Raw genomic sequence first — 144,179 nt, forward strand, 5'->3', positions numbered from 1 at the left:
TATATTAATCCTTAATTTATGAAATTCAATGTAATTACAGAGCATATAACAAACAAATGACAAAAGTCTATATTCCAAATTTCATGAGGTTGACCATTTTACAATTCTTGACAGTATCTGCTTTGTAGCGCAAAATCAATCACTTAATTATTACATCAATCAATGAATCTATTTTGCCCTCGACTCATCAGAAGAAATAGCAACAATCAATTCACCAAAAGAAAATAAAATATATTTGGGCATAATTACAAAATCTGAAATTGAAAGAAAAGTTGCAATTATTTTTTATCTTATCTTTTATTAAGCCATTTTGATAATTAAATGAATGATTTTGCGCTACGAAACAGTTGATCTAGGATGTAAATGTCAACGTAATTAAAGGAATAAATTCTAAGATGGTTAAAATCATGACATTTGGAATATAAAGTTTTGTCATATATATATATATGTATGTATATATATATTAGCATTTCAGCCCGGTGTTGCCCAGGTGTTTGGAGGCGTATGTTGAGTAAAAAAAAAAAAAAGCGGTTAATTTTTTAAACTTTGACCCCTATTATGACCCCCTTAACATTTATTGTTTTGGGCACAAATTAAGTTATTAAGTTAGATCCATGTCCAAGGAACCTATATCTAAAATTTCAAGTGTTTAGACCCAAAATTGGCGGAGGAGTTTGGTAGAGTTCTCAAAGGTCAAATCGTCGAACTTTGACCCCTTAACAGCCAAATTTCTGGCCGAAACCGGATTACAAACTTACAAACTCGAAATTTGATATACAGGGTACTGAGATTTGGGAAAATCTATGTGATCGGTTTTCAGCCAGAAATTTGGCTGTTAAAGGGTCAAAGTTCAACGATTTGACCTTTGAGAACTCTACCAAACTCCTCCAAGAATTTTGGGTCTACGCACTTGAAATTTTAGATATAGGTTCCTTGGACATGGATCTAACAATAACTTGATTTGAGCATAAAACAATAAATTTTAAGGGGTCATAATAGGGGTCAAAGTTAAAAAAATTGACTTTTTTTTTTTTTGGCTCAGCATACACCTCCATACACCCGGGCAACGCCGGGCACATATGCTAGTAGTAGTAGTAGTAGTAGTAGTATATATATATATATATATATATATATATATATATATATAAATATATATATATATATTAAGGGAATTAGAAACAGTCTGAAGAGCAGAGTATATTTTAATGTATTAGTAAATTAATACAATTAAAATAAAATAAAACAGTGCACGTAATGTAGGTATATAATAAGCTGGATAGGCATATATATCCTAGAGCTCTTTTAATATTGAGTAAGATGATTGATAATTTATAATTAAAAATTAAAATTAAAAATTAAAAATCGGTTTCATAAGGAAGAACAAATAAATCAATAAATTGTACGATCGTTTCGGAAACAATGTTTTTATTGTGGTAGACAATAAGTCTTAGACAATAATTCTAAAGTCTCCTCATCAGCAAAAATATTGAGTGTTTTTTTTTAAAGACACCAAAAATAAAACTAGCATTTTTAGGTAAGGGAGATGTATCTTTTAATGGTTCACCTTCTAAAGGTTTTTTATATATATATATATCAGCATTTTCAAGCATTCATAAACTACATTCACCATCCAAATGGATGCTTTGACGATGATACTTACGACTTTTAGAAGGTGAACCATTAAAAGATACATCTCCCTTACCTAAAAATGCTAGGTTAATTTTTATACTATTAGTAAAAAAAATTAGCAATACCCCTCAAATAAAGTAATCTTTAATACTCACAAAACATGTTATAATAAAGACAGTGGTTACAGAAACACCCAACAGTTACACATTGCACCTTTCAATAATACAATAAAAAAAAGAAAAAGAATTTGGTTTACACCCCCTTTAAATTTAATGGTTAAAACCAATATTAGAAAAAGATTTCTTAACACATTTGCTACATTGCCTGTCTAACATTATCCTCCATGAAATATTCAATAAAACACCATAAAATTAAGTTATAATTGCCGTAAAAATTTAGAAAAAAATAATTAAAAAAATCATAACAAAAAAATCTAAAGTGAGAACACTGATCCCTACGAAATATATATATATATATATATATGTAGTTATAAGTCAGTTGAAATACAAAAAAAATATTAAATATGGTATATTCAATATTCAACAGTGCCTTACCAGATAAACAAATGAATAAAAATCATAAATTAAGTACAACCGCCCTCCCCACTTTTTTTAAAACTGATTAATTGCTAAAATCAATTGCTTTGTCTTTGTATCTACTGACCCAATTTCTCTTGTTCTTTCCTTATTTTCTTCATAATTTAAGGATGTGATTTTCTCATCTCCAATGTTTTGTATGATTGTTTTTTCTGTCTTCATAGAGAATATGACTTTTTGAAAGAAATATCAAAAAAATTTTTTTGTCATCTGATGAATTAGTTGGTTTGTTATTGTTCTAACCAATTGTACTGAAATATGATTGTAATTGGGTAGCAACATTAAAATAATGTTTATTTCAATATAAATAAAGGTACACTTTGCTCTTTATTATTGAGCACTATAATATAAACTGTGTTAAATTCATTGGTTTTCATCTTTTAATATTCTTGAAAAAAAAAAGTGAAAGTTTCTTTAAATGGAGACTTATCAAGATATAAGAAACTCAAGATGCAGTGTGGAGCATAAAGTTATAGATAATATATTATAAATATGCAAATGTATTTGTTAGTTCAATGAGGAAGAAAACATAATTAGTAAGGGGATGGAAATGCTCTTTATATCTTGCCATTTCGAAGCTTAATGTTTCTCATCAGAAGAGGAGAAAGGAGCTAGGTTACAAACAGGGAAATGTGACATTTAGCTTATGGTACATTAGGAAGGAAATATTAGAATGTAAAAATAAAGATTAAGATAAAACAATGGTGGAGATGAATAATAAAAGAATAAAAATAAACAAGAAATGCAGAGGCATGAAGTATAGGATATGAGGTAGAAGGAAGTAATTAGAAGGGGGAGGAAAGGAGCTGTAAATTGTGATTATATACGTAGGTGAATATAATGGGGTCAAAGGGGTTTTGAATTGATAGAAAAATTAGGATATGGCAAGTGCTCATCTGAGCTCCAATCTATAGTCCTCCCTCGCCAAACATTCACGAGAAACACTCGCTTGGCTGTAAACTTTATCAATAATTTCCTCCACTCTTTATCTGTGCCTAAACCTAAACGTAGATTCCATGAACAAAGTTTCTTTCTAAGAACTGCACACCTGTGGAACTCTCTTCCGTTTGCCTGCTTTCCAGCTGACTACAATATGGTCGTCTTCAAGTCAAATGTAAGCAAGTTCTTGATGAGCCGTTCCCCTTAAGTAATCCAATTTACCAAATTTACACTTCTAACGATTACTATGCTATTGTCCTTTTGACCACTGTATACTCTAACCCTTATCCTCGAGTGACCTCTGGGGCTTGATAAGTGGTGATTCCTTTTAAAAAAAAAATGTAAGGGAACAGAATTGTTGACAAAAAATGGGTAGGATTCTAGAATAATATTTAATAGGGCGAGGGGAAGGGAATATATATAAAAAGCATTAAGCTTTGAAATGACTACATATAAAGAGCATTTGTAGCCGCTCCTGCCAATGATGTTTTCTTCCTTGTTGAACTGACAAATGAATCCTTAATATACCAATATTTATTTTATCTTGTCTATAACTTCTTATGCATATATACTTTAGAGCGAAAAGAAGGATTAAGACAGCTTTAGCAACCTGCGTGGGAGCTAAAAGAAAAAGGTGCACTTTTGTACTATTCAATGGAAAAAAAATTGAACACAAACCCACATACTCTCCAGAATTGAAACAATGCTTACTTTGCAATGCTGAGAAATACCATATTTTACGGTTAATTCATGACCGAGGAAAAAGCTGTTTAAATGTGTGGAGTGAATGCCTGAAATGATGTATATTACGAAGGAAAGTCCGTGTGCGTACCATTGAAATCCGTGTGTGAAGATAGCCATGTTGGCTTGTTTGTATTAACACCTTAGTCGAACCCCACAGCCGGAAGGCTGGGTGAGTTCTGTTGAGTTCCAAGGGAGAAGTTGGGGTGAGAGGTCCATTCCATATGGAGTTATCAGCCCAAGATCTGCGAAGAAAGAGAGGAATCTGTTGGCGGTTTAACCTTTTATAAACTCGTCATATGACTGAGTGCTGGCTTCTTATTGGACAAGCCAGGGAGTGTATTTAAAATCTCCAGCTGCGAGAATTTGCTCCTGCTTGTGTTCATTGCAATTTCGTCAACAGCATATAAGTAGCTTTATTGTATGATCTTTGAATATTTAAATTTTGCTTAATAATGATTAAACTCTAAAAAAAGTATTTTTTAAATGTTTAATTGTTCAATGAATAATAAAAACTCTAGTTAAAAAAATCTTTGGAGTTAGAAATGGTTGTTTAATGTTTGAAACTTTGCCTTCATAAAAAATAAAACGATTTGAATCATTTTAATTTTAAAATTAATAATATCTGGAACCGTTGTTGTTAAGTTAAAAAAAAATGTAAAAATAAGTATTTAAATTATGTTATTGAGTTCCTAATCATTTAATTGAATAATTTGTATCTGTCTGTACTTGTTAATTGGGAGTTAAATTATTAAACCTTATCCATAATATAAATTTCACTTGTCTGTTTAAATGTATGTATATATGTATGTTTATATGTCTGCCTAAAACTTTGGTAGAGGTGATGGATTTTCACGGAATTGATATCATTTTGAAGCTCAACATCTCAGACGACAAATATCGAAAAATTGTCCAAAAACATTAATTCCTTCACCCTAAACTCGGCCATTTTGTACAAGGAGGGGTCGATTTTTTTTGCTGACATTTTAGCAATTCATCATCACCGTTGGATTGACTTCGGTTAATTTCAACACTTTTGACTTCCGGTCACGTCATGGAGACATCGGCTAAGATGTCATACTTTTTTTACTTTCTTTTCCACCTTTGCGGCACGGATTCAAGACTGCCTTCTTACTACCACTTTTTTTTTTTCTCAACACACACCTCCAAACACCCGGGCAATACTGGGCATCCAGGCTAGTATTTTATAAGAAATTGATATTGGCTTCTGTGTTAAGCTTATCAAAGTTGCTGGGTTAGTTCAAAATTGTACCTTCACATTTTCAATGACATACCTAAAAATCCTTTGTGGGAAAGGCTTCATTCCCGCCAACCCATGACAAATGTATTAGTTGTGCACTACCTGTATCAATAAAGAGAAGGAAGGGATCCCTCGTTCATTTGAATTGCCTTATTGATACTGGCAGCCAATATTCGTTCTAGTGCCATGTACAACAATTTGAGTTCTCAACAGGGTATACAGTCGGAACCTATTAGTATGTTCGTAAATAGATTTATAGGTACAAAAAATATTAATCTTTGTGATGACATTGCAAAAGTTGCTGCAAAGAAGGTGGGTTCCCTCTACCATGCTAGAAAGTTACTTACACCTGAGAGCATCCTGTACATCTACAAAGCCACCATTCGTTCATGCATGGAGAATTATTGCCACATCTGGGCTGATGCATCTGCCACTAGTCTCTCCCTCTTCGATAAGGTCCAAAACAGAGTTTTAAATCTAATATATCCCACTTTGTCAACTAAGCTCAAACTCCTGTCCCATCACTGCAATATTGCATCTCTGTGCCTGTTTTACAAGTATTTTTAATGGAATGTGTTCTGATAAACTCATTGCACTTGTGCCCCCTCGACATACACATCCTCAACAAACCCATTCAGCAACAAAATCACACCTCTTCACTGTTGAGGTCCCTATATGTTAGAAAGCTTTCTACTCTAATAGTCTCTTCCCTCAAACAGCTAGACTTTGGAATTCCTTTCCTGCTATTTGCTTATCTAACATGCAGAAGTTTAAATGTAACGTAAACCAACATCTTGTTAATCTTTCCGAGGCATGGTCCCAAATAGTAACCCCTTACGTTCAAGTGGTGATATGCTTTGTTAGGAGTGACTGTGAGTAATTAAAAAAAAAAAGAAAAAATCGAAGTGTATTTAAAAGTAGGGTCTCAAAAGCCCTTTTCCTTTAATGCATTGTTTATTAATGAGTTTAATTTGGAATTTAATATCTTTTGCTTTGACAAGATTGTGACAAATACAAAGGAAGCAGGATTCTGTCTAATTTGATCATTTATGGAGACAGCTCAACAAGAATTTGTTTACATTGGATTTGAAGGGTACCATATTGTATTCAACTGGGAAGCAGGTCAGCGGAATAGTGTTCCATAGGCGGGCAGTTCTGGGAAAGAAGTTTTGTTCATGGAATCTACATTTAGATTTAGGCACAGATAGAGAGTAGGAGAAATTATATATAGTGGCTGCAGCTAATCGAGTGGTTTTTAGTGAAAAATTGGCAAGGGGGAACCCTAGATTAGAGTTCAGTCGAGCACTTGCCATGAAAATAACAATAGAGCAGAGACGGGCTCGCAACGTCTCTTCTTTTCAATCATATGTCCATTCTTGATTTGTCTCAGAACAGTGAATTACTTGAAGAGGCCACTGTCAGTCTCCGAAGCATGCAAAGTCACATCACTTCTGCAAACGCCGACTGAATCGAAAGATCCGTTCAAGGTAGGTGTGCTAGATTTATGAATTTCATCTCATTTCCGATGGGAGTTTTCTTCACACTTTCTTAGACTAAAAATCTAGTGCCTAACATGTAAAACAGTACACACACTTCAAAGCTGGTAATCCGTCATTTTCTCTTTCAGGGTATTTAGCAGAGAAGCCAACAAATTAAACATAGATAAAAAAATTTCAACTATATAATAAATAAATATTACTAAAGACAAGATGTTACTCTTTTATCTACCTGGATAAGTTTTGTGTGGTTGAACATTTTAAAGCGTCTATTTAATTCGAAACATGTAAGTTAGAACGGTAAGGTGGCTGACATCAGACGTTCAGCTGGGAAGTATCGATAATAGCTTAAATCATGAAAAAACAAAATACTGACAGAAATTCACCCAATAAACGTCCCGATGGCACTTATTGTGTGGATGTCTATTAGTATTTCAAGGTGTGTATTACTGTACACATAGATTCGAAAAAGTTGTCAAAAAAACAAATATATAACAAATAAATGTTATCAAAGGCAAGGTAAGTTACTTTTCTACATAACTGGATAATTTTTAGTGTTTTTATTTAATGTAACATGTTTATTCAGCTCAAAAAAACATACAATGTTTACCGATGTATTGGAAAATTAATGAGTTAAAAATAAGAAACTATACAAAACTGTTAGAAACTCGCTCAATATGTTATGCTGACATATATTCGGTGGGTTTTTAACAGCATTTTGTATAGTTTCTTATTTTTAACTCATTTTCCCAAACTTACCATGTTCAACAGAGAGTCCGGCGCCATTTTTAATTTTCAAATATATCAGTAAATATTGTATGTTTTTCGAGCTGAATAAACATGTTACGTTAAATAAAAACACTAAAAAATTATCCAGTTATGTAGAAAAGTAACTTATCTTGCCTTTGATAACATTTTTTGGGTACTTGTAAAGTTTAATCAAGACATTAAAAAATGAAAATATTGAAGAAAGGTTATATTGTACGGATCTGTTTTGGACTGAAGATCTCCAAAACAATTTCACCTAATTTGATCGAGTAGTTTTTTTTTTTTTTGTTGTTTTTTTTTACAGCAGTAAAACACGTTTTTATGATAGCACGTTGAAGATAGAAATCTTTGAATTTTTTGAACATGCCATGGGGAAATAACCAAGACCGTCTTAAAGCGCCGACATTTCCTCCCCATCTTTAATACTAGCTTTTCTTCCTAAAAATCGAACCTTTTGTTCGATATCATTGTTTTTTCGCTGTAAAAAAAAAAAAAAAAAAATCCTTGATGAAATTAAGTGAATTTTTTTTTTCCGGAGAACTTCATTCCATATCGGATACGTACAATATAAACTTTTTCGATATTTTCGTTTTTTAATGTGATTATTAAACTGTACAAGTACCTTTATTTGTTATATATTTGTTTTTTGACAACTTTTTCGAATCTATCTGTATAATAATACAAACCCAATAAATGTCACGATGACACTTATTGTATGGATGTCGGGTTAGTATTTTGTTTGTCAAGTTTTTAGCCAATGGCCTGTTGTCGGCATTACTTGTCTTTCTTTTTAAACCGAATAAAAGTTTTAAAATACGTTTAACCACAGAAAAACTTAGTCCGTTAGATAGAAAAGTAACTTATCTTGCCTTTGATAACATTTACTTGCTATAAATTGGATGTTTTTTTTTTTTATCTGCTGGCTTAAAACCCTCTTTACTTTTTCATTTAATCCTCCCTTCAAACCATAATTTATTATTTTATGTACACATATAATTTGGTGATATAAGATTGTGTATGTATTTTCAGTATTTGCTTTAACAGTGCTCAATACGCGAGTGGAGCTAAGTAGTAACAGTATGAAAACATATTTATAAGATAGTATAAGCTTTACACGGAAATCAATCATGGCAAGGAAATAATCAGGAAAATAACCTTTCCTAAACGCCTGTAATGAAGCAGAGTTACTATATCAAAATTTATTTTCGTACTTTTTGCTTTAAAAATAAAAAAATAAAGTGGCTCTCATATTAGAATTAAATTATTATCAAAGAATTTATGATATGATTAAAATAATAATAATTAGCTAAATTTTTAAATTACAGAAAAAAGTTAATCTGAATGTGTGTGACTATAGTATTATAGATGTACGAAAAGAAACTTGAATGTAGTAATTCTATTTTATTATTACTTTTTTTACAAGAATGTGTTCCCTCTCTCTCTCTCTCTCTCTCTCTCTCTCTCTCTATATATATATATATATATTGACACTTTTATATTATAAAGCAGAGTTAGTAAAAGCAAGCTTATTTTCGTATCTTTATTTCCGTACTTTTTTATTAAAAGAAAATAATCTTCTATTAAAACTAAAATAATTATTTTTAAACAATTCATAATAAAATTGATTGATAATATAATTAAAACAGTAATTATAATTCAGGGAAACTTTATTTTGATCTAGATATATATACATATATATATGTATACATATATATATATATATATATATGTATATATGTGTGCGTGTGTATATGCATGTGTGGGTGGGTGTGTGTATATATATATATATATATATATATATGTAGATATATGTAATTTTTAAAGCTACTGCTAGATAGTCTTTAACTTATATTTTTTAGTTTCTTTTTTTTTTGTAATATATTATTTAAAAATTTTATATTAAATAATATTTATGTTTTAATGTAATAAAAAGGATGATATTTGATAATTACAAATATCATGTAATTTTATTTATATAACTTCGTCATCCAGGATATTTCGTGACAGCTGAGAGCTCTTCAACTTCCAAGATGTCTAACTTACGTCTTACTTTCTTCAGATCAAAGGGAAATTGGATCCTCTATGAAGTATTTATAAACTTTTTTTTTTAAATTTTGAAATATAATTATGAATATTTATTTATAGTATATTATTAGTACTCTAAAAATACGCAATAGGAAGCAAAAAAGTAATACTTATCAATATTTGTTTATGAAACTTAAAGTAATCTTGCATTATTTTGTTAGATAAAAAACATCGTTTTTAATATGTGTGTGTGTATATAGTTATTTATTTTTGATTATTTAAAGTTAAATTTGGATTAATCGCTTTATTTTTTTAATATGAAAAAAAAAAAAACTTTATATAATTGAAGTGTGTGTATGTAGGCAGCATTCTTTTATATATATATATATATATATATATATATATATAATGAAAGGTATTTCTGGGAACTAAGCTGCACAGAGGCGTCCTCGTATCATCCCCGCAAGAATCGTCAGACAGTGTTGAGTGGTACTACTGAGTACTGACTGCGCCGACTGCGGGTATAAAACGCGAACACCTCTATGCAGCTTAATTGCCATCAATAAATATATTTTCATATTTTACTACTAAGCTTAGCTTTACTTATGTATTGTTGAGCACTGCTGAAGTAAATCGTGAAAGTCTATACACAATATATTATATCACCTTATGTGCATAACTGAAATGTTAATGCAACGCAGCCAGCAGCACATGTACGCATCATATACTTTCGGAACACTAGTTTTGATAGCAAAATATAAAAATGTTTGTATACATATATATATATATATATATATATATATATATATATATATATATATATATATAAAATCTCTCGCTCTATTTATTACTAAACACTCGTATAAATTTCGTTAAATTCGTTGATTTTTATCTTTGAATATATTTAACCTAGAACTGTGTGCGTGTATGTAAATTCCAGGTTAATATTTTCCAGAGGTAAAGCAACCAATGAAATTTTAACGAGGTTAATGCAAGAGTGCTCAATGCCGAAGTAGAGACAGATGTACTTTTTATTTGATTTACATAACATTACGGATTAAACTTTTGTATAAGCAATATCGCCTGAAGAAGTCTCTGGTTAGTTGTAACTGACTGACCAAAGCATGCTCACGAATGTGTAGTGACATATTAATTCTTATGTAAAACACATAAAATGTGTGTGTGTGTGTGTGTGTGTGTGTATATATATATATATATATATATATATATATATATATATATATATATATATATAGTGTGTGTTTAATGAATTTTACACATTGGTTTCATTTTCCACCGAAAAACTGGAAACTCAACCCTCAAAACATCGGCTGAAGAACCGTTTACAGTTCACATCTTTAACTATACTGGTTTACTGGGTTTTCGTAAAATTGAAGATATTAATTGATAGAAGATAAAGCTAATTATTACTTTTTTTTTTTTTTTTAAATTATTACTATAGAGAATAAAACTATTCTAATAGTTTCTTCCCTTGGACTGTTAAACTTTTAAATTCCTTCCCCGTTTCTTGATTTTCCCTGACTGTACTAACCTGCAGAAGTTTAAATGTAATGTGAACAGACATCTCGCTGCTCAATTCCTACTATCCTCTGTTAGGCACGATCCCTAATTGTACCCTCTTACGTTCCAACTGACAATAATATTCCTTGTATATGATGAAAAGGAGTAAAAGAAAAAAAAAAAAAAAAAAAAAGTTGTCAAAAAAATCGAATATATGTTTTTTATATATATATATATATATATATATATATAATGTTATCAAAAGCAATATGAGTTATTCTTTTACTTAGCTGGTTAGTTTTTTTAGTGTTTTTTTTTTAATTACTTATTTTAAAGCGTAAAGTTATTGTATTATTATTTTTTTTTTATACCACTTTTCTGTTTTGTTGTCTCTAGTAACAAATGCCCAGCTAATGTATGGTGTCTATTTAATGTAATATATATATTATTACATTAATTGAGCACTTGTTACTTCTATAACATTAAATTACACACACACACACACACACACACACACACACACACACAACTTGAATGCCTACTAGACACTGTCCTCGAGTGTCTAAGGTCTCTCTGTAAAGGGGTTTGTCAGAACAATCTGGCATGAGGATACTTTTTTTCAATAGAAGTAAACCCCGACCAAATATTCAAAATCACATAGTATTCGCAGCCCAAATAAGATCTCCTCACTACGGCTACTCCACAGCTTTTCTGAGGTATGGTTCAGTGGTGCACCTTCTCCAAGTGATATTGCCTCAAGTAATAGCATCAAGCTGGATACTCCACCAGACTAGATAAATTCTTGTCCTGGAATCCAGTAAGACCAAGAGAACAAAATTAAATATATACTACAACGTATGAAAATGGTTAATTGGGGAGAGGAAAATGATGTTTTCAATTTCTTTACTAACTCAATGTTTGAGAGATAAAAAACTTTAATGGAACATTCGAATATCTATGTATCTCATATAGAGTTCAAGTGTTAGTCCCAGGTTGTGGGCCCCTTGATTTCTGAGAACTTCGACTGAAGTAAAATAAAACAAAATATATATGTATACTTTTTGTTTGCTTTGCATAAGCATTATTATGTTGCTACACATTCAGCCAGTTACAAGTAACTAGAGACCTCTTCAGGCGAAATTGCTTATACAAAAGTTCACTGACTGAACTTTTGTATAAGCAATTTTGCCAATTTGTAGCGATATATAAATGCTTATGTAAAACAAATAAAAAGTATACCTCATCCCCGAGTGGCTACCGGGCCTTGATAAGTGGTGACCACCTTGTAAAAAAAAAAAAATACCTTGCCCTTCTTCAGTATTGAGCATTCTTGTATTAACTTTGTTAAAACTTCACTAATTACCTCTGGAAAATATTAACCAGGAATTGTTGTAGTTGTTTCCTTGCAGTAAAATTTTGATTGGATTATGATTTTATTAATTTTTTTTTTTTTTTTTTTTTTTTTTTTTACATGGGGGTCACCACTTATCAAGGTCCAGAGATTACTCAGGGATAAGGGTTATTGCGTGTACAGTAATCAATGAGATAGTATTGTAGTAATTATTAGTATTGGAGATTTGATAGTGTGTTACTTAAGGGGGCGGTTTGTCAGGAATTTGTTTATGTTGGATTTGAAGACATCCAAGTTGTAGTCAGGTGGGAAACAGGCAAACGGAAGAGAGTTCCATAATCGTGCACTTCTGAGAAAGAAGCTCTGCTCATGGAATCTACATTTGGATTTAGGCACAGATAAAGAGTGGGGAAAATTATTGGCAGTAGTTTCAGCCAGACAGGTGTTTCTCGTGAAAGATTGGCGAGGGGGGAGATGAGAGATTGGAGCTCAGATGAGCACTTGCCATGGAAATAACAATAAAACAATGACAGGCTCGCAACGTCTCTTCTGTTGGAGAGAGGCTGCAGGGAAGAGAAAAGGGCATCCCCCACCAAACCATGAAGTCTATTTTGTACTCTGTCAAGGCAGGATAGCCTGTTTTTAGCAGCTCCTGGCCAGATGTGGCAGCAGTACTCCATCCTTGGTCGTACTTGGCTTTAATACAGATAGAGAATTGCATCAGTAGTGAGATATCTTCTGGAGCGGTAGAAGGATCCCACCATTTTCCCAGCGTCCTTGGCAACAGATTTGATGTAAGTGTCCCATTCCAGATCAAGAGTAAAGGTGAAACCCAGAAGCTTGTCAAAACATGGAGCCTCCCCAAGACGAGAGCCATCCATTTCAATTGATGCCAGATGGGGATCAGAGCGTTGATGATGTAAAGATAGACGCTTGGCTTTGGATGCATTAAAAGTGACCAGCCAATTATAATAAAAAAAATCCATCCGGAAACGATATATATTTTATGTTTGTCCAAACCTGTGAACTAAATCGCTTGTTTAGTATTATTGTAGCACCAATAAAAACAACAGCTTGGCGATTATCGGATTAGCAATTTACAAGGAAAAAAAGGTGAAAAAGAAAACAAATAATAAAAAAACTATCACCAAACACAATAAAATTTACTTTTCTGATGAACTGGTTTCACTTGTACCCGCTCAACAAATCTGCTTAACAATAAGATCTCACCCCTTTACTGTTGTTGTACCTAAATGCCAGAAAGCTTTCTATTTTAATAGTTTTTTTCCCTCGAACAGCTAAACTTTGGAATTCCCTTCCCGCTGCCTGCTTCCCTGGCTGTGCTGATATGCAGAAGTTTAAATGTAACATAAACAAATATCTTGTTAATCTTTCTTAGACATGGCCCCAAATAGTAGTCCCTTATGTTTAAGTGGCAATATGCTTCGTAAGGAGTGAACACGAGTAAAAAAAAAAAATTTCTATAATTTCCAAGTGTGTTTACTGATTGTAAGATTATCAATGCATTTGTTAGCATCACTTTTACTTAGCCAAGCAAATGTGCTTTTCAAGATAGTGACAATTTTGCCCAGACTTGATTGGGAATTTCAGGCTTTAGATAATAAAAAAAAACTTACCCTAATCCAACTGGCAACCACACTTGGACTTAAGCTTACAGCTCCACTAATCCACTTAAAAATTTTTTCTTACTATCTTTTAAACCTGAATGTGGAATGGTTAATCCACTCAAAGAAGACCGATGATGAGGGGAGGTTCTGTCACGATTTCTCCATTGCTTATGACCTCACTCCGATTGTTCATGAACCCACCTGTGTGCCTGACACTGACGGCCAGTACGTGAGTCTCCTAGACCTTTTTCTCACAACTTGCTCTGAACTCTGTTCAGTTTCCGTTCTTTCTACTCTTGAATCTTCCGACCACTCTGTTGTATCAGTTAAGATAAAAATGAAATGTAATAAGTCTTCAGTCGTACTTCTCCATCGTACAGTATATCGATACTCTATAGCTGACTGGGATAGCTTCCATACATTTATATCAGATCTACCTCTGCGTTCCATGTTTAAAACGGATGTCCTCTATAGTATCAGACCTGATGGAATAACACTCGTATGTAAAAAAAAAAAAAGTCTGAGCAAAATTGTCATCCATCTTAAAAGGAACACGTGGTTGACTAAGTAAAAGTGACAATATCTTAGCATCAGTGAACACATGGGCAAAGTATAAAAAGAGTAAATTTTCTTGCATTTCATAAGTTTCTACTTATTATTTTTTACCCCTTTTTTCTTGTTAACTATACTGCACAGTTGTCAGTACAAGGCAGTTAATATTGTCGAACCATAGATCAATATGTGTAAGGATTTAATTTTACTTATGAAAGCTATTCACATGTTCTGAGCACCTTTTGTAATAATACTGGTCTTTTTATTTCAATACATTTGAGGTTATTTAAGTAATCTATAATATAAATCCCACCTGTCTGTTTAAATGTATGTATGTATGTATGTGTGTGTGTGTATATATATGTATATCTGCCTAAAACTTTCGACAGGGGCAACAGATTTTCATGAGATCAGTATCACTTTGACCCTTCGGACGACAAATATCGAAAAATTGGCCAGAAATATTAATTCCTTCACTCTCAACTGGGCACTTTTCTACAGAGAGGGGTCGCTTTTTTAGCCGATATTTTTGAAAGTCATCCCCCTCTTTTCGATTGACTAGCCTTAATTTAAACCTTTGCCACTTCTGGTTTGGTGATGGACAAAGACGTCACCTCCCCCCCCCATATTTTCTCTCCTTCGCCGTACGGGTTAAAGTCTACCTGCCTGTTACCACTTTTTTTTTTTTTTTGCTCAACACACACCTCCGGCCCTGTCGGTGGGGCATTAGAATATGCCGACTGCCCCCCTGCAGAGGGTAAAAGTCCCTCAATGGGGGTCCTGGATATGACCTTAAACTATATCCAGTGGTGAGGCCCCAGCTTGTGGGCTTTGGGGAATGTGAAGCCACCCTTTAATTACCATTGCTCCCAGGTCCACTCTGACCCAGAGTGGTAGTACCTGTAAGGGTCCCAACTATGGGTTAAATAGAAACCGACTTGAAAACAACAAATATATTCTATTAAAAATATTTTCTTCAAAATCTTTGGATTCGGCATTAAATAACCCGAAAAGGGTTGATATGCCGTAAAACAAAAACAACCAAACAACCAATCCACACACACCTCCAAACACCCCGGGCAATGCCGGGCTAGTTATATATTGGCACAAAAGAAGACCAGTTTACATATAGACCAGTAAAAGTTGGCTTCCTATAAATGGCAGTAAGAAAGCCATGTCTTGAATATTCAACAAGAACATCTAAGAAGGGAAGAGTTATCTTTCCATAATGAACTGCAGAGCTCCATGAAGGGAATTCAACCTATTAAAGAATGCTGACGCTTCACTTTGCGATGAAAATATACTAAAAAGTATCGTAAACATATCTAATATCTAACATAAATAGTGGATGTAATTCCAGAACTAAAAAGAATGAATTCTTAATAACTGACAAAGATATCAGTTAAAGTTCAATGGGCTCCCCATTGAAATCTTATCGACCATGCTGTACATAATATCAGCGAAGCTAAACTCCACTGATTTGGTACACATCAATAGGAGTTCTATAAATATCTCCTTAGAAAAACACGTAGATGTTAAGCAATTGCTATGATGTGTGTTAATGTAAATATGTATAGTCTCATCTAATGGTATATTGGTAAAGAACCTGGAAACCTCAAAAGAACACATAAAGGATGTCTGAGCACCCGAATCTCACCCACATAGACATTCAAGAAACCGATATATATATATATATATATATATGTATACACTTATGTAACTCCAGCAAAGTGCTCAATTATAAAGAAAAAATCAAATTAATACCATGATATTTGTTTATATATATTTGTATTACAGAAGATCAGAAAAGGATTGGTACCGTTGATTTCAAATCCAACATAAAAGGAGACCAACCCTTTGATGTTGAATTTGAAACCGATGGTATCAATGTTTTTCTGGTATTCTATAACACAAATATGTATATATATGAGTAGGCTGATTTTCAACTTTGTAAAATGTCACAACAGAGAAAGTTGCACAATCATATGGAGAGTACAAATAATAAACTATATAATAACTGATATGCTAAACATTAAAAAAATTATACTCCCCCTGAAATTTCTGAAACACTGGATTTTAGTTTGATTTATAACTGTAAAAGACTGAAATTTTTCTGTTATCAATAAAAATTGTTTTATGTTTGAAAAAAACCCATAAAATACAACACATTGTTTACTACAACGTAGTTTTCTACATTTCTGTAAAAACACCAAACAATTACTAAGTACGTAATGTAGCTATTTTTGTTCATCATATCTCTTTTGTTCAAAAAATATCTGGTGGGGAAAGTTGTCATATACTTCTTTTTTTTGGGGGGCGATTCCGTTCTTTTATTTTTTGAAATTGTTGTGGGGGGGTATCGATGAAATTGCTCAGTATCCTTAGTAGAGCAGAAGGGTTCAAAAGAGAGTTGTCTACCTGATAGGTCCTGAGCAGTCATCTAAGTTTCAGCCTTTGTCCCATCGACGAAATGTTGCATCCCTCTGCCTGTTTTACAAGTATTTTAATGGTGGATGCTCCAATGAACTACTAGCCTTTGTACCCCCTCAATGTAAATAACCTGGGACAAATCTGACAAGCAGCAAAGTCCCACCCCTACGCAGTAGAGACCCCTAAATGTAAGAAAGCCTTCTACTCTAATAGTTTCTTCCCCATAACTGCTAGACTTTGGAATTCATTTCCAGTCTCCTGCTTCCCCAACTGTACTGAAGTATAATTTGAACAAACATCTTGCTGCTCAACTCCCTACATAGTATCTCTGAAACTCATGTCCCAGATAGTAGCCCACAACATCAAAGTGTCACTCACTGTGCCTTGTTAAAAAAAAGAAAAAAAGTATAGCAACTGTGTCCAAACTGTACTTCAGGTATCCATGCTAGTCTTCTATATATATATAAAGGTAAAATGGGTGTGTTTGTATGTCCGCCAAAAACTTTCGACACAGGCCATGGATTTTCACCAGATAGGTATCATTTTCAAGCTCAAACCTTCACCCGACAAATATTGAAAAATTGGTCCAAAACATTAATTCCTTCACCCTCAACCAGACCTGTTTTTACCAGGAGAGGTCGAAAAAAAAAAATTGTATCTTTATGACAAGATGGCTTCTATGCATGCGTCGACACACGCAAAAGATGTACTTGAATTCGTTTAAATACTATAAAAACCAACCTACTTCCACCCATGCGTCTATAGCGCGATGGCTTAAGTGACAGCGTCGTTACCTTAAGATTTCAGGTTCAATCCCAGTTATCTGATATATATTTTTTCTCAATTTTTAAACATTTAATATTGAAACAAGGTTATTTATACCCTTTTTATTCCGCTTTTTGCTGTGTTTTTTTTTTGTTTTTGTTTTTTTTCCTTTTTTTGGTTTTTGTTTATCCAATTGTTTTAAAGTTTTACGTCCGTTCGCTGTTTTTTTTTTTTTTTTTTTTTCAATTTTTTGAAAAAGTTTAAACAGGGTTATTAATTTGCTTATTTTTTACCCTCTCCCCTTCATATACACCTCCAAACACGCGGGCAACACCGTCCTTTTTTTTTTTTTTTTTTTTTTTTTTTCCTATTTTTTTAAGGAAGTTTTACATTCGTTTGCTGTTTTTTTTTTGTTTTGGTTTTTCCGATTTTTTAAGAAGTTTAAACTGTGTTATTACTTCGCTTATTCTTTACCCCTCCCCCCTTCAACATATACCTCCAAACACTCGGGCAACGCCAGGTACCCTTGGTCAGCTCACTCCTTAAAACTTTTTATATGCTGTCTAATTGATAATATCTACGAGTTACGAACGGGGGTCGAGTGTGTATTTAATTTGCCCAACTTTCATGCGCTATTTTTTTTTTCCAGATTTTTAGATTGTCCCATGTTTCTTTCGCTTTTCAGCATAAAAAAGCGAAACTGGATTCGAATTGGCGGTTTCCTAGCCCACGGGCGGGTGGTCTCTGGAAAGCGATGTAAACGTTTGGTCAATGTCGGCTTTTCACCGTCATATTAGACAATTGCTTTCATCTGGACACTTCCCTAATAAACAGGGGGAGCTGGTTTTCCCCAAAGTTGGGTAAAAACAAACAAACCGGATTTTGGCCCCATTAAAAACTGTCCCGCAGAAAATATTAACTGTGACTTCTATTTGGCCTTTCAGTCATTAAGTGTGAGCACCTGTCAATTCTCTTCCTATTCAAATGAATTCAAACGTCTTTCAGTTACCCTTTTTTGCTGACTGAGCGGTTAACATGTCATGTTTTTTTTCACATTTTATTTTCCAACTTCGCCTCAGGGCTTCAGGTTTGATCCTACGTGTGTTTCTTTTTGATTTAAGAGCACATGCACCTTGAAACACCTGGGCAACACGCCGGGTACCCCCGCTAGTCTAATATATAAATCTCCCCTGTCTGTTAGTGTGAATTTATGTATGTGTGTTTGTATGTCTCACTAAAACTGTCAATGTCTGCATCCAACCGGGTTGAAACCGATACTATGTGAAAGAGCAATGCGTTGGATGCATAATATGTGAAAATTAGAAAAAAGATTAATTCTGTGGCTGTCAACTGGACCACTTTTTGGAAGTGGGGTCCTTTTTTGCGTCGCTATTTTCACAAGTCACGTACACGTAATTAACTAAAACTATGTTTGGGTCATTCCGTATGAAATCATTCAGGAATATGGGATTTTGAAACCCATATCCCCAGATCTGGCTGTAGTTTGCAGTGCAGATAGATAATATAGGGACTAAGACATCTTTAGAATTTGAGCACATAATTCCAAGCGATTCCCGATTTAGAGCAGTTTTTGTTTTGGCGTTAGTCACATAATGTGATGGCCGGGTGACAATTTTGTGATGTCATTTCTTTGAATATTTTTTGACTGGAAGATGGTATGGCTCTAAAAATTCACACAGGTAAGTTTTCGACTGAATGAATCCAAAAATGGCATCAGATTTTCTCAAAAATGAAGCCTCATAGATATTAAGGGTTTTTGGATTTTTTCGCATGTGCCCTAAAATTGAATTTAAAAAAAAAAAAAAAAAAGGGTGTGGCTGGCATGGTAACGCATTACTTTTTTCATATTTTTTTTTTTTTTTAGACATAATAAATTGTCTTTGGATCAAAAATGGTTAAAAGTTCTTGTTTTGTTCACTCACAGTTTCTGTTGAAAGTCTGGTATATTTTTGATGATAATGAAAAATATTCTCTCCCCCTATTGGATGTGATAATCAATTTAGACATGTTAAACTTATGTCACAACTTGATTTTGGAATAAGCTAGATGCTAAAAGTAAACAGGCTCAATTTCATAAGATATTTACAATAAAAGTAGTTCTCACAAAGGCTTTCTCCATATACTTATCTCGCACATTAAATTGTGTCTCCGGCAAAAAATGGTTAAAAGTTCTTGTTTTGTTCACTCACATTATTTGTTGAAAGTAAAATCTTTTGAAAAAGTCTTGATCATTCAAAAACTTATGTACACTCATTTTCTGCCTTTTTGACTCCTACTCTTGTTCCATTTTCTTATACAAAACATGGCAATTTTGATAAGGGCTGGTTCTTATAGCTAGGGCCCTCTTGGAGCGAATGTACAATTTCATACACTAAAACAAACTTGAACTATTTCCTGAGAAGTACCTTCATGGGAAGCAACCAGTTCTGATCTGTATGGGGTTAAGTCAGGGGAGTGACCATTCATGTCAAATTCCATAAACACTTTTCTGGTTCCCTACTCCTGAAAAAGTCAATTTATTTAGTTGAACAGATGAACACAACTATTATTTTTCTTATAATGAAATTAAAATATTAATTTAAAATGAACTTACGAATCGATGGATGCAATCTGATCAGTTTTATATGAATAAATGTTTACTTACTTAATGGCTAAAATTTTATTTACAGTTTCTAGCGAAAATTTTATTTAAAGTTCATCCAATTTTAACATTAAAAACAATATTCTTTGACAAAAGGGCAAAAATATTAAGTTGAATATTTTTTAATGCAATTCCTTGAATTTCTGGAAGCTCTTTTTTATCTGCTGAATCGTTTAATAAAAAATATGTAATTGGTTATGGAACTTCTTGTTTTTAATTTCAAACCAACTAATTGCATATACTTCTACAATAAATCTAACCAGGGGCCTGTGGCGCAGTGGATAGATGTTGAACCTCTACTGTTCCAGGTGAGCATTGTCTGAAGATAACGATTTCAGTTCTACTCAAGTCCGGCCAGAGGATTAGTTGGCCAAAATGGGGTGAGACAACAACAACTATGGAAGGCAGTAATTACTGAGGATGCAATTAAGAGAGTCAGCATTCCTATCCTGTCGCGGGTGACCACCTGATGAAAGCCAGAGGGATAGTTGGCCGAAATGTTGTGAAAGAAACAACAACTATAAAGATGAAAATAATAGTTCGCAAATAAATAATAAAAAAAAATTTAATCAGATTGTGCATTTTATTGATTAGTTCTGAGGAATAAATTTTCGGGTTCATGAACACATCCATCTGATGGCCAGAGTAAGCTATCAAGCCTGATTTAAAGGTCTGATCCTCCATACTGCATATTTAGGATTCACTTAGGATCCACTTCACTCCTTGAAATCCCAACAGCATACTATAAAAGTAGTCTTTTGTTTTTTGTTAGAGTAAAGTAACTGCTATGTAGAGAACTAATTATTGGTAAAAAGTCAACTTTGTGCAAATGATGGTAATTGCTAGCACATAATTTTCCAAGTGGACCAGTGAATGATGTTTAACGTTGTTCATTTCCATCAATGAATTTAAATAATGTCCTAAAAGGAAGCCCATTCTGGTATAGAGAACAAATAATTGTATTTTTATATTTAGTCTATTTTCTAAAGATGTAATCAGTCCTGATTTACATTCAGTATTTGTGCATGTGTTGATCAAAAATGCCGTTAGCATATTTATACATCCTTATATTGTTCTAAAACGTTGATAACTTCATCTGCTAGAACGGCACCAATTGCTCCGATAGTAGAGATCACTATGTGTGAAATACTTTCCGTTACTACCACATTCCATCTCCTTCGTGAATGTCAAATGATGTTCTTGTTCCTTTAGCTTTTCGATTTTTGTTTTCATTTTCATCCACAATTTGCTTGTAAAATGAAGTGTTTTTATTGTTTCACGTCAACACTAATTTTTTTTATTATACTCTTGATAGGAATTATTTTTTGTTCTTTCTTTTTTCTTGTTAGTTTTGAATTTATCACAGAAAATATTCTTTAAATCAATATGTGGTTTTAGAAGGCCCACAACCTGCAGATTTGCAAGACTTGCACTTAAATTTGATGAAACATTATTCCTGATTAGTTCAATTGGATAGTGAGGACTTTTTATCAAGCTGTAAATATTCTTAGAATCTTGCTCTGGCTCCAAATTTTCATCAGTTTCATCGCTATTTTCTGATTGTGAAAGAATGATATTTTCGCCATGGGATGGTTGAAGCAATAGAGGATGAATCAACTTGCCTTTCTCCTAACACAACTTTTTAGATCTTATCACAGCAGCTTTATGAAGCAGGTCAAAGTTGAAAATTGCCTTTGGGTTCCACTTTATTTCTTTAGTCATTCAAATACTCTTGCTTTTCCAGAAGAACCTGAAGGGTATAATTTGACAAATGTTAATTCTAATCCACTTTTATCTCTCATAAAAATAAAAATTGTGATAGTTTCTTTCCTTATTTATTTACATAAAATACAAGCATAGAAATTTATTTAATATAAAATGTGTATGGTATCATTATGAAAAAAAAAAAAAAAAGAACAAAAGAAAATAAAAAGATAAAAAAAACTTACCTTTTTGTTTGATAGGTTAAATACAGACTATGTGCTTTTTCTGACAATTTTCTGCATTTTACAGTTAACATTTTTGTCGTTACAACTTGCATTTGGCAGTTCACGCAAACAAGATGAAATGTTAGACAATTTATTAAGTTTTTTTAATAGAATGTTTTTGGCAATGATTTTCTATTTATTTGCTTAACTTTTTTAAAGATTGTGTTCTGCAATTTATGCACAATCCACAATTCAGTTAATAGGCCAAACATGGATTAACTGCCTTCCAAATACCTATATTATTTGCTATTAATTATGAAAGAGCAAATGTATTTAAACTTTTTCATATAATAGCTATAATTTGCATAAAGTTTCTAGAAGCAACAAATGCTCTACAAACTATCATATCTAAATTTGCATTTTATTCTAATAGAATTTTAGGTAAAACTCACAGAGAATACTCTTTTACGGTTTTAAAATTGGAACAGAAATTTAAATGTTCTGTTTTTAATCTTTTTTAAAAACATTGTGCATATGCTCAAAAGTAATCGAAACATTTAACAATCATACTTTTTATATATAAAAAAAGAAAATTTTAACAAAAATAAAATTTAATTTTTAAACGGAAAAGGTCAATTTGGTATACCTTTTTGGTATATTTTTTTTATATAAGTTCAACTTCACATTGAAAATGCCCACTTTTATAGGTTTTCGGGTATGTTTATAATGAATAAACATCCCCAACCTCCCCATGTTAAGAACAGCATTCAGAATAGAAACCCGTAACCTCCTCACATTAAGAACGGCTTTTGGAATTTGAGACTTCGAACATATGACCATTTTAGACAATACTCCATGTTCAGTGAGAAATCTCCTACTTTAATCTTGTTTCCAAAATTATACTATTGCATAAAAATTCTTATATTTGCACTTGTGCACATAATGATGGTTGTGGTATTCATTTTTTAAACTTAATTTTTATCATTTTATCAATTACTTTTGATTTTTTGGGGTGCATGCAGAATTATAAGAAAAAAATGATTAAAACGGAATTAAATTTAAATTTCTTTTCCATTTTAAAAACAACCGTAAAACAGAGCGTTCTCTGCAAGTTTTACCGAATTTTCAACCAATTCCGTCAAAGAACCATAGATCTATAAAATCTGAATATTCTTAACCCAAGTCTACGGAATGTGCATACCAACAATTTACGGATTTTATCAATTTTCTTAGTGACTTCATGTATTGAATCTTGTTACTGTCTTAATACATCTTCATTCTTGGAAATCAGTTTGAATATCCTTTTGTTTGCATCGTCCCATAATCTCACAGGTGACAACCCCAATATATAACTTAATTAAAAAAAATCAACTCATCACACTGTATTTACCTTGCCGATACAGCATAAAATCTACAGAACATGCAGATTCTCCAAGCCACTAAAATCAACAATAAAATCACAGCCTCTCTAGATGTCGAAAATTTCTTTACTAATATACGAGACCAGTAAATGGAACAATTGACATTATCATTGCCAATATATATAACAATCCAATCCTTCCTCCACTTAAAATAAATTCAACAATCTTAAAGAAATTATTAATAATGTGCACAACTAAGGTTCCATTCTATGATTATCTGGGAAATATATACACACAGGTGGATGGCGTAGCTATGGGTTCCGTATTGGGACCAAAATCTAGTAACTTTCACTTGGCCAATCTAGAAAACAAAATTTTTAATTCAATAGAGAAACCTTCCATTTACATTTGGTATGTTGATGATATGAATTCTTGCTCATAGCATAAAAGAGATAGATTTAAAAAGCACATTTCAAAATAATTCAGTTCTTAACTTTACCTATGAACTAAGTGCTGATAACAAAATCTCGTTTTTGGATGTTCTTATTGATTCCAGTAGCGATGAATTCATCACCTCCGTTTAAAAAAAAAAACCATCCGCATTACATTCCTGCATTTTAAATTACAAAAGTGAATGTCCGTTTTGTTACAAAATCGCTATAATAAAAAGTCTCGTACATCGGGTGAAAGTGATTTCAAACCAAAAAATATTCTTCAGCGAACTAAAAAATATGAAACAGGTCCTAGTCAATAACCAGTTCCCAAACTCTCTCATCGCTAAACAAATAAAACTATTAGCAACTTAAAAAATCAAGGTACTAATATTCAAGAAGAAAATAATCGTCAACCTATTTACATGTTTTACCACAACCAGCTACATAAGAACTGGCCTTCGGGACAAGATCAAAGTGTAGTATCTGTTCTTCAGATGCTGCACTTCTATTTCTTGTTCTCTTTCAGTGGAGGAGAAATCCTTCACGATTGAGACAATTTTTATTTTTGTACCTTTTCTCCACGTTAAAAAACGACCTGGGTGTCTAACTCTGCCCCGTGGGGAGGCATAGTAAATAGGTACATAAGAACTCCAAAACTGATGAAAGTATTTTAAAAAAATATAATCCACAGATACATGTCTTCCAACTATAAAAAAAAATCAAATTTATTATCTATTATAAAAAACTATAAATGACTAACCGCATAATCAAAAACATTTTGCAGACAAATAACTTGCTAGAGAAAAAAAAACCCAATATACTTTACCAATTTAACTACCCATTAGGAACATGTATCTCTAAAATTGCTAACTACAAACATGTTGTCATAAAGACTAACTCTCCACCTCTCCGACACCAGTTCAATATCGCACTACTTAAAAAAACATGGCTGCCATCATTCCGATGTTTTGAAGAATCATGGTTGAAAATACTAAAGTCTTACAAAGCGATAATAATATAGATTGAAAATACTGGAAGCTTTATGTATATAATGACAAAGAAACCTCAGATAAATTAATGTAAATTACGAATGTAGTTGAAATATTTTAAAATGCTTAAAACATAATTTTTATAACACAATTTTAAGAAATAATATGCCTGAAGATGATGGAAGTATTCCAATCAAAAGCGCTTTCTAAACAAACATACAGATCCAACCTAAATAATTTTGAAAAATAAATACAAAAAGAATTATTCGGAGATTGGAGAAAGTAAAAAAAGATGGTGAAACAAAAGAATTCCGTGCTTTTTTGTCTTAATCTGTATATTTCTATATAATTTTTCAAACATTACCTTCTTTTGAATTTTGAAGCTTTTAATTTTGTGCTAACCAGCAAAATTATAGTTAGCCTGTATAAAATTTCTTTTGCTAATCATTTTCCTCTGAAGGAAAAAGCCAAAGTTTTGAAACTCCATAGAATAAGGAAATAATTAACTTTACCTTGCATATGAACAATGTTATAAATCATAATTTGCAAAATTTTAACTCTCTTCACACACACACACACACACACACATTATATATATATATATATATATATATATATATATATATATAATTATTTTTTTACTATAATAATTAAATACCTACAGACACTAGTGTTTCATCCTTTCGGGATTCTTCAGTGCAGGGTGTCACAATTACTACCAGTCGAACGATTCGAACCCCGCGACACGAGACATCTCTGGCTCGATTAGCGGAGACCGTATCCATTCGGCTACCATTAATCGTGTGAAATAGCGTTGAATTTTAAACATTTTAAATTTAAATGTTCATTACGTCAGACAGACAGTGATCAAGTCGTTATACGACGATCTACGCATAAGAGCTAAATTGACCGACTTTTATTCAACAGAAAGTGCTCAACTATAAGAAACGTATTTCTTAAAGGGGCTGTCATAATTATTTTTTTACTATAATAATTAAATACCTACAGACACTAGTGTTTCATCCTTTCGGGATTCTTCAGTGCAGGGTGTCACAATTACTACCAGTCGAACGATTCGAACCCCGCGACACGAGACATCTCTGGCTCGATTAGCGGAGACCGTATCCATTCGGCTACCATTAATCGTGTGAAATAGCGTTGAATTTTAAACATTTTAAATTTAAATGTTCATTACGTCAGACAGACAGTGATCAAGTCGTTATACGACGATCTACGCATAAGAGCTAAATTGACCGACTTTTATTCAACAGAAAGTGCTCAACTATAAGAAACGTATTTCTTAAAGGGGCTGTCATAATTATTTTTTTACTATAATAATTAAATACCTACAGACACTAGTGTTTCATCCTTTCGGGATTCTTCAGTGCAGGGTGTCACAATTACTACCAGTCGAACGATTCGAACCCCGCGACACGAGACATCTCTGGCTCGATTAGCGGAGACCGTATCCATTCGGCTACCATTAATCGTGTGAAATAGCGTTGAATTTTAAACATTTTAAATTTAAATGTTCATTACGTCAGACAGACAGTGATCAAGTCGTTATACGACGATCTACGCATAAGAGCTAAATTGACCGACTTTTATTCAACAGAAAGTGCTCAACTATAAGAAACGTATTTCTTAAAGGGGCTGTCATAATTATTTTTATACTATAATAATTAAATACCTACAGACACTAGTGTTTCATCCTTTCGGGATTCTTCAGTGCAGGGTGTCACAATTACTACCAGTCGAACGATTCGAACCCCGCGACACGAGACATCTCTGGCTCGATTAGCGGAGACCGTATCCATTCGGCTACCATTAATCGTGTGAAATAGCGTTGAATTTTAAACATTTTAAATTTAAATGTTCATTACGTCAGACAGACAGTGATCAAGTCGTTATACGACGATCTACGCATAAGAGCTAAATTGACCGACTTTTATTCAACAGAAAGTGCTCAACTATAAGAAACGTATTTCTTAAAGGGGCTGTCATAATTATTTTTTTACTATAATAATTAAATACCTACAGACACTAGTGTTTCATCCTTTCGGGATTCTTCAGTGCAGGGTGTCACAATTACTACCAGTCGAACGATTCGAACCCCGCGACACGAGACATCTCTGGCTCGATTAGCGGAGACCGTATCCATTCGGCTACCATTAATCGTGTGAAATAGCGTTGAATTTTAAACATTTTAAATTTAAATGTTCATTACGTCAGACAGACAGTGATCAAGTCGTTATACGACGATCTACGCATAAGAGCTAAATTGACCGACTTTTATTCAACAGAAAGTGCTCAACTATAAGAAACGTATTTCTTAAAGGGGCTGTCATAATTATTTTTTTACTATAATAATTAAATACCTACAGACACTAGTGTTTCATCCTTTCGGGATTCTTCAGTGCAGGGTGTCACAATTACTACCAGTCGAACGATTCGAACCCCGCGACACGAGACATCTCTGGCTCGATTAGCGGAGACCGTATCCATTCGGCTACCATTAATCGTGTGAAATAGCGTTGAATTTTAAACATTTTAAATTTAAATGTTCATTACGTCAGACAGACAGTGATCAAGTCGTTATACGACGATCTACGCATAAGAGCTAAATTGACCGACTTTTATTCAACAGAAAGTGCTCAACTATAAGAAACGTATTTCTTAAAGGGGCTGTCATAATTATTTTTTTACTATAATAATTAAATACCTACAGACACTAGTGTTTCATCCTTTCGGGATTCTTCAGTGCAGGGTGTCACAATTACTACCAGTCGAACGATTCGAACCCCGCGACACGAGACATCTCTGGCTCGATTAGCGGAGACCGTATCCATTCGGCTACCATTAATCGTGTGAAATAGCGTTGAATTTTAAACATTTTAAATTTAAATGTTCATTACGTCAGACAGACAGTGATCAAGTCGTTATACGACGATCTACGCATAAGAGCTAAATTGACCGACTTTTATTCAACAGAAAGTGCTCAACTATAAGAAACGTATTTCTTAAAGGGGCTGTCATAATTATTTTTTTTTTTACTATAATAATTAAATACCTACAGACACTAGTGTTTCATCCTTTCGGGATTCTTCAGTGCAGGGTGTCACAATTACTACCAGTCGAACGATTCGAACCCCGCGACACGAGACATCTCTGGCTCGATTAGCGGAGACCGTATCCATTCGGCTACCATTAATCGTGTGAAATAGCGTTGAATTTTAAACATTTTAAATTTAAATGTTCATTACGTCAGACAGACAGTGATCAAGTCGTTATACGACGATCTACGCATAAGAGCTAAATTGACCGACTTTTATTCAACAGAAAGTGCTCAACTATAAGAAACGTATTTCTTAAAGGGGCTGTCATAATTATTTTTTTACTATAATAATTAAATACCTACAGACACTAGTGTTTCATCCTTTCGGGATTCTTCAGTGCAGGGTGTCACAATTACTACCAGTCGAACGATTCGAACCCCGCGACACGAGACATCTCTGGCTCGATTAGCGGAGACCGTATCCATTCGGCTACCATTAATCGTGTGAAATAGCGTTGAATTTTAAACATTTTAAATTTAAATGTTCATTACGTCAGACAGACAGTGATCAAGTCGTTATACGACGATCTACGCATAAGAGCTAAATTGACCGACTTTTATTCAACAGAAAGTGCTCAACTATAAGAAACGTATTTCTTAAAGGGGCTGTCATAATTATTTTTTTACTATAATAATTAAATACCTACAGACACTAGTGTTTCATCCTTTCGGGATATAATATCTCATAGCCCACCTGCTTAGCATAAACAATTCAGGTTATCATTGATTGTTGGGACTTGGATTGAAACATGACTCTTGTTTTGAGCTGTGCAACAGATTTGAACAGTTATCTCTACACTGATGATTCCACAAGGATGAAACAATAATCATTTGTTGTAGCCCTCTTATAGTCGGATGTGCTAATGCAACATAATACAGGTCATCAAATCATAGAGATAAATGCATGATTATTTAATAATAAATAGTTATCTACATATGTATACATTTCATCCTTGTAGACTCATCAGTTTAGTCAAACCAGTGGCACAGTTCAAACCTCCGAAATAAGTCATCTTTAATTCCAAAGCAAGAGATGTCTCAACTTATTAGTCATTTATGCCTATGATTTGATGACTTGTATTACTTTTCATTAGCACCTCTGACCAAAATATGGCTACAAATAATTATTTAATAATAAAATTTTATCTAGAGACATGTTTCATCTTTGTGGGATCATCAGTGTAGATAACTGTTCAAATCTGTCGCATAATTTCAAACTCTGGACAAAAGTCACATTTAACCCCAAGTCTCAATAATCAATGATGCTAACCTGAATCGCTTATGGTAAGTAGGTGGGCAATGATAGAAAATATATGATGTTGACCATCTTACAATTTATTCCTTTAAATACGTTGACATGCTTAATTCTTGACAGCACCCGTTGTGTGGTGCAAAATGATTCATTTAATTATTATATCAATCAATTTCACAGATTATAAACAAATTATGATAAAAAACATTAAAAAGGAAAATCCTATATTAATGTGAAGAAAGATTAATTAAAAATAATTAAATAACAATTAAAAAAATCATAGTTAATGTAATTAATATGCATTTAATTATCAATAAAATAGTAATTGAAAAAATTATTATACATTTAATTAAAATGTTAATAGAATGATACTTTATATGTATATAAAATTTAGGTCTTATCAACAAATGTTATTACCAGAAACAAAATTTAATATATTAAGTAATTATTTTTTTTATAAAATTAAATAAATACATAGACATATGTTATAGATATTATGATTATTAATATTATCTAAGTAAATATATATTATAATATTATGAAGACTCTGGTTTCTCCCATTCCATTCAAAGGTCACTTCTTGGACAAACAGGACGAATATAACATGGTGATGCTCCACTATGAAACCCTAAGTTATAGATTTTCCAGATCGCATACTGGTCATGAAAGCACAAATGCATGGTGAAGACCATTGTGTTCACCGTTACATAAGTTTAGTCCTAGGTGATTCCAATTTTAGAACACACACGGAAGCTCAATAGCGTGGTCTTGATCAGTTCCACGATGATGGAATTGATGTATGATTTCTGTATTCGTTGCCTCAACAGTTGTTCACAGGAAAAAAAAGCGAACAACTCGAGTCACCAGGAATATGCGTGTTGCAGTTTGTGGGTGATGGATTGGTTGTCCCTCTCTCCTACTTGCTATCTCCTGAAAGAAATTACTCCACTTGGTATCATTCGTTTGTGAGTTAGTCACGGATTCTATACAAAACAAATAATTGACTCCAGACGTAAATCTTTGGGTTTTCGTTCATGAAGATTAATCTATAATATAAATCTCACCTGTCTGTATTAATGTATGCATGTATTTTTGTATGTCTAGCTAAAACTTTGACAGAGGCAACAGATTTTCACGAGATCAGTATCGTTTTGAGGCTCCACCCTTCGGATGACAAATATCGGAAAATTGGACAGAAACATTAATTCCTTCACCCTTAACTGGGCACTTTTCTACTTTTTTTGCCGATATTTTCGAAAGTCATCCCCTTGTTTCGATTGACTAGCCTTAATTTAAACCTTCCCCACTTCCGGTTTGGTGATGGACACAACAGCAAAGATGTCACTTTTTTTTTTTTTTTACATTCTTTTCCTCCTTTGTGATACAGTTTCAAGCCTGGCTGCCTACTACCACTTTTTTTTTCTTTTTTTTTTTTTTTTTTTTTTGCTCAACCACACACTTCCAAATACCCAGACAACGCCAGGCATCCAGCAACAAAAACGGTCCCCTCGTCACGACGACCGGTTCTATGCATGCGTCAGATGACGTCATGACTTGATTTACTTTACTTGAAGAACTGACTAAATTTCATGTACGTCGCGTTAGGTCAGTTGGTTAGCGTGTTGGTTCATTATCTAAACGTTTTGGGTTCGAATCATGGTGTGAGATGTTTTTTTTTTTTTTTGTTTTTTTTTACAATTTTTTAAATTTAAATATTGAACCAGTGTTATTTAAGCAATTTTTCACGTAACGTTCGTTTTTCTGTTTTGTTTTTTTTACTTCGCTTATTCTTAGCGACACCCAAAAACACCTGGGTACCCACCAATCTTTTAAATTTTAATATCGAAACAGGCTTATTTAAGCCATTTTTCACGTGTTCGTTTTTCTGTTTTCTTTTTTGTTTTTTCAATTTTTACATTTAACATCGTTCGTTTGCCTTACGTTAGTTTTTTTTTCGATGTTTTGATTACCCCCCTCCCCCCGCTTAATTAAAACGTTTTCTTTTTTTACTTCGCTTATAACAAACAAACCTGGTCATTGACATTGACTAGTCTATATATATAAAAGGCAAAATGTGTGTGATCATTTCGTGTATGTCTGGCAAAGGCTTTTCTCGCACACGGTCCCGGGTTTGTTACTATCACTTACAACTGTGTATATAGGTCCTATATAATGATATCTAGGAATTGGGAAACCGCGTAGCGTATAGATTTATTTACGTCGATTTTTACAAAATTATTGTTATTTTGGCTTCTCACGTGTTGATTGGGCTTTTTAGTATAAATAAAGTGAAACTAAACTCAAACGGACGTGTTCGCGGCATTGCGCCGGGAAAAACGTCCAGAAGCAATCAGCTTTGATCAATCTTGTATATCAGACAGTCAAATTTCGATAAACAAACTCAGACGCTGCGTGACTTCTATTTGACCTTCTTAATTAGGTCAAATGGAAGCAGCAGAGTTAACTTTTATTGCGCACGCCTCTTTTTATAGTTAGATAAATAAATTCCAACACGCCTACACTGTATGTCGCGGTGGCCCAATGGTAACATCGCACAGTTTTTTTTTTTTTTTTCACACATTAATTTCCAACTCAAAGGAACGGGTTCGATTCTCATACTCACCTACCCAAACATTTTTTTTTATTATTAACCCCCCCCCCGAGTTTTGATTTACCTCAAGACACCCGGGCATCGCCGGGTACCCCCCCGCTAGTAAATATACAAAAGCGAAAATGTGTGTATGTATGTGTGTTTGTATGTCTCGCAAAAACTTTCCACATGGGCCATGGGTTTTCACGAGTTCGGTATCATTTTGAAGCTCCACGTCTTGGACGACAAATATAAAAAAATTGGGCAAAAACATTGATTCCTTCATTCTTAACGGCTTTTTTACAAGGAGGGGGTGAAAAAAAAATGGTATCTTCATGACAAGATTTACGCATGCGTCATTACGTGCAAAAGATGTACATTGAATTCGTTTTAAATGTTATAAAAACCGACCTACTTTCATCCACGCGTCTGTAGCGCAATGGGTAAGTAATAGTATCGTTATCTAAAGATTTCAGGTTCGATCCCAGTTATCAGATATACTTTTTTTCTTGATTTTTAAACATTTAATATTGAAACAAGGTTATTTATACCATTTTTTTTCGCTTTTCACTGTTTTTTTTTTTTTTTTTTTTTTCCTTTTTTTCCTTTTTTTCCCTTTTTTTTGGGGGGGGGTTGTTTATACGATTGTTTTAAAGCAATTTTACGTCCGTTCATGACGAGGTCGGTTCTACGCATGCGTCATACGACGTCGTAACCTGATTTAGTTTAAAGCTCAGTTTAGAGTGCTGAGTCATTATCTAAACGTTTTGGATTTGAATCGTGGTGTGAGATGTCTTTCTTTTTTTTTTTTTATTTTTTTTTTATTTTTTAAATTTTAATATTGAAGCAGGGTTATTTAAGCCATTTTTCACCTGTTTTCAGATTTTTTAACGTTTTTTTTTTTTTTTAACTTAGGTTTTCATTAACACACCCGCCCAATCACACACCCAAAAACACCCGGGCAACGCCGGGTACCCACCGATTTTTAAAAAAAATTTTAATGTTGAAACAGGCTTATTTAAGCCATTTTTCACTTTTTTTTTGGGGGGGGGGGTATTTTTCAGATTTTTTAAAGAAGTTTTAACTTTTTCTTTTTTGTTTTTCCAATTTTTACATTTAACATCATTCGTTTGCCTTACGTTAGTTTTTTTTTCGATTTTAACTTTTTTTAATTTAATATTTAAAAATATTTACTTCGCTTATTCTTATGTTTTGATCCCCCCCCCCCTCCAACCGGCCGACCACACACACCTTGAAACACCCGGGTACCCCCCCCCCCCAGTAAAAGATAAAATAAAATGCAATTGCAAATTCTTTCCCAATTGTCTGATTTCGTAATCATGCCCATATGCATTTATTTATTTTAATAAATTGATGGCTGCTATTTCTTTTGATGAGTTAAGGGCAGAATAGATTAATTGATTAATATAATAATTAAATGAATGATTTTGCGCTACGAAACAGGTGCTGTCAAGAATTGTGCGTGTCAAAGTACTTAAAAGAATAAATTGTAAGATGGTCAGCATCATGAAATTTGGGATATACTTTTTGTCATTTATTTTTGATATGCTCTGTTATTACATTGAGCTTCATAAATTAAAGGATTGGTATAAATAAAAGGTGAAACATAATTGAAAAAACATATTTCAATAGAAGCATATATATATACTACGAAAACATGCTCCCTCCATATTTGGATTATTCTGATGACTACCGTTTCTCATCTTGAGTATTATTCTCACAATATTTCAGCATGGAACCTCAGACCTTCTTTGAGTCTATCTTGTTAAACTTAGAGAATCTTTCCGTTGAATTCTCAGAAACTGTATGAAAATTTTAATAGAGCCCTTTCTTTAATTCATAAGGATAACATATTTTTGTTCCCTCAGCCATGGCCGGATAGAAGTCTTAAGCAATTCACAATTGTATTAGTATCACCTACGCTGAGGATTGAATCTTCAATCTCCGGAAGGGTGTCACTTAGAACTGAATTTTATTTATCCGTTACATAATCATAGGTAAAATAATTTCTCAGGGAAGACAATAGAAGTGGTCCAGAATCTTTAAATGGCCTCATCACCGAAGGTGGTTATGGTGGTCTGATCTTGAAAATTTTAAGATATATCCTATTTTGATGAAATTTATACCATATGTATTAACTTTGCCAAAGAAGACAATGGGAGTGATCCTAAATCTCCTGCTTTAAGGCAGCTACTGAACCTCCTTTAAAATTTCAAATAAGTAATTCATCCTTTGTAACTCTTAGTTTTAATTATTTGAAATCTTCAAAATACCAATAAAAATAATTGCTTATAGTGACCCCCAGAATAAATGTATTCAAAGCCATATTTTAAAATGAAGAAAATCTATTTTGCAAACAAATTCTGTTTCTTTACATTCTTTTTTTTTTTTTTTTTCTTTTTAGGTATTTAATGGACCTAACCGATAATTAATCACAGTGACCCAGATGGAATCGAAGGAAAATCTTTGTGTCTTTTGATTCCGTAAATATTTTCACCAGTTTTGAAACTCATTTGATTGTTTGGATTTTTAGCATCTCAACTTCTATAATAAGACAAAGAAATATTGACTATACATATATATATATATATATATATATATATATATATATATATATATATACATATATATATATATTTATTGAGAGTATACAAAAACAATTAGGCTTATGTATGTCGTTAAGATCGGGTTGACAATACCCGTATTTGCAGCTATGGGAGATTTCTATACACATGTGAAGCGATGTGTCGATCGATGGATCTAAATGCCCTATTTAGGGGTCCATATGCGACAAGATGAAGTCGAATATGTTTCGTGAACAGGTTAATACGGTTTCGAATTGGTTTAAAAGCTGGAGTGACTGTGAGCAGACGGTTGCGCTGTACTCGTTACTGAAAAGACTTTCACCGACACAGGTGAAGTTCATAGCCCAAGTTCTCGAACAAGGAGCAGCAGAAAACTCCCAGGTTCAAAAACTTGAAGAAGAAGCTAACAGCTCAGGTAAGGGAATCACTTTTTTTTTTTTTTTTATTGTTAGGAAATACCTTTCATCATAACTAATTTTTTAATCTTTTTTTTTTTTTTTTTTTTGTTACATCGTCCCCAAATCAAATGAGGCATATTGTCACTGAGATGTAAGGAGCTACTATGATTTAGGGGCCAGATTTATAGTTGGGAGTCTAAGTGGGGAGTTGTGCAGCAAGATGCTTGTTCTCATTACATTTAAATTTCTGTATGTTGGTACAGTCAGGGAAACGGAGCAGAAAGTGAATTCCAAAGGCAAGCAGTTTGAAGAAAGATGCTATCAGAGTAGAAAGCCTTCAAGCATCTGAGGATCTCTATAGTGAATAGGTCAAGGATGTTTACATTGAGGAGACACCAATGCATCAAGTTTGTCAGAAGTGCTTGTAAAACATACAGGAATGCGACATTGTGGTAATGGGACAGGGGCTAGAGCTTTGTAAATAGTGTGGGGTGTATTATGTTAGATACTCTTTCTGTACCTTGTCTAAGAGGAAGGTGTTACTAGTTGGTGTACCAACCCAGATATGACAGCAATACAGTATGCGTGAGCAAATGGTGGCCTTTTAGAGATGTAGGATACTCGCAAGTGTAAGGAGTTTTTCTAGCCTGGTAGAGTGAACTCCACTTCATTATACCAGTCCTGGCAGTATTTTCTATGTATTTATTGGTCCCCTGACAAAGGAGGGGTTTGGACCTAGTAATTCACTTCTGTTCGTTTGTTTGCACTTTTCCAATAACCACACCTTGGATTTAAAAAAAAATTTTTGCACAAATATTAGTCATGATACAAGTAAATTTTTCACTCGTGGAGGAGGAGCCCCCCCCCCTCCCCCCATCCTCATTGCTTGGTTTGTTCCAATTCATATCACTCTCTTCCTTTCTCATAGTATAATGTTTTACATTATTTTTTTTAATTATAGTTAGTCGTATTAGAAATAGCAGCAATATTTAGTTGCAGTTTCATCAGCACCACGATGATGATTGTTTTAAATGCTGCATTTGTTGAACAGCTTTTGGAAATGATCTAAGCTGGTGCTCCATTTCTAAACTGTTCTAGCAGTTAATTAACCCCCAATTTTTTTTTTTACCCTATGTAATCTTTTTTGGGGAGTAGTATACTTTTTAGGCTATTATGGGTCGATTGAACTTGGGGTTACATATGTTTACACAATTACTTGCTAGTTGAACTTAGTGTTAGTGGTAAACAAAATTTTGTTAACTGCCCTAAAATGTTATAATAGCCTGAAAATAATTTGTGTTGTAAACTCGTATAAAAAAAAAAAAATGAAAATCACATTAGAATTCTCTATTAACATTTGAAAATTACTTACAGAATTTGAGAAAGATTTATAGCAAGAAATATGTATGCAGAGCAGGAGACTGTTGGTATGTTGAAAGAATGTGAGTTCTTGGGTTAGATGTGAAACAGTTGAGGTATCAGGGTCAGTTGGCAGGGGAAAGCCACAGAAAACATGGTTGAACATAAGGATGGGCTTCAGAGAAAGAGGGATGAATCGAGAGCTGACAATAGAGAGTTTGGAAGCCAATTTCTTAAAGTCATCCAACAAATACCAGGTTTAAATGGGCGCTAAACTGAATATGGTGCTGATGAATATAATAATTAAATTATCTGAATATTACAGATTTTTCTTTTAAATTATTTTGTTTCTTGCACAATAAAATATATATTCTCAACTCTATCATTAACGCTGAGTCTGTTTTTTTTTTAATTTTTTTTTTTTACGTAGGAATCACCACTTATCAAGGCCCGAAGGCCACTCAAGGATAAGGGATAATGAGTATATAGCAATCACTGAGACAACAGTGTATTAATAGTTAGTGGTGGAAATGAGATAGAAATGGATTATTTAGAGGTGGGGGGTGGCTCAACAAGAACTTGTTTACATTGGACTTGAAGATGATCATATTGTAGTCAGCTGGAAAGCAGGTAAACGGAAGAGAGTTCCACTGATGGGCAGTTCTAGGAAATAATCTTGTTCATGGAATTTAGATTTAGTCACAGAGAGTGGGGGAACTGTTGATGGTCATTGTGGCTCGACAAGTGTTTTTATGAAAGTTTGACAAAGCAGGGAACATAGATTAAAGCTCAGACAAGCACTTACCATGAAAATAACGATGGCCTGCCTCTGATGCCATTGTATAAAATAAGCTTTTTGGCAATCTTCTATAATATTGGGACACATTCAATTATCACATTTGTATCCTTTGTTTTATTATAATGCAATGCTTTTTTTTTTTTTTTTTTTTTTTTTTTTTTTACTTGGGAGTCACCACTTAGCAAGGCCCGAAGGTCACTCGAGAATAGGAGTTAATGAATGTAAGGTGGTAGTGTAGTAATTGTGTAAACTGGGTAGAACTTGATTATTTATGGGGACGACTCAACAAGAACTTGTTTACATGAGACTTGAATGCTGGAATAACTCAAAATGGGAAATCATTTTACATAAAATTCTAAAATAATTTTTGTTTATATTTCACTAAAGTTTTTTTTTCAAGGTTTTCATACATAATTGCCTACAAAGGTAGAATCACATATTCTGAAGAGGTGGTCAGATGGAGGGTGGTGTTTAATAAATCTACAATAATACCAAAAAAATATTGTAATATATTCATTTTTAAACACTCTTAGATTGTGACTTCAGTTTTTTGTACATAAAATTCATTACAATTCAGCCTTGAGTTTTAACTTTTCTTTTAATGAATACATGGCAATTTTTAAGGAATTGTAGCATACTTATGTACATTTACTGCAGATTATTTGAAAACCATCAATTTCTGAAAATTTTCAGTAGCATATTATGGTTTCTTGCACAAAAATACACTTAGATGGCAAATTTCATTGCTTAATCTTGTGTTTTAACAAAGATATAACATTTTTACTGAAAAAGTAGTGTAAAAAATGTGACAAAACGCATATGGTCTTAAAGAGGGAAAAATATCCATTGCGTAAGGCACAAAAATAGCCATAACTTTAATTTTAATCGGATTTAAAAAAAAAAATTAAAAAGATTCTTTCTTAACTCATCAAGCTCTTTCTATGTATACCATTATTGAAATATCTTAAGCCATTTCAATTTTTTTATGTGTATTGCTATTTTGGAATTCCCTCTTTGTTTCCTGTTTCCCTGACTGTATTAATGTCCTGAAATTTAAATATGTGTTCAACTGCATACATAGTATTCCTGTAGGTGTAGCTCTGCTTAGTATCCCTTTATGTTCAAGTGGTAATATGCTTTGTTTGGAGTGGATAAGATTAAAAAAAAAAAAGCCAAGATCTTTTGTCTCATTAGCTGAAATTAAGAGCCACGTCTGAAGGAGAACCCATTGCAATATGGCAGCATTTATTGACATTAAGATTGTCAGTTTTTATTTTTTTAATATTTTAAAAATATTCAGTACTTATTTAGAATTGCACTTAACAAAAGTACAGACAAATCTTTATGATGTAGGAGATATGTCACAGAAAAAAAAAAATATTTAAAAAATAACAAATTGATAAATTTTTTTTTTTTTTTTTTTTTTTTTCCGGTGTCGGAAGCTACCATATTTTTTTAGAATGCATGCATTAAATTCAAGGGGGCCACCATACTTTTTGGTCCTGGATATGACCTTAAACTATATCCGATGGTGAGGCCCCAGCTTGTGGGCTTTGGGGAGTGTGGAGCCACTCTTAATTGCCATTGCTCCTATGCCCACACAGGGTCCCAAGTATGGGTTAAATAGAAATTGACTTGAAAAAAAAATATTCTATTAAACTTTTTCTTCAAAATCACTGGATTCGGCATTAAATGACCTAAAAAAATGCCATAAAACAAAAACAATCAACCAACCATATTTTTTTAGGATGCATTAAATTCAAGGAAACCACCATTTTTTTTAGAATACATTAAATTCAAGGAAGCCACCATGTTTCTTTTAAATTTAAGGATTTCAACTCAACTACTGAGATTTGTTTGTATTAAAAATTTAAAAAACTTTAATTGCTAGAAGTTGTAAAATATTTTTTTTTTTTTTGATTAAAAACAAAACTACTTGATCAATTTAACTTTTTGGTTCTGTGACAAGAACATCAAAGATTTTTCTATATTTTTTTTTTTTTTAATTAGATGTAATTCTGAATAAGCGCCAAATATTTTTGTAATATTTTCAAATAGATTTTGATATGGAAAAGTTTTATTGATATTTTTAATATTTAGCATTTTTTTTATTTAATAGTTTACTTTTTTTAATATGTAATATTTTTAATATTTTGTTTATATAAACTTAAATCTAATTTATTATTTTTAAATACTTTAATATTGAAAAACATATTTTTGGATATTTACCATTTTTGTTGTTGTAATTTTAATATTTTTAAAATGTTTTTATATTTTTGAATATTCTAGTTTTTTTTTTGTTGTTTCTTTCTAGTTTATTTAAATCAAGCATTTTTTTTCTATTTTTGTAGATTTTTTAGTATTTCATATTTTCCATAAAATAATCTTGAATTTTTCTCTTTGCATCTAAAATTCCAGTAGGAAAATGCAAAAAAAATATTTGTAAATAAATCTTTCACAGTCATATACAGCATTTTTGCACCATGATACTACTAGTTGAATATAGTGTAATAGTATTTAATATTTTATGTTATATAAATTCAAATAGTATTTAATATTTTATGTTGTTATATAAATTCAAATAATATTTAATATTTTATGTTGTTATATAAATTCAAATAATATTTAATATTTTATGTTGTTATATAAATTCAAATAGTATTTAATATTTTATGTTTTTATATAAATTCAAATATAATTTATTTAATATTTAAAAAAAAGATTTATTTTTAATGTTTTTCAATATTTAAGAAATATTTTTTTATATGTATAAATATTTCTAAAAATCCATTTTAACAGATTACATCAGCAAATTATCTAGTGAACCGAAAGAAACAGCCGTAACCCAATTGCTATCACATCTGCCACTTCTCCGGACGGGCAATGCTGAAGCAAAGACAGCTTATCTTAAGCTAATTCCGCAGGTTCTCTCCTATTCCATCGACAATGGCGTTCATATTGAAGAAAGCCGTCAGCTTCTCTCATTTTCACTCATCCACCCGGCCATCACCTGTGAGGAGCGATCGCAGTTCACAATGTGGTTGGGCTATCTGGAAGAACGCTTCAACTACAGCATCTATCAAAATCGGCAAAACAACTTCCAGTCGCAATGCAATTTCCCGAACCGTGAAGAAAGCTTACGGCATCCACAGCATGTCATAACGCATCTCAATCTTGCAAATAAAAGCTGCGTCAATGGTTGGAACGAGAGATCAGCAGCATCTGATGCTATGCAAAAACTGACGTTAGACGGTAGCTCAACGGAGCGGCTTATTCCACTTAATTATTCCAAACCAGGTGCTACTCAAAATAACAACGCCAACAGCAATAATGCAGACCGAGGTTCACAATCTCATACAGTACAGGGAAAATTAACAGGCCACGCCCCACTGCATACCACATCCTCGGCCCCGCCAAATATTTCATCAGTGCAGGGTAAATATTTCTTTTGCATGTATTACTATTTGTTATTGTCTTTTTCTTTTTTTTTTTACATAGGCATCACCACTTATCGAGGCCAAGAGGCCACTCGAGGATAAGGATTAAAGAGTGTACAGTAGAAATTGGACAATATAGTAATCGTTAGTAATGGAAATTCGGTAAATTTATTAACAAGTGAGACGGCTCATCAAGAACTTGTTTACGTTAGACTTGAAGACAACAATATTGTAGTCAGTCGGAAAGCAGGAAAACGGAAGATAATTCCATAGGCGTGCAGTTCTAAGAAAAAAGCTTTGCTCATGGAATCTACGTTTAGATTTAGGCACAGATAAAGAGTGGGGGGAAACTAGTGATAGTGTTTTCTGCTAGACAGGTGTTTCTTGTGAAAGTTTGGCGAGGGGGGGGGGACCATAAAATGGAACTCAGCCGAGCACCTGCCATGAAAATAACGATAAAGCAGAGACAAACTCGCAACATCTCTTCTATGAGATAGAGGTTGCAGGGAAGAGAAAAGGACATCCCCTACAAGGCCACAAAGTCTATTTTGAACTCTATCAAGGCAGGATAAGTCCTTTCTAGCAGCTCCTGGCCAGATGTGACAACAGTACTCCATCCTTGGACGTACCTAGCTCTTATATAGATAGAGAATTGCATCAGTAGTGAGATATCTACTGGATCGATAGAAGGATCCCACCATTTTTCCAGCGACCTTGGCAACGGATTTAATGTATGTGTTCCATTTAAGATTAGGAGTAAAGGTCAAGCCAAGAAGCTTGTCAAAACATGAGGCCTCCCCAAGACGAGAGCCATTCATTTCAATTGATGCCAGATGGGGATCAGAGCGTTGATGATGTAAAGATAAAAGCTTGGTTTTAGATGCATTAAAAGTAACAAGTCACCTCTTTCCCCATTGTATCACATGCTCAAGATCAGAGGAGAGAGAATCAGAGAGAACTTGGTCATTTACAGCCTTAGATGTGCTACCATAGATAGTAGGGTCATCAGCATAAATGTCTACAAATGATGTAAGGATGTGATTTGGAAGATCATTAATATAGATCAGGAAGAGAGTTGGGCCCAGGATGGACCCCTGAGGGACATGAATATTAAGAGCTTCTGACTTCTGGCCATCAACCACTACTCTTATGAACCTATCAGAGAGAAATGATTTAATAATTGAGAAGACATTTCTAGCTATACCATAGCTGGAGATCTTGTGAAGTAAACCTTTATGCCATACTCTATCAAAACCTTTGATATGTCAAGAGCAATTGCCCTAGAAAAGTAGCCTCTGTCGAGAGATTCGCTAATCCTATGAGATATAACTGTAAACACATCTGCTGTAGATCTAGCAGAACGGAAAGCATATTGAGTGTCACTAAGAAGGTTATTTTTGCTGAGATGGTTGATTACTTATATATTTAACACAGATTCCAGCAACGTACTCATGACGCACAGGAGACTTATTGGCCTGTACTGTGAGGGAGATGAGCGATCACCTGAATTCTTAAATACGGGGCATACTGATGAGATTTTCCAGGGTGATGGGAAGCAATTCTCCTTAAGACAACGTTTAAACAGTTTTGTAAGGATGGGCGCTAGTTCTGGTTTAAGTCTTTTGAGTACTATAATTGGAATACCGTCAGTGCCAGTTGCTTTACTGAAATCAAGGTTTTTGATTGGCTTGGCAACATCACGTACAGATATTTGTATATCACATAGTATGTTTTCTGATACAGGAGGAAATATTGGAGGTTGGTAGCCTTGGTCGCAAAGGTTAGAATTAGCTGCAAAGTTCTTGGCAAAGAGTTTGGCTTTGTTTGATGCTGATGAGATTATCTCAGGTCCATTTATGAGAGTTGGGATAGAGCACACACTTCTGTTCAGATCCTATTTGCTATTTGCCAAAACTGGTGGGAACCAAGCTGCTGCTTGGCTACTTTGGACTTTACGGACTGAGCATACAACTCTCTTGCATTCTTTATTACTTTTTTACAGTGGTTGCTGGCAGTCCTGAAAGCAACTTTAAATGACGACTATACTATTACTTCTATTAATAGTGGAGATTTGGTATCTGTTTCTTTCTTTCCTCTTGCTCTCTTATTTTTTTTTTTTTTAACTTGGGAGTCATCACGTATCAAGGTCTGAAGGCCACTCGAGGATTAGGATTAATTAATGTAAGGTGGTAGTATAGTAATTATTAATGGTTTAAATTGGGCAGAATTTAATTATTTATGGGGACGGCTGAAGAACTTGTTTACATTGGATTCAAAGACTATCATGTTGTATTCAACTGGTAAGCAGACCAGCAGAACAGTGTTCTACAAGCGGGCAGTTCTGGGAAAGAAGCATTGAATCTGCGTTTAGATTTAGACACAGATAGAGTAGGTAAAATCATATAGTGGTTGTAGCTAGTCGAGTGTTTTTCGTCAAAGTTTGGCAAGTGGGGGACCATAAATTGGAGTTCAAGTGAGCATTTGCTATGAAAATAATGATAAAGCAGAGAGAGGCTTGCAATATCTCTTCTGTTGGAAAGATGTTGCAGAAGAGGGTCATCACTTATTAGGTTTTGAACATGGTTATCAAGACTGGATTAGGCATGCCCAGATGTGACAACAGTACTCTATTTTAGGGCTTACCTGGCTCATACAGAGAGAGGATTGCATCGGCAGTGAGATACCCAGTGGAGCGATGGAATGATCCAACCATTTTTTCCAGCGATCTAGACAAAAGATTTGATGTTCCCTCTTCTTTCTTTTCCTCTTTTTATATTTTACTTTCTTTCTTTCCCTCCCTTCTCTCTTCCCACCTTTCCTTTTTTCTTTATCTCTCTTTCTCTATTTCACATTTTTCTTTCTATCTCCCTCTCACGCTTTCTCCTTTCTCTTTCTCCTTTCTCTCATTTCCTCTTTTCTTCTTTCTATTTTATTCTTCCTCTATATTTCTCTAGCTCTTTTTCTTTCCACCTTTCCTTTCTTTTGTTTTTGCCCATCTTTCTCTTTCCCTCTTTTCTTTTTATCTTAGCCTCCTCCTCCTCTCTCTTTTCCTCCTCCTCTCTCTTTTCCTCCTCCTCTCTCTTTTCCTCCTCCTCTCTCTTTTCCTCCTCCTCTCTCTTTTCCTCCTCCTAATAATTAAGATTTGGTATTTGTGTCTGAAACCTCACCTATGCTATGTGCTATCAATTTTATTGCACTTCTATTATAGTGAAGATTTAGTATCCATCTGAAACTGCCACAATCCTAACAAATGAGATATCCTATCTCTGTTTGAATTTTAATTTTATGTTCAAACAAAAAAAGCTTGATCTTGATAACAACCGATAATAATAAAAAGAAAGGAATGAATACTCTCTATGCAAATTAAAAATTTTTTAGCAAAGAAGCAATAGCTTAATCTTAATAATTACTGATAATAAAATTACTTCTATTACTAATGGAGATTTTTTTTTTTATCTGTACGTCTGAAGCTAAACTAAACAATAACTTCTGTTACCACAAGACCATTCTCCCAGGTATTACCTCCTCTTTTAGTTGACTTCCTCCTTGTGGGAAGGGATATAGTATTGTATCTTTATTGACATGAGATCTTGAGATCATTATTCCAGGCGTTACCGTTTCCTTTGGGAACATGTGTTATCTTCTCCTTAGGGACGAGAGATAGTATAGTACCGTTCCATTATCAAAGTATGTTAACATGAAGTTGTTATAGTCAGCCGTTATTCGCAAACTAAACACTTAGATTATTTATACTAGCGAAAACATGTGACCAGCTTAATCTTTATAATAATAAAAATAAAAGAAAGAGTAATTGCGTACAAATTTAAATTTTATGAGCAAAGGAGAGCTTTAATTTTAATAACTAATAAAAGCAATAATCGGGTATGAAAATTTAAACTTACTAGACCCCCTCCCCCATTCCAAAAATGAAAATGTTTTTTTTTGTTTCCCGACAAAACGGGGCTGGACCTGTAAATTCATCCTTGTCCGTCCGTTTGTCTATCCGCACTTTTCTCAATTACTATGCCTTGGAATGTTTTGAAATTTTGCACAAACATTAAACATGATATGAGTAAAAAAGTAACAGAATGTATTTTCCAGGAAAACTCCGGTTGATCCCCCACCCTCCCCGGGGGTGCTTTTCAGGTCCAAATGGCTAAAATTGACACTTTTGTGCTTATTATTTCTGAAAAGTTGTAACTAACTGATTTCTATAAAATTTGGTTATCTTTACTTCGTAATAACTCTTGGGTGTGCGCCAGGGACTCTTTTAGGGCTAATAAAAACACTCCATTTTTGGGACTATTTTACCATATTTTTCCAAAATTTTCTGTGTATGTCTATTTAGCAGTTTTGCATGTTGCTGAACTCTAATTTAAATATCCGGAGGACTTTTGGTGCTAAATGGGAGTTGGGGCACCAAATGATAGTCATTTTTTTTACATGGTACAAAACTCAAATTTATATGTTAAGGCCTAAAACTGCACTTTTTGTCCATTTTCACCAGGATTTGACATACATTGGCTAAAAGTTGTGAATACAATCTAAAATGAGTACAATATGAAATGTGTTTTCTTGTTTTCCTTTTTTCTGTTTTTTTTTTTTACTTTTCCTTTTCTCTTATTTTTACCCTTTTTCGTTTTTGTTTTTATTTTTTCCTTTTGTTCGCCTTTCCTTTTGTTCGCCTTTCCTTTTGTTCGCCTTTCCTTTTGTTCGCCTTTCCTTTTGTTCGCCTTTCCTTTTGTTCGCCTTTCCTTTTCTTTGCCTTTCCTCTTCTTTGCCTTTCCTCTTCTTTGCCTTTCCTCTTCTTTGCCTTTCCTCTTCTTTGCCTTTCCTTTTCTTTGCCTTTCCTTTTCTTTGCCTTGCCTTTTCTTTGCCTTTCCTTTTCTTTGCCTTTCCTTTTCTTTGCCTTTCCTTTTCTTTGCCTTTCCTTTTCTTTGCCTTGCCTTTTCTTTGCCTTGCCTTTTCTTTGCCTTGCCTTTTCCTTGCCTTTCCTTTTCCTTGCCTTTCCTTTTCCTTGCCTTTCCTTTTCCTTGCCTTTCCTTTTCCTTGCCTTTCCTTTTCCTTGCCTTTCCTTTTCCTTGCCTTTCCTTTTCCTTGCCTTTCCTTTTCCTTGCCTTTCCTTTTCCTTGCCTTTCCTTTTCCTTGCCTTTCCTTTTCCTTGCCTTTCCTTTTCCTTGCCTTTCCTTTTCCTTGCCTTTCCTTTTCCTTGCCTTTCCTTTTCCTTGCCTTTCCTTTTCCTTGCCTTTCCTTTTCCTTGCCTTTCCTTTTCCTTGCCTTTCCTTTTCCTTGCCTTTCCTTTTCCTTGCCTTTCCTTTTCCTTGCCTTGCCTTTTCCTTGCCTTGCCTTTTCCTTGCCTTGCCTTTTCCTTGCCTTGCCTTTTCTTTGCCTTGCCTTTTCTTTGCCTTGCCTTTTCTTTGCCTTTTCTTTTCTTTGCCTTTTCTTTTCTTTGCCTTTTCTTTTCTTTGCCTTGCCTTTTCTTTGCCTTGCCTTTTCTTTGCCTTGCCTTTTCTTTGCCTTGCCTTTTCTTTGCCTTGCCTTTTCTTTGCCTTGCCTTTTCTTTGCCTTGCCTTTTCTTTGCCTTGCCTTTTCTTTGCCTTGCCTTTTCTTTGCCTTGCCTTTTCTTTGCCTTGCCTTTTCTTTGCCTTGCCTTTTCTTTGCCTTGCCTTTTCTTTGCCTTGCCTTTTCTTTGCCTTGCCTTTTCTTTGCCTTGCCTTTTCTTTGCCTTGCCTTTTCTTTGCCTTGCCTTTTCTTTGCCTTGCCTTTTCTTTGCCTTGCCTTTTCTTTGCCTTGCCTGTTCTTTGCCTTGCCTGTTCTTTGCCTTGCCTGTTCTTTGCCTTGCCTGTTCTTTTCCTTGCCTGTTCTTTGCCTTGCCTTTTCTTTGCCTTGCCTTTTCTTTGCCTTGCCTTTTCTTTGCCTTGCCTTTTCTTTGCCTTGCCTTTTCTTTGCCTTGCCTTTTCTTTGCCTTGCCTTTTCTTTGCCTTGCCTTTTCTTTGCCTTGCCTTTTCTTTGCCTTGCCTTTTCTTTGCCTTGCCTTTTCTTTGCCTTGCCTTTTCTTTGCCTTGCCTTTTCTTTGCCTTGCCTTTTCTTTGCCTTGCCTTTTCTTTGCCTTGCCTTTTCTTTGCCTTGCCTTTTCTTTGCCTTGCCTTTTCTTTGCCTTGCCTTTTCTTTGCCTTGCCTTTTCTTTGCCTCGCCTTTTCTTTGCCTCGCCTTTTCTTTGCCTCGCCTTTTCTTTGCCTCGCCTTTTCTTTGCCTCGCCTTTTCTTTGCCTCGCCTTTTCTTTGCCTCGCCTTTTCTTTGCCTCGCCTTTTCTTTGCCTCGCCTTTTCTTTGCCTCGCCTTTTCTTTGCCTCGCCTTTTCTTTGCCTCGCCTTTTCTTTGCCTCGCCTTTTCTTTGCCTCGCCTTTTCTTTGCCTCGCCTTTTCTTTGCCTCGCCTTTTCTTTGCCTCGCCTTTTCTTTGCCTCGCCTTTTCTTTCCTTTCCTTTGCCTTTCCTTTGCCTTTGCCTTGCCTTGCCTTTGCCTTGCCTTGCCTTTCCTTTGCCTTGCCTTTCCTTTTCTTGCGCCTGTTTCTTTTCATTTTTCCTTTTATTTTTGAAAATTTTCTTTAAAATTTATTGAATTCTAATTTTTTTTATTGCTTTTTATATATTTAAAAAAATTTTTTAATTCTATTGTTTACAATGAAATTTTATTTTATTTTTTATTTCTAATTTTATTTTAATTCTTTCTTGTTTCACATTTTAAAAAATTCATTACATTTTTTTTAACCTGCATAATTCCAGTTAATTCCCTTTTCCATCATGTCTGTTTCTGTATTAATTTTTTTCTTTCAAACAGGGGGTCAGTCAGACAATCTGTTAAATTGGCTTGGAATTGATACGTGTAAAAGCCTTCAAGAATTATCAATGGAGCACAAAGATGGTGGTGGTAAGAAAGTATATATTTATTTTTTGGGGGAAATTTTGACAAAAAATAGTATATATACTGTGTGTGTATTTATGCAGTATTTCTTCATTTAATCAAACATTGTTAAAAATAAATCTTCTGCTAAATTATACTTATTTTTTTATGACTTTTTTGTGTTAAAATCAAAATTAATATAAGTTTTATATATCATAAATATTTTCAATTCTTTATAAGGTTAAAAAGCAAATGAACAAAAACAACTGGAGAAAAGAACAGAATTAAAAAAAAAAAAAAGTAGCTGTGAAGCGGACGTTTGAAGACTGACTCTGGGAGAACGTTCTTACACTGTTCTAGGAAAGTTGTTAAAAATTTAGATTCTGTGATGGCAATAAATGTCACGGGATAAAATTGTATTATGTTAAGCATTTTAAAATATTATTTTAATAGGCAATCTTATATTTTGGGTCCAAACACTTGAAATTTTAGATATAGGTTACTTGGACATGGATCTAACTTTATGTGATTTGAGCCCAAAATAAATGTTAAGGGGTCAAAATTGGGGTCAAAGTTAAAAAAAAAAAAAATAATAATTTCTGCAGTCTCTAACAAGTAAGTCAGGCAATTTTTGGCCCAAAAATTTGAAATTTTACATTAAGTGTATTCAGATATAGGGCAAGCTTTTTACTTTTTTTTTTTTTTTTTTCTGAAAATTTGGCTTCCAAGGGGTCAAAGTTCAAAAGATTTGACCTTTGCGGTTTCTAGCAAACTATTAAGCCAATTTTGGGTCTAAATATTTGAAATTTGACATAAAGGGTATTCAGACTTTCAGCAAGCTTTTTAATCAGTTTTGGGTGAAAATTTGGCTGCCAAGAGATCAAAGTTGAACGAGTTGACCTTTGCAGATTCTACCAAACTCCTCTGACAGTTTTGGGTCTAAACACTTGAAATTTTAGATGTTGATTACTTGAATATGGGTCAGACATTTTAATTTGATTTGAGCTCGATCTCAAAATAGTAAATGTTAAGGCGTCAAAATTAGGATCAAAGTAAAAGAAAATTTGACCTGTGCAGTTTCTAGCAACTTTTCTCTATGGTAGTTAAGGAAGCCTATTATATAGAAAGGCATTACCATACATATGCACACTTTTTAATTATATATATATATATATATATATGCATATAAAATTATTAACAGTACATAGGGCCCGAGCAAAGCCGGGCAGAACTGCTAATAAATAAAAAGGAACAAACCGAGTTATGTGTTCATTGTTTTGTTTTTATTTCGAGACTTTCTCTGGATGAAATAAAGACAAAACGTTGATGAACACATAATTCCGTTCGTTCCTTTTTATTTCTCTATTTTGTCGGAATACTATTTCCATTATTCTCATTATATAATATATATATGTGTGTGTGTATATATCTTAAGAGTTCTACTCGCACTACTAAGCTGCAAGATTGTGTTGACCTACAGAAAGTATAATATTAAAATTTATAATTATCTATTTACCTAGTTCTACCTATGTATTGAGCACTGTCGACGTAAATACTGAAAATATATGTATAATTTTATTTAGATACATAAAAAATATTAAAATATGTATGTGACAATGTTTACATTAAGATGTGTCTAATGATAGCATAGGTGTTAGAACCACCGACTCTTGGCCTGATAGTTGAGTTTCAATCCAGTTTTGAGGTGCTTGCTTGTCTAGTTGCACTGAAGAGCTGTGATATAGCCAAACTGTCTGTGTGTGGGTTACTCTCTCTCTCTCTCTCTCTCTCTCTCTCTCTATATATATATATATATATATATATATATATATATATATATATATATATATATATATATCATCCACATACAGTACTGTTTTGTTGTATCACAACTCATTAGTGCGGCTAGACATACACCTTTCCCCAGCCGTGGATCGAACCTACAACTGTCGCGATGACAGTCGGCAGCTCTAACCATCAGACCACGAATCAGTGCCATAAATGTTAAATTAACACCCGCTTGTCGCACAGTGCTCAAACTATGTTTGTTTACAAACAAATTAATAGTGGGCTTTAGTTTAATTGCTTAAATATGCGTTGGGTGAAAATACATTTACAAAGTGCTCAACCCAAAGAGGTGGGGCCTTTTTAAATGTCATCCACATACAGTACTGTTTCGTTGTATCACAACTCCTCAGTGCAGCAAACATACACCTATTTCATATCCATTTTGTGCTTTCTACACTTGTCAGTATGGAATTACCTAATATATCATTGGTCAGGTGATTCGCAAGCTACTCCCATGGAGTAAATAAAGGGTTCTGTTAGAAATTCCATATAGACTCAGGAGTCTGACAAAAAGATTCCATAGTTTGACGAAATGATAAATCTGAAGAAGATTGATTGTTGCATTGGTTGAAACATTGTGAGAATAACATCAAAGATAATAATAGTTGTCCAAATATAATACAAATTATCAATCTTTATCTCAAAAGTTCAGAAACATGGAATTTTATCTAGGCGTTTTTTTTTTTTTTTTTTTTCTGCTTCAAGGATTCTTATAATCAGAAGTTATTTCCCTTGGAAAGTCGTGCAGTTGGTAGGTAGAGGAAGATGAAACTGAAAGGTTACAAAAAAAGTACTTTATTAGATAAAAAATAATTATTTTCTACCTTATTGTCTTTTGTTATTTCATCTGTGTGTTTAAATGAAATAAACAAAAAAAACAAGTGTGTTTTGATATAATTGGAAAAATAAAATTTCAGTTGTCTCCCTTGAAAACACCAAAATGGTGATTTATCTTTTCTTGTGCTACACATGACTTACATGGCATGGTTAATGAAATAATATTGGCACTTTTATTTAATTCACTACATTTAAAGTAGGCTGTTTGAATTTATTTAATTACTTGGATTTGGCAGGTGCCCGTTTTAATGAGTTAATGAGGTCTAGTTTGACTGCAGGATTTTTATTTTCCCAAGATGTTATAGGAAAAAGCCTAACCCACATGCGGCGAGCGACAAATGTTGAATATTTATCTTCCCGAAATCGAGCAAATTAAATAGACAGGCGAGCTTCGTTGTTAACTGTGAGATATTACGATTTATATGTGATATAAAAAGTTGTGTAGCGACCGACCGCTTCTCTGAAAAAAGCCTTTTGTAGACATACAGAAAAAGCGAACACACATACATACATACATACATTTTCGCTTTTATATTTATAGATGATTCTATTATCTCGGATCTTTTATTAAATTTTCGTTACACATTAGTTTCATTGATGCTTCTATTATATCACCTTTTGGAATTTGAGATGTTATTAGAAATTTAAGAAAGCCAAAAATTATATATTTTCTTTAAACTATTTACCTAAAAAAAAAAAAAAAAAAAAAAAAAAAAAAAAATCAATGAGTTAGCTTAAAAAAAATGTTTGAGCCTAAACATTTTTTTTTTTTTTTTTTTTTTTTTACAGACACTAGTGTTTCATGTTTACACAATCATCAGTGCAGGAAGTGATAATTACTGCTAGTCGACTTCCTAGGCTAGCAACTACCTCAAGACCATTGGCAATTAACACAAAAATTGAGGGAAATTAATTTTGTATAAATGCTAAGTATGCGGGTATACATAGTAAACAGTCAGAGTATTCAACAACCAGAAATCAGAATTTTTTTTTTTTTAATTTTTTTTTTAAGATTTCCAAAATTCATACTAGAATTATCCACAAGAAATATCCATGGAATAATGAGTAAAGTACTACGTAAAATTCAGTTTTGAGCAGCACTTTTCTGAAGGTTGAAAGTTCAGTCCTCAATATGGACGATACTAAGAATACAACTGTGAATTACTTCAGCCTTGGTTAATGGAATGATAGCATGCTACTCTCGTGTTTGAAATGAAAGGTTTTGTATGCGATTCTGTGCAGATTCTCGTGTTCGGTAAGATACACGTGAGAGGTTAAATCGACCAAAATGTGAAAATCACACTCAAGATGAGAACAGTAGTTTGATGAATCTAAATAATACAAAATTTTCATTAAAAAAAAAAAAAAAGGAAATCTAGAAAAATATCATTTAGAAATGAGTGTTAATCAATACATTTATTCATTGCGTATCAAATCCAAAACAATTTTATTATTTTTTTTTTACATTTTTTTTTTCTTAGGTTTAGGCTGGAATGGTGGGTGGTTTGATGTTGGGTGATGTGTAGGTTGGGGGTACTGTTAGATTTAAGAAGGGATTAGGAGAATCGGGTTAGGTGGGATGTATGTGTTAGACAAAGACTAAGGTTTGGGTGGGGGTGAAAGGGGTTAGTGAGTTGGGTTAGGGTAGAAGTAGGAGATAGGTTTAAGAAGGGAATAGATAGGGTTTAGGCAGGGTTTAGGGTTAGGGTTAAGACATGTAGCAGTTAGGTGAGAATTTGGGAGATTAAGGAGGGTTAGGCAGTAGTTAGATCTTTATGAAGAGGTGGGAATTTGCTGCTATTTGTATTTGTTGAATTTACATTGAAGGGATAAAAATGCAGTGAGAGCAGTTTTTATGTTATTTATTTAAAAAAGAATTTTCAATTCTGTTTTCAGGAATAAAACCACATTCACCCGTCAAGCGTACAATTTCTGTAATCCCACCTCCGAATATATCGGATATGTTGATTAAGTATGATGATCCTGGTTGTCGAGTACGTCCAATGTCACAGACCTCTGACCATGCTCCATCATCGCCTCGGGATAGTATAACCTCATCAGGCAGTGGCAGCGACTCTCACTTAGATGAAGGTGGGCAACCCATTCGAAACAGCTTCACCGAAGGAGGAAGTGGAATGAAAGGTAAAGTTTTATGTTTTGTACTGTATTAATAAAGTATTTTTTTTTTCTCCCATTTTCCAGTCCGACATTATAGGACTATAAACACAGATACCACACAGTTACATTTATCTATCTTTTATTTATCTACTATATTAATAAAGTAATCTATTAATGAAATAAAGTTGTTTTTCCCCTCTCTAGTCAGGGATGATAGAACTATAAGTACAGGCACCACACATGGTTCCGATATGGTCATGCTTTTTGCCAGTGCCTGATGATTATTTTTGGAAATTGTCAGTCATTTGCATTCATTTTTATAATTTCCTACATTAATTCCAACCAAATTGACTCTCCCAAACAAGTCATACTTGGTCCGAAAAATTTAACACTCCCCTATCAATCACCAGGAAATTTAATTAATCTGATCCACTTCCATTGTTTCATTTACTGATTCTGTGTTATCTTTCAGCATTATTGACTTCACCATTTATATAATCACTGCACTTTATATAATCACTGTACATTTCCATAAATATATGGATAAATGTTAGCTAAAATAGGTAAAAAAAATTTTAACAATGAAGGTTTCAGGAAAAATGGTGCAAATTACCAACTTTTAGCTGCCAAAATCAGCACTCAAAAAAAACTAGGAATTAAAGTCTGGATCATGAAATTTAGACAAGAATTACTCAAATTATCCAGATTGTTTGGATCTGTGGTTTTGAGTCAAAATAACAGAAAAAAATGGCTAAGCCAAAATATTTGTATTCTAATTAAAATGGTTGATGAGAGTGATTTTATTATTTTTTTTCACACCGAAACAATTTTAGACAGCTTACCATCTCCTGATTCAAAATTGTAAAACTTGAAAAAATTCATTTTGGAGAAGGTTTTTTTTACAATCATTTTATGAAATATGTCAACTGGACCTGAATGTTGGCCATATTTTATGTTAATTTAAATGGTATATTTTGCCAAAAAAAAAATCAATGAATTTGTTAGAAAGTTGTTCAAACTACCCAATTTTATACATAAATTAAAGTTTGTGCATCTATAGACCTATTTCATGGCTTGCATGGAAATTTAGGGGCTTTTGGGCCAAATCAAGAGATGCACTAAATTTTTTTCGGAGTGGTCAAATCACCAGATTTGTTTTAGTCGGAAAAATCTGGAATTCACAACTTCAGATGCTCATATTTGGGGAAGTATTAAAAGTTAGAAGACAAATATGGCCATTTTTTGATACTACAGAAATTGAACTTTCAAATATCTAAGACTCCAAATCATTTGGGAAAATTGCAGGAATATACACACTGGTATATAAAAAATATACCAATATATCTTTATTCTTGTGACAATTATGGATGATTGGTTAAGAAGAAGACTCTCATGAGAATTCAATGAGTTGATTCCTCTCGAGCCCAAATTGTAAACCAATAACATCTTTTTCGATTATTATATACCCATTTGGGATGATATTGTCATTATAATCACATCCCAAGGCTGTTTTATTTGGCTATCATTGTTCACTGTATTGACCTGACTTTGATTACACCTGTGTAACCTTTTGCTGAAAATAACATTTCAAACATCATATTTGTAACATTTCTTTCTGACAATTCCAAGTTTTTTGCATCTTCACACTGTCAAGTTTATAATTTTTATTCAACTCGCCTTTTCTTTTATTTATTTATTTTTTTTTGTACATTAGATAATCATTATTGTTCTACAGGTGTAACAAAAACGGGTTTCTCGTAACGATGCCCGATTCTATGCATGCGTCAGATGACGTCATGACCTGATTTACTTTAAAGAGTTGAAAAACCAAACACATTTCATCTCCGTCGCTTTAGCGCAGTTGGTTAGCCTGTTTGTTCATTATCTAAACGTTTTGGGTTCGAATCGTGGTGTGAGATGTTTTTTTTTTTTTTGATTTTTTAAATTTAAATATTGAACCCTGTATTATTTAAGCCATTTTTCACGTAACGTTCGTTTTCCTGGTTTTTTCTTTTTTTTTTTTTTACTTCGCTTATTCTTAGCGACACCCGGGTATCCACCGATTTTTTTAAATTTTAATATTGAAACCGGCTTATTTAAGCCATTTTTCACGTGTTCGTTTGCTTTACGTTAGATTTTTTTTTTTTTTTTTTTTTTTTGATGTTTTGATTACCCCCCCCCCCGCTTAATTAAAACGTTTTCTTTTCTTACTTCGTTTATAACAATGCTTACATCGTCGTTGTCGTCGTAACGCTCAACGACTTTCAAACATCTTTCACTAACTCATTCTGGCTGGCCGATATTATTTTCAAACTTCGCCTCAGGGCTTCGGGTTCCATCCTAAACGGTTTCTTTTTTATTTAACACCACACACCCCTACAAACACCCTGGCAACGCCGGGTACCCCTCGCTAGTCTCTAATATAAACGTTACCTGTTTGTTTAAATGTATGTATGTATGTCTGCCTAAAACTTTCGACAGAGGCGACAGATTTTCACAAGATTGGTATTGTTTTGAAGTTTGACCTTTCGGATGACAAATATCGAAAAATTGGCTAAAAACATAAATTCCTTCACTCTCAACTGGGTACTTTTCTACAGGGAGATATTTTCAATTGACTAGCCTTAATTTAAACCTACGTTACTTCCAGTTTGGTGTTGGGCGCAACAGCAAAGACGTCACAGTTTTTTTTTTTTTTTTTTTTCATGTTTTTTTTTTTTTTTTTCATGTTTTTTTTTTTTTTTTTTTTTTTGTTTTGCTCAACAACACACACCTCCAAACACCTGAGCAACGCCGGGCACCCAGGCTAGTTATTCATAAAGGGTAACGCTGAGTGAGAAAATAATTTTTTGTGAGTGTTTGTTATGAAGCGTTTAGAGTTTTAGCTGGACATACACACACTGCCTTTTATATATTTTCTTGTTCAGTTTTTTTCTCTATGAAGACTTTAGTAAAAAGAACAAAAACAACAAAAAAAACAAAAACAACTGTGTGCATAGAAGAAGGGACTGTTTTAGGTGAATCATTTTTCATTTCTTACAGCATTATTTAAAAAATATATTTATTTAAAATAAAAACATATCGTGTTGGCTTACATATATATATATATGTGTATATATAATTTCCATGTGCTAGAACATTTTCATCTTCTACACAATTATACAAAATGTAAAAACTGTTGTGTCATGGAACAACAGTGAAAATAAGAACAATCAAGTCGAGGTTCGGTTAAGGAACAAATGTATTAACAATAATGTACAAAGATAGGAAAGTGTATATATCTGCTGGACACTCGGCTAGCAGTCGAAGTGCAGTCGCATCTCTCTCACTGGTGTTGGAATTACTAGCGCTATTTATAGTGCTAATCGGTGTAAATTCCTCCGTTCAAGGAAGGCCGGTATAACACTATGTATAACAAGTTTTCAGCATGATAATAAAATGAAATCAAAAATTTAACAAGAAACCATAAAAATGAATAATTAATTAACACTAGTTTTTCAAAGAAGTATGCAAGTTAGTTAACTTTCATGTGGTCGCTCGCATATCCATGACTGAATATTTAAAAAGTTTGTTCTAATAATTTTTAAATAGAAAAAATAGGCTTTTAATGTAAATGTCAGAGCAAAGAAAAACTCAACTTTATAGGTACATTAGCAGGTCGCCCAGCATTCCCCTGTTATAAAATAGGCATAAATATATTTTATTTAATGCAGAAATTGAGATATGTGCGTGCGAGTATTGTTTTCTAAACAGTTCACTTCTTGTCAGTAAAAAGAAAAATACTTGAGCTGATGAGATCGAAACCAAAACCTAAAGACAGTGAGTCAAGTAAGATAACCATTAGATCCGCTTGGTACAATCTTTATAAAGTGTTTTCAAACCTACTTATTCTTAACATAAAGAAGCTGTTATGTTTTTGGCTGTGCATGAGCATTTGTGAAACAGTTGACAGAAAATCCGAGCACCCCATATACCAATTTTTAAATTTGAACCCCTTAGCACCTCTTTTTTCTGGATGAAAATGGATTAAAGTTTTCCACATGTCTGAATACCCTATATACCAAATTTCAAGTCTGTAGCTCCAAAATTTGTTGAGTATATTTGTTGAGTATATTGGTTGAGAAGTATCCTCTCTCACATACACACACTTCTATAGATATGTAGATTTGTAAAAAAAGCAAAACCAAAAAAAAAACATTTCTGACAAAATGTATTTGGGATTTTTTAATATATAAGTATATTTATTAAAAAAAAAAAATTGCATTGTGTTGACCTTTAACCACTTTTTAAATAAATTTGTATAAAAAAAATTACTAAAATGTTAACATGTATTTACATGAATAATGTGAAATTTTTTGTCTTCTGAATTGTTACGATTATTCAAACTACTGGTTTCATCTTGGATATTATTCTCATAACATTTTGGTCAATATAATCTTTAGTGTTGCAACTATTAATTGAAATCTGGAATAAAAAAATCAGAATTTTTAGTGTATTGGAATTGGAAAAATTTGTGCCCAAATTCTGATTAAAAAAACAAAGCTTTATTATGTTTTATTTTTTGTTTAAAACTTAATTTTTCATCGCTAGTACTAATGATAAATATTTATTCGTTTTAATCTATTAGTAAAGTTCAAATCTCTAACAAATTTAGGTAAAAATGGCGTTGTATAAAAGGTATTATGGAGAAAAAAATTTGAGTAAAAAACAGAAACATTTGCTCTTGTAATGTTTGTTCCCCCTACGCGTGTATTTTTACTTTTGCAAAATTTTATGCGTACATTACACAAGTTTTTATAATACAAAAATTAAAGGACAACTAACTCTAAAACTGAATATTTGAAAAGAATCAGATTCAGTTATTGTATCTGAATCTTGACAAATGTTGGAATCATCCCATTATTAATAATCTCCAACTTCTTGCATATCTTTTTGATTTCTGGAATCTTTTTATTGAACTCGCAAATTTGCACAGTAGTCTATATTTAATTTATGGGCATGTGGAGGTGATTGGTAATTTACTCTCCATCAACTCCGACTGGGTAGAGATCTTAAATTTTTTTTTAGTTAGAAGTCACCACTTATCAAGTCTCAAAGGCCATTCAAGGAGAAGGGTTAATAAATGTAAGATGGTAGTTTAATAATCGATAATGGTGTAGATTAGGTAGAATTTGGATTTTTAAGGGGATGGCTGAACAAGAATGTGTTTACATTGGATTTGAAGGTTACCATGTTGTAAATGGTTGGGATGCAGTCTTGTGGAACAGTGTTCTACATGCAGTTCTAGGAAAGAAGTAATTATCATCTTTCGTTTTTGCCAGTTTTTTAAATGAAGTGGCTCTATTGTTTATGGCGATTTCCATTAAAAAAAACAAAATTGCAATTGTATTTTTAGTATCGTTTGCACTGAAGCTTCAATCACCAGAAAACTGTCAATTACAACTGATTTTTACTTAGTATTTATATTACTTATGCCACAGTCATTGACATAATGAGAGCAAGCTTGTATTAAATGAAAGGACACATTCAAATTTCTGTATAAATTCCTGACTTTGACAAACTTCGACAAGATTGGAACAGATACATTAAATCTGTTGCCAAGGCCACTGGAAAAGTGGTGGGATCCTTCTATCGATTCAATAGATATCTCACTGCTGATGCAATAAGAGCCAGGTATATCCAAGGATGGAGTACTGTTGCCACATCTGGGCAGGAGTTGCGAGAAAGGACTTATTCTGCCTTGATAGGGTTCAAAATAGACTTCGTAGCCTCGTAGGGGATGTCCTTTTCTCTTCCCTGCAACTTTTTTCTCACAGAAGAGATGATGTTGCGAGTTTGTCTCTGCTTTATTGTATTTTCATGGCAAGTGCTCGACTGAGCTCCAATCTATGCTCCCCCTCTCCAAACTTTCACAAGAAACACCCGTCTAGCAGAAAACACTATCAATAATTTGCCTCACTCTTTATCTGTGCCTAAACCTAAACGTAGATTCCATGACAAAGCTTCTTTCTTAGAACTGCACGCATGTGGAATTGTCTTCCGTTTTCCTGCTTTCCAGCTGACTCCAGTATGGTTGTCTTTAAGTCTAACGTAAACACGATTTTGATGAGCCGTTCCATATAAGTTAACAAATTTACCGAATTTCCATTACTAACGATTACTTTATTGTTCAATTGTCTACTGTACACTCTTTAACTCTTGTCCTCGAGTGGCCTCTTGGCCTTGATAAGTGGTGATGCCTATGTAAAAAAAAAAAAAAAAAAAATGTCTAAACAAAGTCAAAGGTTACATCGTTCAAAAAAAAAAAAAAATGATATAAAAATAATTTAAATACAATTTCTCGTGTTTACGACAAACTTATGAATGAAATGAAACGCGTAGAAGGAATTACTGCACATACTTGACCTTATTTTTCACCTGACTAATCAGAAATTCTATTTCTCAATTGTGATATCATGAACTATCACCTCCCCCTCCCCTCTTTGAGCCAAGACTTCTGAGGAATGTTAGGGAATGACTCACAGAAAGAATAGAAAAGTTATTGAAAGTATAAAAAACTATGACCCAGAACAATGGGAAGAAATGATTCATACAAAAAAAAAAAATTAGGATGGGTAGTCAGCTGCACTCTTGGACAAAGACCAGGTGTGTAGGATTTCAAACCAAACAGAGTATAAAGACTCCGGCCCACGACAGAAACAAGAGGGACAGCTTTCAGTTGTCACCTTGACCTTCGTACACAGGATTCTTTAAACAAATATAGATTTAGTTGTTCATTTTATTTGTCAGTAAGATTTATTTTTTTAATGTATGTTGCGTTTTTTTTTTTTAATTTTTTTTTTATTAAGCAAAATGTTTACATAATGCTATGTACTAAGGTCAAGGTAAAACTGGTCTTTCCCTCATCAGCTGGGGTTTTTATTACTTTATTTAGTTTAGGATTTCCAGTTGAGGTTGATGTATTGAGTACTCAGTTTAGTTTATGACAGTTTTTGTGGCTTTGGAGTTTTTTTGGCAGTTGGTGACAGTTTGTGGATGAGGTGATAAATGCAGGGAAAAGGGCAGAACTTTAGCAAATGGGATGAGCTGAACAACTGTATCATACACACTCAGAGCACAATTGATTTATACACAATGTATCAAGTTTCAGTTGCTTTTAATTTTATATACTTGTAAACCAGTACTTGCACCCTTGGCGATCACCAAGATGATGGCCAGAACGAGAACAAGAAATGAAGCTGAACAAAAAAACATGGTGGTTGGTGGTAGTTGAAGGGTGGAATAAAATCTTACACAATGGCTTAAAACATTTTAAGATCTTTGTGTAGCCAGACATTATGGCACCATAAAAAGTATTTTGTGATATATTTATTTGAGGACTGTTATCCTATCTTCATAATTGTTGTTGTTTCACTACGTTTCGACCAACTATTCCTCTGGCCTTCTTCAGGTGGTTGTTAACCGCAACGATATAGGAATGCTGAGTCTCTTAACTCTATTCTCAGTAATTACTACCTTCCATAGTTATCGTCTCACCACGTTTCAGCCAACTAATCCTCCCGCCTGATTTGGGTAGGATTGAAAGCACTATCTTCACTATATCTTAACGATGAAGATGAAGATAACAGTCTGCAAATAAATATTTAAATATATAAATAAATAAATATATAAATTACCCATCTGAAAGAAGTCCAATAAAAAATAATATATTTCATATTTTTTTTTTTCTTTTCAGATGTGCCAACGTGGTTGAAAAGTTTACGTCTCCATAAATATTCGCATTTATTCCAGCAATTAAGTTACAAAGAAATGATGGAACTATCTGAACCCTGGTTAGAAGCCCAGGTAATTTCTAATGTAAACTTGCGTGTTGTTGTCATTAGCAGTTGTAATGATAGATTAAAATTGAAATAATGTAAAATCTTGTGATATAATAGACCCCACTCCAGAGCCAGAGCCCTGGGGAGTGTAAGGAAGTGATTTATAAAGAAAAAAAAATGTAGAACTGTACCCTGATCAATTATGTCTCTATGGCACTATCCTTAGATTCTAGTGCCAAAGTACATGTATTTGATGATTTTAATGTCCACCACAGTAATTGGCTTTGTTTCTCAAGTTATACAGTATAGTTTTTCCGTACCTTATTTCCTTACGCAGACTGTCACATTCCTAACCCGCCTCTTCGACCACAAGGATCAGCAAGCCTCACTTTTTTTTATCTATTCCTAACTTTGGTACATGAGGATTGTGTTACAAATGCCCATAGCATATATGGGAACACTGATCACCCTTAACTTTCGTCCCTAATCTGAGGAAGCATTACTAAGAAGGACAAGATTCTTTAAAAAGGCCAGGATATTTCATGGAGTAATATTTTGTCTTTTTTTGATTAACGGTGTACAAATGATGTGAAGCACATGTTCCCATGCAGAAGTTTTATAGCAAACCTCAATCTATCCAAAGATTCTCTTCAAACGGTGCAGTAGCCATTGCGCAAAAGAAACATACATTCCACCAATTCATCCGTTGTAAGAAAAGTACAAATAGGCAAACGTTTAACGATGATAGAAATCTTTGTAAGAGTGAAATAGTCGCAGCCAATAGAAGGCATAATGAAATGACCAGAAAACACATGGCGTTTCAGAAGATAGGATGTTTTTTGAAAAACTTACGATAGTGTCGTAAATAAAGGGCAATAAGCAATTTCTCTACTATCTAGCAACCAGGAGGTTGCTTGCACAGCAGCCAATGAGGCTGAACTGCTTGCCTCGCAGTTTGCCTCCAACCCCACCTTAGATCTCACAAACCAGTCCCTCCTAAATTTCCTGTTGCAGACAGAAGCCACGTTTTGATGATCTGAAAATCACCCCTTTTCATGTCTGCGATATCATAGAAAACTATGACACTGCCAAGGCATGCATGTTTGATTTCATCCCTACTATATTAATTAAGAAAAGCTCTGCTCAGGTAGCCCTTGTACTCTCCAAACTCTATAACAAATACCTTACTGAATCTTATTTCCCTAATAGTTAGAAAATTACCTTTTTGTTAACAATATTCAAGAATTTTGGTAAAATAACTGACCTGCTCAATTATCACCTCCCTCAGTTTCCTCCCTGTCTTCGTTAAAATCTTTGAGCCTTTAATCAAGCGCTAGTCCATCACCTCGTAAAAGTTAATCTTCTCTCTGACCAACAGTATGGATTGAGGCAATCCCATTCTACTGCAAATATTTTAATAGCCATGTCTGAATGCATATACCATGCACTGGATAAGGTAGGTGAAGCTATAGTGGTAGTCCTTAATATATCCAAAGCCTTTCATAAGATCTGGGCTAGGGGAGAGGGCTTCTTGTGAAAATTAAATCATATGATATTACTAGACGGATGCTAAATATCATCAGATCTTTTTTAAAGAAGAGGAAAATCCAATTGACGTACAATCAAGCAAGATGATCTTAATGCAGGAGTGCCTCAGGTGTTGATCCTTGAACTTTTATTATTCCTGATATTCATAACAACCTCCCTAATTAAAATTGTGTTCGAGATGGGTATATTTGCTGATGACACCACGCTTTATAATAGTCATGAGGGGGGAAAATGGAAGTACATATATCTAAGGCAAAAGTAGAAACTTTTGAAAATGACCTTCATGGGGGTATGACACCAATGATTTCGACGATCGTTTTTATAACCACAAGTTATAATAACCAACCAATCAGAAGCTTCCAACGTTATTATAAAAATTGTTGAATTGGATTCAATCAGTTCGCCGTCGTCTCTGTCACGAACCCGCATTTGATTCTTCGCCGCCATCTTTGTTACTAGGAATTACTCAACACTCAAGATCGGAACTGCACTGATTCTTCACTGCCATCTTTGTTCATCATAATGTCTCAACACTTAACAGGTTATGGGCCCAGCATACTTCTATTTAATGCTACTAAGACTAAGCTTCTTTCTTTTAACAATTACAAAAAAATCTTCTCAACCACTGATAGTCATGATTAATAATGCCCTACTTTAGAGCTCTTCATTCAAACTCCTCAGCTGAGCATTCATAGGTAACATGAATTGAAACAAATACATTGAGGACATTGTCAAGGCTGCTGCAAAGAAGGTGAGTTCCCTCTACTATGCTAGAAAACTAATCACAACAAAGAATATCCTGTATCTTTACAAAGCCACCATTCACTCATGCATGGAGTATTGTTGCCACATCTGAACTGGTGCATCTACCTCTAATCTTCCCCTCTTAGACAGGACCCAACAAAGAGTTTCCAATCCAATAGGTCTCATCAACGCAATGTTGTATGCTTGTAACACTTTAATGGAATTCATAGCACTTGTTCCCCCTTCAATGTAAGTACCCCCTGACTAACCCGTCAAGCAGCAAAATCCCACTCCTTCATGTGCACAAGTTTAAATGTAATGTAAACAGACATCCCATTGCACAATTTCCTACATAACCCCCTGTAGACGTCCCAAATAATAGCCCTTCATGTCCAAGTGGCAATATGCTTTGTTTGGAGTGAATTAGAATAAAACTAAGGAGGAAAAAGTTGTTGGGAGTAAAAACCCCCAAAAAACGTACACATGACCCAGGACAATTGTAGGAAATGATTCACTAAAACAGAAAGGCAGTAGGATGACTAGCTGGAAGTAGGATTAATGGTCGGCTGAGACTGGCTGATAGGGCAAATGCAGAAGTTTTTATTAATCAGAGGGGCAATGACCAAGATGAAAGACTAGACATAGGATTTTGTGAGGAACACACACATCTGTACAATCTAACCAAACCCAATGCTACAGTTATCCAACATCCTAGGGATAGATCAATTATGCATGTGGAAAGTTCATCCTCCATTGTAGAAGCATTGATGTCCTAAATGATAGGAAGCTTGCCCAGTTTTCGTATTGTCATAGTTCCTTCTAAAAACTGAAAATGGTTATTTTATCCTGAAAGATAAGACTTCGAATGACTCATGATAATGGTAGCAGAGTTAGATAACTTTTTTTTTCTTTAGTGAATGACTTTTTTCTTCTACAGGCTTCTGTGTATTTCTGGAAATTTTGCTTTTGAAGAAATTTTGTAATTTGAAAAATTTTGCATTTCCAGAAATTTTGTATTTCTGGAATTTTTTCTTGAAGAATTTTTATTTCAAAAATTTTATAAATCAATCCTTTTTTTTCTAGAATGTAACGAAGGGTGCCAGACACAAAATTGTCTTGAGTATAAAAAAACTGAAAGAGCGACAGGAACTTATACGAACTCTGGAAAAGGTAAGTCTGACTCTTTAATTTGCATGTTTGCAATTATTAAACCGTTTTTATTTATTAGTGAAAAATGTCTACATTTTATCAATCTTTCTAGCAGCAATGTTTATTTCATTTTGAAATATAGCAAATATTTATTTAATAAATAACAACAAATAATGGTTAAGGTCTTATTTATAGCATCAATATTAATTTTATATATTAAATAAAAATAATTGTATATAGTTTTCTTTCTCTCTCTTTCCCCAGAATATTATCAGCTAATATGATATATAGGTCTAACTTATGAACTCGATCTTACTTAATTTTATATATTAAATAAAAATAATTTTATATAATTTTCTTTCTTTATTTCCCTAGAGTATTATTAGTCTATATATAATTTAAGTTTAACTTATAAAATCCATCTGACTTAATTTTATATATTAAATAAAAATAATTGTATATAATTTTCCTTTTCTGTCTCTTTCCCCAGAATATTATCAGTGGACATCCAATAAAAGCAGCTCTAACAGAACTAAAGAACATCTTAAACACACCCATGAAAGCTTGCTCACCTTCATATGCAACTAAAGATGACGGGACGATACAGAAACCCGGTTTACTTCCTTCATCTCCACCCTCCGTAACTGATGTTGAAGCCACCGCCATTCCTGAAGGCGACCTTCCTGGTCAGTTCACAAGAATAATGGGGAAAGGTCAGTTGTTTATCTTTATGTAGCTTTCCGAAACTATTCTATAAAATAACAGCATGTATGCTTTTTCTGATTGCATGTTTTTACTCATCAGGGAGGGTGATATCGCGTTGAATGGACATTAACTGTACTCTCATCTAAATAAAGAGATGATGATCGTCCGTTGCTAGCAACGATGATCATCATCTTGTAATTCTGAAGTAACTTACTCATGTAGGGCACCTGTGCGATGATTCTGGAGAAGTGTTGACTGCAGTCTTTGCAAATCAGGCGTTTCCTTTCACATTCCTCAATGTGTGCAGATTCAGCAATTGTGGCCATTTTGTGGCTTGTGGCATTTCAAGAACATCTGTTTTGGATTTAGTTTCCCCACAAGTTAGTGTAAAAACTGATCTGTTTGAGAGACATTTTCAAACTGTCTTTGAACTGTACACACAGTTATACCTGTTCACATGACCAGATAATTTAAAGCCTCATCTCACCAAATAATCTTATCCAAAGAGTCAGGTTGTTCTCCAGTAAATCGATTACGCATCATTTCGCAGAACTGCAGTTGACAATCTGCGCCGTCCTCTAAAAGATCATGTACTAGTCTTGGTCGGTAAGGTTTAAATTTCAGTTTATGCATTAAGCGTTGCAATGATGTTCTTGGTATGGATAGTTCTGCAAAAGCACGTCGTGTGGATTTCCTTGGACTGTTCACAAATGTCCTGGCCACTAACGTTTCATGTTCTTCGGTCTCAGAAGTTTTTGGACGTCCCAATTTTTGTGCATTACTCACTGAACCTGTTTTGTCAAATTAATTCCTTAAATTGTTTGTCGTGAAGGCGGAGAAGTGTTAAAAGTTTCTTGCCATGCTGTACGTACCATCTCGGCATTTTCAGACTTCCAATATTGCTTTAATACAAGGGGCGTGCAATAAGTAATGCCCCTGACCCACTTCCCATAGCAGTAGAGCAACGAAACTTGGCACAGTTATTAGTCTTTCTATACATAGGAACCACCCAGAGTTATGCATATCTCTCATCGTTTGATGCAGCTCTGGAGACCGTTTTTGTAGAACACCCCAGGTTGGTCCTCTAACCACGACGTGACTTTAGAAATCAAGGCTGCATCATCTGGTAAACGCTTTCCTTTCAAAAACAACTTCATGGCTGGGAAGAGGTGAAATTCAGAGGGTGCAAGGTCAGGAGAGTAGGGAGGGAGGATTTCATAACCACATGCCCGTGCTTCTGATCTGGCGACATGCGAGTTGTGGACCGGAGCGTTGTCCTGCATGAGGAAGGTACCTTTGCTGATCTTGCCCCGCCTCTTGATTTTGATAGCTTCCCTTAATTTCCTCAAAAGTGAAGCATAATAGGCTCCTGTAATTGTGGTACCGCCAGGAAATCTGTCATCACTACTCCGTCCTGGTCCCAGAAGACTGAGCATGACCTTGCCAGCGGAGGGCTGCACCCTTGCCTTCTTTGGAGGTGGTGAGTCCAAGTGCTTCTACTGCATTGACTGGGCTTTGGTCTCTGGATCATAGTGATGGGCCCAGTCAGTCTTTTGAAAAACTTTGACTCCTCTTCATGGCACATCTCTAAATTCATCCTCGAGCACTCGACACGTTCTCGTTTCTGGAATGGTGTGAACAACCTGGGAATCCATCTGGCAGACACCTTATGCATATGCAAATGGTCATGAATGATAGTTTCCACAGACCTTGTACTAATCTTGACATCTTGGGCTATTTGGCGAATAGTAATGTGTGGATCTTCCAAAATGGCAGCCTCAACTTAACGGACAGATGCCTCATCAATGGCAGAAAGGGGAGGGGGCAGACCAGGTGTGGGAGCTATTTCCACAAACTTCCGGCCATGTTTGAATTCACGATGCCAGCGTTTTACAAGGTCATATAAGGGGCATGCAATAAGTAATGCCCCTGACCCACTTCCAGTTGTCTAATCTAGCTGAAATTTTGCATGTGCAATGATTTATATCTCTAAGGGTTATGTGACAAATTACAGCTCTGAACAAATTGTGGTTTCTGTTTTACAGGTGTTTGAACTGAGTCATGTGTGAAATGGAGCCTGTTGAATGTCGAGCAGTGATCCGGTTTTTGTGAAATAAAAAAAAAATATCAAATGCAAAAAAATAACATTGTTTTAATGCTTTAAAAAACCCTCATAACCTTGAAATCAATATATATATATATATATACACACACATATATATATGCTTTGTGAAAATGTATGCTTTTTTTGAATATTTTATATATACTAATGCTTTTAAATCAGATCAATGTTTAAGGTATAACAATAATAAAATTAAAAATTTAATTGAATAGAAAATGTTTTGAAACCAGGTTATCATGCAAATATTTTATTAAAAGAAAAAAAACAGTATTAAGTAAGTGTTAGCTGTGAGGAAGGAGTATTGGGAAATGTGTGCAAAAGAGACGACTTTGATAATATCGCTACGTTGAAAGCATAAATTCTTGGATTGGTAAGTGTAGAACAGTTGAAATGGCAAGTGCAGTTCACAAAGATATATATATATATATATATATATATATATATATGAGAAAGAAAATGAAAACTAATTTGAAATTTACAATCCAAATTTATTGTTCGAACAATGAATTTTGATTGTAAATTTCAACTTAGTTTTCATTTTCTTTCTCTTATAATAAGCTCTACTCTATATTGTATATTGAGCTTTATTATTCGGTTGGGATTAAATTATCTATATATAAATACAGGTATATATATATTTTTTTTTTTTACATGGTGGTCACCACTTATCAAGGCCTGGAAGCCACTCAGGGATAAGGGTTATTGCAAGTACAGTACGTTAGTGTGGAGATTTGATGAAGTGTTTACTTAAGGGGGCGGTTCATTAGGAATTTGTTAACGTTGGACTTGAAGACATCCAAGTTGTAGTCAGGTGGGAAGCAGGCAGACGGAACAGTTCCACAGGTGTGCAATTCTAAGAAAGAAGCTTTGTTCATGGAATCCACGTTATGATTTAGGCACAGATAAAGAGTGGGGGAAATTTTTCACGGTGGATTCAGCTAGACGGGTATTTTTCATGAAAGATTGGCGACGGGGGACCAGAGATTGGAGTTCAGACGAGCACCTGCCATGGAAATAACGATAAAACAAGGATAGGCTCGCAACGTCTCTTCTATTATATTTTGTACTCTGTCAAGGCAGGATAGGCTGTTTTTAGCAGCTCCTGCCAAGATGTGGCAGCAGTATTCCATCCTTGGACGTACTTGGCTTTTATATAGATAGAAAATTGCATCAGTAGTGAGATATCTTCTGGAGCGGTAGAAGGATCCCACCATCTTTCCAGCGACCTTGGCAACAGACTTGATGTACGTGTTCCATTTCAGATCAGGAGTAAAGGACAAACCCAGAAGCTTGTCAAAACATGGGGCTTCTTCCAGACGAGAGCCATCTATTTCAATTGATGCCAGATGGGGATCAGAACGTTGATGATGTAAAGATAGGAGTTTGGTTTTAGATGCATTAAAGGTAACCAGCCACGACTTCCCCCACTGAACCACGCACTCGAGATCAGAGGAGAGAGAATTAGAGAACTTTGTCATTTACAGCCTTTGATGTGTTGCCGTAGATGATCGTGTCATCAGCATAGATGTCAACGAATGATTTAAGTATGTGTTTAGGGAGGTCATTGATGTAGATCAGGAAGAGAGTTGGGCCCAGGATGAACCCTTGAGGGACTCCAGATTAATACTGCAGGCCTCTGATTTTTGTCCATCAACCACTACTCTTATGAGCCTATCGGAGAGAAATGATTTAATGATTGAGAAAACATTTCCAGTTATACCGTAGCTGGAAATCTTGTGAAGTAGGCCCTTATGCCATACCTTGTCGAAGGCCTTTGATATGTTAAGAGCAATTGCCCTAGAAAGGAAGCCTTTGTCAAGAGATTCACTAATCCTATGAGATATAACCGTTAGCACATCTGTGGTAGATCTTGCAGAACGGAAACCATATTGTGTGTCACTAAGAAGATTGTTTCTGCTGAGGTGGTTTACTATTTCTCTATTTAATATGGATTCCAACAACTTACTCATAACACACAGGAGGCTTATTGGTCTGTACTGAGAGGGAGATGACTTATCACCTGAATTCTTAAATACAGGGCATACTGATGAGGTTTTTCAGGGAGTCAGAAAGCACTTCTCCTTAAGGCAATGCTTAAACAGTTTCGTAAATATGGGAGCAAGTTCTGGTTGAAGCTTTTTTAACACTATAATTGGGATGCCATCAGGGCCAGTTGCTTTACTGGAATCAAGGTTCTTGATTAGCTTGGCGACCTCATGCACAGATATTTGTATGTTACCTAGCGTGTTCTGTGTTATAGGAGGAAATATGGGGAGTTGATGGCCTTCGTCGCATAGGGTAGAATTGGCTGCAAAGTTTTTGGCAAATAGTTTGGCCTTGTCTGATGCTGACGAGATGACCTCTGGTCCATTGATAATGGTTGGGATAGAACGCACACTTCTGTTCAGGATCCTATTTGTTATTTGCCAAAACTGGTGGGAACCAAGCCGCTGATCAGCTACTTTGGATTTAACAGACTGGGCATAAAGCTCTCTTGCATTTTTATTACTTTTTTACAGTGGTTGCTGGCAGTCCTGAAAGCAGCTTTAGTCTCAGTGCATCTATTACGTTGGTAGTTATGGAAAAAGTGATTTCTGTGCGCGATAGCAGCAGCACATTCTGGGGAGAACCATGGCTGGCTGTTAGGTTTTTGTTGGAATTTTTTTAGATGGTATGAATTGGTCTATGCCTACAATTAATCATTCGGTCAGATCTGATACTATAGAGGACACACCCTTTTAAAACATGGAATGCAGAGGTAGGTCAGATATGAATGTACGGAAGCTGTCCCAGTCAGCCATAGAGTATCGGTATACAGTACGGTGGAGGGGTACGTCTGGGGACTTATTATATTTCATTTTTATCTTTACTGATACGACGCAGTGGTCGGAGGATCCTAGAGGAGAATGAACGGAACATGAACATAGCTTAAGGGAAGTTGAGAGAAAAAGGTCTAGGAGGCTTGCATATTGACCAGTAGTATTGGACACACAGGTGGGTTCGCGAACAATCTGAGTGAGGTCATAAGCAATGGCAAAATCATGACAAAACCTCCCCTCGTCGTCTGTCTTATTTGAATGGGTCAGCCATTCCATGTTATGGACGTTGAAGTCACCACAGATGTGGATGTTAGCTGAGGGATGTGCAGACAGGATGTGGTCTATTTTCTCAGATATACTCTTAAAGATAGTAACTCCGCTGTTATGGGGCCGATAGAGTGCAAATATAAATGCAGTGGTGTAAGCAAGTGCAACCTGGAAGCACATATAGCGTAAATTAGGATCTTCTCTAGAGATATACCTGCCACACGGGAAGCCATCTTTAATGTAGGCACATATTCCATGCCCATGGCGATCTTGGGGGTCAGATTTAGCTGTTAAGTTAGAGTATCCGTTAATTATGAACTCATCTAGGGAAGTGGTCGGCCCTATTCCAGTTTCGAGGTATTTATATTAGATTGAAGTTTACCAGTCCGTATATCAGGTAAACACTACTTCTTTTTTTTTTTATTTCATTATTTTTATATATATATATATATATATAATATATATATATTATATATATACGTTTTATTTTTTTGTTACCGTTTTTGTTCTGTTTAGTTACATTATTGTTTCAGCTACTCTACTGTTTTTCGCGGTGTAGTAGCCTCATCATACTTTACAGAACGGTAATAAAAAATAAAACGCATATTTGCTCTACAACAGTATTGAGCACTTTCTTCAGGTTTTTATTAATTACCATTCCTACTATATATATATATATATATATATATATATGGCAGGAAGTGATAAAAATAGACATGAACGAAAGTGGAATAAAGACCTGGCCAATGATAGGTTAGTCTGAAAGTCGGTTACTTAAAGCCATGCGCATAAAACTAACATTAAACCATATGAGATGATGTCATCTATCGCAGCGTTTATAAAAAAACTAAAAATCTTGCGTATTTATTTCAGTGTGTACACAGCTGCTCGTCTGCAACCGAACTGATGAAGAATGCCATAACATGTATTTACAACTGATCGATAAATGTCTGAATCATGAGGTATGTATATTAAGTTTTTAAAAATTTTTATGAAATCACTCCAGACAAGGTATGAAGCCAATTGATGTCAGAAGCTAACAAGAACGAATGATGATTATAGTTTTGAAAAGGATACAGGTAGTAGAAAAACAGTCAGGCAGTAAAGTTCTACAAGCCTACAATTCTTGGAAAGAAGCTGCTGAAATTGAAAGGTGTATTTACAATGAGGTTACACAACAACAAATTAATGAAGACCTCTAGATCGAGTCAAATGAGCTGAAACAAACAAAGCAGAGAATAAATCAGACAATTCTAAAGAACACATGCAATAATAGTATTTACAAAAGGACTGAGACTAGCAACCTAACGAAGGAAAAGTTTTAGAGAAGAAAATGGAGCCAGTCAAATTACAGATTCGTTTCTGTAGCTTATCAAGAACCCTTGGATGCGACAGAGATTCAGTAGCTCAACATGGAACATGGTGTGAGAAAGTGTTTAGAGCGATAGAGAGAACGGAGTTTATGAGAAGTAGAAGGAGCAATGGATCTAATACATGAACTCCAATAAAGAGTTGATGAGAACTGAAGACCAAGAATCGATTTCTCATCGAGAGCACATTCACCCGTAAGAATCTCGTAAGACTGGCGACATACCTACAATTGAAAGATAGTTGAATCTTAACAGGATTAAATGAAACAAGCTGTTTCGTACCCCAATCCGAACTCGAGTTGATTTCTAGATTTGTTGCATATTTCGCCTGATCAGGGAAAGACGAGAGATAAGCAACACTAAAGAAGGTTTTATTCTCCGCATGTCGTTGTATCAGGGATGTGCGAATGTGGTTTTGTTTATTTGAAAATGAAGAATTCCTTCTAACAGTCTTGTGTACAACCGACACCAGCACACATCCTTGATACGTCAACACAAGGAGATAGACATTTTGCTGACAAAAAAATTTCCTTCTCCAATAATGGATATTTTATCATCCAAAATTTTTAAGAAACATATCAAGTATGGAAAAAAGAAAATTAAATGTTTTTTAATAAAATATTTGCACCATAACCTAGTTTCAAAACAGTTTGTCTGTTTATTTAAATTTTATTAATGGGGCTTCTGCAAGCTTTTGTCAATTCTCTCGTGTGTGTGTGTGTGTGTGTGTGTGTGTGTGTGTGTGTGTGTGTGTGTGTACTTCTCTCATTGTGTATCTCTTTCCCTTTCTTTATGTATTACTTTTTGTTTTTCTTTCTCATTACCTCTCTGTATCTCTCTCTTTGGATTTCTCTTTCTTTCTCTCTATCTGTATGTCTTTCTTTCCGTTTCTCTCCTCTTTATATATATATCTCTCTGTATCTAGGATAGGTTGAGATTATGTCTATCATATGCGGAGTCATGCAAAAACATTCATACAATACATGGATTTACCCATTTCCTGTCCTTTTAACATGGCTTGTTTCTCTTTACTTTTTGCCAATAATTTTATTTGCCTCGACCTCTTTTTCTGTCTCTGTCTCCCTCTTTCTTTATATGTGTTTTTTCTTTTCTTTTTTTAGGTGACAAACTTTAAATTAAAATAAATCACAGAAAAATTTTTTATCATACAAATGTGTGGTTTATTTCAAAGATTAATTTTTGGCATTTATAATTTAAATAAAATTTCAGGCATATAATTTTATATTGGCATAATCTAGAAGTCCAATTTTCCCAACTTTACGCATTAAATTAGGCTATATCTTGGCAATAATATGTTGAATGTTCTCTTCAAGTGATCTATTATGTTTGGTTTATTAGTGTAAACATGGAACTTTACATATCTCCAAAGAAAATAATCTAATTCGATTAAATTGCACAAACAACGAGCATAGTTGACAGATCCATTTTGTGAAAGTATTTGTTCATCAAATGTTTAAAAATGATTTTCAAAATAAAGTTCACACAATTTGCAAATGCTGCTTGAGTGTCAGTTTCCTAATGAATTGTCGAATGAAGCTGATCTCAAGATAACCGATAGTTGCCAAATCTGCAATAAAAAAAAAAAGTTGTCAATTTAAAGTTTGCCACCTTTGTAATGTGGCCGTTACACTTCTTCTGTCCATGTGCTGTCCTTTCTTCTGCCTTTTTTTCTCCTCCTTCCCGTGACGTCAGTGTGTGCACACTTGTTTAATTTGCATATGTGCTAAGACGGCTGCTGCTGCTATTTTTGCTAATCAGCTCTCATAGGCTGCTGCTGATTTTCTCACATGCGCATCATACGCACTATGTTACACCTATAAAAAAAAATCCATATGTATGTATGTATAAATATAAAAATAAATGTTTTTTTGCTCTCTCTCTCTTTCTCTCTGTATTTCCCTCTTCTCTTTTTTATTTGATTTATCAGTTGACTTTTTTTTTCCCCCCTTTTATTTAACATTTTAGGCTTTTACAGCAAAACAGAGGAAATTATTGACATTCTGGAAGCAACAAGTTCCCAAACCATATCATGCTGCTCAACATAAATATGGTCTTGACTCAAAATCAAAAAAGTTTGTATTCCTCCACCATTTTTTTCTTTCTTTTTTTTATGACTCGCTATTTATCAAGATCCAAATGCCACGTAAGAATGATAGATTCTTGGATAACTTTAAAAAAAATTTGAAGTTCTCTTCTTTATAATGGAAGGTTGCATGGTAAACTGTTGCTTTCACCAGATCGTAAATGGTGTTGAATTTTGGACTTGTTTTTTTTCTGTCCTGCCTTTGGAATTTTTGTCTGCTATTTCATTGCTGCGGATATTACAGTGACTAGGACATTAGGAGTCCAACATTCAAATTTCTCAACCTAACATTCACAGGCAAGATAAATTGCAATAAATACATAGAAGATACTGCCAAGTCTGCTGCAAATAATGTTGGCACCTTTTACACAGATAGAAAATTTCTCACACTTGCCAGTGTCCTAGATCTCTATAAAGCCACCATTTTCCCATGTGTGAAATATTACTGCTACATTTGGACTTTTTTCCATATGGGTCATGATTTATCAAGGCTTGGGAACTATTTGAGGATAAAGTTTAAAGAGATTATCGGTTGGACAATAATTGTAACCATGACAGGACTGGAAACAGTAAATGGAAACAGCAGAAGATTACTAAGAGGAATTAATTATTCAGGAAGATGGCTCAAGAAGTATTTGTTTACAATAGACTTGAAGATGACTATATTGTAGGTTGGGAAGCAATTGGTTGTTATATTAAGTGGAATTGACTGTTGATTACTTAAGAGGAATTGATTATTCAAGAGAATAGCTGAACAAGTATTCATTTATATTGTACTTGGATGCCTATGCTGTAGTTGGTTGGGAAGCAGGCTGGTGGTATGCAACATTGCCAATGATGCAAAGAAGGTAGACTCCCTCCACCACTCTAGCCATCATTTGCCCATACATGGAATATTGTTGCCACATATAAGCCCATACATGGAATATTGTTGCCACATATAAGCCCATACATGGAATATTGTTGCCACATATAAGCCCATACATCAACAACTAGTTTTTTTCTTTTGGATAGTCCAAAAAAAAAAAAAGAAAAAAAAAGATCTCCAATCTAATAAATCCCACCCTGTCAACCAAGCTCCAACTCCTGCCCCATCGCCACAATCTTGTATCCCTATGCTTGTTTTACAAATACTTTATTGGAATATGCTTCAACAAACTTGTAGCACTGGTGCCTCCTCAATGTAAATATCCCCAACTAACCCGACAAATAGCAAAATCCCATGCCTTCACTACAAAAGTCTCCCCCTCCCCTTCAACTCAACAGCTCAACAATAATATGTTGATAATGGATTTAAAAATGACCATGTACTCAGCTGGGAAGCAGTTTTCCACAGATAGGATCGAAAGAAACGTTCATCTAAAGTGTGATAGTTACATGGTTAGATGCTAGTCCGTAATACTTCCCCTACAAAAAAAAAATCTTTAAGATATACATACCTTTTGATGGAAAGAAAATAATGTACTCCAAAAATCACATAAATTGATTAAGTAGTTGTATTTTTATAAAGAAAATAATTTTAAGTGATTAATGGGAATTCGTGGACATTTCAATGCTGCACAAGATTTTAAACTTACTCTGATGAGTGCTTAAAGGGGAGGTAACCAATGATTTGAGTTTTACTGATGTCCCTCTCCCCACGTTAAGAATGGGTTTCTAAAATCTCGCAAGTTAAAATAATTGGAATTATCTCCATTGTTTTTTAAGCTATTTGCAAAATTACATTGAAGTTTTCGATTGTTGTTTAGCCATAAAATATAATTTTTAAATTTTCATCTCATTTTTTTAATATTAAAAAAACTGCAACTAAAACCAAGCTTTTATCTTTACATAATCAACGCTCTAATCCCCATCTGGCATCAATTGAAATGAATGGCTCTCGTCTTGGGGAGGCCTCATGTTTTGACAAGCTTCTGAGCTTGTCCTTTACTCCTGATCTAAAATGGAACACATGCATCAAATCTGTTGCCAAAGCCACTGAAAAAATGATGGGATCCTTCTATCGATCCAGTAGATATCTCACTGCTGATGCAATTCTCTATCTATATAAGAGCCAGGTACATCCAAGGATGGAGTACTGTTGTCACATCTGGTCAGGAGCTGCTAGAAAGGACGTATTCTGCCTTGATAGAATACAAAATAGACTTTGTAGCCTCGTAGGGGATGTCCTTTTCTCTTCCCTGCAATCTCTATCTCACAGAAGAGATGTTGCGAGTTTGCCTCTGCTTTATTGCTATTTTCATGGCAAGTGCTCGTCTGAGCTTCAATCTATGGTCTCCCCCCCCCCTTCGCCAAACTTTCACAAGAAACACTTGTCTAATTGAAAACACTATCAATAATTTCCTCCACTCTTTATCTGTGCCTAAACCTAAACGTAGATTCCATGAACAAAGCTTCTTTCTAAGAAGTATACGCCTGTGGAATTGTCTTCCATTTTCCTGCTTTCCAGCTGACTACAATCTGATTGTCTTCAAGTCCAATGTAAACAAGTTCTTGATGAGCTGTTCCACTTAAGTTAGCAAATTTACTGAATTTCCATTTACTAACGATTACTATATTCTCCAATTGACTACTGTACACTCTTAACCCTTATCCTCGGGTAGTCTCTTGGCCTTGATAAGTGGTGATGCCTATGTAAAAAAAAAAAAAAAAAAAAAAAAAAAAAAAAAAAAATTGTGATTTTTAGTGTACAATGTTTTTCTTTCCATACACCATAAAGATTCTCCTTTTTATTTTTTTCATTGGAGGAGGGGGAGAGCTATGAACTTGCACCCATGATTGAAATCTATTTTATACAAATATGTAATTGCTTGTGCATGTGTTATGCTCAGATTTTCTTTGTTTCTTTTTTTTTGGGGGGGGGGAGTCACCACTTATCAAGGCCTGAAGGCCACTCAAGGATAAAGGTTAATGAATGTAAGGTGGTAGTGTAATAAAGGTTAATGGTGTAAATTGAATAGAATTTGGATTGTTTATGGAGACGCCTTAATAAGAACTTGTTTACATTGGATTTGAAGGCGATTATGCTGTCTTCAACTGGGAAGCTGGCAAGTGAAACATTCTTTCACACATGGGCAACTCTGGGAAAGAAGCTTTGTTCATTGAATCTGCATTTAGATTTAGGCACAAATAGAGAATTGGGGAAATTGTATATAATGGTTGTAGCTAGGTGAGTGTTTTTGTGAAAGTTTGGCAAGGGGGTGACCATAGATTGGAGTTCAGTTGAGCACTTGCCATGAAAATAATGATAGCACAGAGACAGGTTTGCAACGTTTCTTCTGTGGGAAAGGGGTTGCAGGTAAAAGAAAAGGGCATCACCTACTAGGTTTTGAAGCAGATTTCGAAGGCTGGATGGAGCGCACTGAGCAGCTTCTGCCCAGATGTGGCAACAACATTTCATTTTAGGGCATACCTGGCTCTTATACAAATAGAGAATTGCATGAATTTCTGGAGCAGTAGAGTGATCCAACCATTTTTCCAGTGATCTTGACAACAGATTTGATGTTTGTGTTCCATTTCAGACTAAGACTGAAGGTCAGTTCCAGAAGCTTGTCAAGACATATGGCTTCCCCAAGACTTGCATAACGACAAAGGTGTTTGGATCCTAGTGCATGTATGCTTTTTTTTCCAGCCATTTCCACCCAAACTCCAGTTCACACACAAATACAGAGTTTGAAAAATATTCTCACTGGACAAGATGAATTCCTCATTCATTTTACATTGTGGTATAGATGAGAGCCTAGCTCCAAAGTCAGGATTAACAACTTGAACTCCATTGCATTTCTATAATACATGCCAGCTGAATCAACCAATCCTGTTCTTGTGACTAATCCTTCCCTTTCTTACTTAGAGATTCTTCCATCTTGCAATAGAGGAAGCATTCAAAGTGTTCTATCGCATATTTATTTGCGGACTGTTATTCCCATCTTAATAGTTGTTGTTGTTTAGCCACATTTCGGCCAACTCCTCTTCTGTCTGGCCTTCCTCCTTCGTGGCCCATGGTGCAGTGGATAGAGGCATTGAGTCTCTACGGTTCCAGGTGAGAATTTTCTGAAGATAGTGGTTTCAATCCTACCCAAAGCCGGCCAGAGGATTAGTTGGCCAAGACGTGGTGAGACAACAACTATGGAAGGCAGTAATTACTGAGGATACAGTTATGAGACTCAGCATTCCTATCCCATCGTGGTTAGCCACCTGAAGAAGGCCAGAGGATGAGTTGGCCAAAACATGGCGAAACAACAATGAAGATGAGGATAACAGTCCGCGAATAAATAAAGATACAAATTACTCATCTGAAAGGTTTCCAATAAAAATAATATATAATGTTCCATCATGTTGAGTCTGCAGCCAGATCCATAGCATCCATACAGCTTCTGTTAGTTTCTTGAAAATCTCAATTGTTTTCTTGCAGTTCATTTTTGGTCTTTTCTCATCAAGAGTCGACTGAAACGCTTTTCAATTTTCTCTGGGGCCAATCTTCAGGCATGTCTGAGCTAGCGTGTACGTAGTTTGCAGATTATTGATATCAGCTGGTTCTAATTCTCTTAAATAAAGTTGATTTGTGTAACTAATCGGGCTATAAAAATAACTGGATGAAATCAATACCAACAAACAAAATAAAAACATTATTTGGATTATTCGGCCTACTGCTCTCATCTTGATGTGCATCATATAATTTTCAACATTACAAATATTTTGGTGGTAGGCTGAAACAGTTGTATGCTGATAATAAAATAAAAAACTGATTTTTTGATAAAAGTAAGTGAATTTTGTTCCCTTACATTTTATGAAGTCTATATGATATTAAAAATATTTTGTTATAGCTCTAGTCTTACTCTACTGAGTTATTGGAAAAACTTTATTAAAATTATATATATATATATATGTATATATATAGATGAGGGATTATTGTATTGCGAGACAAGTGTTTAATCTAAAATATAGATAGCGCCCATTTGATAGTTTGTATATAGTTTGTTGTGGATAAAAAATGAATACCTGCTGTGTTAATAAGAAAGCTATTCATGGGCTGTGAAATTTTTGAAGCATCATTTTTTTTTTTTTTCTTATCTCTCTATCTCTAATCTTAATAGGATAGTGTGTATGTTATTTGTTTTGTGTTTCACACTAACATCCGAGTGACTGTGGTTTAATTGTTATGGACTTCCATTTCATGTCATAAATAATTTTACCAAAACATTCTTCATAAGTTTTTGATTTCGATTATAGCTGATGGCACTCAAGTCATCTATTCTTTTTTTTTTTTTTTTTTTTTTTTTTATAAATAATTTTACCAAGAATTTTTCATAACTTTTGGTTTCTGTTTCGATTCAAGCTGATGCACCCAAGTCGTATGGATATATTTTTTTTTTTATTTTTGAAATCACAACTTTATAACATATAAAAATCGATAGAACATTAACTCTTTAATAATATATATGAAATCTGCAAGAATTAAACTACCATATTTAAGCATACTTTACAACCGGGCTATGCTGGACATCCCTGCTAGCATAAATAAATACTTTTGCAATTTTAACAAAAGAGCTACAATAATATCAAAGCGTCTCCATTTACACTGAACATCTACAGAATGCCAACATCAATATATTACATACGAATGAGCACCTGTGGAATTTCCACAGGTCCTGCTAGTATATATATATCAATACTTCTAATTTTAACCTTAACTCTAATCTTAATTTATTTTTAAATTGCAGTTGGGTTCAGACCATACCTCAAGTGGGGACTAATTTTGGTTCACGGTCAGGAGCTGCAAGAATTACACGCAAGCCGCCCAAAACTGCCGCCGGCCTGCCGCAATGGTGTTTCGGCTCTAAGCGTTCTTCCGTTGTCGGAGGTTCTACTTCTGGCGGACATCTTGCGTTGAGCCGCAAGAACTCTTACAGTGGAAACATGATCTCGCAGTCCTGTCTTCTAGAGGTAAGTATTAAGCTATTCTCTGTTATTTAAATTATGAATAGTAGAAAATGTCTCTACTTTGTTTTCGTAGCTGGAATAAGTATTTTTATAGAAACAAACTCTAATATGATTTCACAAACCTCTTTTTTAGAGATAAGTACTAAGCTGTTCTCCCAGGTTCTTGAGGAAAGTTTGTTCTGATTTTTAGTAGTCCACGTTTTGATATGTTGATGAGCAGCTGTTGTATGGTGATGCGTTTAAGCTCCAGTTTGGTCTGTTGTATGCCCATCTTTTAAATGTTTCTTGACAGTGTGTTTACGAATACAAAGTCACTTTTTTATTTAACTTTTGGGTACTTGTACAGTTTAATCAAGACATTTAAAAATGAAAATATCGAAAAAAAGTTTATATTGTACGTATCTGTTATGGAATGAAGTCCTCCCCCCCCCCCTCAAATTTCACTTAATTTCATAAAGCAGCTTTTTTTTTTTTTTTTTTTTACAGTGAGAAAACAATTTATGATATTGAGCAAAAGGTTCGATTTTTAGGAAGAAAAGCTAGTATTAAAGATGGGGGGGGGGGAAGTGTCGGCGCTTTCAACTGAGTTATCTCCTCGTGGCGTGTTCTAAAAATCCAAAACGTACTGTCGTGTTTTTTTCCCCACTGTAAAAATAATCTAGTCAATCAAATTAAGTGAAATTTATTTTTTTTTTTTTACAACTTCATTCCATAACAGCAAGATATAACCTTTTTTTTCAATATTTTCATTTTTTAATGCTTTGATTAAACTGTGCAAGTACCAACCTTTTGTATCTCAACAATACTTGTTTAACACTCCTTACCCCGTCATCAAGTTCACCAGACATCAACATTTTTTGGAATTCATTCTTCCTAGTGGAGATGCGATTGCATGAAAAATCTCTCAATTCCTGTAGCATTTGTAAAATAGACGTTTGCGATAAATAATTTAGATATAGAGGAACTTGATCACATCATTGAAAACATTATTTCAGAAGTTTAATTTGAAAATGTAGAAAACAAATAATTTAATATGATTAAATGATTAAAATTTTAATTTAAAAAATTTTTTTCCTGAGACTTTCATTGTGAAAACAACTTATTCATAGAAGAAGAAGACTTAATAGTTTTTTTCTCTTCATTTTGTTTGATATTAACTTGAGCTGGTTGGCTTCTTGTGGAGAGAGAAATGTACATGTCCGATGTTGTTGACAGTTTTTGTAAAGTCTAGGTCAATGTAGGTTATGAAATTAGTGCAAATTTTTAATAGAGAAACAATGATATATATTGTGGTGGAAATAATTTAGAGATAATCAAGAGACATTTTTCTGTAAAGGAATAAATATGTACTGTAGGTTTAAATAAAAGAAGGGAAGTTTATTAACGTATTTACAGAGAGATAATGTGCAGTGTTTATCATGTTCAGTCCAGGGAGAGTCTCTCCTCTCATATATCTGGTGACTGGTGACACGGTCCCTTATTTAAAACTAGCTTGGTTGCCCAGCATTGCTTGGGTGTTTGGAGGTGTATGTTGAGCAAAAAAAAAAAAAAATTTTGGCAGGCAGGCAGAAAAGAATGTAAAAAAAAAAAAATCTTTGATGTTGCGTCCATTGCCAAACTGGAAGTGACTAATGCTTAAATTAAGGCTAGTCAATTGAAAAGAGGGGATGACTTTCGAAAATATCGACAAAAAAAGTGAAAAAGTAGAAAAGTGCCCAGTTGAGGATGAAGGAATTAATGTTTTTAGCCAGTTTTTTGATATTTGTTGTCCGAAGGGTTGAGCTTCAAAACGATACGGATCTTGTGAAAATCCATCGCCATTGTCGAAAGTTTTAGGCAGATATACAAACACACATACATAGATAAATTTAAACAGGTGAGATTTATATTATAGACTAGCGGGGATGCTTGGCGTTTCCCAGGTGTTTGGAGGTGTGTGTGTGTTGGGGGGGGGGGTCAAAACACAATGGAAACTAAAGAATAAGCAAAGTAATAACCCTGTTTAACATTGTTTTGTTTTAATAATATTTAAACTTAAAAGAATCGGAAAAACAAAAAAAAAAATGGAGAACGTGATGGAAAAAAAAAAAAGAAAAAATGACATAAATAATCCTGTTTCAATATTAAAACTAAAAAAAAATCCCCCCCAAAATTATCTGATACCTCGGATCGAACCTGCAGTCTAAAGATAACAACGCTGCCACTTTGACCAGTGTGCCATGACCGTGTGAGTGAATTTGTGTCGGTTTTTATATTTAAACTAATTCAAGTACACAATGTTTTTTGCACATGCTTATTTGTCTAGACTGTCATGAAGTGTCCCATTGAGGGTGAAGGAATTAATGTTTTTAGCCATTTTTCGATATTTGTCGGGCGAAGGTTCGTGCTTTAAAATGATACCTATCTAGCGAAAATCTGTGTCGAAAGTTTTTGCGAGATATGCAAACATACATGCATACACACATTTTCGCTTTTATATATAGACTAGCGGGGGGTACCTGACGTTGCCCGGGTGTTTCAAGGTGTGTGTGTGCTCGGGCGGGGGGTGTTAATCAAAACATAAGAATAAGCGATGTAAATATATTGAAAAAAATACTAACGTAAGGCAAACAAAGAGTGTTAAATGTAAAAATTGGAAAAACATAAAAAACGTGAAACAGAAAAACGACCGTTAAAACTTCGTTAAAAAATCTGAAAAATACTCCCCCCCCACAAAAAAAAATGTGAAAAATGGCTTAAATAACCCTGTTTTAATATTAAAATTTTAAAAATTGAAAAAAAAAAAAAAAAAACCTCACACCACAATTCGAACCCAAAACCTTTAGATAATGACCCTGCGCTCTAAGCAACTGAGCTAAGACGATGTCGATAAAATTGTGTTGGTTTTTCAAATATTTAAAGTAAATCATGTTCCGACGTCGTATGATGCATGCGTAGAAGCGAACTTGTCATGAGAGGACGGTTTTTGCTGACCCCCTCCCTGTAGAAAACTGATGATTTTAAGGTGAAAAAATTAATATTTTTGGCCAATTTTTTTATATTTGTCGGGCGAAGGTTGGAAGTTTAAAGTGATACCAATCTCGTGAAAATCCGTGACCGTGACCTGTGTCGAAAGTTTTTGCGAGACATACATACATACAAACAAACATACACACATTTTCGCTTTTATATATATATATATATAGATAGAAGAAGATATAGACTAGTGGGAGTGCCTGGCATTGCCTGGGTGTTTGGAGGTGCATGTGTGTTGGGGGGGGGGTAAAGCAGAACAAAATGGAAAGTTAACGTTGTTTAAATATTAAAACAAACAATGTTAAACTTGTTAAAAAAATAAAACAAAAAACAGCGATTTCAATATTAAAACTTTAAAATAGGAAAAAAAAATCTTTTGTAGGTGTAAAAGAAAAAAGGGGGTTGGTGGCAGGTAGGCTCGAACCCGGAGCCTTGATGCCAATAGGCTGACAGCATACAACTGCCCTACGTCGACAGGAAGGAGCAATGTAAGACGTTAAATATAGCGATTAAAAAAAATAAATGAGTTTAAACAGGTACTTGATTTTATTGAGGTCAAACATCACGCCATGGGAGAATGAAATCTGCAAGACTTTTTTTTTTCTCCCCAACTTGGTGGTGGGGGGTGGGTGGAGTCCAAATGAATAGCAATTGTCTGATATGACGGTTTTCACCGAGATTGAGCAAACACACGAGTGGTGAGGTTTGTTTGTTTCGCTTTTTTATACCTAAAAGCCAAAAAACACGGCAAAAATACTGTGTAAAAGTTGCCCAAATTAAAGATACATGTTGAGTCGTTTCGTAAATCTTAGATATTATCATCTCGGTAGCATATAAAAAGTTATAAGAATGAGCAAGCAAGCCGAAAAAGCCTTTGCCGGACATACATAAAAAATGCACACACACATTTTGCCTTTTATATAAATACTAGCGGTGGAGTACCTGACGTTGCCCGGGTGTTTGGAGGTAAATCAAAATACCCGGGTGTTTGTGTCGGGGGGGGGGGGTAGAATTAAAAGAAACAGTTTTGGTAGGTAAGTATGAGGTTGAACCTGAACCCTTGAGGCAAAGTTGGAAATTAAAGTGCGAAAAAAAACGTGCAACATTAACCACTGGGCTACCACGAAATACTAACGGAAACACGTTCGAATTTATTTAATTATTTAGAATTGGCAGGTGCACGTTTTAATGACTTAATGAGGTTAACTTTGAGTGTGGGGTAGTATTTTATTTACTGTGGGAACGCTTTTTTTATTTTCCCAAGATGTTGGAGGGGAACCAACTCCTCCATAACAAGGGGATTGTCCAAATTTATTAGCAATTGTCTGATATAAGGAAAATTTCCACATTGATCAAAGCTGATTGCTTTCTGGCATTTCCGGCGTTTGCGACTGGAAAAATACAGCCAGAATTAGTGTACCTTTTTATTATACGAAAAAGCCTAATCCACATGCGGCGAGCAAAATTGTTGGATATTTATCTTTTCAAAGTCGAGCAAATTAAATAGACAGGCGACCTCCGTTATTAACTTGTAGATATTATAATTTATATGTGATATAAAAAGTTTTAAGAAGTTGTGAGCCGACCAACCACTTCTCTGAAAAAAAGCCTTTCTTGGACATACACAAAAAGCAAACATACATACACACATTTTCGCTTTTATATATATAGATATGTTCCAGTGGTGGTTACATATCTCGTCATAAATCATAGTCACATAAATGCAAATGTGGTGCAACTATAATAACAAAATTTGGAAAACAAAAAAATCATAAACGATTTTTTTGTTTTGTCAATTTCAACTAAAAGCAATAATATCTACTTAATTGTCATGTCAGAAGTACTTAAATATTATCGCGTTATTTAAAAAAAAAAAAACAAGTTTTCAATCTTTATCGTAAAACAAAAATCCTTTGGGAACATGATATAACAGTGGAAGTAACTCAGTTATGCTAAAAATAAGCAAAACGCAGAATTTATTTGTAAAATAATTGGCAATTTACCTCCCTTTGAAACTTTCCAGTGTTTTTTTTTTGTTGTTTTTAGACAAACCTCTTAGTTTTTTTTTGTTTTTTTTTTAGACAAACATCTTAGTTTTTTTTTTTTTAGACAAACATCTTAGTTTTGTTTTTTTAGACAAACATCTTAGTTTTGTTTTTTTAGACAAACATCTTAGTTTTGTTTTATTTTTTAGACAAACATCTTAGGTTTTTTTTTTTTTTTTTTAGACAAACATCTTAGTTTTTTTTTTTATTTTTTAGACAAACATCTTAGTTTTTTTTTTTATTTTTTAGACAAACATCTTAGTTTTTTTTTTATTTTTTAGACAAACATCTTAGTTTTTTTTTTTATTTTTTAGACAAACATCTTAGTTTTTTTTTTTATTTTTTAGACAAACATCTTAGTTTTTTTTTTAATTTTTTAGACAAACATCTTGGTTTTGCTAGTTTTCTTCAATAATTTTTTTTCTACGCTATCGTTTTTTCATAATTTTTGGAATTTTGAATTTTGCTATTATAGTTTAGTTGCACTGAAAACGTTATTTGAAGAGAAACAAAACATTAAGTCTTTTATGAATAAGTTGTTCTAATAACAAAAGTCTTAGGAAAAGAGGAAACAATGCACATTGCCACTGAGACTTAAAGGGCTAATGTGAATTAGAGGACATGTTTAAAAAGTTATGCATTGTTTATTCACATTACATTTAAATATCTGCAAATTTGTACAATCAGAAATGTAGGGAGCAGGAAAGGAATTCCAAAAGCTAGCAGTTTGAGGAAAGAAGCTATTAGAGTAGAAAGCCTCCCAGTATCACTGAATAAAACCGTAGGGGATTTATTAAGTTAGAAACTCTTTTTTGTACCCTGTCTAAAAAGGAGGGGCCAGTGGTTAGTATACTAGCCCAAATGTGACAACAATACTTGATGCATGAGTGGCTTTGTAGAACATGCATGCATGTGTGTTCACTGCATTTGCCGTGATCATCCCACTCGTTGCACCAGTCTCCAAAGTTTGATCCAGTCAGTGTCGCAACAAAGCGATTCTCCCTGTAAACAAAAATGCTGCTCAGTTTATAAATAGTGTTTACTATCTATATATCAATACTTTTAATGTATGTATGTACGTATCAGTTTCAAGATTATAAATTATTTAATCAGGAGATCCTATTCATTAAAAAGGAGGATAGAAAGATAGAACATTAAATTAGTATACAGATACGCTAATTTAATATTCGTCGTATGTTATCACCTTTTATACTCCTTTTTAATAAATAGGATCTCCCGATCACTGAAGACACAATGAAAAAAAATAAAAATTTGGGTCATACATGAAACTAAAATATACATTCTTGATCTTCTTACTAGGATCCAAGGGTAGTATCTGTTCTGTCTAAAGATGATATAGTAATATCATGGGGTTTCTGTTCACGCCGGGCATCCATACAATGGAAATATGTCACAGACTCCTATAAGAATATTGGAGATAAACCATAATAACCAGATATACTCTGACACTACGTTAACCAGATTACTTGGATAAATACTTTTACAGTTTTAACAAAAGGGTTGCAATAATATTGTGGGGTCTCCATTCATGCTGAACATCCACAGAATGCTCAGCAGTATGAAAGAAGCTGCTGTGGAATTTCCACAAGTCCCGCTAGTTATTATTTAGTTTATTTATTTATATTTTATTATTTATTTTAGTCAGATTACATCGCTTTCTCAAATCAAAAAGTAGACTTGCAAGATGATAGTTTTGCCTGGCCAAAATTTAATTCCATTAACACGGTGATTCAACTAAGATGCTGAAGGACTCAACTTGTTTGGAGAGACACACCAGTCAAACTTCCTAACAGCTTTCCAAAAAGCCAACTCCCCCCCCTCCAACTTCAACTCCTACTCTTCCTCATCTGGAATATCAACTCCTGGAATCTTTTTACTTATGACTGATTCTGGCCTTTGTTAGTGGTCACTATTCAACCACCCTGAAGTTTGCCACTCGAGATATCCTAACGGCTAAACAGTCATCCTTCAAAGTGGCTTATCTGCAGATAATCTCGGGCATTGCTTTTCTCACCATGGCCAATTCCAGCATGATTCCCTGTTAAATGAGTCACTTTACTCTAAACAAAGTAAATATCTCTTGGGTGGTCAGACTCCAACCAGATATTTTTAATTCCTTATATTTTCCTCCTTCATTCCTTGGTCAACAATGTCTGCCACTTGAATGTGCAGTGCGTGTTTACAGAGATGTAGAATACTGGCAGATGTGAGAAGTTTTCTAACTCATTAAAGGGCACCTACCTCGTTTGCAGCAGTCTTAGCAGTACCTTATATTTTCTAGCATGTTTACTAAGCTATTCTAGGTAGTTTTTTGATTTATAAGTAATCTGCCCCCATTACACTGAACTTTTCCAAGCATTTATTTTCATCCTAATCTGTGATGCAACACATTGAAGCTAATTAATAGCAAATTCTGAAAAATAGTACAAAAAAAAAATCGTTACCATGTGTAAAAATTGTTGTTGTATTAGCATTGTGGTACATAGGGACTGCTTTATCGGTAACACATTTTGGACATGTTATGTAAACTGCCAGATGGTGATGAACAAAAACAATTTTTCTTTTACCAAAACGCTGACCAGAGTTTAAAATGCTAGCAGACACTGACCAGGAATACAGCAAATCAGCATCATCCCATTTTCAATATTAGATGTATCCCTGCCAACCAATTTACCTATTTATTCTACTTTGTCATTCTGAATAAACTGAATAAAATTGATTGGATATCATAACATTAAGTACAATACTTTTTATTCTAAGATCTATATGTAATTTTCTTTTCATTAACATATCGGCAAAGGGAGATAAATGCTAGGGAATCTATTCTATGCTAGACAGAACAAATCACAAGTTGTCTATTAATCGTTAAAACAAATTATTAAATCATCAAAATAATTCTAGTTTTTCTTTTCTTTTTTTTTCTTTCTTTCCATAGCAACCTTCAAAATTAGTCCTCACACAGTCACAGTCGATGCCATTGAGGCCATCTCAAATTGGACTCGTCTCTTCATCCCGTCCAGGTATGTTTCTATTTTCCATCTTATTTTAAGCACTTTGTGCTCTTGTGCTCCTCGATCAAACCCCCATTCCCACACTTTAATGACACCCTAAAAATAATCCTAGCACTAATTCCTGTCCCTACGCAGAGAAAACATATCTGATAGGCTTTTTCCTAATCAAACCACACCCTTATGCTTTAATGACAACCTTAATACAAACCTTTACCCTATCTACTCAGAGGAAACATTCTTGATTACTTCCACTGTTATGTCATGCTCCCAAAGGATTTTTGTTTTACGATAAAGATTGAAAACTTTTTTTTTTTTGAATAACGCGATAATATTTAAGTACTTCTGACATATTCCAGACACATGTTCCAGTGGTGGTTGAAAGGGGGGGGGGGTAATCAAAACATAAGAATAAGCGAAGTAAATATTTTAAAATATTAAATAAAAACTAAATATTATATAACAAAAAGTTAAAACTTAAAAAAATCGAAAAAAAAAAAAAAAAAAAAACTAACGTAAGGCAAACGAACGATGTTAAATGTAAAAATTGAAAAAAGAAAACAGAAAAACGAAGTTAAAACTTCTTTAAAAAATCTGAAAAATAACCCCCCCCCCAAAAAAAAAACGTGAAAAATAGCTTAAATAAGCCTGTTTCAATATTAAAATTTAAAAAATCGGTGGGTACCCGGCATTGCCCGGGTGTTTTTGGGTGTGTGTAGTAGGTCGAGTGTGGAGGGTGTTAATGAAAACCTAATAAGCGAAGGAAAAAAAAACCCAGAAAAACGAACGTTAAGTGAAAAATGGCTTAAATAACACTGGTTCAATATTTAAAAAAAAAAAAAAAAAAAAAAAAAAAGACATCTCGCACCACAATTCGAACCCAAAACCTTTAGATAATGACCCAGCGCTCTAACCAACTGAATTAAGACGATGTACATGAAATTAGGTTATTTTTTTAAATCTTTAAACTAAATCAGGTTACGATGACGCATGCGTAGAAGAGACATCGTCCAATATCTAACAAGCTGATTTAATATATTTCTTCATTTCCATGCTGATTGTGTTATTTTGTGTTTATCATTAGGATCCGAGTCGAACAACGATCCCGAAATTACCGCTCAGCTCGACTCGTTATGCCTTAGTATGACGGAAATCGCCTTAGGAGGAATGCGTAAGTATTTTGCTTTTTTGTTTTTAAATTTGATTGGGAAGCTCCTTTCTTTTTATCACTGCACGAGTCTCAAGCAAAGTCTTCAGAATAAACGTCACCAAGAGAAACGTGTTCATCAGTAGTTCTAGTGTTGGAAAACTTCTGGAAAGAAGAAAATTTTCATGCTTAGTTTGTGGTAAGAGTTGGGAGCGAGTGAATTTTTCTGTGGCACTTGTAAGTATTGAGTACAAGAAATTCAGTGGAATTACAGATAGGTTGAGATATGGCTCCAAGTTTGTGTTCATAAATTGTGAGACAACAGCGAAAAATGTGAACTCAGATGCAGAGGTGCTAGCATGATAGTTGGAATTAGAAGTGGATGGAGTTAGTGTAGGGAAATTTTTGTCATTACTAACCAGCAGAGAGTTACCACTTTTGACTAAGGGAACAGTCTCTCCAGCATGTGTATGCAGTGTGATAATTTAAGGAAGTGAAACATGGCAAGTGAGGGTTGAGGACATATGTTTCATGGTGAGAAATGATACAATGGATTCGTGACACAATGATATGAATGACGTGCAAGACAAAGACTTCATGAGCTCAGGAGACTTTGATGGTATAGTCATGTTGAAAGAATTGATGAGAATTCTTGAGTTAGATGTAGAACAGTTGAGGCAGCAGGTTTATTTCACAGGGAAAGTTCAAGGAAAAGATGAAAGGAAGTGATAAAGACGGATTTGAGAGAAAGAGGAATAGACATGTCGGAGTTAGATTAGTTTTGAAGCCAATTTCTGAAAGTTGTCTAACGCATGTCAGTTTGTGTGCAAGACGTGTTAGACAACATGGACAAATGCAATCTCGGATATAGAGAAAATATGTGTGGATAGTGAAGTTAATGGAGTCGTTCAGAAATCTTGGGGCGCTGGGTGGAGCAGGTGCTTGTGTGATAGTAAGCATTAGAGGTGGATGGGGTTAGGGAACTTTTGCTGTTATTAACCTAAAGAATGCTACCACTGTTGACTAAGCGAAGAGTCTATCAGGTATGTGTATGTAGTGTGCTGATATGTGGCAATTAAAGCTGATCAGCAAGAGTTGGAGATATGCATTGCAAGGAGAGAAATAATGTGAGAATAACAGTTCTTTCTTTATTTTTGTTTATTTATTTATTATTATTTTTATTTTTGTTTATTTTTTATTTTTTTTTTTTTTGCATTTTCACCCCAAACAAGGCACAGTGTCACTTTGCTGTAAGGGCAACTATCTGAGGCATAATTTGCAGGAGTACTATGTATGTAGTTCAGTACAGTCGGGGAAGCAGGAACCTGGAAGGGAATTCCTAAATCTATCAGTCCTAGGGAAGAAACTATCAGAGTAGAAGGCTTTCTGGCATCAAGGGATTTTTACTGTGTAGAGGCAGGATTTTGCTGCTTTTTGGGTTTGTTTACATTGAGGGTGTATAAGGGCATGAAGTTCTTCAGAGCACATTCTATTAAAATACTTTTAAAATAGATGCAGAGATGCAACATTTCGTCAATGGGACAAAGAGGCTTAGTTTTGACAAGTTTAGAAGATTAAATTTGAACAGTATTGGAGATGTGTGCAGAAGAGGAGACTTTGATGGTATGACATTGTCGAAAGAATAGACGAGTTTTGAGGTTAGCAGATGTAGAACAGTTTATGAAGCAAATCCAGATTACGGGGGAAGATTCAAGAAAACATTTGAGGAAGTGATATAAATGAACAAAAGAAGGATAAATAAAAACCTGGCCGGAGATAAATTACTTTGGAAGCCAATTTCTTAAGGCTGCCCAATACATGCTGGCATGTAATACGGATGTTAAACTCAGTAAATGATGATTGGATGAATGTTGGCATTGTTTTGTCTGTTAGAGTGTATAGAGACCAAGACATCATTTAACTCTTATGAAGTCCTGCTCACAGGATCAATAAATTCCATTCTGGAAATACTCTTGCTGAATTTATCTTTTGCCTCTTGTGTTTTATTTTACTCCGGAAACCAAGGGGCCCACTACTTGAGGCAAACACTTAAACTCTATATGAGATACATAGGTATTTGAATGTTCCATTAAAGTTCTTTATCTCTCAAAAACTGAGTTAGTAAAGAAATTGAGAACATAATTTTCCTCTCCCCAATTAACTATTTTTATATGTTGTAGTATATTTTTCGTTTTGGTCTTACTGGATTCCAGGACTAGAATTCATCTAGTCTTGTGGAATATCCAACTTCGTGCTGCTACTTGAGGTAACATCACTTCGAAAAGGTGCACCATTCCTTGTAAAAGCTAATGTGAGTTAGCCATAGAAAGGAGATCTTGTTTGGGCAGCGAATACTGAATGTGATTTTGAATATTTGGTCAGGGTTTACTTATAAGGAAAAGTATCCTCATGCGAGATTGTTCTGACAAACCCCTGTACAGAGAGACGTTAGACACTCGAGGATAGTGTCTAGTAGGCATTCAAGTTCTCTCCAGTAGAGAATAGTCTATGATGTGTATCTTTGTGACCTGATGTATATTATTCAGTGCTGGAGCATATCGCAGGCTTTTTAAATTAATTCTTGGCTCTAGAAATTGATATCCTGTTGCTGTAAACTCCACTCTGGTACTTTATTTTATACCTGCGGTACCCATTTAATACTATTATTTCTATTTCCAGTTATGTAATTAAAAACAAAAGAAATTGGTTCTTCGTTATTGTGGTGAAAATCGAAATATTGAATTTCAAGTAAAACCAATGGTAGCAGTAATGAACATATCCAAAAATGATGAAATATGTTACGGTAGAAATTATTAATGAAAATAGTTTCCAAAGACAAAGAAAACAAGAAACTGGAGAGTTCTAGTTGTAACAAAGTGTTTTCTGAAAACTGAAAATGATTTATTAAAACTTAATTTTTGCAAATTGTTTTCAAAAACTATTTTCATTAATAATTAAATTTCTACATTATCGTTTTTTGTAATTTTTGGATATTTTAATTATTGTGACATGACAATTCAGTAGGATACCCTTGTGGAATTCAGTATTTCAATTTTCGAATTTAATGGAGAAAAAACAAGATTTTAATCTTCAGGAATTATCTCCCTTAGTTATAGTTTTGTTTAAATGTTTCAATTGTGGCTGGCTTTTGAGAAGAAATTGACTGAAACTTTTGGTCGTGTTAAATTTTTCTTGGACTTCATATAATAGATTCATTGCTCTTTCTGTAACGTTGGTTCTCTCTATCGCTCTAGACACTTTCCCACATATGAAGCTATGGAGAACTGTTGCCATATTTTAAGCTGGTGAATCTGTGCCCCATTTGGGGCTTCTTGATAAGATGGAGAACCGTATCCGTATTTTGATTGGCCTCACACTTTATTTTTTGTTGCAACCTCTCTCTCTCACAGATGTGATGCTGCTAGTCTCAACCATTTCTATACTATTATGGCATGTATTTTTCAGAATTGTCTGATGTATTCGTTTGTTCCGGCTTGTTTGACTTATTAATCTAGTAGTCTCTATGAATTTGTTGTTTTAATACCTTATTATAATGCAGTTTCATATTCCAGTAGCTTCTTTTGAAGAACTTAAGGCTTCTGCAACTCTCTTCCTGCTGTTTTCCACTTACCTATAACCCGACGGTCTTTTCAAAATTTAAGTTTAATAAGCACCTCTTGTCTTTGTGATGATCATCTTTTGGTTTTGTTAGTTCTTTATATCAAGTGGCTTTGCACTTTGTCTGGAGCAATTTTCATTAAAAAAAAAAATTTAAAGGCAGTTAATAATAGTGATGACAAGATTTATTTCTGCTATTTTAATGGTAACAATAGTTGTGAGTTTGGATCCATTTGTTTATTCTTCAAGTGCAGCATAAAAGCTGATCCTTTCTTTTATTTTGAACTAGCCTTGGTACCCGGCGTTGCCCGGGTGTTTGTAGGTGTGTATTGAGCAAAAGAAAAAAAAAATGTCATAATAAGCTGGCAGGCTCATACCCGTGACGCAAAAGCGGAAAAGAAAATGAAAGAAAATCTGACGTCTTACCTCTACTCCATGACGCAACCGGAAGTTTGGAACATAAAAATTAGGCAAAGTCAATCCAACCGATATGATGACTTGCAAAAACGGCTTGCAAAATTTGACCCCCCCCCCCTGTAAAAAGTGCCAAGTTGAGGTTGAAGGAATTAATGTTTTTGGCTAATTTTTCGATATTTGTCGTCTGAGATGTCAAGCTTAAAAATAGTACTGATCTCATGAAAATCTGTCACCTCTGTTGAAAGTTTTAGGCATGCATACATTCAAACAGACAGGTGAGATTTATATCATATATGATGACTTTGTACATTAGTGTATTCATTCTTTTGTGGACCGTTATCCTCATCTTTATAATTGTTTTTTGTTTAACGCGTTTCGGCCAACTAATCCTCTGGCCTTCAAGTGATTAACCATAACGAGATAGAAATGCTGAGTCTTGTAACTGTATCCTCCGTAATTACTGCCTTCCATAGTTGTTGTCTCAACATGTTTTGGCCAACTAATCCTCTGGTCTGCTTGGATAGAATTGAAACCGCTATCTTCAGACAATGCTCACCTGGAACTGTAGAGTCTTAATATTCTTATGTATTCTTCGATTATTGGGTTTGTACTGAACGGTATTATTTATTTATTTTTTCTGAAATCCTTTGAGATGAGGCGTCATAATTTGTGTATTTATTTTTTTTGTGGTTTGTTATTGTGGGAAACAATAACCATTGTTATATATATATATATATATATATATATATATATATATATATTGTGGGGAAACAATAACCATTGTTATTTATATAATATATATATATAATGATGAGAATAATGGAAATAGTATTCTGACAAAATAGAGAAATAGAATGGAACAAACTGAGTTATGTGTTCATTAATGTTTTGTATTTATTTCACCCAGAGGAAGTCTCGAAATAAAGACTAAACGTTGATGAACACTCGGTTTGTTCCTTTTTATTTCTCTCTATCTCTCTCTCTCTGTGTGTGTATATATATATATATATATATATATATATATATAAAAAGCTATAAAATATAAGTTTACAATTAGTTTCTATTATTCAGCAGAATAATAAAATACTGATTTGTTAGGTAATCCTTAATCCGCGGAGTTTCAAAGAATGTTAATTCTTCTCATCAGAGGAAAAAAAAGGTGAAAAAAACAACGGGTCCATGTCTGAGTAATCCAAGTTGAAAATCCGTCATTAGAAACAGGAGTTTAAAATATTGAAGACAGCCAAATTAATGCTGCCATGTTGCCCGGAGAAAATATGAGATTATATATGTATAATGACTTTTTATAGTTAGTAATAACCAGATTCCATTCTACAATTTCAATAGCAACATTATCTGTAGTGGCTATTATGTGTGATCAACTTCTGGTTGGTTGAAATATTATTTATAATATAAACCTCACCTATCTGTTTAAATGTATGTATGTTTCGCAAAAGCTTTTGACAGAGGCGATGGATTTTCACGAGATCAGTATCATTTTGAGGCTTGACCCTTCAGAAGACAAATATTGAAAAATTAGCCAAAAACATGAATTCATTTGCCCTCAACTGGGCACTTTTTTACTGCAAGGGGTCGCTTTTTTCGCCAATATTTTCGAATGTCATCCTCTTATCGATTGTCTAGTGTTAATTTGAACCTACGTCACTTCTGGTTCGGGGATGGGTGCAGTAGCTAACGCGCCACTTTTTTATTTTTCTCACATTCTTTTCCTCCTTTGCGGTACGGGTTTTCACAATTTTTGTATGTGCCCCCATAAAATGCAATTTTTGTTCACATTTAAAAAAAATTCACAATTTCATAGGACTAAATGATATTTTAATTCATAGTTGTTATCTTTTCTTTTATAAACAGATGACCCTTCATCATCTGGTGACCAGTGGACTGACCTTCAGCAGAATTTGCAATCGCATGCCAGAGTACCCCCATCCCCACCACCGCCTCCACCGACCCCTCCCACCCAACTCGAATAAACAGCCATTAGTCAACGGACACAGGATAGTTTCAAAGATGAAAGTTTGTGAACTGGTTTCAACAAAACTATTCATCCAATCAGGTGAGTCATATGAAAAGACAAACAAGAAAACATGGCTGACCACATATGAGGAGGAGGGGGATATAGGGGGAGGGATGATAAGCAAATGGGGAGGTTAGGGTGTAAGTACGGCACAATCACATCGACACACCAGTTCTCGCCAGATCACCGAAGTTCAGCAATGTTGAGCCTGGCCAGTACCAAATGGGTGATCATTTGGGAAAGCTAGGCGCTGTATGTACCTTCTGGGAAGGTTGGGCGTGGGGCCAGCACCCTCACCCTGTAAAAAGAACTTCTCGCTACAAAAGCATCTACAAAAAGTTGTGGATAGCCTATGCCCTTCCAGGAGCACAAGGGCTATGGATGGATGGAGGTTAGGGTGTAGCAAGACCTGCCATAGTATGACTAGATCACCCCACTCGGTGAGATAAATGTTTTGATCTTTGCAGATCGTATATCATGGATAACACTGGTCAGCGTTTTTTCAGCTGATTTAGGACGAATCTGATGCGCTGAATCAAAAGATTTCATTGGTTTTACTCAATCAAGTCAAGTTTTTGATCTATAACCACATATCGTTTTTTTGTTTTTTTTTTGTTTCCACATGTACGAATGTGTCGAACATTTTAGAAAAAGTTGGAGTGTATTGATTGGAAATGATTATTTTAAATGTCAAGTATTCAGGTCCGATAGTTCTGATAGAATATCATCAACGAGCCTCTGGTGAACAGATAAAATACTCTTCCCACCACTGGTTTGAATCAAACAGTTCACCAAGGCTCTGGACAAGGATGGTGACTGCTTCACTTACTTGTGCAAGGCTTTTCCAGGATTGACCATGGAGTCGTTGAAAGCTGACATATTTGACAGTCCTCAGATTTGGCAGCTCATTAGAGATCCAGAGTTTGAAAACTCAATGAACAAAGTGAAACTGGAAGCGTGGAAGACATTTGTTCTGGTAGTGAAGAACTTTCTTTGCAACAATAAGGCCAGAAACTATGCAGAACTTGTCGACAATATACTGCTTTCAGTAACCTGGGCTGAAACATGAGCACTACCTATTTTCACCTATGGACCAGTTCCCTGAGAACCTGTGTTCAATGAAATGCCGAACAGAGGGAGAAATTCCATCAGAATCTGAAAGAGATGGTGACCAGATATTAAGGTCACTGGGACACAGTCATGATGGTTGACTACTGTCGGAATCTGAAGAGTCCCTCCTGCTGCTGAGCATTCAAGGAGTTCTGAAGAAACCAAATTTCAAACCCTTAAGTTTGAACAATGGCGAAGCAACATGCAATTTATATGTACTTAGCTTTTATCAATGTCCACCATTCAAGTTACAGTAATAGTTCTTGGCCTTTTGGTCAAGATCAAAGTGTAGTATCTGTTCTTCAGATGCTGCACTTCATTTTCAAGTTACAGTAATTGATGTTTTTATCAGGCTATCAATATATCTTGTTGGCAAAACTTTTTTTTTTTGAAAAAGAACATATTTAGGATATGTGTTTACAGAAATCAGCTGATAATGCCACAAAAATGTAATTGATTTTGTCGCAAGATCTGATTTTTTCCAAATCAATTTAGCACAAAAACCTTACCTGATGGAGAGAAATGGCTGCTCCTTCCTGATTCAGCTATGTAAAAATGCCCTAAATCAGTTGTAGAAATCTTGCCAACATTCAAAAAGTAAAAAAATTGTTGTCCAGTGTTGCGAAACCTCTACAAAACCCGCATGTCCTGCTGGTGCTACCAGATCAGACTGTCTATTGGCTTCCGGAGACGAAATGCACCTACATCTATTTTCTGTTTTTTGTTTTTCTTTTCTCTTTTGTAAAACTTAATTATGTATTATGTTCTGCAAAAAACAACAGCCCCCTTCCCCTTCCCTTCTCTTTCTTCCTTTCCTATTTCCCAACCCCGTTAGTGGGGTATTAGAATACACCGATTGCCCCACTGCAGAGAGTAAAAGTCCCTCAATGGGGCCACCTGTTGGCCGTGGGTGGCAACCTGTAATGCTCTAGAACGGGATCCTGGTGGTTGAGTATCTCATGACCCGGACCCAAGTGGCCATGAGTCTACAACACTCCACTTTGGCTCTTACTTCGGTTAGACGGGCGGTCGGGAAGGCCCGACCCGATCAATCGGCTTGTCATGCCAAGCCCTAATAATAGCAAACCCTCACAAAAAGAAATACAAATACACTACACACAAACACCTTTAAAGAACAAAAATATGCTGATACTAGAAGGTGATGGCAAAATAGTGAAACCTGATGCGACAACACCCCTTTTATTATCACTTGCTGGGTCCAAGTAAATGAAGAAACTGTCATAAGCAGATACACTCACTGTTTGAGTATACCATCCTTGTATCCCTGAGGTGTTTGGGCGAATGGGTTTCCTCCCAACCATCTCCCAATTCAGGGCTCCGAGGAGGGTGGGGAGCAAGGATGATGAAGAAAAAAAAAAATTTATGGCTTCTAAAAAAATAAAACGACCCCATCCAGAAAGTGAAGATGAATCAGACTCAGATATAGAACTAGACAATCAGAATATTCCCAAGGTTCATTGTTTTGGAATATTTGGAGGGCAGTACTCCAATCACCAAATTATCCTCATTCATTATCGAAAAAGAAATTAGATCAATAACCAAAAACTACACAAATCAAAAAAACTAAAAAACAACACCCTCCTAATAGAAATACCAAACAAACTCTCAGCAAATACACTCCTAAATCAAAACCACATCCACAACCTCAAAATAAAAGCCTACCCCCACATCACCTTGAATTCTTCAAAGGGTGTGATAAAGAGCCCAGGAATAGAACTCTGCTCGCCAGAAGAAATTAAAAATAACTTAAAGGAGCAAGGTGTCACAGAAATCAAAAGAATAAGCATTAAAAAAAAAAACCAAACTATCCAAACAAACACCTACATCTTAAATTTCAATACCCCCAAACCTCCCACAGAAATAAAAATTGGCTATATTATAGAAAAGGTAGAAATCTATATTCCAAACCCATTATGATGCCACAATTGCCATAAATTCGGCTACCACAAAGATAGATGCACCAGACCACCAACATGCATAAATTGTGGTGGAATTGGGGAACACATAAACTGCGAAATGCCAGCAAAATGTGCAAACTGCAAGCAAAACGATGCAGCTGATTCAAAGGAATGCGAAGTTTGGAAAAAGGAAAGACTTATAACAAAAATAAAACACACCAGAAATCTACCATATCCGGAGGCAAGGAGACTAGTTGAGGGCACACCAGATTCCCCAACATACTCAAGTATTGTAAAAACCACAAATAGCCCGACCTCAAAACAAGAGATAGTACAAAATAACCTAATTGAACTGATGAAAGAATTAAAGTTACTAGTGGGGACATTAAAGGAAAACATAACTAAATTAACTAAATGGGACCTGAAGGAGAATCCCCAGTCCCAGAGAGATGAGGCTGAAACTCCAAACTTATCGGATACTACTACTACTAAACCCAAAGATTTTTCACCTACCAAAACAAAACCTACTAAAGAAAACCAACATAATAAACAAAAAACAGAAATGGTGCTGGTTGAGGAGGAAAACAAATTTGAGCTAATCGAAATCAAGAGCCAAGAAAGGTACTCAAAACAAAAAAAAATCAAAAAGTCCCCCAAAAAACAAGCTAAAAACTCTGAAGATCGAAAAACCTTGACAACGTTCCCAATCTAGATCTAAAACAGAAATACCACCAAATGAGATATCAAACCAAAAAACTAAAACAATACAAAAAATGGAAGTGGATGATTTTCTGCAAGTATCTACAAAACCTTCCCAGAAGCAAGAAAGCTGATAGAAGCAACAAAATATACAGATGAATAATAACAATAATAAACAACCAAAACCAAAACCACCAGCCAAAATACAAAACATTACACACAGAATCATACAATGGAATTGTAGGGGTATAAAAGCGAATTACAATTAGAACCTGCTGCCATCTGCCTACAAGAAACCTTCCTACAAGAAAAAAACAAACTGCAAATGAAACACTACAAAGCATACAATTTTATCAACAGCACAGGACATAGAGCTAATGGAGGTACAACAATACTCATCAGGAAAAACATAACTCATAACAAAATAAATATAAAAACAAAACTACAAGCAATAGCAGCTCAAATTACGCTACATAAAACTATCACTATCTGTTCCATATACATACCTCCAAACGAAACTATAAATACCAAAGAAATAAACGACCTTATAGAACAATTCCTCAAACCCTACCTTTTGCTGGGAGACTTTAACAGCCACAATCCAATATGGGGTAGCAAAAAGTTAGACCCCAAAGGCAAAACATTGGAAACACTCATAAACAACACAAATTTATGCTTACTTTCCTTCCACCAAAAGGGAAGGGAACGAGGAAGGAAAAGTCTACGAAACAACAAAACATCAACCTATCTAAACCCGCCACTGGATCAGGATCATCGATAGACTTAAGCTTATGTGATTCAAAAACTTTTATGGACTTTACATGGGGAAATATATGATGATACATATGGAAGTGATCACTTCCCAATCGTACTGGAAACATCCACTCTGAATGAGGAAACTCCCATACACTGGAAACTAAAAAGAGAAGACTGGGAGAAATTCTAAAGAGAATGCAAAAAAAGATTAATAAGAAACAAAAATCAAGATCTAGAAGATAATCACTTTACTATAGCAAATGAATGCATACCTAAAGGACAAGCAAAAGCATCAAGAGATAAACCATGGTTTAATGAAGATTGCCGAAAAGCAATAACACTCCGACGTGCAGCTTTACGAAAATTCAAGTTTACACCAACTACCCAAAATTTAATTGAATTTAAAAAAACTCAGAGCAAAATCACGCAGAACAATAAAAGAAGTCAGAAAAGAAAGCTGGAAAGACTATGTAAGTAAACTCAACACAAATGCAAAACCCAAACAAATTTGGGAAATGGTAAGAAAAATTTCTGGAAAACCTCAAACCTCCACTATAAGACATCTTGTAACAGGACAAAATAAAACCACCACTAAAACAGAAATAGCAAATTTACTGGCCAAAACCTATGCAGAAAACTCCAAAACAAATAATAATTAACAATTGCAGAAAATCAAAACAAAAGAGGAAACAACAAAATTAAATTTTTCATCTAATAACATGGAACCCTACAACGAGTTGTTCACTATAACAGTTAAAAAACTCAATAGAAATGTCACACAACACAGCAGAGCGACCTGACGAAATCCGATACGAATTCATCAAACAACTCCCCCAGGAATCCCTTGAATATTTACTACACATGTACAATAACATTTGGACAACGGGAAAACTACCAAAAACCTGAAAGACAACAACAATTATACCAATCCCCAAGCCAAACAAGGACCATAGCAACCCACAAAACTATAGACCTTAACTTATGCTTATGTAAAACAGTTGAACGCATGATAAATAACAGACTAGTCTGGTATTTGGAAAAGAATAATAAAATAACCAAATATCAATGCGACTTCAGGAAAAAAATGAGCACAAATGACAACTTAATTAGACTGGAAACCTACATCAAAGAAGCTAACATAAAAAAAAGAACAACTCGTCGCCGTTTTTTTTGGACTTAGAAAAAGCATACGACACCACTTGGAAATATGGGATATTAAAAGATCTACACAAACTCGGACTAAGAGGCAGACTCCCAATATTCATCCAAAACTTCCTGTCAGACAGAATCTTTAGAACAAAAATAGGACCAACGCTGTCAAAACCAGAAAACCAAATTGAAGGAATCCCACAAGGTAGCATACTTTCAGTCACTCTATTCAATATAAAAATAAATGACATAATCCATTACCTTGATCCTGGGTTAAATGGCGCCATGTATGTCTATGATTTTATGATCTCTTACCAATCAAAATACATGAACACTATGGAGCGACAACTCCAACAATTAACAAAATACTCAAATAGACTACAACAATTCATTAACAAAAAACTCAAATGGACTACAACATACGGCTTCACAATATCAAAAACAAAAACTAAATGCATACATTTCTGTCAGCAACGAAAGCTACACCTAAACCCAGATTTTAACCTACACAATGATGAAATACCAGTCGTAGATGAATATAAATTTCTTGGCATAACGTTTGACAAGAAACTTACTTTCATACCTCATATCCAAAAGCTCCAGACAAAATGCAACCAGGCTCTACAACTACTACGTGTGGTGGCTCACACAAAATGGGGAGCAGATCAGGATACTCTTCTTAAACTTTATAAAACAATAATTCAATCTAAATTGGACTATGGCTCCATGATCTACGGTTCAGCCAGGAAATCATACCTACAAACATTAAACACGATACATCATCAGGGACTGAGACTTGCACTTAGTGCTTTCCCCACCTCCCCAATAGAAAGTCTTTATGTAAAAGCAAATGAACCATTATTAAAGCTAAGATGAGAAAAGCTAGCTATATATATACCTCATCAAATTAAAATCCTGCAACTTAAACCCAGCCCACAACTGCACACTAAACCCATCATACAGAACATTATTCAGCAAAAATGAAAACAAAACAAAGACTTTCGGGCTCCGAATGAATCAAATCATTAAAGAAACAAATATCCCATTAAACAAAATTCACAAAACTAAATTAACAGATATCCCTCCATGGACTATACAAAAACCCAACATAATACTAGATCTCAACAAACTCCCTAAAACAAAAACACACCCCGACACCTACTTGGAAAAATTATCAGAAATTAAAGAAAAATTTCCAAACCACCAAAACATTTACACTGACGGTTCCAAGGATACAAAAAGCACCGGCAGTGCTGCAATAACAGGAAAAACTACCAAAAGAAAAAGACTACCAAACGAAGCATCTATCTTTAGTGCTGAAGCAACTGCCATAGATATGGCACTTGACATCATAACAGAAGACCACAACCAAAAATTTATCATCTTCTCTGACTCATTATCTGTATTAATAGCCCTAAAAGGGAACAAACTAGAAAACCCCCTAATAAATATAATGATTAAAATAAACAATCTAGAAAAAAGAAAAGAAATCATACGCTGCTGGATACAAAGCCACATAGGTATAAAAGGAGGAGACAAAGCTGACCTCGCAAAGTCATCCCTAAAAATGACCATAGATAAAAATCTCAAAATTCTCCATACAGACATGAAATCAACACTAAATAAACACTTAAAAGAGAAATGACAAAAGTCATGGAATCTGAATAAAGAAAACAAACTCATCAAAATAATACCTTATCTTAAAAAAAAATGGACACAAAAAAAAAAATAATAAACAGAAGAGAAGAAGTTATACTAAATCGACTCCATATAGGACATACACATCTAACCCACAATTATTTATTAAAACAAGAACAACAACCAAAGTGCCAATGTGGACACTTACTGACTATAAAACATATATTCGAGGATTGTAAAAATACCAAAATTATAAGAGGAAAACATTTCAACAAAAGAAAATTAGGAAAAATACTCCAAGAAGTTGAACCAAAAAAAAATTATGGATTTCCTTAAAAAAAATTGGAATATACGACAAAATGTAAACACTTATTACAACAAATGAGAAAATATAAAAAACATCTAAACACACAACAAATTATCAATATATAATAAAACTATACAAACCAAGTATAGCAAACATCTATTTACAAAATAATCCCCTGTCATCTGCAAAAGATCAACTTTTGTTTGTTGTTCTAACCTATTTTGGATGTTGCAAATATTTAACTTTAACCTTTCTTATTGTTTTAGCTTTTTAATTTGTTTTGATTATCATTGTTCTACCATTCCCTTATCTCCCAAATATTTCATTTATATCGAATCTGGCCCAGCCATGCAAACTGCAGAGCTAAACTAGCTAGTGTACTTGACTTTTCCCACTGCAGGGTCCCAATCTGTTATAGAGGCGAGGGGGGGGGCAGCTCCTGAGCTTTGTTCAACAATCTACTATGGCTGGAGACGAAAAAAAAATTTACTTTTAAACATTTTTTAGAATTAAGGAATAGATAGGTTCCACCTATCGTCCTTTGTCTATTAGCCAGGTGCAAAAGTACTATCATAGACACACAGTGCTTAGCAACCTTGTTCCTTAACTAGGATAATGAATTTTCTGTGTCTCTCTAGTCCAAATAACTAGTCTAGGATGCTCTTATTCTGACAGGTTGTATGTACAGATTTGACAACATGTTTGTCTATTGTTTGCAATTGGCAGTACAGGAGCTCTAATTCTTACATAGTGCCTATTAATAGTTGTGTAATATTAAGATAACTGTAGTGCCATGTTGCGAATGGTGAGAGATCCTGCTTTTATTTTTGTTTTGGCTTTTCACACAAGCTGAAAGGTCCGACATATAAAATCAACAGTAGGTTCTTTGATATAATTCAAAATGAATGTTTGTTTAGAGCACAATTGAAGCATGATACTTTTGCATTAAATAATTTTATAAAACTAACAGTAGGTTCTCTACAGTGCAATGTAGACTACAATATATTATGGACTAAGTCATTGCATAGAGCATATGAAGCTTCCTCCCAATCCACCCCGATTGGTCCCACACTAGAGCAGGCAATCGATTGGTTTGATTCAAAAATGGGCGATTTAACTGATTTTGGTAGCAATAAAAATATGGGATTGTAGAACATTCATTGATTATCATTCAAATTCCGGGCAACGTCAGGTCTCCCTGCTAGTACATTATGTGTATGTATGTATGTATATATATATATATATATATATATATACACACACATCTGTAAAAGTCTGAGGAAGCTACAGACGGCCAAAAAAACGGCCGGGTAGCTGAAACAATAATGGAACTTAACAGAAAAATATGGTAATAACAAATAAAACGCATATTTGGTCTACAACAGTATTGAGCACTTTCTTCAGTTTTTATTAATTACCATTTCTACTATATATATATTTATATATATATATATTATATATATATATATATATATATATATATATATATATATATATAATATATATACATACACGCACACAAGGTGCATTCCAAAAATGATATCTCCATCTGTGAGTAGTCAGTCGCGTAGATGGTTGAAACTGAAAACATTTAATAGCAATAGTCGATAAATGTAACCTATTTTTCTTTATTATAATTTCTTGTAGATTAATAAATATTGTAATTTATTCAATTTTTATTTTCATCAGTAATTCTTTTTTTTTTTTTTTTTTTAAATTGCTGCATATTATAAATTGAGCTTTTTATTATCGTAATAAGAAATAATATTTATGTGGGTATTATAAATGTAATTGCTATATTTATATATATTCAATATATCGCATGCATAGAAAATTCTTTCATCCAATATTTAACATTTCTGTTTTTCAGATTGCCATAAAACATGTAAAAACGAAATTTGTTCCCCTGATAGAATCAGTTTCTTCGGGATGAACCAACGATGCTGCTGCAACTACAAACTGCTCACATTGTAAAGAAACTTTTTGTACAACTTTTCAAAAATCACGTGTAGCATATTAAACTCAAACTATATATATATGTGCATATTATAGGTGCAGCTGCATAAGTGCAGCAGTGCACACAGATATGCAGATATGTGTGTATATATGTATGTATTCAGTAACCCCCTCAAAGGTGAAAACAAAACCATTTTTTTTTCGTTTTCTGTTATTTTTTTTAAGCTGGATATTAAAAAAAAAAAAAAAGATACAATTTTTTTTTAATTTTTCCAATTTTTTTAATTTACTTTTCAATGTAATTTTTTAAATTTATTTTTATAAAATCTTTTATTTTTCTAAAATTTAGTTTAATTTCATTTTTTATTTTTAAATAATTAGGTACTTGTACAGTTTAATCAAGATATCAAAAAATGAAAATATTGAAAAAAGGTTATATTGTACATATCCGTAATGGAACGAAGTCCTCCGAAAAAAAAAAAAATTTCCCTTAATTTCATCAAGTAGTTTCTTTTTTACAGCGAAAAACAATTTGTTAGGATACCGAGCAAAAGATTTGATTTTTAGGAAGAAAAGCTTGTATTAAAGATGGGGAGGGAATGTTGGCATTTTATATGGAGTTATCTCCCTGTGGCGTGTTCAAAAGATTCCAAGATGGTTGACTTCAATGCGCTCTCATAAAAACATGTTTTTCTGCTGTAAAAAAACTACTCTATCAAATTAAGTGAAATTTGTTTCCGGAGATCTTCAATCCAAAACAATCAAAAATGGATACATACAATATAACCTTTTTTTTTTCTTTCAATATTTTCATTTTCTAATGTCTTGATTAAACTGTACAAGTACCTAATTTTTTAATTTTTTTTTTTTTAGTTTAGTTTATCTTTAATTTTAACATTATTTTATTAAAGTTAACGTTTCATATATTTTTATTTCATTATTTTGAAGATCTTTTGGATTTGATTTTTTTTTAGTTCCATTTTACTTTTTTTTCATTTTCTAAATATATTTAATTTTTTTTTTTTTTTCAATATTTTACAATTTTAATTTCTTTTTACATTAAATTTTTTTAGTTTTTGAACATTTTTATTCATGGATTTTCTTTTTTGTAATTTTTTAATTTTTTACTTTTTTGTTTTTTCATTTTTTGTGGTTTACATTTTTCATATAATTTTTTTTTTTTTTTCCAAGTTTTTCAATTCTGTGTTTTTTGCTGATCAAGATTCATTTATTTTTTATTATCTGGGTTCAAGGGTGGAGGTCTTTTTGCAGATATTGTTTTCAAATTTTCATATTAATCTATTAAATTTTTTCTTTTTTTAATATTAAACGTGTGTGAAAATATGAAATTCTTAATTTGAAAACCTTTTTTATTTAACACTTAAAAGATTAATTTTTTTTTTTTTTTTACATATATTTTTTTTTCTCCAAGTTTTGTTGAGTTTTGCTTTAGTCCATCCTATCAGTTAGATTTTATATACCGGTCAATATAATCAAGGGGAAATTTATTATATATAACTAAATGGAGATTTTCCCTATTCTATTGACCGATATACCTTCATAATTATTATATATTATTAAAGGTGGATTTTCTCTATACATAAGAATAGGCTTGTGATAATAACAAATACCACACGACTCCAACTCCCGAATGCAGCATTGAAAGATAGTATAATAAATAGTACAGTAACAAAAGTTCGGCTTCAAATGGACTAAGTTTCCATTAGTAATAGATACAATAATACAATTAATAGAAGTTGTAGAATAGTTTTTACTTCAGGCAAACAAATATCAAATCTCCAGTAATATTAGAATTACAATAGTAAATTAATAGAATTTCAACTATAGTTTTGGTTTCAGGTCATGATATCGGATACCAAACCCCATTATTAATAGAATAATCAATGAATAAATTTTTCCTTTTTTTTTTTTTTTTTTTTTTTTTTTTTTTTTTTTTTTTTTTTTAAATTCTTGTAATAAATTTGTTTTTGTAAATTGTAAAACTTTAAAATTTTTTATTTTAATTTTTATTTCAAAGAATATTCAGCACATTTATATTATACAAACGAAAACAATGTTGAATTTCATGTAAAACAAATGGTACCTACATAATTGTCATGTCACAAGTAGTAACATATCCAAAAATTACGAAAAACAAATATTCATGAAAAACAGTTTTCTATGAAGTTTATATAGGGAATAAATTTTGTCTGACATTTTGAATTAGGTGTTTGTCACGTGATGTAAAGCAACAGCACTTAATTATTTCCCCCCTGTCAACTGATCTCTTTTTTTTTTTTTTTTTTTTTTTTAGTAAACGTAATATAGTGATTTCACTTCCTTTCACAAATTTCTTTTTTCTTTAATAATTATTTTTTTAGCTTATCGTTTTCTGTAATTTTTGGATATATTACTATTTGTAACATAACAATTACGCTTAACTGGAAATTTAATATTTTTTTGTTTGCATAATTTAGAAGCGCCGAATAATCTTTTTTGTCTTAATTTTAATATTAAAAAAAGCATTTTTAATTATTTTTTTTTTTTTTTAATATATATTTCGTTTAAGATTTTTTTTCATTCTATTTCTTACTTTAAAGATATTTTTGTTTATATTTTTCAACTTTTTTGAATGATTTAAATTTTTTTTATTTAAAGTTTTTTTTTAAAAAAAAAAATTTTTTTTTTTTTTATCGTTATTATATTTGGTCTCACCCCGACACTAACCCTAACCTAGCCCCCACACTAACATGTTTTTCATTTAATCAAGTTTAAGATATTCTCCTTAAACCTAACTCTAATTTCAGTTTTTCTTAAATGTATATAAAAAAAAAAATCACACCTTCAATACTTTTGTTTTGCTGGCGTGTGACAAATTTGTTAACCCCCCCCCCTCCTATTTGGAATTTTTGAGCTGCCCATTAATAACTTTTATTATTTGACTTGAAATTAATTTTTGGTAAAATTGTACTCCTTTGTACAATATCCTAATTCAGACAAATTTCTGGTTTTGTTGATCAAGGGCAAAACAAGGGACTAGTGGCTCAGATGGTCTTGACATATGCTGATGACACATTTGTGAAACTCTTTTTTAAATTTGAAGTCGCCAGGAAGCGACTGGGAAGAAGACTGATGAGATGAGCAAACACCTTGCTACACGATCTTCATAAAAGTTCAGCACTAACCAGCAGAGCGTTATCACCGTTGACCAGTGTTTGATGATGCATGCATGTGAAAGCTGGCCAGTGAGGATTGAAGACATGTGTTGCATAGAGAGAAATGGATGTGTAATGTGAGCCAGGCTTAGATCTGATAACCTCAGAGGACAGTATAAGGAGATGTATGTAGGACAGGAGACTTTGACGGTATGGTCTCGCATTTAAAGAATATATGCAAGGTTAGATGTAGAACAGTTGAGGTAGCAGGGTCAGTTCATAAAGAAAGAGCAAGGAAAACATGGGAGGACTTGAGGGAAAGAGGAATAAATAAAGACTTGGCCAGAGATAGGTGACTGTGGAAATGAATTTCTTATGCTTTTTACCATATACTAATTGATCATGTATCCAATACATCATTCAATACGTTCTGGGGTTAACTAATTAATAAAACAACCTTTTGCACAAAATCTGACTTTATTCCTCAACATAATTTCCTTCTAAGGTGATACAATGTAATACTTTTTTCTCGCAAGGATTTGTCTTTCAATTTAAAATACACCTGTTTCTGATGTAACAGCTCTTTTCCTGGAGCATTCTTTTGAGGTCTGCAAACAATCACTGGAGGTCAGATCTTGAGAACTGGGTAGTTATAGAAGTAATTTGTAGTATAATTCATGTTATTTTGGCATTGTTGCTGTCAAATTATGACACAATCAATCATTTTGATGGAAGAACATTTTCTTTTTTTTTTTTTTTTTTTTTTTTTAAATTATTTCTAGCCGTTTTTTGGCGCTTTCTTCTATCAAATGCTACAATAATGATATTTGTTATTGATCATTCTTCCTTTTATGAGGTAATTGATCGACAACATACCTTAAGCATCTAAAAATATGGAGGCTAAAAGCTTGCCTGCTAATGTTTGCATCTTTGGTCACTTTAAACGGTTTTAACCGGCTGCTGACTAGTACAGGGTGAAGTAGTGAACCGTTAATACATTATTGGTTTTGATTTGATTGTCTGAGCAAATGCAGCACTCTCTTCAAACACAACTTTTTCATTAATAATTATTCATGCACAGTAGTGAATACACTATCTTTTGATATCTTTTTTTTTGCGTACATGACTAACCACTTACAAAAAAACCATAGACCACGCTTAGATAAAGGTTAATGAGTTCATTAATAGGACGATTAGACAAACTTTGTGTGTGGGTTGGTAACAGTGGTTGAAACTAAATACAATTTTTTTTTTTAATGGCTCAGCAAGAACGTTGTTTATGTTAGCTTTGAAAATAACCATGTTGTAGTCAGTTGGCAAGCAGTCTTGCAGTATTGTGTCCCACAGATGGGCAAGAACGTAATTTACAATGGACTTAATAACAACCATGTTGTAGTCAGTTGGGAAGTAAACGAAAAGAGAAAAAAAATAATGTACAGTGGTTGTAGCTTGAGAAGTTTTTCTGCATGTTCATGCAAAAATGGTGAGTACACTGTCTGGTTTTAGGTAGACGAGTTTTTCTTGTGAATGTTTTACAGGGGTGGGGCATAGATTGGAGCTCAGTCGAGCACTTATGAAAATAACAACAGAGCAGAGAAAAAGCGGCAACCTTTCTTCTATGAGAATAGGCAGTAAAGAGTGCCCTGATCAGCACTTCTTCGTAGGTGGCAACAATATTTGGTTTTAGGACGTCTTATCTGGCTCTTATACAGCTACAGGATTGTCGGGAGTGAGATACTTTCCACCTCGGTAGAATGATCTAACCATTTTCCTAGCTCAAAGGAAATTTCAAGATGAAGTGATCTGCAAGAGAACACAAAAAAGGCTTTTAGCGTTGAACGCTTTCCATCGTGTCGTCACCTGTAGGCATCAGGTTTTATTGCTAATTGGGTTTGTCGGGTGTATTTATGTTGAGGACATACAAGTACAGCATGTCGGAGCACATTTTGTCAAAATACTTATAAAACATTGCATTGATGGGACCAGCCAGTGCTGGGTTTAGGAAACAATGCAGCACCTATTAGGTCAAAGTTTCTTTATTGCACTCTCGTCCACGAGGGACGAGACTAGTTGTTAGAACACCAGCCGAAATGGGTTGAAAAGAAGCATTAAACCATTCTTAACATGGGATGAGTAGGAGAAACAAAGAGTAAAGTGGTCAACCATAGTTGGAGATAACATGAAAACTTCACCACGGTGTAGGGGAGGACACCACTTTTTTTCCAGGATTTCTCCACTTATCCTTGAAACTCACCTTATTATGCTATGTGTTTTAAAAGGGGTCATCAAGTACCATTTTTTTCTTTTTTTTTAAATTTTTTTTATGGTATGTAAAAATAAAGTTAAACAAAACAAAAGGTCTTAGTATTCTGGCCGACTTGTCCCTCAAGCCATCTAAGGGGTTAAGAGCTTTTACATCAACACTTTTGACTGACTCGGAGTTCTCCGTTGATATTCGGAATTGACTCCATAAGTACTGAAATTCCTCTGGATACTCATTCATTAATAGCACCAGAAGAGTTTTTTTTTTTTTTTTTTTTTTTTTTTTTTTAAGTTTTAATTTCATTCATTATTTGGTTTATAGACTACTACATTACTGTTGCTTTTTTTGTACATATATTTTTTGTTCTTTTTGATTCTTTTATCTCTTGTTTAGACATTATTGTACATTTTTTGAGTCTGTTACCCACAGTGCCTTGGCTGCCGATACTAGTATGCTCCCTACTGCATACTAGAACAGGGGATGAATGGAGAAATAAAAAATATTTTACCTAAAACGAACTGTATTTGTTTTTATTAATATCTTCGTCTTTTGTGTTGTCTTCATCTCTTGTGTTTTATAGCATCACAACGAACTGAATCATTCCAAGAAGCTTTTCAAATGGAAAGAACTTCTGCTAGGACCATGTGCACAAGAGCCAGAACCATCACTGAATTGCCATGAATAACAGGGACGTGCCCAGGGTGATGAAGTTTCCGGCCACAGTTATGGTCTTTGGTGGGTTTTCAAACGAGAGCCACATCATGCCACCTCACATCTTGAAAGTCAACACCAAAATGTACCTGGATGTGTTGAAGAGTGTGGTGATCCCCTCGTGCAATCAGATGGCGGCTGGCAGACTCTAGGTGTGGCACCAGGACTTGGCACCGGCCACAAGTCCAAAGCGACCTACCCTTAACTTGAGGAGCAGTGCTATGACTTTGTACCCTTCTCTCACTGGCCTCCCCTCCTCTACCGACCCAAACCTGCTGGACTACTTCGTTTGGTCATAGGTCGAGAACATCACCAACATGACCTCCCACAACACCAAAGCAAGCCTGATCGCCGCCATCTGTCAAGTATTCGCTGAGTTCCTGCCGGCACTTGTCGAAAAGGCATGCTCCCAGTTCTGGACCCATATTGAAACTGAGGCTGAAAGCGGCTACATTGAATAGATGTCAGCTCTACAACATATTCAAGTTATCTGAATTGATTTTTTTTTTTTAATAAAAGTTTTAAAATAATGTTGTAGTGTTTTATTTAGAGCGACACTTATCGTTTGACTCTGTATTGTGTAATCAAAAAACAATAAATTAAACAAACAACTAACAAATTTTTGGTTTTCTGTTTTGGATCACAGTTTCATTTTTTTTTTTTTTTTTTTTTTTTTTTTTTTTTTGTCAACTCGTTTTGCTTCGAAATGAAGCAGCTAAAAGACAGCCATGTTGATTAGTTTTTACCTAATGTTAAAATATTTAAATCGTATGTATTTCTCGAGTTTAGATGTTTAAAATACAATCAATTTGAACTCAAAATGACTCTTGAACAATAAAAGAAAAGTAATGATCACACAGAATTATTATTTTCTCGCTATCAATTTGATACGATATATAGCAACATTACCTGCTAACGTTAGGAATGCAGAAGTTGCAAATTTACTGTAAATTGTGAATGGAAAACATTAGTCATGCATAGCGTGTGCTGTTTGTTGATGTTTTTTTTTTTTTTACAAAAGAATCACCACTTATCAAGGCCAAGAGGCCACTTGAGGATAAGGGTTAAAGAGTGTACTTTGGTCAAAAGGACAATATCATAGTAATCGTTAGAAGTGTAAATTTGGTAAATTGGATTACTTAAGTTCTTGATGAACCGTTAGTTCATCAAGAACTTGTTTACATTGGACTTGAAGACGGCCATATTGTAGTCAGCTGGAAAGTAGGTAAACAGAAGAGAGTTCCACAGGTGTGCAGTTCTAAGAAACTAACTTTGTTCATGGAATCTGTTTAAGTTTAGGCACAGGGAAATTATTTATTTATTTATTTTTTTTTTTACATAGGCATCACCACATTATCAAGGCCAAGAGGCCACTCAAGGATAAGGGTTAAAGAGTGTACAGTAGAAATTGGACAATATAGTAATCATTAGTAATAAAAATTCGGTAAATTTGATAACTTATATAGAACGGCTCATCAAGAACTTATTTACGTTAGACTTGAACACAACCATATTGTAGTTAGCAGGAAAACGGAAGACAATTCCACAGGCGTGCAGATCTAAGAAAGAAGCTTTGTTCATAGAATCTACGTTTAGGTTTAGGCACAGATAAAGAGTGGGGGGGGGAATTATTGATAGTGTTTTCAGCTAGACGAGTGTTTCTTGTGAAAGTTTGGCGAAGGGGGACCATAGACTGAAGCTCAGTCGAACACATTCCATGAAAATAACGATACATCAGAGACAAACTTGCAACATATCTTCTGTGAGATAGAGGTTGCAGGGAAGAGAAAAGGACATCTCCTACGAGTCTACGAAGTCTATTTTGAACTCTATCAAGGCAGGACAAGTCCTTTTAGCAGCTCCTGCCCAGATGTGGCAACAGTATTCCATCCTTGGATGTACCTGGCTCTTATATAGATAGAGAATTGCATCAGCAGTGATATATCTACCGGATCGATAGAAAGATCCCACCATTTTTCCAGCGGCCTTGGCAACAGATTTGATGTATGTGTTCCATTTAAGATCAGGAGTAAAGGTCAAGCCCAGAAGCTTGTCAAAACTTGAGGCCTCCTGAAGACGAGAGCCATTCATTTCAATTGATGCCAAATGTGGATTAGAATGTTGATGATGTAAAGAGAGAAGCTTGGTTTTAGATGCATTAAAAGTAACCAGCCACTCCTTACCCCATTGTACTACGTGCTTAAGATCAGAGGAGAGAGAATTGGAGAGAACTTGGTCATTTACTGTCTTAGATGTGGTACCATAAATGGTAGTGTCGTCAGCATAAATATCTACAAATGATGTAAGGATGTGATTTGGAAGATCATTAATGTAGATCAGGAAAAGAGTTGGGCCCAGCATGGACCCCTGAGGGACACCGGCATTAATACTGTGAGCTTCTGATTTTTGCCCCTCAACTACTACTCTTATGAACCTATCAGAAAGAAATGATTTAATAATTGAGAAGACATTTCCAGCTATACCATAGCTAGAGATCTTATGAAGTAAACCTTTATGCCATACCCTATCAAAGGCCTTAGATATGTCAAGAGCAATTGCCCTAGAAAGGTTGCCTCCGTCAAGAGATTTGCTAATCCTATGAGATATAACTGTAAGCACATCTGCTGTAGATCTAGCAGAATGGAAACCATATTGAGTGTCACTAAGAAAGTTATTTTTGTTGAGATGGTTGATTACTTCTGTATTTAACACAGATTCCAGCAACTTACTCATGACACACAGGGCATACTGATGAAATTTTCTAGGGAGATGGGAAACTATTTTTCCTTAAGACAACGTTTAAACAGTTTTGTAAGTATGGGCGCTAGTTCAGGTTGAAGTTTTTTGAGTACTATAATTGGAATACCGTCAGGGCCAGTTGCTTTACTGGAATCAAGGTTTTTGATTAGCTTGGCAACATCACGTACAGATATACGTATATCACATAGCGTGTTTTCTGATACAGGAGGAAATATTGGGGGTTGGCAGCCTTGGTCGCAAAGGGTAGAATTGGCTGCAAAGTTCTTGGCAAAGAGTTTGGCTTTGTCTGATGCTGACGAGATTACCTCAGGTCCATTGATAATAGTTGGGATAGAGCACACACTTCTGTTCAGAATTTTGTTTGCTATTTGCCAAAACTGGTGGGAACCAAGCCGCTGCTCAGCTACTTTGGACTTAACAGATTGAGCATACAACTCTCTTACGTTCTTTATTACTTTCTTACAATGGTTGCTGGCAGTCCTGAAAGTGGCTTTAGTTTCCATACATCTATTACGTTGGAAGCAGTGGAAAAAGTGATTTCTGTGCGCAATGGCAGCAGCACATTCTGGAGAGAACCATGGCTGGCTGTTAGGTTTTTGCTGAAACTTTTTCGAGGGTATGAAACGGTCTATACCTACAATTAACCATTCCGTCAGGTCTGATGCTATAGAGGACACATCCTTTTTAAACATGGAATGCAGAGGTAGATCCGATATAAATGTACGGAAGCTATCCCAGTCAGCCTTAGTGTATCGATATACTGTACGATGGAGAGGTACGTCTGGGGACTTATTACATTTCATTTTTATCTTAATTGATACAACAGAGTGGTCGGAAGATCCAAGAGGCGACAGAACAGAAACCGAACATAGTTCAGGGCAAGTTGTGAGAAAAAGGTCTAGTAGGCTCGCATACTGGCCGTAATTGTCGGGCACAAAGGTGGGTTCGTGAACAATCTGAGTGAGGTCATAGGCAATGGAGAAATCATGACAGAACCTCCCCTCATCATCGGTCTTGTTTATTGATAGTGTTTACAGCCAAACGAGTGTTTCTCGTGAATGTTTGGCGAGAGGGGGAACCATAGATCGGAGCACTTGCCATGAAAATAACGATAAAACAGAGACAGGCTCGCAACGTCTCTTCTGTGAGAAAGAGATTTCAGGGAAAGGAGAAAGGGCATCCCCCACTCCCGGCGTCGAAATAACTGGTGCTGTTCAAGGTTACGAAACCGCATGCGCTATCCAATCACAGAACACTAAGTGTTACGGACGAATAGTGCGGTTTAAACTACTTCATCAAAATCTGTCCCATACAATGTCTTATGTGAGCATGTTAAATTTTTACATATGTAAACGGGGATGGGTTTATATATATATATAAATGCTTGCAAATAGATTTGAAGGAAGAAAAGGTGGCAAGAATTGATAGAAAACAAAAGACTCGATTATTTGATTCAGATTATTTAGCTTTTGGATTTTACTGCTATCAATTGCCCGTTACCATTATGTTTCGTTTGTGGTGAGAAGTTATCAAACAGTTCGATGCTGCCATCTAAGTTGATGTGTCATCTGATATTAAAACATCCTAATCTTCTATCTATCTATATAAAAAATCTATCTATATAAAAAATCTATATAAATAAAACATCTATCTATATAAAAAATCTATATATATAAAAAATCTATCTATATAAAAAATCTATCTATATAAAAAATCTCTCTATATAAAAAATCTATCTATATAAAAAATCTATCTATATAAAAAATCTATCTATATAAAAAATCTATATATATAAAAAATCTATCTATATAAAAAATCTATATATATAAAAAATCTATCTATATAAAAAATCTATCTATATAAAAAATCTATCTATATAAAAAATCTATATAAATAAAAAATCTATATATATAAAAAATCTATATATATAAAAAATCTATCTATATAAAAAATCTATATATATAAAAAATCTATCTATATAAAAAATCTATCTATATAAAAAAATCTATATAAATAAATAATCTATATAAATAAAAAATCTATATATATAAAAAATCTATCTATATAAAAAATCTATATATATAAAAAATCTATCTATATAAAAAATCTATCTATATAAAAAATCTATCTATATAAAAAATCTATATATATAAAAATCTATCTATATAAAAAATCTATCTATATAAAAAATCTATATATATAAAAAATCTATCTATATAAAAAATCTATCTATATAAAAAATCTATATAAATAAAACATCTATCTATATAAAAAATCTATATATATAAAAAATCTATCTATATAAAAAATCTATATATATAAAAAATCTATCTATATAAAAAATCTATCTATATAAAAAATCTATATATATAAAAAATCTATATATATAAAAAATCTATCTATATAAAAAATCTATCTATATAAAAAATCTATATATATAAAAAATCTATCTATATAAAAAATCTATCTATATAAAAAATCTATATATATAAAAAATCTATATATATAAAAAATCTATCTATATAAAAAATCTATCTATATAAAAAATCTATCTATATAAAAAATCTATATATATAAAAAATCTATCTATATAAAAAATCTATCTATATAAAAAATCTATATATATAAAAAATCTATCTATATAAAAAATCTATCTATATAAAAAATCTATCTATATAAAAAATCTATATATATAAAAAATCTATATATATAAAAAATCTATCTATATAAAAAATCTATCTATATAAAAAATCTATCTATATAAAAAATCTATATATATAAAAAATCTATCTATATAAAAAATCTATCTATATAAAAAATCTATCTATATAAAAAATCTATCTATATAACAAATCTATATATATAAAAAATCTATCTATATAAAAAATCTATCTATAAAAAAAAATCTATATATATAAAAAATCTATATATATAAAAAATCTATCTATATAAAAAATCTATATATATAAAGAATCTATATATATAAAAAATCTATCTATATAAAAAATCTATCTATATAAAAAATCTATCTATATAAAAAATCTATCTATATAAAAAATCTATATAAATAAAACATCTATCAATATAAAAAATCTATATATATAAAAAATCTATCTATATAAAAAATCTATATATATAAATAATCTATCTATATAAAAAATCTATATATATAAAAAATCTATATATATAAAAAATCTATATATATAAAAAATGTATCTATATAAAAAATCTATCTATATAAAAAATCTATCTATATAAAAAATCTATCTATATAAAAAATCTATATATATAAAAAATCTATATATATAAAAAATCTATCTATATAAAAAATCTATCTATATAAAAAATCTATATATATAAAAAATCTATCTATATAAAAAATCTATCTATATAAAAAATCTATATATATAAAAAATCTATATATATAAAAAATCTATCTATATAAAAAATCTATCTATATAAAAAATCTATATATATAAAAAATCTATCTATATAAAAAATCTATCTATATAAAAAATCTATATATATAAAAAATCTATCTATATAAAAAATCTATCTATATAAAAAATCTATCTATATAAAAAATCTATATATATAAAAAATCTATATATATAAAAAAATCTATCTATATAAAAAATCTATCTATATAAAAAATCTATCTATATAAAAAATCTATATATATAAAAAATCTATCTATATAAAAAATCTATCTATATAAAAAATCTATCTATATAAAAAATCTATCTATATAACAAATCTATATATATAAAAAATCTATCTATATAAAAAATCTATCTATAAAAAAAAATCTATATATATAAAAAATCTATATATATAAAAAATCTATCTATATAAAAAATCTATATATATAAAGAATCTATATATATAAAAAATCTATCTATATAAAAAATCTATCTATATAAAAAATCTATCTATATAAAAAATCTATCTATATAAAAAATCTATATAAATAAAACATCTATCAATATAAAAAATCTATATATATAAAAAATCTATCTATATAAAAAATCTATATATATAAATAATCTATCTATATAAAAAATCTATATATATAAAAAATCTATATATATAAAAAATCTATATATATAAAAAATGTATCTATATAAAAAATCTATCTATATAAAAAATCTATCTATATAAAAAATCTATCTATATAAAAAATCTATATATATAAAAAATCTATATATATAAAAAATCTATCTATATAAAAAATCTATCTATATAAAAAATCTATATATATAAAAAATCTATCTATATAAAAAATCTATCTATATAAAAAATCTATATATATAAAAAATCTATATATATAAAAAATCTATCTATATAAAAAATCTATCTATATAAAAAATCTATATATATAAAAAATCTATCTATATAAAAAATCTATCTATATAAAAAATCTATATATATAAAAAATCTATCTATATAAAAAATCTATCTATATAAAAAATCTATCTATATAAAAAATCTATATATATAAAAAATCTATATATATAAAAAAATCTATCTATATAAAAAATCTATCTATATAAAAAATCTATCTATATAAAAAATCTATATATATAAAAAATCTATCTATATAAAAAATCTATCTATATAAAAAATCTATCTATATAAAAAATCTATCTATATAACAAATCTATATATATAAAAAATCTATCTATATAAAAAATCTATCTATAAAAAAAAATCTATATATATAAAAAATCTATATATATAAAAAATCTATCTATATAAAAAATCTATATATATAAAGAATCTATATATATAAAAAATCTATCTATATAAAAAATCTATCTATATAAAAAATCTATCTATATAAAAAATCTATCTATATAAAAAATCTATATAAATAAAACATCTATCAATATAAAAAATCTATATATATAAAAAATCTATCTATATAAAAAATCTATATATATAAATAATCTATCTATATAAAAAATCTATATATATAAAAAATCTATATATATAAAAAATCTATATATATAAAAAATGTATCTATATAAAAAATCTATCTATATAAAAAATCTATCTATATAAAAAATCTATCTATATAAAAAATCTATATATATAAAAAATCTATCTATATAAAAAATCTCTATATATAAAAAATCTATATATATAAAAAATCTATATATATAAAAAATCTATATAAAAAATCTATCTATATAAAAAATCTATCTATATAAAAAATCTATATATATAAAAAATCTATCTATATAAAAAATCTATCTATATAAAAAATCTATATATATAAAAAATCTATATATATAAAAAATCTATCTATATAAAAAATCTATCTATATAAAAAATCTATATATATAAAAAATCTATCTATATAAAAAATCTATATATATAAAAAATCTATCTATATAAAAAATCTATCTATATAAAAAATCTATATATATAAAAAATCTATCTATATAAAAAATCTATCTATATAAAAAATCTATCTATATAAAAAAATCTATCTATATAAAAAATCTATCTATATAAAAAATCTATATATATAAAAAATCTATCTATATAAAAAATCTATCTATATAAAAAATCTATATATATAAAAAATCTATCTATATAAAAAATCTATATATATAAAAAATCTATATAAATAAAAAATCTATCTATATAAAAAATCTATCTATATAAAAAATCTATATAAATAAAAAATCTATCTATATAAAAAATCTATCTATATAAAAAATCTATATATATAAAAAATCTATCTATATAAAAAATCTATCTATATAAAAAATCTATATAAATAAAAAATCTATCTATATAAAAAATCTATCTATATAAAAAATCTATCTATATAAAAAATCTATCTATATAAAAAATCTATAAATAAAAAATCTATCTATATAAAAAATCTATCTATATAAAAAATCTATCTATATAAAAAATCTATATAAATAAAAATCTATCTATATAAAAAATCTATATAAATAAAAAATCTATATAAATAAAAAAATCTATCTATATAAAAAATCTATCTATATAAAAAATCTATATAAATAAAAAATCTATCTATATAAAAAATCTATATATATAAAAAATCTATCTATATAAAAAGCAAAACGGGTGCACACATTTTTGTATATCCAACAAAGGCTTTGTTACGTACTCGGTTGTATTTTTAGAAGGGCACCAAATATTCGTATATGTTATGTAATTCTTATTGGAAGAGAACTGATGTTATTTGTTGTTCATTTTTGTGAGAGTCTTAGAGTTATATCTAGAGACAGTCTTAGGAGCGTCTTGTGTGTTGAGTGTTCATATTTGTCTTAGTAGTGTCTTAGAGGTTCATGTTGTGTGATAGCATATTGGAGACATAAACACGGTATATATAAAGAGAGAGACAGTTCTGTATATATATATATATATATATATATATATATATATATATATATATAATAGACAGGTACATGTTACTACAAGAGAACCAATTCAATGAGAGGAGATTTATGAATATCTTGATAGATAGACCAAGAGATAGTGTGTTTGACATTTATGTTTTGACAGTTGTGCATATAATATAAACACGTTACCTTTCTTGTTGTAATGATGAACACAGAAGACGCAGATACACAAAGATGATGGCGTCCTTTATTCATGACCGGTCCATGATTTCATGTGAGGAATTCAAAGTTTCTTTGCATGGTTATTTCTAAAACCCTCCTCACTTCCAGAGGGTGCCGAGAATCAGTCTGCCTCTCTGGTCCTCTGATCTGACTGATTTCACTCCCCCTAACTCTTTGAACTCTTTCCTATATTGAGAACTCGTCACGTCATCGCATGATTAAACATGTGCTCATAAAGCACGTTGCATGACATGCATCACGTTGCCAAACTTGACATGACCCCGAGTTCAGTAACCTATTATTCGAATAACATTTTTACAAAACACGTTTACAATTCCAATTGACGATTAAATTCCTTATTTAAATTTTCACAGAAACAAATTTCATTATTACATTCCTTTTCCTTAAGCTAAACAATTGCAATTCCTTATTTCAATAACATTCTGTATTTATTTTAACTTATGATTGAAATTTTCAATTCCAAATCTAGCTTCGCAAGTTCGAATCCTTGACTATCCTATTTCATATTCACATTTAACTAATTCCCTATTTTTTTACTTACATGAAAAGGGAACAACCCTTTATCATGTAACAGCTTTTTTCACCGGGGAGGGGTTTTTACTATGTCTTAGAACTGTTTATATACCCCCTAGATAATAATATCTACGATTTGCGAATGCGCGTTGTGTCTAGATTTATTTACATTGACTTTTACACAATTCTTGCTATTTCAGCTCCTCTCATGTTGATTCGGCTTTTCCATATAAAAGCGAAATTGATGTGCAACTAAGGTGTAGTTCTCAGCCTACGGGGTCGGGTGCATCAAGAAAGCAATGGACATTTGGTCAATGTCTGTGAAAACCGTCATGTTTGGAGGTGTGTTGAGCAAAACAAAAAAAAAAAAAGTGAAAGTAGGCAGGTAAGTAGACATACATACATACACACATTTAAACAGATAGGTGAGATTTATATTATAGACTAGTAGGGGTACCCAGCATTGTCCAGGTTTTTGTAGGTGTGTGTGTTGGGCGGGGGAGGGGTTAGATCAAAAAAGAAAAAAGTTTTGGTAGGAAGGTAGGCTCGAAAACAAATATAAAAAAATGAACAAAAATAAAAACAGGAAAAATAAGTTTTTTGTAGGTGGTGGTGGTGGTGGTGGTGGTGGTGGGGGGGGAGATCCAAACCCTATGTTAAACTTCTTTTAAAAAATCAGAAAAACAACAAACAAAAAAAACAGCGCACATGATGAGAAGGTAAAGTAAAATAAAAAAAAGTTTTGGTAGGTAGGATCGAACTCAGAACGTTGAGGCGAAAAACTTGATAAGTTACCGCTTGCCCAAAAATAAATTTCGATTTAACGTTTTAAACGCACAAGTGGCAGGTGTACGGCGAATCTAATTAGGTCAAAGAGAAATGAAATTCCGCACTTAATTTTAACTGCGGGATAGTTCTTTTGGGTTAGGGTTAGGGTTTTTACTCAACTTTGTCTGGTTTTGTTTCCTCAATGTGTTGGAGAAAACCAGCTCCCCTTTTATTAGGGGAGTGCCCAAACGAACGAATCCATTTCAAAACAGGTGCATTTGAAAGGAAGTTCAACATTAGCAAAAAGGCGAACCAAGTAAACTTTGCTGTGGCAGACATCATAGCCACATATTGTTTTATCGTTATTTCCATGGCATGTGCTCGTCTGAACTCCAATCTCTGGTCCCCCTCGCCAATCTTTCACAAAAAACACCCGTCTAGCTGAATCCACTGTGAAAATTTCCCCCACTCTTTATCTATGCCTAAATCAAAACGCGGATTCCATGAACAAAGCTTCTTTCTTAGAACTGCACGCCTGTGGAACTCTGTTTCGTCTGCCTGCTTCCCACCTGACTGCAACTTGGATGTCTTCAAGTCCAACGTTAACAAATTCCTAATGAACCGCCCCCTTAAGTAAACACTTCATCAAATCTCCGCACTAATGTACTGTACTTGCAATAACCCTTATCCCTGAGTGGCTTCCAGGCCTTGATAAGTGGTGACCACTGTGTAAAAAAAAAAAAAAAAAAATAATTGAATCATTAACATTACCAGCATGCATTAGAATTGCGAAGATCTTTTTGCAGTTGATGTTGCTGCTGAACTGAAGAACATCCCTCTGTCTGGCAACACAATAAGCAGACAGAGTACAGACATATCAGTCCATATCAATAAAAAAACTTATGTTAAAATTGCAATTTGCCGATTTTTTTTTTTTTTACTATTCAAGCGAATGGAAGCACTGCTATGAGTGGAAAATCGCAGGTATTTGCATTTATTACATTTATTGAAAATAATGCAACTGTCAAAAATTTTATTTATCCAAGACAATGAAAGAACAATACATACATATAAATATTTGTATATTTTGGCAGCAAGTCATTATTCAAGTACGTCTGATTGAACAGGGCAGAGTTATTCTTTTTTGGATTTTTATGGATATCTTTTTCATTCGCCGAGCGGTCTTTTTATTTCAGCTGGCATGTTGTATAAAATGGCGCCCACCTTTATAACCAATAAAAAGCTCTCGTCTTCAGGAGGCCTCAAGTTTTAACAAGCTTCTTGGCTTGACCATTACTCCTGATCTTAAATGGAACACATACATCAAATCTGTTGCCAAGGCCGCTGGAAAAATGGTGGGATCTTTCTATCGATCCGGTAGATATCTCACTGCTGATGCAATTCTCTATCTATATAAGAGCCAGGTACGTCCAAGGATGGAATACTGTTGCCACATCTGGGCAGGAGCTGCTAGAAAGGACTTGGCCTGCCTTGATAGAGTTCAAAATAGACTTCGTAGACTCGTAGGAGATGTCCTTTTCTCTTCCTTGCAACCTCTATCTCACAGAAGAGATGTTGCAAGTTTGTCTCTGATGTATCGTTATTTTCATGGAAAGTGCTCGACTGAGCTTCAATCTATGGTCCCCCCTCGCCAAACTTTCACAAGAAACACTCGTCTAGCTGTAAACACTATCAATAATTCCCCCCACTCTTTATCTGTGCCTAAACCTAAACGTAGATTCTATGAACAAAGCTTCTTTCTTAGAACTGCACGCCTGTGGAATTGTCTTCCGTTTTCCGGCTGACTACAATATGGTTGTCTTCAAGTCTAACGTAAATAAGTTCTTGATGAGCCGTTCCATATAAGTTATCAAATTTACCAAATTTTCATTACTAATGATTACTATATTGTCCAGTTTCTACTGTACACTCTTTAACCCTTATCCTTGAGTGGCCTCTTGGCCTTGATAATGTGGTGATGCCTTTGTAAAAAAAAGAAAAAAAAGAAGAAAAAACTATAAATATATGAAGCTGCAAAGGAAAAGAAAACGACAACAGCAACAATAGCCCCTGATGATAATTGGATGCATCGATAGAAAGCACTTGAGAAGAATATGGCTGAACAACAACTTTTGGGCGCCATTTTATATAACATGCTAACTGAAATAAAAAAGCCTGCTCGGCAAATGGAAAATATATCCAGAAAAATTGGAAAAAGAATAACTCTGTCGTGTTCAATCAAACATGCTTGAATATATATATATATATATATATATATATATATATATATATATATATATATAGTAAGTTATAAAATATATACGGCGATTAAGCTACACTGAATATTCCACATATCATCCACACTAGGATTCTCCAGGCTTATGCAAGAATTTTTTGGTTGTCTGGCGTTTTTATATACGCACCTTCTATTTAGTTAGCCAATCAGCTTTCTAGTATCCACCACACCCTTCCTAATCAGCCAATGAGCAGGCACTTACAGGACAAAGGCCCAGTTGACCCCCAGTTGACACGTTTCTTTGTGTGCTATTATGTGTGTGCGTAGATATCTAGTGTCGATCTGTTTTAAATCTAGGTTAGGTTTTTTAATTTAAAAATTTTTTTTTATATGTTAGTTTATATATATATATATATATATATATATATATATATATATATATATATATATATATCCATATGTCTACTTTTAGGCCTAGTTTTTTCGTATTAGCTAACATAAAAATAACAAACTTCCTGGACGTCACGTTAAATTTAGATAAAAATACATATGAACCCTACTTAAAAGATAACGCTAATCCAATATACATAAACCCTAGGTCCAATCACCCACCATCAATTATAAAACAGATTCCTAACTCGATCGCAAGTAGACTCAGCAATAACTCAAGCGATGAAAATGTATTTAACAGGGCAACCAATATTTATGAAACAACCCTAAGAAATAGTGGATACAAAAATATTGATATCAAATACAAGCAACAAAACACCAATAACTATAATAAAATGAAAAATAGAAAAAAAAAAAGAAATATAATTTGGTATACGGCCCCATACAATCAAATGTTAAAAACAAAACTTGGCAAGAAATTTCTAGATCTTATCGCAAAACACTCTCCCGCAACCAACCCCTCACACAAAATTTTCAATAAAAATACCCTAAAGTTATCCTACAGCTACTGCGAAAATTTAGAGATGATAATTAAAGCACATAATAACAAAATATTAACTAAAAGCAATGTGAACAACAACAAAATAAACAATTAAAAAAGTGGACAGTATGACAAAAATAAAACTAACACAAAAAACACATATGTAACTAGTGTATAAATAATAATAATAATAATAATAATAATAATAATAATAAGAAGAAGAAGAAGAAGAAGAAGAAGAAGAAACCAACTCTGACCAATAACAACCATACTAGAAATAAAAATAAAAATACTAATAACGAACAAGATAAATGCAACTGTAGCTATGACTTCCTTAGATTTCAAAACTCGATATTATGACCACAAAAGTACATTCAATAATAAAAACACCGTATGAAAACAACTCTAGCAAACAAATACTGGGAACTCAAGGAAAGCGGACGTTCGCCGGTAGTCGAATGGAAAATAGTAAGACAAGCAAACACATGTAGAGACCTGGACGATCCATGTAGATTATGTGTTCATGAATAATTTGCAATCCTATACTTTAAAGAACCCCAACATCTATTAAACTGTAGGAGAGAAATAGCGAACAACTGTGTTCATAGGATAAAATTTACTCTAAGATAGAGATACAAAATAATTATGAAGCTAATAATAACAATAGAAAATAAACAAATAAAATAAATAAATAAATAAACATGCATATGCATAAACTCGTCTGAACTCCAATCTCTGGTCCCCCCTCGCCAATCTTTCACAAAAAACACCTGTCTAGCTGAATCCACTGTGAAAAATTTCCCCCACTCTTTATCTGTGCCTAAATCAAAACGTGGATTCCATGAACAAAGCTTCTTTCTTAGAACTGCACGCCTGTGGAACTCTGTTCCGTCTGCCTGCTTCCCACCTGACTGCAACTTGGATGTCTTCAAGTCCAACGTTAACAAATTCCTAATGAACCGCCCCCTTAAGTAAACACTTCATCAAATCTCCACACTAACATAATGTACTTGCAATAACCCTTATCCCTGAGTGGCTTCCGGGCCTTGATAAGTGGTGACCACTTTGTAAAAAAACAAAACAAAAAAAAAACTATCACACACACATATATTCACAAAGGAATGGGTCAACCGGAGGTCAAATGGGCCTTTGTCCTGTAAGTGCCTGCTCATTGGCTGATTAGGAAGGTTGCGGTGGATACTAGAAAGCTGATTGGCTAACAAAAAACTCAATAGAAGGTGCATATATAAAAACGCGAAATTCTTGGATAAGCCTAAAGAATCCTAGAGTGGATGAAATGCGGAATATTCATTGTAGCTTAATCGCCATATATATTTTATAACTTACTAACGCGCTTTACCTACGTATTGAGCACTGTTGAAGTAAATACTTAAAGTTTACGCATAAATTTATACTTTTGTATATTAATTTATGTGAGTAAATAAAGTATATATATATATATATATATATATATATATATATATATATATATTGAAAGTAACTCACCAACGAATACGCCCGCCCCGTATACCTTTCAGAATATTAATAAGGAGCAACCACGCATTTTGTTATATGGGATTACTGCCATCTCTCCTGGACCAATATTCTGCCTACTTGGAAATAAAATCCCGGAGGACATTATGCTCCTTCTGATAATGAACTGCCCAGGTTGTACGAAATTCCCTTTTCCAATAATTGTTTTCATATAATTATCATTCACCACCTAAAAAACTATTTTCAATATTTGTGCTGAAAAGCAAAATATGTGCCTTTTCACAGTTGAACATTTTGTTAACTGCATTTCATTTCCTCTGATCATATGAGCCATTATTGAAAATCCATGGATTAAGGAAATTTCCCGAGGATTGTATAACAAATGCTGACAGCCCACTCGGGAATGCTGATCATACAGTGATAATAGTCGAAATCGCCCTAAACTCTAGACCCAAAACTGAAGAGCCAGTGCTCAAATCAACGAGATATTATAAAAAGGCTGACTGGGAAGCCATCAGAGATCTTATCAGAGATGCCCCATGGAGAAATATTTTTTCACTTCCTGCTGAACAGTGTGCAAATGGTTTACTTCTACTTGTATAACTGCCATTGCTCAAAAGCAGCATGCATTCCGCAGATTTAACCGACATAAGTCCAGTTCAAACAGACAGAAGTATATAGAAGCTAGAAGTAACGTTAAGAAAAAAATAGCGACAGCTAAGAGAGAATTTACTGAAACCACTAAAAAACGCATTGAAGCACAAAAATTAGGAACTCGTGACTTCTGGAAAATCTACAACAGTGTAGTAAATAATGGGCAATCAACAATTCCCCCACTAACCAACAATCACAAGGTTGTTTGCTCAGCAACCGACAAGGTTAATATGCTCGCCAGCCGGTTTGCCTCAAACTCCACACTGGACCCTTCCAACCACCCCCTGCCTGACTTTCGTTTGCAGACAGATGCCACGCTAGACGATCTAAAAATCACCCCTGCTCAGGTGCATGCTATCATAAAACACCCTGAGACTTCAAAGCGTGTGGACCTGATCTCATCCCAGCTGTGCTATTAAAAAAGTGCTCAGCCGAAGTAGCTCCAGTTCTCTCCAAACTCTACAACAAATGCCTTAATGAAGCTTGCTTTCCGGGCTGTTGGAAAACTGCTTCTGTTGTACCAGTATTCAAGAATTCTGTCGAAAGGACTGACCCATCAAATTATCGCTCTATTAGCCTCCTCCCTCTTTTTGCCAAAATATTTGAGACCTTAATCAACCATGCTCTAGTCCATCACCTTACAGATGCTAAACTTCTGACAAACAAACAATATTTTTTTTTTTTTTACACAGTGATCACCACTTATCAAGGCCCGGAAGCCACTCAGGGATAAGGGTTATAAATATGGATTTAGACAAGCCCGTTCCACAGCAGACATCCTCACTGTAATCTCTGAACGGATATACCATGACAAAGCGGGGGAGGGCAGAGTGGTAGCTCTAGATATATCTAAGGCTTTTGGCAAGGTATGGCATGAGGGTCTCCTCAGGAAAATTAGATCATACGGCATCACTGGTAGAATACTTAACATAATTAAATCCTTCTTAGATAAGAGAAAAATCCAGGTTGTCCTCGACGTTTGTACATCTAAACAATATGATATAAATGCGGGAGTATCTCAGGGGTCTATCCTTGGACCTCTATTGTTCCTAATATTTATTAATGACCTCCCCGACAAAACTGCCTCTGAGATGGGTATATATGCTGATGACACCACACTCTATAACAGGCATGACAGGAAAACAAATGAACACATAACTAAAGAAATGGCAAAAACACTAGAGGATGACCTCCAATCTGTAGTGGAATGGGGACAAAAATGGATGGTCACATTCAATGCTGCCAAGACTAAACTGGTTTCCTTCAATAATTACAAGAAACCTTCTCTGCCACCAATAGCAATGGCCAGTGACTCCCTGTCTGAGAGTACATCTTTCAAACTCCTTGGCCTAACGTTCACAGGAAATATGAGTTGGAACAATTGTATTGAAAACATTGCCAGGGCTGCTGCAAAAAAGGTAGGCTCTCTCTACCGTGCTAGAAAACTACTGAGATCTGAAAGTATCCTGTACCTCTATAAGGCCACCATTCGCCCATGTATGGAGTATTGCTGTCACATTTGGGCTGGTGCATCTGCTGCTAGTCTCTCGCTCCTTGACAAGGTTCAAAAGAGAGTCGCCAATCTGATAGGCCCTGAATTGGCATCTAAACTTCAGCCTCTGTCCCATCGACGAAACGTTGCATCCCTCTGCCTGTTCTACAAGTATTTTAATGGTGAATGCTCTGACGAACTGCAGACACTTGTGCCCTCACGACGTAGACACCCTCGACAAACCCGACAGGCAACTAAATCCCACCCCCACGTAGTAGAGATCCCTAGATGTAAAAAATCTTTCTACTCGAGTAGTTTCTTCCCCAGAACCGCTAGACTCTGGAATTCCATTCCAGGTCTCTGCTTCCCCAACTGTACTGACATGCAGAAGTTCAAGTGTAAAGTGAACCGATATCTTGCTGCCCAAATCCCAACATAGTGCCCCAGTAGTTGCTGCCCCTGATAGTAGCCCCCTACACCAAAGTGGCAATGTGCCTTGTTTGGGGGGAAAATGTAATAAAAAAAAAATAAAAAAAATTAATATAACCCCTTCTATATATTCCTTTTGTCAAACTATAAATTCTTAACTCGAAAATATATGTGTCTATATTTTGATTTTCAGAATTTAAATTTACCCACTAAACTTATATATATATATATATATATATATATATATATATATATATATATATATATATATATATATATATATATCTCACTTTGTGTCTCCCGATTAGCAGCAATCAAGACTCTTTGCATAGATGATTCTTGAAAGCATGAAACACTAGCATTTGTAGGTATTAAAAATAATTCTAGTAATACTATAATATATATATTAGTCCTCGCGCAAAAGAGCAGGACACAAAATGTTTTAAATAATAATAATAATAATAATAATAATAATAATAGTAATAGAATAACAATAACGAAGACTTTTGCTGGTGAGGACTACTATTGACCGTAACCAATTATACAGTCATTTTGAAATTTTCATCTCTATTTTTCTCGTTATGTATTGAATATTGGTTAATGAAACCTATACGAAATATGTTCCTTATTAAATTTTAAAGATCTTTTATTCTAAAAGAAGTTTAAAATAATTTCATCTAAAAAAGTTATTTTAAAGTTTTTGTTAAAAAAATCAGAATTTCTTATTATTCAGACCTGTATTACAAAGAGTGGGTTGCAAAAAATGAGTTGTGGTGTGAGGAGAAATACAAACTGAAACAGAGAGAATATTCAGATCTGTAATAATACAAAGACGGGATTGCAAAAATGAGTTGTGGTATGAGGAGAAATACAAACTGAAAAGAGAGAAGGAGAGTTTTAAAATATAATCTTAAAAAGATAGGATACAAGTTAGAAAAGCATTTCATCCCAGGCATGAAAATTGTTAAACAAAATGTTTTTACTATAAGCTTTAAAAATAAAGGTACAAGATTCAATTTGAAACTTATTTATCTTCAAAGTGCATGTTTATAAATTTTACAAAATAAGGTATAAAAATTTAATTTAAATTGAATCAAAAAATTACCTCGGATTTATTTTATGTAATGTACATTTTGTTGCAATTTAAAAACATTATCTTTCATCTAGCAATTAATGATATAGATATAAAATTTTCAATAAATTTTTTTAAAAAGTGCAACAGAATGTACATTACATATAATAAATCTAAGGTAATTTTTTGATTCAATTTAAATCAAATTTTTATACTTTACTTTGTAAAATGTATAAACGTGCACCTTGAAGATAAATAAATTTCAAATTGAATTTTGTACCTTTATTTTTAAAGCTTATAGTAAAAACATTTTGTTTAACAATTTTCATGCCTGGGATGAAATGCTTTTCTAACTTATATATATATATATATATATATATATATATATATATATATATATATATATATATATATATATATATATATATATATATATATATATATATATATATATTTCTAATAATAATATGATGCACTTACCTTGTATTTGCATCTTTGTCACATGACATGGGAAAAGTGTGTTGGAATATTCACAGATGAGTGTCCTTCAATGATTGCAGGTGTGAAAGGTTTTGTCACATTGGAAAGCAATGTCAACCAAATATTTTCACAACACACACTGCTTTCTTCATCGTGAAGCCTTGGTTGCCAAAGCTATTCACCCAGAAATAAAAGATGTACTTAATGTGAGAGTCAACTATTTAAAATCAAGGCCAGCGAAATGTTGGCAGTTCACTACATTTTGCAAAATCATGGATGATTAATACGTCACTCTTCTACGTCATTATTTCATACAGAAATCCCATGGCTCTCTCTCGAGGACAAGTGCTAGCTCGACTTTATGAGCTTAGAGAATAATGTTTGTTTTTTTTGTTTTTTTTTACAAGATATGTGACATTTTTGAATGATGAAAGTTGGTGGTTAAAATTGACCTGCCTACCTGTCATATTTCATCACCTGAATAATTTGAATATGAGTATGCATGGGAAAAAAGAGAATATTCACGAAATAAATGTGTTTAAAAGAAAATTGATTATTTAGAAAAAAACATGTTTCGTGAAATGTTTTCCGTTTCTGTTCAAAGAACGAATTTGTTTGACATTTTGCCACTGATAACTAACCATTAGGAATATCTAATTAAAGAATTTAATAAATGTAATTGCTGTGACTCACAGTCCTACATTTTACAGCCCTTCTCACTGTTCCCTTTCTTTGGAGTGGACAACTTGTGACCCTTCACTGCTGACACCGGTGTTTTCTTTTTTCCTTTCTATAGGGTGACCACCACGAGGGCTTAGCTGCTAGTGCCTCAACATTTCTTTCCTCGACGTCAGACCTTTGCTGTAAGTTTTTTCCTTTCTCTCGTTTCTGCGTTGGGATTTTGATTTTCTTTTCTTATTTTTCTATTTCGTTGCTATTTTGTTCTCTGGACTTCTTCAATTCGACCGTATTTTTAAGCATTTACTGCATTCCCTTTCCATTTCAAGCTTCACACTAATGCTGTATTTGTTTTTTCTTTCTGTTTTCAGTTTCTAACTTCTTCAATTTCAATAAACCTGTTGATTTAACGATAAACTGTCTTCAGAGTTTTGATTTCGGACAGTTGTTTATACTTTCCGCTGTAAGACTTCGAGCACACTCTAGACAACGGAGCATATGGTCTTTATGAGACAGAATAGTTAAAAAGCGAAGTCGACCAAGTAGGATTAAAGCAAGCTCCAAAAGCTTCTACATTGTCAACGCTACAAGGAAAAGTGGTCTCTTTCACAACATGGAATATAGTTTCACAAGGGGAAGAACAGTTTATTTACATCGATTACAGCAGTGGCCATATCACCCTCTCTCAGAGCTACTTAGGTGGGCCCGGGCGAGGTACAATCTCTAATCTCATTGGACATGGTAGACAACAAATTCCACCGATCTCACTCATCCCACATCTCACGATTTTCGATTAGAGCATCTACTGTTGTCTCTGCAGCCGCTGCTGCCACCCAAGTTAAAGCTGGGGCAGCCAAAGCACAACTCCTCTTTGTAGAAAAAGAGTTAAAAATAAAAATATAACTAGAAAAACTACAGCTAGATAATCTTTACATATTGTTTGAAAAGTTGACTGGATCATAAATCCATTCCTTGAATCTCTGAATGTGGATTTCAGTTTGATTCTAGAAGAAGAATTGGCAGGCGTTTCCAATGTCCGAACACTTAGAATAAAGTACAACTTGCTTTGGATTCATTTTGGATTTCAACTGCAAAAGAATATCCATCAATCTAAAAGTGACTCTGCAGTGTTTTTTTTTTTTTTTAATTCAATTTTCACCCCAAACAAGGCACAGTGCCACTTTAAAGCAGGGGGCTACTATTAGGGAATTAATTAGCAGGGTCATTATGAAGGGAGAAGAGTAGAAAGATGTTTGTTAACATTACACTTGAACTTCTGCATATCATTGCAGTTGGGAAAGCAGAATCCCGGAAGGGAGTTCCAAAGACCCGCAGTTCTGGGGAAGAAACTATTGGAGTAAAAGGCTTTCTTGCACCTAGGGATCTCTACTGTAAAGGGATGAGACTTAGTAGCTTGTCGGGTTTGTCGGGGGTAGTTACGTCGGGGAGGTACAAGTGTTTGCAGTTCGTCAGAGCATTCACCATTAAAGTATTTGTAGAACAGGCAGAGGGATGCAATATCTTGTCGATGGGACAGAGGTTGAAGCCTAGATGACAGTTCAGGACCTATCAGGTTGGCGACTCTTTTTTTAACCCTGTCCAGGAGCGAGAGACAAGCAGCAGATGCACCAGCCCAGATGTGACAACAGTACTCCATACATGGGCGAATGGTTGCCTTATAGAGGTATAGGATACTGGCAGGCGTAAGTAGTTTTTTAGCACAGTAGAGGGAGCCAACCTTCCTTGCAGCAGCCTTGGCAATGCTCTCAATGTATCTATTCCAGTTCATATTCCCTGTAAACGTTAGGCCGAGGAGTTTAAAAGAAGTACTTTCAGGCAATGTGTTCTTGGCCATTGCTATTGGTGGTAGAGAAGGTTTCTTGTAGTTATTGAAGGAAACAAGCTTAGTCTTAGCAGCATTGAATGTGACCAAGCATTTATGTCCCCATTCCACTACGGATTGGAGGTCATCCTCTAGTGTTTCTGCCATTTTCTTGGATATGTGTTCATTTGTTTCTCCACCATAACAAATATTAAAAAGTAAGAAAAGAGAAAAAAATTAGCGTTTGAAGACGAGATGCCTGTGTATCTTGTCAAAAAAAGACCAAAACTTTCAAGTTCTGTTTGAAAAGCATCAAAGGCAAATTTCATATTAATTTGTGCATTAATTCTCTTGAATAAACAAATTTAGATAGCATTGTGTCTTTGTGAATGCAAACTTTTTTTTTTTTTATTTTATTACAAAAATTCTTTATATGCAATCATGTACATGGGGATCCACAAGAAAAAAATGAGTTCCTCACAGGATTCACATCTGCAAAATGGTTGATAACTGATAAAAAAAATACAGGAGGAATAATTTAAATTTAATAGGCAATTAAAAAAGTAAAAATCGTTTAATAATTTGTAGGGAGAATCATAACTTACTTGGCTAGCATGGTCGGTTATGTAACAAAACAAAAGAAAAAAAAGAAAGCCTAAAATGGCGACACCCAGTTTGGTTTTTGGTTGACGGTCATGTGAGCGACACACACTGTCGCTGTTTCTCTGCAAATGAAACAGGCGAATGAAAACGGATGTTACGTGAACAGGGGACAAGTTGGAAGAAGATGTGTTACGTACGTAGTCGTGTGCAAGTCAACTGGAAAGAGTGGCAAGTTGTGACAGTAGTGTGTCAAATTTACCCGAAAAATTGTTAGTTTGACCATATAATCAAACAAAAATAACTAATGTTTTTTTTTTTTTTTTTTTTTTTTTTTTACACAGGCATCACCACATTATCAAAGCCAAGAAGCCACTCGAGGATAAGGGTTAAAGAGTGTACAGTAGAAATTGGACAATATAGTAATCGTTAGTAATGGGAATTCGGTAAATTTGTTAACTTATATGGAACAGCACATGAAAAACTTGTTTACGTTAGACTTGAAGACAACCATATTGTAGTCAGCCTGAAAGCAGGAAAACGGAAGACAATTCCACAGGCGTGCAGTTCTAAGAAAGAAGCTTTGTTCATGGAATCTACATTTAGGTTTAGGCACAGATAAAAAGTGTGGGTAATTATTGATAGTGTTTACAGCTAGACGAGTGTTTCTTGTGAAAGTTTGGCGAAGGGGGACCATAGACTGAAGCTCAGTCGAACACTTTCCATGAAAATAACGATACATCAGAGACAAACTCGCAACATCTCTTCTGTGAGATGGAGGTTGCAAGGAAGAGAAAAGGACATCTCCTACGAGGCTACGAAGTCTATTTTGAACTCTATCAAGGCAGGACAAGTCCTTTCTAGCAGCTCCTGCCCAGATGTGGCAACAGTATTCCATCCTTGGACATACCTGGCTCTTATATAGATAGAGAATTGCATCAGAAATGAGATATCTACTGGATCGATAGAAAGATCCCACCATTTTTCCAGCGGCCTTGACAACAGATTTGATGTATGCTCCATTTAAGATCAGGAGTAACGGTCAAGCTTAGAAGCTTGTCAAAACTTGAGGCTTCCTGAAGACGAGAGCCATTTATTTCAATTGATGCCAGATGTGGATCAGAATGTTGATGATGTAAAGAGAGAAGCTTGGTTTTAGATGCATTAAAAGTAACCAGCCACTCCTTTCCCCATTGTACCATGTGCTCAAGATCAGAGGAGACAGAATCGGAGAGAACTTGGTCGTTTACTGTCTTAGATGTGCTACCATAAATGGTAGTGTCGTCAGCATAAATGTCTACAAATGATGTAAAGATGTGATTTGGAAGATCATTAATGTAGATCAGGAAAAGAGTTGGACCCAGGATGGACCCCTGAGGGACACCAGCATTAATACTGTGAGCTTCTGATTTTTGCCCCTCAACTACTACTCTTATGAACCTATCAGAAAGAAATGATTTAATAATTGAGAAGACATTTCCAGCTATACCATAGCTGGAGATCTTGTGAAGTAAACCTTTATGCCATACCCTATCAAAGGCCTTAGATATGTCAAGAGCAATTGCCCTAGAAAGGTTGCCTCTGTTGAGAGATTTGCTAATCCTATGAGATATAACTGTAAACACATCTGCTGTAGATCTAGCAGAACGGAAATCATATTGAGTGTCACTAAGAAGGTTATTTTTGTTGAGATGGTTGATTACTTCTGTATTTAACACAGATTCCATGACACACAGGAGACTTATTGGCCTGTACTGAGAGGGTGATGAGCGATCACCTGAATTCTTAAATACAGGGCATGCTGATGAGATGTGTAACGAAATGAGAAATAACTATTTAATGGGAATTTATACAAAGGTTAACTCTATTTAATGGATAATTAAAAAAGAGGAATAACTCTAATATGTAATTAAATAACGGGAATAATTCTTGTAATGAGTCATTAAACAATGGGGATAATTTTATTTTTTATGGAAATGTCCCAGACAAGGCATGAAGCCACTTGATGTAACAAGCTAAAAAAGTAAAAATATTACTTCAAGGCAAAAAAAAGAAAACTTGTCAACAATGAGTATTAAATAGAATATATTCTGACCCAGAAAACAACAATTCTTCCCTCTTTGTCAGAAATGTCGCTCATAGAATAAAAGGAATTTAATGGGTTATTAAATAAGAGGTATAAACTATATTTAATGGGTAATCAAACTAAGCAAATAACTCTATTGAATTGGTAATTTTCAAGAAGGGGCATAACTCCATTGCTGTTGCGTATTTAATACAAAGAAATAAGTCTCCTGTTTGACAGCCAAAACCACTTATTATAAAACTCTATTTAATGGCCAATTAAAATAAAATAAACCATCTATTAAATAAATCTCAAAGTCTGTGCATGTGTGTGTGTGCTTGTGTGTGTGTGTGTGTGTTCATATGTCTGCTAAAACTTTTGTCATCCGGATTGTACAAACACGAACACAGTATCATAAGAAAGAGTAACCTCCAAGACAAAAAATATCAAAAATATTTGTCAATTATTTCGTTTATAAATGTCGTTTGTTAAAAGGGGGGGGGGAGGTCAGATAAAAACCTTGCTTTCGACGCGGTTTACAAATCGTACATGCGCAAATTGTTGTTACGTTCTTTTATTTTAAAAAGCTAAATTTGCCACGTTATAATGTCTGTGTTCATGTAGGCCCATCAATAAAAAGCGTTCACTTACCAGCTTAAGTTATGCAAGTTTGTGCCTAGCACATGACAATTTTTTTCCTTTTTTCTTTTTTTTTTTTTACATAGGCATCATCACTTATCAAGGCCTTGAGGCCACTCGAGGATAAGGGTTAAAGAGTGTACAGTAGAAATTGGACCATATAGTAATCGTTAGTAATGGAAATTTGTTAACTTATATGGAATGGCTCATCAAAAACTTACAAAATTTTGCTTTCGATTTTGTTTCTGGCTGATTGCACCTGAATCCTGTTTATTTATTTATTTTTTTACGACCGTGTCCATAAAGCAGGGAGAATGTGTTTAATTAAACAAGAGGAATCACTTTTTTCACTAAGTATAAAGTTGGTTTTTTTCTAAAGTGATGCACCTGAATGCAGATCATTTATCTGTTTTACCGTACAGCACACTGGAGCCACAGTCTTTTTATGCTTTAGCCAAGCCAAGGTTCGTGTCAATAATGAGTGATGTAAATGGCCAGTCATCTCCAATTTTCTGCCACATGTAATTCACCTTTTTCGTGTTTAACCGGTGTACGGTCAAGGGATTGACATGCCCTATATTGCTCCACCACCTTCCGTTGTGATGTGTGAATTTATCTTTTTCGCTAAGTATAAAGTTCATTCTTTTCCGAAGTGATAAATCTTATGCAGGTCATTTAGTTGTCCTACTATACAGCACACTGGAGCCACAGCCTTCTTTTCACTGGAGCCACAGCCTTCTTTTCACTGGAGCCACAGCCTTCTTTTCACTGGAGCCACAGCCTTCTTTTCACTGGAGCCACAGCCTTCTTCACTTTGGTCAATCCATCTGCTTTATTCTTCTGTGTTGGAACCAAGGTAATAATTACCTTCAGTCCAAATTAAGTCTTCCAAGTCAATGCTTTAAAAGCATCTCTGCTGCCCCTTTTGTCTTGATCCGTTTATCCCCAGACACCTCCGATCTAATCCATGATGCGACTGTTGCTGAGTCTGTTCTAACATCCACCACTTGTAACCCTCATTTTAAAGCACGATTCATCATAGCATTGAGCTCTGCAACATTAATATGGACACTATCGTCTTTTTTGCGTAACCAAGCAGCATCTTCAGCAGTTGCACCTCCTATTTTTAATAATACTCCTAATGCCAGGTTGCTAGCGTCGTTCCATATCACTCCTTCATAGCTCCTATTTATATGTCATTCTCCCTTCATCGGGTCCACGTTTTTTACATCTGCAATGACTTCTTATATCATGAGCAGCACTTCTCGGTCAATAGCATCCTCCCATTGGTTCGTACCCGTCTGGCTCTTAATATGGGACAATAACCAACTTTTTACATACTTTACTCCTCAAAAACACTCTCTGAAAACATAGTCTTTAATTTATTCTCGATAATCTCACTGATGGTCTGGTCTATTTCTCTCATTTCCAGGTAGACCGCAAATGCATTCCCTTCCAAATACATTAGAATCAACATTGCTACGTCTTCAATCTTTTGAAGCTTCGCAACTAACTTCAGTTTGCTAAGCCAGGCGACCACAACTCTTTCTCCAGTAAATGGCCTGATGATTAGCTTTTATTTGGTCGCCCATTTCGCCAAAATAGCTTGTAAATTCCTCCTGTCTTTGATATTCCCCAATTTTTTTTATAATTTTAACAAAACAAAAAAAAAAGGTGTTTCCACCTCTCTGCTGTCTAATTTCTTCCAACTGCAAAAACACAACTCTCTGCTCACAAAACTCGTTCCTTTTGTAACCAAATCCTAAATCCCCGAGTCTCTATAAAAGTCAGGCTTTTATACTACAATCAGCAGCATCTCATTTGCATAAAGCGATCAGTTTGATTAGCATAAAACCGAAAAGGCAGCCATTTTATTTTTATTTTAATTTTGTCTGCATAGGACCACAAAGAAACAGGCGTGTACTGATTTTTAATGCCTTTTAATTACAAGGGAAAAGAAAGGGGCTAGTTGGGTTGAGGTGAGGCGTATTTGAGTTAGACTTGGAGTAGAGTGTGTGTAAAGACAATTGAGATTGAATTAGAGGTGGAAATTTTGGATTAATGGAATAGGAAGGGTCAGACATGGATTGGGGTTAGGCACTGGAAAGAGTGTGTTCAGGTTAGCAAGAGGGGGAAAGGAAGGCTTGGGTAATGTGGAGAAAATAGGGGTAGTGGTAATCAGCAGGAAAGGGGAAGAAAGAATTAGATAATGAGTTATTTAACAAGCGAAATAACTCTAAGAGTAATTAAGCAAGACGTATAACTCTATTTAAACAAAAGTTATAAATATTAAAAAAGTAAACACGAAAAAAAGTGATAAAAATAAACTTGAGAGAAAAAGGAGTAAACAAGCAAGACAAAACACAAGGAAATAAATGACAAAAAATAAAAATAAATAAAAACAAAAACAAAAGGTCATTTTTTACATTTTTTGCTGGTTTTTATTTAAATAAGTTTTTCCCCCATTCACTTAATATATATATATATATATATATATATATATATATATATATATATATATATATATATATGACATATATATATATTTGGCATATACATTTATATATAGCATATATATGTAGCATATATGTATATGCCATATATGTATATGTATGTATATATATATATATATAAGTATATATATACACATAAAAGGTTAAATATATATTTGCACATAAATGAATGCATACTTCTCTTTCAATACACATATAAGCATACATACATACACACACACAGATACATATATATATGTATATGTATATATATATACATATGTATATATATATGTATATATATATATATATATATAATTTTAAGTTCAATTTTTATTGGTAACATGAACTAAAAACAATATTTTTTCAAAAGTGCTCAATACATGTGTAGAGCTTTTATAGATAAAATTATATAAACATTATGAGAAGTCTATGCAGATCGATCAAAATTTTGAGATTCGGCCTAGACCCCTTAATATATATATATATATATTATATGTATATATATGTGTGTGTATATATATATATGTATATGTATGTATGTATGACAATGTGTATAATATCTGATTGTGTGTGTCAGTGTACATATACATTCACATACATAAACATATGAGCTACAGTGAAAAAAGAGAAAATCTAAAACTCAAGAATCCATCTCAATGTTTGACCTTAACTTATATTGGCTTTTTCAAGAGTGAAGTTGCAAAGTGACAAAAGACAAGAAGGAACATAATAATAATAATAATAATAATAATAATAATAATAATAATAATAATGATAATAATAATAATAATAATAATAATAATAATAATAATAATAATAATAATAATAATAATTATTTTTGTATACTAAGTTCCAATATGCTTAGGGAGTGAAGATAAGCAGGTATAATATATCCATATAATAAAGACGTTTCTCCTCGCTCCGCTTGCATTATATATTGGATGGTTCAGAACCTAAAGTTTCATATGTTAATCTTTTCTGTCAGCCATCGAGGCCAAATTTCTAGAAAACATGCATTTATTTTAGTTCCCTTTCAAAATTTCACATATTTTCTGCAGGTAAACTGTCCCAATGAAGACTTCCAAAGAGAAGTTTTCAGCCATTTTCACTCTCATCATATCTATTCTTCTTACTTTCAGTATCAACGGGGGCCAATTATTCATGGTATAATAATGCCATGAATATCGTTTGTGTTTTTATTTTTCGCACTACTCTTTTTCTCTCTTAGCTACTATACATTTTCAATTAAAATAATGACTGCTCCCTTCTTCCTTTCTACATGCTAGAATACTAACATACTCACTTCATTATTAATAATTATGCACAATGCCTGTAAACCTTCAACATAAGAATCAATAGTCTGAAAAATTTGAATAATATAAACAAGTACAAAACATTTCTTCTGTACAGCTTGGAATTTTGGACACTGAATGTGGCACATAGAAAACGGCTAGATGTCGCATCTACCAGAATGCTTTAAACATTTTCCTAGAAAATTTATTCCAAGAACAAGTCACTGTATGAGTTCTAGCCTCGTTGTCTGTGGTTGCAAAGTGGAAATGACTAAAAGACTAGCACTAGCAGGAATGACACCCATCACAATGAGCCTGCAAAAAGACCCCTACTCTGATTACTGAATTTCAAAAAGAAGTCGCCAATATGTCACATCGAAGGCGATTATGAAAGAGAAAACTGGTCTGTTAGAAACCAATTTGCTGTCGGCAATGACTGAATTAAGAGCTCTGGAGGAATTTGTTAACATTGTACCACCTATGTTTACAGAAAGAAAATTAAATGACAACAGATAGTACAATTTACATTATTAATTCAATCATCAAATGTTCAAAAGCAGGGAACATAATAGAGGTTATTATTTACTCCATGGAGTTTTAAACATTTATACTTTTCAGAGAAAATGACTAGTTAAGGAGATTAGAAGTAACTTACTGGTCAGTATAAAGATTGAAAAGTTTGAAATTGTGTTTATAAACAATATACATAGAAGTGGGGAAGAGAGTTCGGTTTATAAGGAATACATATTATCCAAAGGTAAAATTCGGTCAATGTATTTAGCTGCATAAAGTTAATCTCCAGTTAGAAACTTGTGAAAGGCAAAGATTAAAAATATGAAGTCTATAAGGGTTTAGAGGGCGTAACTGTAGAAAGGATGAAGTTTGCCATGTCTGACGCTTCCAATGTCAGAATGGAAATAGGGATGAGCTAAAATGCTTGTAGAGAGAAAAGCGGGCCGTTAAAAGGAAGGAGGTAGATGTTGAAACGGAGAAGTGATGATGAAATATTTGTATTTAATGTGCATGGATGGAAAAGAAGGGAAGAGTTGAAGTCGTATAGGTTAAGGATGAAAAGGTAGGGAGGGAGTGAATTAATTTGAGATTTAAAGGGAGATGAAGAGGGGATAGTAGAGGTGAGCTTGGGGAATTCTCTGCCTTTTATTATTTGATGATTCAATAATAAATGTAAATTTTTATTCTTCATCTTCTAAGTTTCTTCGCATATTTATGCTGGGTCTGAAATATTGAACAAAATAGGATCTAATCGATAACATTCATATATATATATATATATATATATATATATATATATATATATATATATATATATATATATATATATATATATATATATATATATATATATGTACATATATATATGTACATATATTATATACATATATATATGTACATATATATATGTATATATATATGTACATACATATATGTGTATATATATATATATATATGTACATATATATGTATATATATATACATATATGTATGTATGTGTATATATAGATATATATGGAGCAATTATATTACTCACACTGACACACACACATATACAAAAACACACAAAAGTATGTACGCATGTATGAATGCAGTAAAAATACATTTAAAAACATTTTTTTTAAATTAAAAAAAAAAAAATAACGCAGAAAAACATTGAAAACCCCAAAAAAAGATGTTTGTCGGGAGACTGGATATTTGGTTGGCAGACACGACTATAGCAGCAGCAGTAGCAGCAATACTGGAAATGGTTTGATGTGTGTGTTTGCACAGGTGTGTATGTGTATGTGTGTGTGTGTGTGTGTGTGTATATATATATATATATATATATATATATATATATATATATATATATATATTCAGGCAAACGTTATTAAATAACACTGTTTCTGCTTGATAAGCCCTTTTTAAGTTATTAAATAGTTTAATTAGTATTTCAGTCAAATTGATGTATATAGGTTCCCTGGGTTTCTTGTTCCATTTTTTTTTTTTTTTTTTTGCAATTACTTTTGATTGGATCCATCAAACATACAACATCTCATCACTACATGCGTTCATTTTAAAAGCCATAAATTACTCTCAATTAAAAGTACGCAACATTAAGAACAGAGTTGTAAACACAGCAAGACAAACTTCCAACAAATAATTGTTGAAGTTTGACCGAAACACTAAATGAACCATTTAAAAAATTAAAAACATTTTCTAAGTTCTCATCAGACAGAAGCAGTATATGTTATTTGATAATGTTTGCCTGAATTAAAATATGCTACCTAAATACACAATATATATATATATATATATATATATATATATATATATATATATATATATATATATATATAACGTGTGCTTAGGCAACATTCTTTCATTGAAGCAAACATTTTTAAACATAACAAAATTCTTTTGCTTAATTATGCTTTTTTATTTTTCGATTTTTTTACTGATCTTTTTTGTGTCAAAAAAAAAATGAATGTTCCATATGTATCACTAGTACTTTCGATTCCTTGTTGAATCATCTTCAGTTGGCAAAAAAAAAATAACAAAGATTGAAGAAAATAAGAGAAATTATTTTCATTGCAATCGCTTCAGACAAGGCATGAAGCCACTCGATGTAAAAAGAGCTAAAAAATAGCAATTCGGGGTACAAAAAAATTAGCCAATGATAAATGTTAGATGGAATAGATTCTGACACAGAAAACAGCAATTCTTCCCTTTTTGTCAGAAACATTGCTCCTGGAATGTGAGGATTAAAAAAGCAAAATAAGGGAAGTGAGTTATGATGCTGCCAATAGTAAACCTAAGGTCTACTTTTTATTCTCTAGAGATTGAAAAAAAAAAAAAGCAGCAGCAGCCAAGAACGTGTGGATGAAGTTCTCAAATTCCAAAAGAATGTTTCTAATTTAATTCTGGGACGCCACAATTAGTGTCACAAGATAAACTGTATTTACATAAAATATTTTAAACTGTTGTTACTTGTGTCATACGTAATGTTATTTATTGTGGGTCGTTAAGTTTAAATAAAGATAGTTTTTTTAAAGTATTTTTAAAAAATTTGTTTAAGAATATACCATTTTTTCTGTTGCTAATTAAAACTTGTCTTAAATCAGAACATTGGCAGTTATGATTTTTGTTTGTTGTTTTTTTTTTAAATGCTGGTAAATCGAGCTAAAGTTTTCCAGGTGCATAATGAGTCTGTGGGAAAGGGTAGTTGTAGTATAACACATGTAGTTATTAACGTTTTTAATTTTAACACACACAGAAAAAAATAAATCATTATTAAAATTGAAAAAGTAAAATGGTAGAACCAAATAGTGAATTATTTTATGTTTAACAATGTTTGCTTGAATATACTAAATTGTTTTATTTATACAAACGTTTTGGCGCACAAAAATAAAATAAATAACATGAAAAATGCATAAATGAAAAAATTAAAATAAGAAATAAAAATGATAATAAAATATATACTTATATATATATATATATATATATATATATATATATATATATATATATATATATATATATATATATATATATATATAATATACATATACATATGTATAAGTTTGCATATATAAAAAATTATATTAAAATATATTTATATATATTCGCATAATTTGTTTAATTTGTACAATAATTTTTGGCGCATCAAAAAATATATAGAAAATTTTAAAAAATAAATAACGTAAAGAATTTATAAAGAAAATGTTTACTTTAATGAAAAATGAAATAGTTTTATAGCAAAATATTTATAATAAAAGAAAAATTAAAAAACTATACTGAAATATATATATATATGTAGATATATATATAAATATATATTATATCTATATCTATCTATTTGCTTATCTATCTATCTATCTATCTATCTATCTATCTACCCCATATATATATATATATATATATATATATATATATATATATATATATATAAAGAGAGATTTTAATATAATATTTTATTCATACAAGCATATTCGGTGCACAAAACAAAAATAAAACTAGAAAATTATTTTTAAAATTATCAAAATAAGAAAGAAATAAATAAAAATTAGTAAAACAACTTTTTAAAAATTTTAGCGATTGTCTAGAATAGTTAATAGGAAATAGGAATGAAATAAAAAAAAAATATTTAACTAAGAACTGTTACCCAAGGCAATAAAAATTAATTTTCTAATTATATTTTGGAACTATTTTTAAGAGTTTTTTTTTTTTTTTTATTGCTATCTACAAGACTTTGAAAAAACTTTTTTTTTACTAAGAAGTTACCACTTATCAAGGCATATAGGCCACTCGAGGATAAGGGTTAATAAGTATCAGATGGTCTGTGAGACAATACAATGATGGTCAGTAACGGTGGAAATTGGGCAGAATTTGATTACTTTAGAAGACAGCTCAACAAGGACTTGTTTATGTTAGATTTGAAAATGACAAATTTATAAACCAACCAGGAAGCAGCCCTACAGTATTGTGTTCCACAGAGAGGACAGTTCTAGGAAAGAAACTTCATTCATGGAATTTATGTTTAATTTTAGGCACAAATAGAAAGTAAGGGAAATTGCTGACAATGGTTGTAGCTAGATGAGGGGGGCCATAGTTAGAAGCTCAATTAAGCACCTGCCATGAAAATAACGATAGCACAAAGACAAACTGGCAACGTCTCTTCTGTGAGAAAAAAGGATATTGCCCACTAGATTTCGAAGCTGGTTTTGGATCCTGTTAAGGCAAGAAAGCGTGCTCCTAGCAGATTCTCCTCAGACAGTGTTCCATCTTAGAATGTATTCGGTTCTTATGAAAGTAGAAGGTTAGGGTTAGGGTGTGATATACCGTCTGGAGTGGTAGAATGATCCAAACATTTTTGCAGTAACCTTGGCAACGGATTTTATGTAAGTCTTCCATTTCTGGTTAGAGGTGAAGGTAAGTCCCAGGAGCTTGTCAAAGCGAGAGGCTTTCTCAAGACCAAATTCTCAAGAGCCATTCTTTCAAATGAGACATTCAAGATGGTCGCCATCCTTTACATTAGTTGAGAATTCAATGTTGTATGCCTAACAAATGCCTAACAAATGATAAATTGAAAATTAAACAAAACTACAACTAATGACTATCACCAATCGGTAAAAGATTTAATTTTCGACCGATCTGTATAATTTTTACTTACTGAATCTGTTTTTAAGTTCTTCCTTATTTCAAAATACTTTGCACAATGCTAAACTATTTGATCTAATGTGG

The 144,179-nt window shown here is 33.4% G+C and overlaps 1 protein-coding gene across 3 annotated transcripts; it reads left to right on the forward strand.

Moving 5' to 3' along the window:
• The first annotated feature begins 9,421 nt into the window (after window positions 1-9,421).
• Window positions 9,422-109,895, forward strand: LOC145268365 (protein Smaug homolog 1-like). 3 transcript variants are annotated; one of them, XM_080123911.1, is made up of 16 exons: window positions 9,422-9,517; window positions 34,459-35,054; window positions 39,995-40,630; window positions 47,470-47,559; window positions 52,114-52,359; window positions 60,071-60,180; window positions 63,531-63,617; window positions 64,087-64,309; window positions 70,383-70,471; window positions 72,866-72,972; window positions 78,704-78,926; window positions 86,940-87,024; window positions 88,097-88,183; window positions 94,067-94,268; window positions 103,678-103,777; window positions 109,762-109,895. In XM_080123911.1, exons 2-14 carry the CDS (start codon window positions 34,850-34,852, stop codon window positions 94,183-94,185), a joined length of 2,307 nt encoding a protein of 768 aa, XP_079980037.1. In that variant the 5' UTR covers window positions 9,422-9,517; window positions 34,459-34,849; the 3' UTR covers window positions 94,186-94,268; window positions 103,678-103,777; window positions 109,762-109,895. The 3 variants fall into 3 exon arrangements, with proteins under 3 accessions (XP_079980037.1, XP_079980036.1, XP_079980035.1); XM_080123910.1 differs by lacking the exon at window positions 109,762-109,895 and having other exon boundaries at window positions 103,678-104,014; XM_080123909.1 differs by lacking the exons at window positions 94,067-94,268; window positions 103,678-103,777; window positions 109,762-109,895 and having other exon boundaries at window positions 88,097-88,448.
• The last annotated feature ends 34,284 nt before the right edge of the window (window positions 109,896-144,179 follow it).

This window comes from Euprymna scolopes, chromosome 43 (assembly GCF_053919585.1).
Source record: "Euprymna scolopes isolate OS-2025 chromosome 43, ASM5391958v1, whole genome shotgun sequence".
NCBI lineage: Eukaryota > Metazoa > Mollusca > Cephalopoda > Sepiida > Sepiolidae > Euprymna > Euprymna scolopes.

What these genes read in the sequence shown, in the direction of transcription:
- LOC145268365 (XM_080123909.1), top strand. Translation starts at nt 34,850, where the DNA reads ATGAAGTCGAATATGTTTCGTGAACAGGTTAATACGGTTTCGAATTGG. An exon ending in CTTGACTCAAAATCAAAAAA is followed by an intron (nt 72,973 to 78,703) that starts GTTTGTATTCCT and finishes TTTAAATTGCAG; the next exon opens with TTGGGTTCAGACCATACCTC. An exon ending in CGCAGTCCTGTCTTCTAGAG is followed by an intron (nt 78,927 to 86,939) that starts GTAAGTATTAAG and finishes TTCTTTCCATAG; the next exon opens with CAACCTTCAAAATTAGTCCT.